Source organism: Echinococcus granulosus (assembly GCF_000524195.1).
Source record: "Echinococcus granulosus chromosome Unknown EG_S00014, whole genome shotgun sequence".
Lineage (NCBI taxonomy): Eukaryota > Metazoa > Platyhelminthes > Cestoda > Cyclophyllidea > Taeniidae > Echinococcus > Echinococcus granulosus.
This window is the reverse complement of record NW_020170394.1, coordinates 118,990-220,854: the sequence shown is the minus strand read 5'-3', so window position 1 is coordinate 220,854 and position 101,865 is coordinate 118,990. Positions and strand designations below refer to the sequence as shown.

General features: G+C 42.9%; 13 protein-coding genes across 13 annotated transcripts; 9 read left to right on the top strand and 4 right to left on the bottom strand. All coding sequences in view use genetic code 11, as the record gives it.

Annotated features, from left to right (window-relative positions):
• Positions 1-2,108: 2,108 nt before the first annotated feature.
• On the top strand, positions 2,109-6,717 carry EGR_02899 (Lipoyl synthase; the record flags this gene model as incomplete). Its single annotated transcript, XM_024492148.1, has 9 exons — positions 2,109-2,159; positions 2,199-2,394; positions 2,963-3,275; positions 3,764-3,857; positions 4,271-4,351; positions 5,215-5,410; positions 5,803-5,950; positions 6,226-6,469; positions 6,553-6,717. The coding sequence occupies 9 exons, from the start codon at positions 2,109-2,111 to the stop codon at positions 6,715-6,717; spliced, it is 1,488 nt and encodes a 495-aa protein (XP_024353343.1).
• Positions 6,718-7,872: 1,155 nt separating this feature from the next.
• EGR_02898 (Lysine-specific demethylase 5B) lies at positions 7,873-20,800 on the bottom strand (the record flags this gene model as incomplete). Its single annotated transcript, XM_024492147.1, has 24 exons — positions 7,873-8,169; positions 8,643-8,957; positions 9,402-9,717; positions 10,142-10,404; positions 10,474-10,805; positions 10,970-11,189; positions 11,526-11,918; positions 13,464-13,775; positions 13,861-14,112; positions 14,244-14,495; positions 14,777-15,173; positions 15,586-15,875; positions 15,956-16,228; positions 16,463-16,714; positions 16,813-16,892; positions 17,768-18,016; positions 18,405-18,723; positions 18,895-19,177; positions 19,362-19,450; positions 19,521-19,760; positions 19,799-20,062; positions 20,201-20,434; positions 20,474-20,555; positions 20,688-20,800. 24 exons carry the CDS (start codon positions 20,798-20,800, stop codon positions 7,873-7,875), a joined length of 6,117 nt encoding a protein of 2,038 aa, XP_024353342.1.
• Positions 20,801-21,821: 1,021 nt separating this feature from the next.
• EGR_02897 (Nuclear pore membrane glycoprotein) lies at positions 21,822-31,501 on the top strand (the record flags this gene model as incomplete). The annotated part of the gene is made up of 22 exons (XM_024492146.1): positions 21,822-21,976; positions 22,011-22,147; positions 22,177-22,478; positions 22,516-22,888; positions 22,931-23,376; positions 23,425-23,694; positions 23,757-24,141; positions 24,210-24,448; positions 24,884-25,146; positions 25,331-25,451; positions 25,538-26,281; positions 26,521-26,859; positions 27,042-27,365; positions 27,453-27,761; positions 27,830-28,095; positions 28,168-28,553; positions 28,618-28,932; positions 29,210-29,501; positions 29,667-30,157; positions 30,245-30,598; positions 30,872-31,102; positions 31,179-31,501. 22 exons carry the CDS (start codon positions 21,822-21,824, stop codon positions 31,499-31,501), a joined length of 7,065 nt encoding a protein of 2,354 aa, XP_024353341.1.
• A 222-nt stretch (positions 31,502-31,723) lies between these two features.
• EGR_02896 (hypothetical protein) lies at positions 31,724-33,419 on the bottom strand (the record flags this gene model as incomplete). The annotated part of the gene is made up of 6 exons (XM_024492145.1): positions 31,724-31,873; positions 32,149-32,473; positions 32,513-32,622; positions 32,893-32,976; positions 33,011-33,157; positions 33,348-33,419. The coding sequence occupies 6 exons, from the start codon at positions 33,417-33,419 to the stop codon at positions 31,724-31,726; spliced, it is 888 nt and encodes a 295-aa protein (XP_024353340.1).
• A 1,991-nt stretch (positions 33,420-35,410) lies between these two features.
• EGR_02895 (Pyruvate kinase isozymes R/L) lies at positions 35,411-40,105 on the top strand (the record flags this gene model as incomplete). The annotated part of the gene is made up of 11 exons (XM_024492144.1): positions 35,411-35,510; positions 35,543-35,754; positions 35,790-36,021; positions 36,050-36,162; positions 36,195-36,313; positions 36,347-36,650; positions 36,723-36,901; positions 37,046-37,164; positions 38,842-39,183; positions 39,719-39,850; positions 39,945-40,105. 11 exons carry the CDS (start codon positions 35,411-35,413, stop codon positions 40,103-40,105), a joined length of 2,013 nt encoding a protein of 670 aa, XP_024353339.1.
• A 1,046-nt stretch (positions 40,106-41,151) lies between these two features.
• On the top strand, positions 41,152-43,886 carry EGR_02894 (Pyruvate kinase isozymes R/L; the record flags this gene model as incomplete). The annotated part of the gene is made up of 8 exons (XM_024492143.1): positions 41,152-41,544; positions 41,579-41,810; positions 41,844-41,950; positions 41,979-42,097; positions 42,128-42,431; positions 42,488-42,666; positions 42,977-43,095; positions 43,462-43,886. 8 exons carry the CDS (start codon positions 41,152-41,154, stop codon positions 43,884-43,886), a joined length of 1,878 nt encoding a protein of 625 aa, XP_024353338.1.
• A 4,064-nt stretch (positions 43,887-47,950) lies between these two features.
• On the bottom strand, positions 47,951-48,296 carry EGR_02893 (60S ribosomal protein L36; the record flags this gene model as incomplete). The annotated part of the gene is made up of 2 exons (XM_024492142.1): positions 47,951-48,160; positions 48,198-48,296. The coding sequence occupies 2 exons, from the start codon at positions 48,294-48,296 to the stop codon at positions 47,951-47,953; spliced, it is 309 nt and encodes a 102-aa protein (XP_024353337.1).
• Positions 48,297-48,752: 456 nt separating this feature from the next.
• On the top strand, positions 48,753-49,908 carry EGR_02892 (hypothetical protein; the record flags this gene model as incomplete). Its single annotated transcript, XM_024492141.1, has 2 exons — positions 48,753-48,808; positions 49,719-49,908. 2 exons carry the CDS (start codon positions 48,753-48,755, stop codon positions 49,906-49,908), a joined length of 246 nt encoding a protein of 81 aa, XP_024353336.1.
• Positions 49,909-50,300: 392 nt separating this feature from the next.
• EGR_02891 (Pseudouridine-metabolizing bifunctional protein) lies at positions 50,301-52,397 on the bottom strand (the record flags this gene model as incomplete). Its single annotated transcript, XM_024492140.1, has 1 exon — positions 50,301-52,397. One exon carries the CDS (start codon positions 52,395-52,397, stop codon positions 50,301-50,303), a length of 2,097 nt encoding a protein of 698 aa, XP_024353335.1.
• Positions 52,398-55,675: 3,278 nt separating this feature from the next.
• Positions 55,676-72,527, top strand: EGR_02890 (Putative polypeptide N-acetylgalactosaminyltransferase 9; the record flags this gene model as incomplete). The annotated part of the gene is made up of 14 exons (XM_024492139.1): positions 55,676-55,708; positions 55,784-56,198; positions 57,917-58,070; positions 61,924-62,090; positions 63,060-63,224; positions 66,567-66,780; positions 68,290-68,407; positions 68,765-68,956; positions 70,177-70,305; positions 70,422-70,523; positions 71,136-71,267; positions 71,588-71,733; positions 72,019-72,188; positions 72,478-72,527. The coding sequence occupies 14 exons, from the start codon at positions 55,676-55,678 to the stop codon at positions 72,525-72,527; spliced, it is 2,187 nt and encodes a 728-aa protein (XP_024353334.1).
• A 2,232-nt stretch (positions 72,528-74,759) lies between these two features.
• Positions 74,760-75,035, top strand: EGR_02889 (hypothetical protein; the record flags this gene model as incomplete). Its single annotated transcript, XM_024492138.1, has 1 exon — positions 74,760-75,035. The coding sequence occupies one exon, from the start codon at positions 74,760-74,762 to the stop codon at positions 75,033-75,035; it is 276 nt and encodes a 91-aa protein (XP_024353333.1).
• Positions 75,036-77,727: 2,692 nt separating this feature from the next.
• On the top strand, positions 77,728-87,754 carry EGR_02888 (hypothetical protein; the record flags this gene model as incomplete). Its single annotated transcript, XM_024492137.1, has 6 exons — positions 77,728-77,801; positions 77,954-78,072; positions 81,923-82,078; positions 82,264-82,339; positions 82,651-82,759; positions 87,551-87,754. The coding sequence occupies 6 exons, from the start codon at positions 77,728-77,730 to the stop codon at positions 87,752-87,754; spliced, it is 738 nt and encodes a 245-aa protein (XP_024353332.1).
• Positions 87,755-91,350: 3,596 nt separating this feature from the next.
• On the top strand, positions 91,351-95,748 carry EGR_02887 (hypothetical protein; the record flags this gene model as incomplete). The annotated part of the gene is made up of 6 exons (XM_024492136.1): positions 91,351-91,573; positions 91,615-91,711; positions 91,746-91,920; positions 92,207-92,386; positions 93,840-93,958; positions 95,634-95,748. The coding sequence occupies 6 exons, from the start codon at positions 91,351-91,353 to the stop codon at positions 95,746-95,748; spliced, it is 909 nt and encodes a 302-aa protein (XP_024353331.1).
• Positions 95,749-101,865: the final 6,117 nt, after the last annotated feature.

Below are 101,865 nucleotides of genomic sequence, written 5' to 3'. Positions count from 1 at the left end.
CCTTTTTTTCTGAAATTTGACAGACTTAAGTCTTCACGCATGACGCTGCCAATTTGGCTTAGCCTTCCTTCTAGTCACAGTGCGTACTCTGCAGCGTTGTGTTTCGATACACAGGTGTTCAATAGAAAAGCGTAAATAAATGCTATCATTTCGTGGTCAGAAACCATTTTAAATGGTGAAACACTGGTGATTGCATGAATTGTGGCTCTATACGCAAAGTAGCAACTGCCTGGGCATGGATTCCAATCCTTCGCCTCTCCTTCAGAAGTCCGATTTAAGTGGCATTTGTCCTTCCTGCCTGCCCATTACCTTGCGGAGGACCATGTGTTGTACGTGTCTTTAAGGTGCTGAAATGTGTGCATAGTCCCGTACAAAGTGGACCTTCAAAATCAGGACCCAGATTGCTGTGCATAGTTTTGGAGAAATCTGGGGAAATCTGAGGGTGCCGTTTGAGAATCTTGAGTCTTTGGAGCTTTTGCCTCGGCAACTTGCATGGAGTAATATACGGTTGCAAGTATACGTAGATCCCCCCTCTCTGATCGGTAGGGATCCAGCGCTGCCGGTGCTAACTCTATCTATCTATCTCTCTCTCCCTATCTCTGCTTCTGTTTGCTGAAGGTCCTGTAGGCGTGTATTGAAGTGGTACGACTGCTGTGGAGTGCAAGCTATTCCGGTCCGACATAAACCACTGAGGCCTTTGGCAGCTGCCTGAGGGGCACGATACACATTGCTCAATGCATCCAACATGTCCTTTTCCTCTGTCATAGCCAGATCACTCGTGTACGTCTTGTAGGACTGTTTGTGTTAGTAAACCTGGAACCACAAGGCGCGTAGGCGTCCCGATCTTATCCAGATAAAGTTAAACCTCATCCTCTCGAAATGATTGCGGTCATTCCCACCACAGATGATGGCTCACCTTGCCCGATAAGAGCGCCTCCTTTACTGTTGAGTCGTAAACTGTATCTCATGCAGCCTAGGTGTGTCGCCGATCAGTAATGGGTGTATTTCCTTGTCCACAAAGTTCGCATTCACCGCATCTTCATCAGTTTTTTTGGAGACTGGTTGGCGAGATGGGGCGTGTTGCAGTGTACGTTTCCTGGCCTGCACGGCATGATGAAGCCATACTGCTGTAGTGCTCGTTGTGTCTCACCTGTATGCTGAGCTTGACACTGCCGTAAGTGATGGTGGTTGCTCGACGCACAGGTGTATTGCTTGTGTCAGTGTGCAGAATAACTGGTTGGGCACTTGGCTTGAAATCAGGAAGTGCCGCAATCGGTGCCGAGCAGAGTACTCGCCTCAGTCCTTCAAACGTGTCATCGTGAACTTCCTCCTATTCAAATTTTTGTGCCGGCTTTTCTGTCAGGTTATGTAGCGGACTATCCATCTTAACGAGGTCTTTAATGAAGCGTTTGTAGTGGTTCAGTAAGTCCAGAGACCTACTAACCTCTATAGTAATGACTAAGTGGTGTCAGTTATGTCTTCATTTGGTGTGCATGGACTTCTGTCATTGTCATTCTGCTTGTCGGAACTGCGTGTTCCTGATATGCTACTGATCTTGACAAAACCGACATTTCGGCAAGTTCAGTGGCAGTTCTGCCTCTTATGGATGACTGAAAACTAATTTAAGGCTATCGTTGCGTTCTTCTATACCTCTGCTGATAATCAGTGATGTCATCGAAGTGCATTGTGCAGTGCTTCGTGAGTATTCCAATCATGGCCTGTCGCATAAGTCCGGGAAGTGTGGCTGTTGGGCTGCAGGTTTTAAAGGACACCGTTGAAATTCATAGGCGTCTGCACTTGTCGGTGGCCCGGTTTTAAGTCTAAAGTGGAGAGTCATTCTGACCGGTGTAGGGAATTCAACGAGTCGTTGGTGTGGGACAGGTGAAGAGCATCCTGTCACCACATTTAATGGTCTTGGGTCGAAACACAGTCGAAGGTGTTTTGGTCATTGACCTGGTTCTTTAACAAATCAATGGGTGAGCTGACGGTGACTCAGAGGGCTTCGTGACCCTGTCAACCAAATGGTTCGCCCCCTTCTAGCAGAGAGAGCGGTCGGTGTCAGGGTGGTTGCTAGATTGGTCTGGCCTCACTGATAGCCCGCGTGTGTGATGACTGGTTCTTCCTCTCGACGCGAAGTTACTGGTGTACTTAACCAACAGGTGTCGGAGTTGCTTTTTCTCGTTGTTGGTAACGTGTAGAGCAATGGACAGAAGTCATCCAAGATGTTATTGGATATTGCTGCGGTTTCGTGCAGAACGCTACAGATGCCATCACCACTTGCTGTGGGTGAAGGAAGCCTCACAATCGGTTTACTGTCCCTCGTGAGTGAAGAAAGCACCCTCCTTCAAGTGTACAACAGCCTTGATGTTATGCAGGAGATGACCCCTAAGAATTGTACTCCGGGCTAATTCCGAACACACGATGAATCTCACTGCGCAGGTTTTCTCGTTTATGGTGACGAGTAAAGAAGCGTAACCTGCTAGGCTGTGGAACGATTTCAGTTTGGTGGTAGGGCAAGGGGAAGGCCTGAGACTTACTGCTGATATGGCCGCGCCTGATTCAGAGGGTAAGGTGCAGGAACGTCCTTCCATTTAGCCTAGGGTTTACGAGAACAAATGGGAATTGGTAGGGCGTGGGCACGATGGAGGGGAGGAGGGCTCATTAAAACCTGCAGCAAGATGTGGACTTCCTCGGTGATGTGGTGTTGCATTTTGTCGGCTGTTGGTGTTGTTGGAAGGAGGTAGTGTAGCTGATTACTTGCATTTCTTCGCAGCAAACTTCATCAATCCTCTGAGAGAACTAGTGTCCACGCCACAGAGTTTGTCAACCACTGTGTGGGCAGACTGCATGTCTAAACTGGCCAACTATCCATCCTCCCACTTTTGGTTGTGGCAAATTACAAGAAGCAGTTGGTCAGACTCCTAGTTGTCTTGCCCTCTCTTTCGATCACGATGGAAAAAAGCTCTGGCTGTCGTCTGCTCCTCCTGGGAGATGACGATCTGGACCAGTTTTGTGCAGCGTTCCCCAAAGTCGGCTTCTGAGGTTATGCCAACTTTCAACGCGAGTGAAGAAGGATTCTTGCATCTGTTAGGATCTTGTCCGTTGGATGTAGAAAAAGACGCTGATCCTGGCCTACTCGATTCGTTTGACGAAGGTGGGGATGGGGTGAGGGAGAGAGGTGCGTTGGCGCTGCCATCGGTGTGGTGCTGCCAGCGTTTCTCCCATCTACCTCCAATTTTAAGTACAGAGATCGAGAAGGTTTCTTTTTTTCAAGCGTAATGCACTGTCAAAGGGTAATGTGTATAGATTGTACAAGTGTCGTGAGGAGTCAGAATTAGTGTCTGTGTTAACAGAGACGATGGCATTTCATTCAGATAGACAACCAAGAGGATCAACACTTACTAGAACTTGTTCATTTACAAGTGGTGCAATAGTTTGGCAAAGTTCGACTGTCCGTCGTTATGCTTTTGACGTGAATTTCAGTGACTCGAAATTGGCATTCTCTTGGGAGGCGAACGGTGTTGCTTGAACCACCAGGCTGCCCTAGAGGTGCAGTCAAGCAAATATGCATCACCACGCGAAACTGCCCCCTTCGAGGGTGGAATGCCTCACATAGGTGATGTATTCATTTAGGCAACGAAAAGCAGCAGCAAATCGTACATCCTTTGACTAGGTGTGCAAGAGGTGTCTAGATAATTTGTGATGTTTTTGCTGCTCAAAGGAAGTGTCTGTTGACTTCTTCTCACTGTTTACCCTTTTATAGACTTCGCCTACCTGAGTGGTTGAAGAAGGAGATTCCGCATGGTAAAAAGATATCGAGAATGAGAGATGACCTTCGAGGACTGAAATTGCACACGGTAAGCAAGCTGTGAACCAGTGTCATCTTGAAGTGATGTAGTTTGCGCCTCTTCTCTTCTCAGTGGTAGATGCATTCCTCAGTTTAGGCACGTAGTGTGGGCTCTAGAGTGAGTGACTCGCCTCTCAGTTGTCTTTTTGCATAGTTTCTGCAATTCTTACTGGCTGTGACAAATAGAATAGTGGAAGATAAACACGGGGTCTACTTTCTCTTTTGTATTTGACCCTGAACACCGTCGTTTGACCCTTTCATAGTGAACTTCTTTATTCACTTGCGAATTCGTGAATCGTTAAAGCTTACGCAAATCTCCTGGCTGTTCCTTGTACTCTTCACTTGACACGCCCTTAATTATAACGCTTCGTTGAAAAAGTGCTGACAACTGACCAATGGTGGTAAGTATGGCTCTCGTTTTAGGTCTGTGAGGAGGCGCGTTGTCCGAATCTGGGTGAATGCTGGAAGGGCGGAGAAGATAACGTACCCACTGCAACAGTTATGGTAAGACCTTGTTCTCTTGTGTTCAACGCCTCAGTTGCCAACATAATTGTGCTCCGGATTTCCAAAGCATCATCAGGTCTTAATTGGGCGCAAGAAAATGGAACAATGCGATAATCAGTTTTCTCACCTATTCACTCGACTTTTACTCGTTATTATCCTTAACCTGCCGGCGAAGTAGATGAGATGCATGGCCATTTGCAGGAGCATATCACCTCGAGTGACTTGTATGATATCAAAATGTATTAATAGTGTCGTATGGTATGTGTCAGCAAAGAATCTGAAGTAAGTGCTTACTATATTATGTAGGCGATTTCGGAATTATGATGAGCGAGCACCATTGATGTCCGAAGGGCCATTAGAGCACCCCAATGGCCTCTTCATTAATTGTATCGTGTCACTCTAGCGTAAGGCCGATTTGACAACAGTAACCATTTCATTGTGTCGATTTTAGCGTTTTTAAGCTAAAAGGAAGTTGTTCATTTTGACCTCGCTCAGATTATGCACAGTCGCGCTTTGTCTCATCTCAAACTAGGCCTGTTTTGTGGTTCTATTCGTTCATGCGCTGATAGCGATGAACGTCGAGGAGGAGTGATTTTGTTGTGCACATCACGAGATGTATCTCAAATGGCGACCCCTGCTTTCATTCCATCTTACTTCCGTGATTAATACTGACTCGGCTAAGTACTTGGCCATACTTTATGATTGTTTCAAAGCTGACATACAATGCACTGGGCTGGTGGTGACCGATTTTAGTGTGCACTGCAGTTTGTCATTTGGCGTGTTAACCGCCGACACCTCAAATGTTTGGCATCGATTGCTGCATGTCTTTTCCTTGAGAGGAGCATCTTTTTCGTGATTTGCAGATAATGGGAGACACTTGCACCCGGGGATGTCGGTTCTGCTCCGTGAAGACGTCTGCCCACCCACCTTCTCTGGACCCGGAGGAACCATACAAAACTGCAGATGCTGTGAGTAAATGGGCCGTCGAATATATCGTCATTACATCCGTGGATCGTGATGACATCCCCGACGGTGGAGCCTCTCATTTTTCAGAAACTGGTGAGTCCCTCGGTCGCAGTGACTTTCCCTGCGGGAGCTCTTAGTATAAATAGTGCATCAACGCCTTATAAATAAGGTTTTACTATCATCTTAGTTGACAAAGATGCAGTTTTCCTTGTTTGTTTTCATTAGTAAATTTGACAATACTTGAACAATTACGAAACATTAACAAATGTTTGGAAATCAAAGCATACTACTTCGAAGGAAAACTACATTTATATCGAATTATTTACATATACACGAGTCGAATGACACTACAAAAGTTTAGCTGAAAATTCCCCTGATTTATAGGGTACGGTAAAATTAGAAGACCTAAAGACCTAGATAATATTTGTTTTTCTCCCAGAGAATGGGGCAGTCTGTAGTAATCACTCGCGTTCTTCGTCATTCAGTGAAACAGATCAAAAGAAAATGTTCGTCCATCCTTGTTGAGTGTCTTCTTCCTGACTTCCGCGGAAATATTGGCTCCATAACAACGATGGTCGACAGTGGCCTCGACGTCTACGCGCACAATATCGAGACGGTGGAATCCCTTCAAAAGTTAATAACTGTTTTCTCTTTTAGAATTTTTTTATCCACGGAGCAGCAGAAAATCCTAATCAAATTTAAGGTGAAAGTCCCATAATATTTACTCAGGTAAATGCAACAACTATTACAATTAATCAGGCCAAATTGAAAATACGTTCAAATTATTTCACCTTCTCACATCAACTATAGCGTCGGAGTAATACAACCATCTTGACATATTTACGCAACGGAAATATTACTGAATTGGACAGCTAATTATCCTTCCTCTCCCGTTATATTTCATATAGAGTCGTACGAGACCATAGAGCAGGCTACCTTCAGTCGCTGGCAGTACTGGAGCACGCGAAGAAGTACGACCAGCAGCGCCCGGTGTGTGTGGGCGGTGGCAGCCTAGTAACCAAGTCAAGCATCATGCTGGGCTTCGGGGAGACCGATGAAGAGGTTTTTAAAACCCTCTCCGATCTCCGCCTGGCCGGCGTCGACTGTGTCACCTTGGGCCAGTATATCCAACCCACCCGGCGACATCTCAAAGTCCGTCCTCCCTCTTCAAAATTTTCGCCGTTTTTTTGCCTTGTACACTCACATTTACCTTAAATCATATTACATTGTCTTAGGTGCGTGAATACATCCACCCGGACAAATTTACCTACTGGGCCGACGTGGCGAAGTCGCTGGGCTTCTTGTCTGTCGCAAGCGGTCCTCTGGTGCGTTCCTCCTATCGAGCGGGAGAGTATTACATCAAGAATATCATCAAAGCCAGGAAGACGGATCAGGCATGAAACCAGAGCGGCATTCGTCCCTTTGTCAGAAATCGTAGCCACCTTACTAGCTCCTCCCCCTATCTGCGAAAATCGCCCTTCGCACTGAGGCGACTAGTTTACTGTATTGTTTTTCTGTACGGCCGGTAGAGCAGTACTCCTGTTTTCACTTGCACGCTGTCTGGTTCTTAATCGCCAGTTTTATATGTTGGCGACAATTGTGGTCATAAACTCCTCACTATGTGACAAACTTCAAAGCTTCACACATGACTATCCACCAATTCAAATATTGATTCGCAAAACGGTAGACAGGCGTAACCACAGGCAGTACCCCGTGTATACTTCACAACACGTGTCAAAATATGGGCTCGCAAAGGCGACCTCCACAAAATACCTTGAATTAAATCCCGCAACAGAAAAGCACATAAAGTGCCTCAAAAAATTAAAAGAACTCAATTAAGAAGCCAAGCTGATATATTCAATGGTTAATGCGCATGAGGTGAGTGGGTGATAAAGTGGGTAAAAAAAAGGGGGTGGTTTAATTACAATCAGGGCCTGTCGATCCTTCGGGTTTCGTCGCTTTCACTAAAAATAATGGTCGGAGGTTCTGAGAATGTAACACGGCAATATCTTAAGTGTGCAAAAAGTGGGTGCAATAGGAATTAAGGAATCTTCAAAGAACCTATAACATGTGAAGGAATAGGGTTTGGTAAGTATCGGTTGCAACCCAGAAATGCCATAAGGCGATGCTTGAAGACTAGTTCTTCGACAGTTAACAGTCAAAATTTGAAATTAGTTGAAAATAAGTGACAACTTTTCCCGCCCCACATAACGAAAACCGAATTCACAATGAGGAGTGTGCATAAATGTTAGAGCTTACATGGTTCTGTAAGGAGTGTGGCGCAACCTCATAAAGTAGGGCATTGAGACAGTTAACGTAAGAGACCTTAGCTATGTATTAGGTGGGACCGTATGCTTTGCATTAAGTTGTTCTTGGGTTGAAGGTTGAACCTCAAGCACAGCGATTGCTTGAAGCAAGGCTTCAGCACCCATACTTTCGTCTGAGTGGAATTTCTTCGCTGAAACTTCTCCTGAAAGTTAGGAAAAGACCTTGGACATTTGAAAAATATGATAGGAGGATAAAAGGAAAAATAAAACGAGAATAAGGTGATGAAATCAGTGATTGATCCGTGCGAAGCAGTTACCAAAATTCTTTTCGGGTGATGCAAGGCCGGATCGTTTGAGTTGAACTGGAGGATCCTCAGACGAATCCTGTGCCTCCGTCCTGACGGCACTCCCTGACGAGGTAGAGGAGCCGGTCGAGCCCTCTCGCTGGCGCTCGACTTTGGGTGCAGACCAGGGTTGACCGCTGATACGGCTGCTCTTTGGGCGAGACGATCGTGGCCTCCTGCTTCCTATCTTTTCCCCAACATCGCCAAATTGGCAAGCCCCGCAGACGTAGACCTCGGGCACCTGGAACACGGACAAAACAGTCAAGACACCTGTTATGATAGTGACTTAAAGATCTCGTCGTTAATGCAAATTTGCCCCGTCGCCACTTCATCTGTTTCCACAGACTTGGTTGAAGATCCGCTACAAAGGTGACCAAATTCAATATCAGGAAAGGATTACTTATGTCGTGTTTTCAAACTTAAAAATGCCACATTTTCTTTGTCTAGTCATTTGAATTTTACGAACGTGAAACAAGTAAAAGTACAAAGTTCAAACTGTCTTCAGGTTAAAGGCTCAAATAAGTTTAAAGCAAACCAACTTTGAGTACCACATTTGTTTCAGCTCCTAGTTCTAGTAACTTTGCGAACACTGATGCACCTCTCAAAGTTGGCACAATTTTATACGTAAAATTGGCAATAAAATCAAAAGTCATGAAGTTTGCTACAGGTCGTGAGAAGTGTGTGCATATGTTATGTTGAAAAGAACCCACGGACCTCACGGGTGGACATGATGCCGACGCAGCGTTGGTGATACCAATAGTTGCATTGGTCGCAGGCTACCCAAGCAACAGTGCCACGAGGTCTTTTGCAGCCGTTGGGAGCTTCGCAAAACTCCTGCCATTTGTCCTCCTCATTCACTCCCCCAACCTTGTTTTCTTCCCTCGATCGTCTTCGAGGTACCAAAGTTCGCCGCTGCTGTCGCGAAAGTCCTTTCATCATCCTGCCACCGCCGCCGCGATCTCGCCGAGTCGATGACAATATGGAGGTCCGGCGTACCGCACCAGCCGTTGCGAAACGACGAGTCGCGGCCTGATGCAACAATGCCAAAGCCAATGGGAAAAAGCCAGCCTGTTTAAATAATTCAACATTCCTCACTTTTGTAATCAACATGAGGGTGTGCTTTAGCCTAAAGCTTTACTTTTATGTGTAGCACTAACAGTACCCATAAAGAACAACACTCAACGGGTAAGGGATCCATCGCACAGAAAAGATGTAAAAAATGTCGCCGGGAAACATTTACGACAGGATAAACGCAAACTCATAAAAATCGCTGATATCTAACTCAGATGATTATACAGCTTTGCAGAGAATAACGTATGATGTTTTGGTAGAAAAAAACCATAAAGATGTGTCTAATAATGCAAGCATATCTCAAAACCGGTAGTAGAAACCGAATACCGTCTAACTCAACAATGCATTACAAATTGCGAAAATCAGGCAAGATACCAACAAAGTCTCATTGAGCAGGCTTACAAGGTGATGGTCTATGGAGTTCTGAGCGACCTCGGAGACTTGTTTGCCACGGTTAAATTGAAATTTAGAGCTGGAGGCTGAGTGCTGTCCACCAGTTGGGGGGGAAGAGGGGACAGATGATATGGAGGCAAAGGAGGAGTTGGAAGGCTGTCTCCGTACTCCACCACGTGGTTCACGGTGAGGTATCTCTTTGTTTTTAACTGAATCATCTGCCATAGCATTTAAATCAGAATCTCCGCCTCTATTTTCGTTTTCACATTCCTTCACATTCACCTCTGCCTCCTCTTTCCCTTCTCTACTGTATGTCTCAGATTGTCTGAAGGAGTAGAACAAGAATAGGCTTCACTGATCATCACATCCACAAATAGTTCAATCAGAATTGTTCCTTTTCAGAGCACAAGTGCTATCCTTTGTTGTTGCACTAGTGAATGGTTAACATTGGTAATACAGTTTCATATTCTCGTAATCCCCCCAAAATCGGTATTACAAGGTCTTACTCAGAGAACCGCTCACTGTTTGAGTTTTGATGAAGAACTAAAAAACAAATGCATCTGATGAATTCAGATGGGCTAAAAAGGTGTCCATACCCTTGTCTCGACGACTAATTTAAATAAAACTGAGCACTCAGGCATCAAATAAACAAATCTGCAGCGTAAGCTAAACACGTAGGTAAACTCAGATCCATCGTAACTCTCGCACCTATTAACAAGGAAAGATTGATTATAAAAATGCCACCCCACCTCTTGGAATCCCGTGAGAACCTGAAGAGGGAACGGCGACGAGAGGCTAAATATGAAAGATAGCCCATAGATGAACGAGGTGCAGGTTTATTTCTGCGTCTTTGAGAAAGGAGAGAAGCTGTTCGGCTACTTTCGCTAGACACTTTCCTTCTTTTCACACAACGGCCGCCATAGGACTCGACCCCATCCGAACCCAGAGCAGACTCTCTTCCTTTGTGAGCCAACTGAAGAAAGAGTCGCCGTATTAAAACGGGGCGTAAAAACTGTATAACAAACAAAAAAACTTCAATGTAAAACACTTAAAGATCGATTGTAAAAATTGGCAGAGGTACCGTAAAGTAGAAGGGTCTTTCAGAGGAATCTGAACGACAAGGACGCGCGCGTCGGTGCACCCCGAAGTCTTCTCCAATGGAGCGTCGCCGATACTCGCGTCGACGGAGAGCCATCTCGTCCTCATAGACGACACGGGGATGCAGAGCGCCAGGGGAGTCAGGATCTGCGGCCAAGGAGAGTTGCCATAGCCACCGGATCTGTGGAAGGCTCACTTCCAATGCACAGGCCTCCCCAATCAGGGTGTCCAGCCAACTGCAAGCGTCGGGTGGTATGTAGCAATGGAATTCAGCGGACGACATCGAACCTTCGCACTGTAAATGACGCTGATGGCCTAGTGGGGTGTACAGACAGATAGTCTGGTTGAGTTCCAATTTCAACACTTTCAAACAGCCCATACAACTTAGTCATGGATAGTGCTCCAACGTAATCTCAGTGGATGATAGTCACAAACTAGAAATATTAAAGAAAAAGCAAGTTGAAGAAAGTAGAACATACCTTCCCCGCTCAACGTTCGGCGTCGTGGATGGCGGGGAAGAGAATGGGGATTGGGAAAGGGAGAATGCTGCTCTCTAGGACTGGCCAGTGGTTCAGTGAGATCAGTGGTAGCGGAGGACATGATAGCTAATGCAACTGCTGCCTCTTTCTCGTTCCGTTTATTTGAATTCCTATGATCCTTCTCGGTGTTGCTCCTCATACTATCACGATCGTCAGTGTCCTTCGGATGAAGCGAAAAGTATGCACAAATAAAAATAACTCCTCCCAAAACTTTTGACTTTGATTATGGTAGTGTTTGAAGAAAGGGAAAATTATTGAAAGCTTTTCATGCGCTTAAATAAAGGTGCTCAATTTCCAAAAACACCAATGATAAAAACTAAACAGAATTATAACAGCTGCGCGAAAACACAAATTAAAGGACTATTACAAATCAAGTGAAAGTGATAGTAGTTGAAAGATGATTTATCGTATAATATTAATGGATGTTTGGAGCTTTCTATGGTTACTGCAATTATGAGGTCCTAAGGAAGAACGCCCAGAAACTATTCAATCGTACATCCATTTCGAAGGCTGGTGAGGAGGGCTCCTGCCGAGAGGGTGAGGTGGAACGTTGAAGATGATGCGGAAAGAGAAGGGGAGGCGGGGAAGGATTGCTGAAGTGATGCTGGCGGTGGAGGTGGTGCAGCCTCTCGGAGGCCAAACTGCGCAGTGCTGTGGTGCGCAACACAAGAGGCTGCATACCGGGTGGACGCACGACGTTGGGCGGCAGATGAGAGTACGTGAGACCAACCGGACGCAGTTCCTGCTCTGACTGGTGGTCAGCGATGGAGCGCTGCTGCTGGCGTGCAGATGCGTGCAACATCACACCCTCGTTGAAGTTATTCCACTGCATTTGGACCCCCGAAAAGGCCTCATACTCTACGAATGCCTTCCGCAGTTCCGGGGTGGACTTGAAGGCGCAAGACCAAACATTCAATACGGTACTTCAAATTCAGGATTGGAAAACTTATTTGTCGACAAAAAATACAGGCAAAGCTGCATCAAGCACTTCATGAAAAGTAATCAGACCTAAAAAAATTGTATTTAAAGTTAAGCAAGCAAATAAGTCCATGGGGTTAAGGTAAGAATTAAAACTTCAAAAATGTTTTCAAGTCGTTTTGTTCTTTGAGATAATTGCCACTACATTCTATAATCCTTTCCGAGTGAGATACAAGGTTGTTGTGAATCCCCTGTTATATCTCTCTTTTATCTCCAAGCTATCCATTTTACATATAATTGTCCAATAGCCAGAAAGGTGAAATCATCACTCGGAGGAATGCCAAAGGGATACGGAGGGCGAGGATAAAGATAAGGCGGTACCTTCCTCCCCCCTACCATCCTCCAGTTCAAATATCACAGGTAAGCTTTACGAAGGCATGAGGTCTTGCATCTTTTTGTAAGAGGTGGATAGTCTTCAGACTAACTAATTAGCATTGACTGCTTCTCGGAAAGAAGTTTTATCGCACACGTTTAAGTTGTATCGAATCATGCGGATAGATTCCAGCCCTAATTGTGCGGCCTTAAGCAGAAAATTCACATTAAGCGATTCCGTCTGCAGTCTACCACACAAAAGAAAGAGCAGTCTTCTGGGGAAAAGTGGTTCGTTTGGGGTAACCAATGGTATATTCAATCGCTTAGCAAACGCTGCAATACAAAACCAACCCTCATCACAAGCCAATCAGCATACAACCTAAAACTGCGTTTTATAACGTACACGAAAGGTATGAAAAACAAGTTGGTGGCCTTTGAAGCTTATTGTCATTTGCTAATAGGTATGCATGAAACCCATTGGCTTAGCTTCAGAGTACGGCATCCCAGTTGACGTAGGTGCAGACGGATTGTTTCAAACCTCGATTTCACCACCAATGAAAGTTGCTCTTAGCATGTTACTCTCCGATCAATTTAATCAGTGGTGATGTGTAATTATTTGCGATCAGGAACAGGTGGTACCGAACATGATGCACCAGCATCATCCAATGACTTATCGCCAAAATCAGATTGCCTGTTTCAACCATTTCTGCGACGATTTCTAAAGCTGATACAGCCTTGAAACCGAGGTAAGGTCAATTCCAATGGCAGATAGACCGGAATCACACAAGATTCGTTCAACCTACATTTGATGAGGGAGAAAGGTAACGGGGAAGAAGTAGAGAGTACGATGCAAAGTACCGTGCCAGCGGACTGACACCCAACTACACTCTGTAATGCATATACATGACGGGTAATAAGTTCATATAATTCCATGTATTTTACAAGTTCATACAAGTTGCCACATTTACTTTTATGATAAATCGATATTAATGAAACGGGATTTTAAGCACTGAAACATTAAACATATGATGGACAAATAGTCGAATCTTAAGGCAGTTGACAATTTAAATGATTTCACGGTATATTGAACACAGACAGGCGGGGTTTTTTATGGCCTGGTAGGAAAAGCACTCCGTCAGCTCACCAAAATAACGGTTCTGACACGCCGAACAAACGCGAAGGCGCGCTCGCAGAGCATCTGCACGGCAGCGAGAGCGGGCAGTCTAAGGAGAAAGGGAACAGAGACGAGGGGAGCCATGAGATCAGAGGTGATGCTTGACTTGACTGTGGGCAAATGGTCGGAGGGAACTGATTTTGCCCCTAAGTCCTGCTTTACCGCAGTGCCGGTGACATGAGGAACGAGCTCCTCTAGTATCGCGATCACGACCGAGAGTTCAGGCCGAAGTGAGCGCTCACAGCGGGGGCAAGTGTAGCGCACGCGCCTGATATCGACGTTCTAAGGGTTCGAAACGAGAGTTAATCAAACCCACCTACTAGAACGTTGGTAGAGTGGCAATGCATCGATAAATGGATGATCTTACCCTAGAGGAGAAGCCGACGCATCGTTTGTGAAACCAGTCCTTGCAGAGTTCGCACTGCAACATGATACCCGTATAACCTGGCTGTCGGCAAACGCAATAGATGACCGCATCCTGGTCGCGCTCTTTCGATTTGCGCATGTTCGAACGACGCAGGTAGTGGAGAAGCTGAAGTTCATTCTCGATCATTGGCGTATAGACGGTGTCATACATGTGGTCAAAGTCACTGCCATCATTGAGTTCTCGCAAAAATTTCTATTTTGTGGAACCATAAAACATTGCTAAATAATTTGGCTATTGGTAATCCAGTTAGTGATATCAGAGATTAACAGAAACAGGACGGGTACGTGTGGGAGGGAGGAAGGGAGGAGGGAGAACAAACGAACCGAAACGTTCTCCTTGCACGCATCGGCGTAGGCCCGGGAGTCAAAGGGCCTGGGATCGTGGCCCGATCCGGAAGCGTCACCGGCACTGCTACTCGGCATCACCTCAGCGTCGCGTTGGATGAGCAGTCCGTAAGCAGATTTTGGTCGTGGCAGAAGCACCTCTAAGAGGATCGCTGGGCTAAAAGCATGTTCATTATCCGAAGGCAAAAAAGCCGCCTTTATACGCGAGTAGCAGCGATCGAGGGCAATCAACTGGAAGGGAAAAGTAAGGGCTGTCTTGCTAATTATATCGAAATGAATTCATACGATGCTAAAAAGTTAGTGTCATAAAAAATAAACTTGAATGAAACACTGAAGCAAATTAGCTGACTGCCGCCTACTTTAAAAATCACTACCCTATGGCAAAATAACAAGTATTCAGAACTTATCAAATTGACATTTGTCAATACCCAAATAAAACTTGATGCATAGGCAAAACAGTTTGATCGTCATGGTGCTACTATACCCAAATAGAGAATGTCTGGGAGGCCTACCAAATTTCTAAGTCGTATAGTATCTGGAAAGACAAAAGGGAGCTTTTTGGCAGCACTGCAGACTTCCTCGTAGAACTTAAGCCAAACTTGTGGAGTAGAGTCAGCAGTGTATAGTTTGAGCCGTCGGACAAATTCCTCTGGGAAAGCGTCCTCAGCTCCAATCTCTCCCTCTGCCTGCAGCTCCTGTTTCCCCTTCACATCCCTACCTCCCCTCGACTCCATGGAGGTATTGACACAAGGACTCTTGAAGAGACGCTGGAAGCAAGCAAAATGGCCTAGCAGAGTGTGGGCCTTGGCACACAGCTGAGCCAGTTCCTCCGACTCATCGAAGGTGGCCTTGAGACAAGACGCTTGAGCCACCAGAGCCTCCGCTTCAGAGAGCTCACATGAACCATTGCTGAAAGTGGGAAGATAGAGATTGTGACCTTTTAGCCGTGTTAGCTTAAGAATAAAAGAGAATAAGGCTACCAAAATAAAAAAAAAATTAGAAATCAACTTTAACACACTTTTTAAACTATTCCTCTACTGGTGCTACCAAAAGAATATGCAGGAGAAGTTCATAACAGATGAACGGTAAGTAGTCAAAAGAACGCCAAATTAACATAACTTTTAAAAAATTAACCACAATGACAGTTGCTAAGTATATAAAAGAGGACTTTGTCGAAATCTACTAAAATAGCGGCTGGAATGGGAGATAAGACTAGCATATTTGGCAATAAATATTTCGACACTTTACCCAGCATATCATTAAAATTATTCATCCTGTATGCAAACAACTTTTGACGAAAATAAAGGTAGAGAGAACGCACGGTGCCTTGAGAACCTCTTTAATGGAATTTTCGACAACTTGTGCCTCGCAGATCACCTTTTGAAGTCGGACACTCCCTTTCAAGAGGGCCGACTCCAGTGTGGTGATAACGGATTTTTCCGTCTCAAAAGACTGTCCCGTGAGGCGGTCGGGGTGGAGGACATAAGCCAGCGTCTGACCACGCGTATCAAGGTCAATGAGTTCTTTTAAGGAGGGAACATCTCTGTTTGATGCGGTTTTTAGTTTCATGACTCTCTCCACACTCTCCAGCCACGACACGCATTCCAGAAGCTGTTGATGTAAACGGCAATTTATGTAACGAAAATCCAAAAGTGAATCACACAAACCCTAGGAAGTCAATTGCTACTCACATGCTTAAGATCCTTCAGATGACAAAGCTCCACATCGACACCCCTGGCAAAAGTTACGAGCTGCTCGATTCGGTGGATCTCAGGGAGGCGGGGAGGAGGACGCCCGCTGTGATCACCAACGATGGGCTGCTCGGCCAGCGACAGCAGCTCACAAGCTGAAGTGTGCCACTCCTCCAGCCTCTGCTTAAATCGATTCAGCTCCTCCATCCTGGGCATTGTGCAAGGCAGACCATTGACCTTTTCCACGTACTGCTCGAACTCATTCATAGTGATCTGTGTAAGTTTCAATTTTGAGGAATAAGAAATTACGCGAATCACGTGAGATCATAACAAGTTGAAGAAATTTATGCAGCGTAGCGCCAGATTACAAGCACTAAGGGGTACTTAAGGGTCAAATGATGAAAATCTACTCAAATTTTAAACAATCAAAATCCATTGAACAATTTTGCTTCGAATTCATTACAAACCACAAGGTGAGAGAACAGGGAAGCCTGGTTCCGAGCTGACCTTAGTGATCGATGGGTTCCAGGGGAGATCAAGTTCCACAACGTCCTCTTTATTGTCTCCTAGTACCGCAGAAAGAAAGTCGTGCTTTTGAGATGTACTGCTGGCCTGGGAGCGCCGTTTCCGACCTTCCGGTTTTTGGGCGCAAAGCGCACCAATCATTGAGGCACAACTCTCTGCTGTCTCTACTATCTTGTTCAAAGCAGCAACCAAATCATCGGGGTAGCAATTCTGGTGACCCGTGTCTCTGAGTTTCTAAGCACAAATAATTCAGAAAATGTTAAACAAGCATAAAGACCGCATGAGGGGATCGGTCAAATGCAAATTCGGCCCGGACCAGCAATAAAACTTACAACCAGATCCTGAAGCGGTATTTTTTGCATGGGACTACCTCCTTCAGGATTCCCTGTACCTCTCTGTTCATTGATCTTTCCTTAAAAAAAAGAATGCGAAAAAAGGGCTCAAGTCAAACCGCGGACAAGGTATAGCAGAAGATAGTTTGTGATTGTTGCCATGGCTCAAAATGCTGGGCTTCAGGTAAAATATCGTCTCATAAATTTAAAATGATTTTAAATTAAAATAAATGTGTTGCAATCCAACTTTTCGCTAGAACTATTTGAAACAGGAATGTCACTTAAAATTTGATGAATGCCAAGGGGATGATAACAATCATTTACAAATTCAGCGGTTATCATTGAGCAAGATTGGCAGTGTAAGGTGCCGGTTCTTTACGATAATGGAAATACATAAGGTTACTAAGGAAGTCTCAGTCACTGCAATTAGATTACAATTAACTAGAATGTGTAGATATGAACACAAGCATTAGTGGCATTGGTGGAAATACCCTCTGAAAAAAAAATAAAACAATCAGATCAGGAGTGGATAATTCAATCACGAATGATAATGATGATTACTATGACTATTGCCATGTTGAGGTCGATATATGCCAATTTATGGTCAACATTTGATTAATATTGCCACGGCTAAAAGTGGATTTAAGATCTCTTCATTCGTATATACGTTACTGATTCCCCGCACATCAAAAAGCTATTGGATTGACAGCCAATCTTCTACACATGCCTTCAAATCAGAGTAGCGTTGAATTGTCATATTTTTGTAAAGAAACGTTCCAAATTACTTAAGAAGTGATAGGGCGAGTGACCATCACGCACTTAAGCCGAAAATATGCCAGTGGACAGCAGTAAAGATCGGAATATCGAAGTATTCTAAAAGTATCTTTCAGTGAACGCTAACAAAAATAGTCTTCGTTGAAGCTTCCAGAGAGAAGAATGAAACCACTTAACTCACCGTGGCTCTCAGCTTGTGCACTGTTGAGGTAAAGCGCGAATTTTCCCCCTTTTTCTTTTGCGTTGCGAAAAGACGTGTTTGAACGCAAGAAGTCGTCAACACATGCCTTCCACTCTTGGTACTCGCGAATGCGCGCTTGCGGCCGCTCCACAAACTGCGAAAGTTCATCAAGGCCGTAGCGATAAAGAAGTATTTGGTCCTCCGCTGCACAACACGTGCATGACTGATAGTGCTCCAAGCATAGGAAAGCTACATACGGAAGACACTGATGAAGAAAATAATTGGCAACAACAGTCAACATGAAAATTAATGCGGATTTCCGACTCATTCATTAACATTATTGATATCTATCATATGGCATAAGCAGATCTGGTCGTAACAAAAAACTGATCCGATTCGTGAAAAACTAATATAGCTCGTAAAACGGCAAATAATGGGACCGTGAGCTAGGAGTCTCGAGAGCATTTAAGCCGTAGCCAAATCATAGGAAAAGTTAAGTGAAGCAACGATTTCCCGTTGAACAGTCGATAAAGTGCGAAGAGGAAGTTATCAGATTAAGCGGAGGATGAATAACCCTACTGTTCAATCTCAGTTGAAATAGACTATCAAGTGATAAAAGCACTATAAGGACACTTACACTTGGAGCAGGAGCAGGTGAGGGCAGAGGTGAAGAGAGTAGTCCTGCAGAGCTGACACTTGCGTGCCTCCTTATCGAGGGCCTCAAAGACAAAGCGCTCGGTGCGTCGAACCCCTAGACGCACCAGGTGTCGACGCAGGGAGCGCTCCTTGGCTAGAAGCCCGGCAAGTTGGTCGGTCACAACTAGGAGGAAGGTGATGGGCACTCTGCTGCTCTCTAATCCTGACTCTGCAAGGCGACAGAGGAGCTCGGCGTGGGAAAACAATGGGGGACGATGAAGCAGAGCGTAGTGGTCCACGCAATGGAGCCCAAATGGAAACTAGTGGAAATAATTAAGCTCATTAATTTTCATTTTTAGCATAAAAATAACAGCGTTATTTGCATAGAAACACGGTTCATGATAATTTTTAGGCCTGGTAAGCTGCATACTATAATCGTTATGACAACGAAGAACACCAAGGAGTCAAAGAAAATGGGACAAGGGGTTTACCCATTCTGCAGGGCAAAAGTTAACAGCTTCTGCAAAGTTGAAGCCATTACTGTAGCCAGCATGATAGGCTCGAGGAAATGTAACCACAAACTCTCCAGCCAACTGATCGAGGTGGTAAACAGGAACGCCACGGTGCAGGAGGCGATCGGGAGGAACAAGGCATGTCACATGGTGGAGGACATCAGGCGAATGAATGAATAACTCCCCTGCCTCTACTTGCATGGCCGCCTCAAAGGCATCTGCACGTGCTCCCGGCACCCCGTACCAGGTTTTCGGATCGCCTCTCAAAGGTTATGGACATTAAACATTTTATTCATATGGGTTAATTTGAAGTAATAGCATAAAAAAACAAGTGATCGGTATCAAAACTAGTAAGTGAAGTCGGAAGCAGAAATAGAGTCAAGATTCATACGAGTCGATAAGAAAACACCCTAAGAACTAGTAAATTTGTTGCCGGAATGACTTACGTATGCAAATAATTGATAGAAAAACTCCAATGATCTTCAGTATGCCAACAGAAACAAGAAAACACCATGCCAATATAAAATGAGGGGGCCTTTAATAAAACAAAAATGAAAGTCAGTCTCATTTATTAATGTGAAAAAAAGAGACTTGACTTATCCCACCTTCATGCCTGTCATATTACTGGGTAAATAATGAAGAGCTGAGAGAGGATTCTTTGCCAAGTTGTTTAAATTCCATGGTGAACTGCAGTAATCGAATTTCCCCAGATTACTTGGAGTGGTGGGGAAGCCAGAGCTACCTTTTGATGAACAAAGATCAGCACCGTATTCTACGGTAACATTACATTCACCATCGTTCACAAGCCTCCAAAATTCATCTCTGATCTCAGCAAGAGCGATCGTCTTAAGATAATACCTAAAATCAGATGAACGACTCTTACCGTCAATGGCTTCTTAAAGTAGTTTGTCTTGAATTCATCAGCAACGTAGCTGAAATCCCGTAGAGTGTAAGAAGTATCGGATTTACGAGAACCATTTGCATCAACTTCATTTTTCTTATTAAATTCGTTAGCAAAACACTTAGGGCAGAGCCATCTTTTGGGAATGTGTGAAATGGGATTATCAAGGCAGAATGTATGGTACACTCCCTCACAACAGCACACGTCACATACGAGCATCTGGCTGGGGTTATTTGACTTTTTGCACTTTTTACAAACAAAAAACTTTGATTAGACATAAAAGACAAGAAAATCAGAACTACACTTTCTTCCCGTTTCCAAGAATTCTGAGAACATTCATTGGTCTGATGTACGATTGAAAATTAAATTGACAAAGCGGATTACCAAATCGGTGTTTGAATTGTGAAAGTTATCAATCGGAAGAATGAATTTCCGATATTTTGCGCAAATGGCTGACGCCACCTCAGGGTAAGGTTCAAAGCCCAACTTTCTGCAAATGCCAACCCAAGCGTTCTCGTGGCAAACATTATCATAGCCACCACTATCTTTCACGACTTTATATAATTTGTAAATATCCAACTGTTTGCCTCTAATATATTGCGTAAAGACAACCGCATTCTACAGATCCCAAGTTAAAGAACGAGATGTTCACGGTACCTGCAATCTCCAATAATTTGCGAATGACTCTACAAAGGCACTCTTTTCGCGATTACTAATCGAGAGATCTGAAAGGCTTTGACTGTGTGGAATAAAAAAAAATTCGGTATCATTCACAGAGAAAGGTGGTTTCCAGTACTAAACCGAAAATAGCATAAGACCACGAAAAGCCATATCAATTACTTGAGGAGGTTTAATTTTACAGATCCCATACTTGACAGCGTCACTGTAAATCTTTTGGATGTACTTAATAGGATCATCGAACTCTTCATGAGAAGGAGCATACACAGGAGCCTCACAAAAATGAGGTGACTCAAAACGGTTCATCAGGCTTACTGACACCGTCCTTCAAAATCAGACATATAGCCAATAATATACCGAGTAACAAATGTACTGCAAAAAAAGGATTTAGTAAGAGTTAATCACCAAGACTTCGAAAATGATTAAATGCGCTCTCTGCAGAGTATATTTTTGGCTACCATCTAAATTCTATCTCTAACAATTATGATTTTGATGACATTCAGCATTAAATGTGGGAAAATATTTAAGCCTTCAATTTAAAAATATAGCTAAAGAATCAAAACTTCGACCAAATGCAGTTTGCTTGAGCAGGTGTGAAGCAACGCGAGACTTCTCGCGAGTGGAAAGAAGGCACATTACTAAAGCAGAATATGCATTTTCGATAAATAATGGAGTCCGGGGCTACTGACATTGTCTGGGCACCAGCCCTCTTAGACAGGTTACAACAGCAGTGCACATGAGGTACATTTAAACCTCAAATGAGAGTTAAATAAGCAACCAGTGCTTTGTACGTTTTCTAAAGTGTATCACTCATTATTGTGTAGCGTTCCGAGACTCCCTTAAGACGAAAGAAGACACAGCACGGAGAAGGTGTCTGGGCTATTGGCATGGCCCCAAAGGCCAGCCCACCCAGCGAGGTACAGGGGGGCTAACTCAAAGCACAAAATCGCGCCTCATTCGAACCGAGGGATAAACCACTATCGTATTACAATAGTGCACTAAATTTGATTTAATTTCATGGTATTGACTTGCAAATATGAAGTACTATGCAGAATGACATGTTCTTTTATGTAAATTTCAAGCGCTTCTGTGAGCCACGTCTTAAGCACTGGCGCCTGCGATATTTGAAAGCTTGTTTTCCTTAATTTTTGCATTTAAAGGTCACGATTTTTTAACAACTCTTGGAAGTCTTACAACAATTTTACCTGTCGATGCAATACACCAAAGTCCATTTGTTGTCTGCGAAACTATTGGTCGAGTATTTAAATCATGTTCCAATTATTTCATTGGGGGAGTGTGGATTTTTGTGGTGAATGAGTTTTTAGGCATGCTCCTGGGTGCATGCCTTGCTTTTCTGCTCACTTTTGGAATCTCCTCTGCACCTGACTTTAAACTAAGCGATTCTAAACTCCTCCTGCCATATTTCAGTACCGTTAGCGTTAATTACACAATTACTGGTTCGGGTCATTCGTGCTACGAATGGTAATACGGTCACTACCCCTTCCCAAACTATTAGGTGGTCGGGTTCTCCTGAAGTGGTCGCAGTTGTACCTCTTGGGGAAATAGGGAAGAAATGCACTGACAGAGCGTCGGTCACGGCTGTTTGGCAATCCGCTTTGCGCCGTACCTCGACAATATACGCCCGTGAGTCCGGTAAGATAACTTAGCTTTTTATATGCTAGTTACGAGACATGTGCTAGAGTGTGACGTGATTGTTGACGACATTCACACCATCAAGATTGACACAACTACGCAGGAACTTTATTTGCATAACACGCCAGCATCACTAGTCGTTATTGGTTATGATGAATTCGGCAACACATTCTCCAGTCTTGATGGCATTCCATTTGAATGGAAAATTCATTCTGGGAGTGAAGAAGATCTAAAAACGACGGGTGATGGTGTACTTCGCTTCCTTACTTGGACGGAGTCTGAGTACACCACGCCAAGTCGTATTGGCCTTCTTGAAGCTGAGGGCATGCAAGTAAGTATTCACTTCATACCTTATTTCATTTGTGAAGGGTTATATGCAACTTGTTAGTGGGCTTAGGACTGGTTCCGCTGTTGTAAGTGCGATGCTACGTGAATCTGCTTACAGTCATGTGCCGTCTGCTAAAGTGCGTTTGCTTGTTATGGCGAAAGCACAACTTAATCCGCCAGTTCTTTACCTAATCCCCAATTCACTTGCACGTTTTCAAGTGAACGTCGTGCGACAAGATACAGACAAAGGTTTGCCCATAGGGTGTCGTAAATTTCTTCTAGAGGTTGTAATGCCGTCAATGCAATATTATCTTTCCGTCGCGGATGGAACAATAATCGAACTGGACAGTGATACTGGCTCAACTATAACGGCTCAGAAATATGGACAAACAACAGTGACTCTTTTGGACAGAAGTATGCTTAATCCCCAAATGGGATGACTTTTTTCAAATCTAGACGTTGAAGAAGCCATCAAAGTGCTGGAATCTAGTAATCCCGATGGAAGTGACACGGAAGCCCAAATGTTGACCCATTATCGGCGCCCAACCTCGATAGCTTACGTTGTTGAGCCTGCATATTTCCGATTTACCATCCAACCCATTGACGAAGATGCACGGTTGTGTGTTGCGGCGGCTCGTCAGTCTCTTTCACAAGTTCCCAGCCAGAGTCCACACAACCACTGGACTTTGGAGATCGGGAAAACATACGAATTGTCTCTCGACCTTTATGATCAAAATAATCACCGCATTTTCCCAGCTGACAATATTCGCATTTCAGTCGTATTTCCGAATGGTGCTTTTAACGTATCGGACAGTGCGCCGAATGGAACTACACACACCATCGTACCGCGTAAGACGGGAATGTTTACCATAAAATCAACTCTGGAGGGTGTGATAACGAAGGTATGGGAAGATAAGATTATGCTTTCACCGAATTATGATTACTTTTAGACAGGAGAAATGAAACTGTTGAGCCACCCAGTTACTGGAAGCCAAGAGATGATTGTTTACTCATCACTCAATGTCTTTCCCAACCAAGTGAACATTGCCTGGGACGTATCGGTGAATGTCAGCGAAGGATATGCCCTAACGGCGGAGGGTGGCAGTAATGACTACGTGTGGACGGTGCTGCCTGCATCCGGTTTTTCTTCCTCGGAGTTCCAAGCCAGCAGGGCAAACGAGGTTGTCACCGTATCAAACGAAGGAGTTTTATTTGCAAAGGTTACTTTCCTCATCGTATTTTGTTCGACCCGATAAAATCTCACCTAGATGTATTTTAATAGGGAATAGGCACTGCCTTGGTTGTTGTCTCTGATCTGCGAAACCCGAGCATGTGCTCCCATTCCGCAATTCGAATAAGCAATCTGGCAAGCATGAATTTCTCACCCGGTCGCGCGGAGGTTTATCTCCCCAGACGGCCGTTGTTCGACGATGAAGGCCGACTTTCATCCTTATTAAGTGCTCGCTCCATCTCCTTGGACTTAAAGGACCTGGTACCCGATCCTCTAGCTGGTCAAGTGCCACTGGATCAGCACGAAAAGACGGACAACGCCATTCTATCCGTGGGGTTAAAGGCTCAGGATGTTGAAGGAAATCTATTAACTTACTGTCATAACTTGCCAATTCAAGTACGACCAAAGGATCCGTCAATTATCAAAGTGCTCCCTGGTGTGCTGAATCGACTTGAACTATCTTTTCCCTTGCTTTTGTTTCTAGGATCATTTTTTCTCCCCTAGGTGTTCACTACCTCCCACCCTCTGCAGGGAGGTTCGACCGCAGCAGTGTTTGCGCGTTTGTCCGTGTTGTCGGCCTACGTGGGGGCATTACGGAGCTTGAGGTATTTTACACCTCAGGGTTGAATTCAGAAGAACATGAGGTACAAGCACGGTCCCCGATCGCTGTTTACCAGGATATTACCTTCCTGCATAATGCTGCTGTCTTGGCCCTTGCTGTTGGCTCATCGGGGCGCATTTCTGTATGTTTCAGTAGCCATTTAGTTTTGTGTACAAATAGTGTGAGAATAAGTCTCCACTGATTTCTTATTCTCATGGGATGTATTTTACGTAACGTATTTGGCATGTCCGTATGTTACAAATCCAAATATGATTATTATTTCGTCTTGACACGGGTTGATCTTATTGTTATTCACTTCTGCTTCTCTTCATAATTGACTGAAGACTGTAAAACATCCCATTGATTTAGAAATACTGTACTTTGTACTGCGAAAAGCGAGGGATTCGTATTCATGTGCTATTTGAACTGGGCGATTTTATCCTATTTCAATTACCGTATCTCGTTAATTTCCTAAAGAAATGTGAAAGTGATTCGAGCCGTTTGTGATTTGTGGAACGGTGGTTTATCATTATCCTATTGTTTCACCCAATTTCGCTATTCTTACAATTGAATTCAGCATATAAATGGTCCTATTCCGTGGCACCTGGATGCGGGTTCGCATTTTGTTAAGCTGGATCTCTCCGAACCTCCACATGGAAAAAGAAGTCCTTCTGTACTTCAACAGCCGCAACCCTTCGTTTTGCAAGAAAACAGTAGCACACCAGGACATAACTTTGTGCTACGTTGTGAGTCTTCGGGCAATTTCGAAGTCACTGTTACTGTTGGAAATCGTCCATCCTCAACCAATCCTTTTCCCGCCGTATTGTCGGCTACCCTTTCGTGAGTCTGATACGATTATAATAAACATCCCCTCGATAGTTAGAAGCAACGAATTTCGGGGTAAAATTTGACGCCAACATGAGTAAAAATCTCTGTTGTCTCAAGATGCGGCGAAATCCTAGTTTGAACGTCTGACACTTTAGAGAAAGTTTAATTTTGACTAGCATACATGGTTCATTTTCAGACTGATTTGTGATGTTCCGTCCAAAATCGAGCTTATTCCACATTTGGATCTTCCAACGTTATCCGCCGATCTTCCTCCGTGCCCCATCGTCAACCGTTCCTTAGGGAGTTCAGATGACATTGTAAGTCGTTTTTTCGGAAGTGAAGTTTAAATGTCGAACAGCACATTAATCTTACACATCCATTTTATTGCTTTTCTTCCAACAAGATTCCTATTTCCAACAATGTTCCGCTAAATGTGGAGGTTGCTTTCAAAGGCTTTGCTGGTTACGAACTAAGCGGGGTGGATTCAATTGGAGTACGCACGCGTATTACCTCGGACACGAGTAAAATAAGTGAAATTGTCTCCACGCCCGAGCCCGTCGTTCTTGGACTCAAGCAGATCAGTGGTCCTGACAGATCCGCTAAACCCCACTTTTTTGTAACACCACGCATTTTGGGGGAGTCAGCGGGGCTACTACATGTGCACGTAGTGGCTGAATATCAGTGGCCAGGAGAGCGATCTTCTATTCTCGAATCTGTTCTTACTCTCAAAATGGCTCCCAAAGTTACTATCGAACCAATTGATGACTTTCAGCTTCTATTACACCCGAAGGTATGTTCTTTGGCTACAGCGGACATTTGGTTTATTGTGTATCTACTCATGCGTTTTCAGGCCTTTGCAAATGTCCACCTTTCTTACGGTTCGGGATTCTTCCATTTCAACATTGTATTGCACGATTCTACATCTAAGCTCCCGAGTCAACCCTGCCTTTTGGTTCTGCCCTCCTCCCGTTACGAGGGTGATGTTCAGAAATCACAACGGGACTTTCTTTTGAGCCCAAAATGTCTTGGCAAGGTAACGATCCGGGCGACCGATCTGTGCTTTTCTGGAGGATCCACCTTTCCTGAAGATGGTGGGAAGAAGTTAATGAAAATTGGACCCTCCTTTGATGATCGTGTGGTATCTGTGGTTGGCCTTGGGTCACTTCGCCTTTATGCTCCTTCTCAACTAGAGTTTTTATCAAAGGTTTGCACTTACTCCTTATTCTGCCGGCCTTTTTAAGTATAAATTATCGATATTGGTATGGGTATATCATGCTATTGTGGCCCAAAATGCCAGTAATTATTCAAATTAATATTGTAGGTATTCTTAGTGTTTTCTACATGTATCAGCTCATATTTCTTATTATTTTGCCATCATTGTTCCAGGCACATGCTTATGTTCGTGCTTTCGACACGGAAAGAAACGTGCTTCCTGCTCATTTTGTAAATTTCCTGGATTTGGAAGTGATTTCCTCCTCTGGTGGCCACCCATCTGAAACCAACCTTGTCATGGTTGCAACATGTCCAGACTCTCCGCCTGGCTCTAATGGCCTGGGACTTGCATCAAAAGGTGTTTCTGGGACTCAGTTTTGGCTCTCCAAGCCCATTGGACACCTTGGTGCTCTTCCTGGTCTTGCTAAGCTGAATCTTTGTGGCCAAGAACTCGGTCCCTCAAAGTTGAAAGTCGTCTCTGGCTCTGTGACTAGTAATGTTGAAAGAGTCAATGTACGCATGCCCTTGTCAAAATTCTTCTGATTTGTTTAAATATTAGGCTGATAATTTTATCCAAGTCACGGGCATTATATTCCCTAATTTGAGAAAGTCTGGAATCTTCTGAAAGTTTATTCAGTTGTACGAATGCTTCTTGGGATTCCTTCTGTTACAGCCTCTTCATGTTTAATATACAGGTCTACGCTCCATTAAGCTTGAAGCCTTGCAACATAAATCTGCTGCTGGGAGCTGCGCATCAAATAGTAACTACCGGTGGTCCATCTTCAAGCTCTGTGACTTTTCAAATTACTTCTCAGTATCCTGGACGACCCAAACTGAGCGTTAAGCAAGTTGGTGAAGAGGGCGATAAGAATGGAATCCTCGTGCGTGCTGAATTAGGTCGCGCAGGCAGCGCTACAGTGTTAGCCAACGCCACCAGTCCCACTGGCTATGCGGGATTAGATACTCTCGACTTTGACGCTTGGGGTCTCACGCCGCCACCTACAATTTTGTCTTCCAAGGTATGGTGGGCTTTTCGAGTCGTTTTGACAATGCACAAATACCGCAAATCGTATCCGTTGGATGACGCAGATTTTTTAAAATCCCAGGCATCCTGTCAAGTGAACGTCGTCGCTCTTTCGGGTATTCGGATTGGTTGTCCTCTTCCAACTCCAAGCCGTAGTGACGAAGGGCGCATTTTGGTTGCCTCGGCCAATGGCAACTCCAGCGTCGGTGGTGTTCCCGTTTGGGCAGAGGGTGTCGCTGCCGTCGGCGAAAACGGAGTCGCAGTCACACCCATGGGGCTAGCCGATATCCAACCGCCACTGCACTTTTCCTGGCGTCTTTCGCCTCCAATGCCAAACTCACCCGCTCACCTTTTCCACTGGCTCGGTCATCTTAACGTTGAGCCCGACGATGTGAGCACTTTGTCCGTTGTAATTTCACGAAGGGTCATACCTTTACGGAGTATTTCATTTCATTTTAGACGAGCCTTTCTTCTGGTGTTTTGGTCGTCGGTGTTGCAGCTGGACAGGTAAAGCTGCACTTGACTGTCTTCACGGAGGGTGGTTTGAAGACTGGTCAGCTGACATCGCCAAATTCTCATGGTACTCCACAACCAGTTGAACAACTCTCTGCCGAGATAACCTTTTCCGTCGTGTCTCGTCTGACCTTGCTCAATCCATTTCGTCAAAATCCGCGCATCCTCGTCTCCCCCAACAGCCGCCTTCAACTGACTATTCCATCCCATATGTTTGTTTAGTCTCTAATCAATACTTCCGGCTTCTGTATGATTGTATTTGATCATGTTTCCTGTTACTTCAGCCTTGCAGATGGAGGTGCTCACTACTCTATCAAATGTCCTAGTGATTCGCCCACGGATATGCTTCGGGTTACCTCCAGTGGCCTCCTTGAGTCCGGTGTCTGCAGTCGTTGTGGTGCTTGGTCTGATTGGCGATTGAGCCATTGCCTTTGCCACCTGCGTGTCAACTACAACCCCGCCTCTGCAAGCAGCACAGAGGGCAACGAGCACGTTCGCCAGTCTCTCGCTCTCGATGTAGTTGTCAAAGCGCCTCTCTACACACTTGCCCGTGCACAACCTGGACACTATAGCCTGCCAAAAGGCAGCAGTGGCCTCCCTTTTGGTGGACCTTACCCCATTACGTTATCCTTCCATGATGAACTCGGAGAAGTATTTGATGCTGTCTCAGGTAACACTTCAGTCATCTTTCTATTCGCCTAAAATTCGCTAACAACGTGACTGACTGATTGTAGAGGATCTACTCTCCATACGCTTGAGCACGCATCGCTCCGCTCTCCTCGACTACTTCGTCGAAACCGGTGGGAGCGGTTCGCAATTCTCGGCTGGGCGATTAATGCTGCGACTCATTCCACCACTTCACACCGACTTGAGCACACTACAGGCTACAACTACTCTGAAATTGGCACATGATCTGCTGTCGGGAACGGAGGAATCAGCTATCCTTACACCAACTTACCTCACTGTTCCCATTGGTTCCTTATTAGACGTTCACGGTATTTTGGAATTTACTGTCGGTCAGTGGGCTTGCTTGCCTCTCCTTCCACAAGGTTTGTTCTATTTTGACTTCGTTTTTTGACCTCATTTTAATGGCTTTAACCAGACACCTTTACAACTACCGGCTACTTACACTTATGCAATGGACTATACCCTTGTCCGTGCAATCAATTTACAATCGGTGTAACAAAAACGTGAACGAATTTACCGACAAATCATATTTGCATTCGTGACCTAGGTTTAATGATTTGTATTTTCATTCTAAATCGGCTACAGATTACACAGAGAGGGACGTCTAAAATCCTGAGATCTTTTCATATTTCCCTCTAGGAGATGGAGTTTGGTCCTCGAGTGATCCAAATCTCCTGTGGATCGATAATCAGTCAAAGTTCATGCTTCCTTTGCGAGGAGGTCACGTGCATTTGCAATTCACCCCAAAGACTAAGACAGGAGTGCAGGTCTCCCTGTTGGGCAAGTTGACCTTGAAGAATGTTTGCTCAAAATCGAGTATTCATCTACGATCTAGGTCCTCCTCATCGTCAATCATGCCTGTTGGGTTGGACTTGGCTCAGGAGGTTCATATTCACTTTGCGCTTGCTCCTTTCGCTTCTGCCGGTAATAGGTATGATTTACCGTTTTAATACCTGGCACACTAATTTGCTGAAGGTAAAAGCTTATGCTGTACAAATTTTCTCATTTTGGCACACCATTGTGAAGTCACTTAAATGCAAGGTCTGTCCTCTGGTTTCGCGTTATCGGTTGACATCCTCAACTTTTTCCTTTTTAGTTCGTGTGTCAGCGCCGTGGCGACGTCTGCCCTCTCTGAAATTTCTCCCCTGACGTGCTCGGCTCGCCTGGAGCTGGGTGACAGCGGTAGTGGTGGCAGCGAACGGCATCAGACACGGTGGGTGTCGCTTCCAAATTGGTTACGCGGTTTCCTCTTGGCTGAACGCTACGCCACTACACTGAGTTTGGTGGTTGAGCCAGATCTCATGGCTGCATTAGCGAATCCCGTCGCACAATCTGCCGATTTCTACACCCAACTAATACCTTCGGCCTTGGAAGAGGGAGCATGGACATGTGTCGTTCGAGCTGGCGACTCGAGCGACTATTCTCGGCTGGCGGTTCTTCCTCACGACTCGCGTCTTGTAGTTGAGGTTAAGGGGAGCTGCGGAGCGGCATCAGACAGTGCAACTAAAGAAGTCATTACCAGGTCCGAATTGACTTTGGCTCCCGCCTTTCGAGTTCTCGTTCCGTTAATGCATTTGAGCAATGCCGGTATGTTTGTAGCTGTTACTTAAGTCAAAGCTTTTGGCCTTTTCAAATAACTCGCCCATGAGTGGAATGCTTTTTGAATGTTCTCAGTACCTCTGAAACTTACTCCGCGGGTACCAGTTGCAAACTTACTTGTCTTCATCCCTCCGGCCACCCTGACACAAATGGAGTCCGGGGCTAATGCGGAGCAAGCACTGAAAGCGCGCTCACAGCGACCCGATTTGCTGGCAATAGCTTCTGCTCCGCGACCCGTCTACTCCGCCAGCCAGGTAAAGACTGCTCTTGAGCACATGGCTGGTGAATACGGCCATTCCAGTGGGATGGGGGGTCTGTTTCACAACCTAAGCCTCATGATGGAGAATGAGGCTCAGGCCTCCCCCGAGCAGGCTTTCGGTAATGGACTTATCTGGATCATTGGTATCAAGTCGCTTCCCACCAAAGCAGGTAAAGTCAGTGGTCAACTGGAAGTTTGAACACTGTTTACGATTTAGCAAAAGCGTTTTGTTTCAATATGTAGTAGTTATTCTTTTAAAGATTGTAGTAAAGGTATTTTTTTGGAAGAATGGATATTTTAATGTTTCAAAGCGAAGCAAAACAATGTTCCCTGCTTATTTTGTTTCCTTTTTGGAATACTTCGCCTGGAAAACATTACACAAGACTGCGAAGTGAAAGACCGTTTCTAATTTTAACTCTTATTTTGACTTGCTGTGTAATTAGCCGTGGACACGACAGTGGAGGTCGTGTTGAGTCTGAAGGTGACAGGTCAGCACATATCGGTGCCGATTCACGTCCATACGCGCGGTCTTCGGGCCGGTGAGCTACCTGAGATCGAGGGCGATGGGGAGAATGAGGCGGGCTACGGCCTATTTCGTGAGGTCTTTTGGGCTAATCTCTCTTGGCTCAATCTCCTTCTCCTCGTCTTCCTCACTATTCTCCTCCTACTTGCATGTGAGCCTCGCAAAACACGAGTGAATAATGAGCGCCTGCAGCTAATGTAGACTTGTGTCTCATTTCGTGCTTACAGCCCATGTGGTAACACGCAGCCTCAGCGGTTCTGGACTTGGAGGTGCCGATGAGCAGAAGAATCTACCCCCACTGTCCAACACCGAAGATGCGTCCAGCCGTGGAAGCCCTCGACTGTGGAGCCAGGGCTTTGGGCTGCATGGCAGAGGGAGCCTCGCCCCACCGACCCATATCCCACCGAAATTCCGCACCTTAGCCGACTCAGCCTCCTCGCCCTTTGGCGACACCTTTGGGTTCTATAATGCAGAGCAAGCTAGTGCTACCAGTAGATTTCGAGTTTCCTCACCCTCACGTCTGCGTGAAGCATTCGATAACAGTCTTTAAGACAGTCCATATTTTGCGTGTCATGCCTACACCATCGTCCTTGGTGCAGTAATCCCAGCGTTTCAGCATTTTGTATCACTACGTCTACCACTTTTATAATGTGCTTTTGTGTTGTCTAACGACAATGTTTGTGGTTTTCGCCTGTTTTCCCCATCGCCAAGTGCCTTCCGACCTCGCTTTCATGCGATTTCATTGTCATTCGATGAAAATATCTTTAAGGCCTCACCCTCTAATATGCGTACCGACATTCAAGCTGGGAACGTCAGACCTGTCAAAGCCTGTGCGCGCGTAAAAGACGCACCAACGGCGGAACCCTGCACAAGCCACGACCCCGTCGCGGTGGGGAACTCGTTGCAAGGGCATTGAATTGATCTGAAAACGACTACAAGGTTGTTTCCGAGACGTTAACACGCGTTTGTGCGCAGTGGTAATTCCGAAAATTTATCCACCCAACTGCTTCATAACAGTTAGTCTGAGGACATCAAATTGGTTGAGGGATATTCAGCAGTCCTAGTAGTAAACTTGAATTAAGAGTTACGGTGATCAGATAAGCATAAAAAACTGAACCATCATGATGGCACATTCGAAAGCTTGTAAAGGTTGAATTGGCATTTATTTAGCAAGGGAGGAGCAGTGTTTCAAATTACTTGAGGGAGTAGCAGGGTCTCCAGCTGCGTTATTTCCTGGCGATCGAGTCTTGCGCTGATGTAGACCTCATGGAGACCGCTAGGTAGGGAAAGTGGGTGAGCTGTCGCTTCATCGGGGACTACGAACATGCCAGCCAATTCAGCCACCGCGACGTTGAAAACGCACTCATCCGACTTAACGGGGTGGTGCTGGCAGGCTTTGGCTCCGTACACTGACCGTCGCGGCCACACCACCACCCGCAGTGCACCCGTGGCGTTACGCGCTGCAAAGAGGTTGTGAGCTATCTTCATCTCCTGGCACCGCTCCACGAGGTCCCAAAGCCTTCTAAAGAGCATTATCATTCCCATAGTTCCTAACTCTTACCCAAATGACATTTGAAGTTCGTCCAGCGTACGAAACTCAAAGACGAAATTGTCCACAGGATGCGAATCAAGTTCATCGTAGAAGGGGAGGGAGGATTTTTTTCGGGTGGGCTAAAGTTTCAAGGTAATTTATTTTAGCACTCACGCAAATGGATGCAAATAAGCGATGAGTGGAGTACCATAGATGGAAATGCAAGTGGTTTACAGATGCATAGGCAAGCAGACTATTGAATCCGAGGCATAAGCACCTGCAGGATGTACTGTCAGCGCTTTTGATGGGACTCACTCGTCAGTGGACAGGAGGATTGTTTGCAAGGCTAACTGGAGAGGAGACCTTCTTAAAACCTTAAAGTAGGAACTAATAGGTAAGTATAGAACTACTTGGTTTAGTAGATCCTCAGGATTAGGGACGATGAGTGAGTGGCCGAGCATGAAGGGGCTTGCGTTCGCAACAACAAGGCCGTACTGAAAATACTAATTAGGAGTGATTCATACCTACACAGGTACCCAATTCCTGGAAGCTTATCTGAAAGAGTTTCTCTGAGGACTTCAATTTTGTGAAATTGAACTCGTTCACAGGGCAGGGCTCGTCGAGGGCCTCAAATGAGGAGGGTTCTCTGCGCTTATTAAAACGATTCATTAGGATCTGAAGTGAAAGGGGGCGGCGTGCATTACCAAGACCAATATATTCATCGAACCTGCATAAACAATTTTTGTTTTTGAAGCACCATCGAGCCTATAGTTCAGGTGTCCACCATCAGCAGCCGTTGCCCACGTTGACTTTAAAACGCTATCAAACTAGACATTCCCAAGAATAAAAGCCAAACAAAAAGTACCTCACCCTCCATGCCAGTAATAGACCAGACCAAATTCTTCGAGGTGTAGGCCAAGCGTCTTGCGGTCGCCATTGGCTACATTTAATGCATAATCACGATCGCAGGGAACAAACACGCCGCGCGATGAAATATACACTATTCGAGGATAAGGGCTCCAAAACGTTTAATGAAACCGCCAGACAAGGCGATATTAGATCTTGTCCAGTAGGGTGGAGGTAGTAGAGTCCGTAAATTAATGCTCAACAATTCATTCCATGCAGCAACTTCAAACTGCCTGATGGTTAACAAAGGCGATTGAGAAAATATAGGGCGGACTCTTAATAAACTAAGGGACGCAAATTGTAGGACTCAGTCAATTCCCATACTGATTTAACGGGAGATTTGCTACTATCATTAATATCTTACAAAATTTTTGAATAAAACAGGCAATACATAGTTGTAAAGCTGCAGCAGATTCGTATCCAGTGTCATCACGATTACTTTTAACAGGCAAGGCTGAGTAAATAAGTTATATTCTTAGGTTTGTGTATTGGTAAATACATTACTCATTATTACATCCATTTCTAGAAAGCTAAAACTATCCTTACTGGTGAAAATGCGGAGTAGGTATCGATAGGGAAACCTAATTTACGCGATTGCTATGTAATTGCACATGCAATATGATGGCCGTGTATCCCTCGGTATTGGTGAGGAGCCACCTTTGAAGTGGCCTTTGTACCACGTCGGGTGGGGTGGCCTTCGGGCCGTGCCACTAGCTCAAATACCTCTTCCGTGCTGAATATGCATATGCTGCCCGAGTATTATGTCTTCTTTCGTCTTCAGGGAAGTCCTGAGACGCTACACACACAAAAAGGACACTGTTTGTTTAACAGTCGTCTCTGGTAGGGTGCCGCCTTGTCTCGGCTGTTGATCTCAGGTGGGTTAACCTTGTGCCATGTCGTTAGCCCTAATGTTTTCTCCATGTCGAATATGTGTATTCTGACCAACTATTGTGGCCTCTTCCGTCGCTAGGGCAGTCTCAAGGCGCTGCATCGTTCAGCAACCACTAATGTCTAAGGTAATGAATATTCCCACCGGATTCTGCAACTGGTTCTGTACAGTCGTAACCGTAGAGAGCACAACGAACAACACGGGTAAAGTTAGCGTGAACGAATCACCAAAACGATGACCAGTTTTCGGCTGCTTTTCGTTAAATGAGATCGTACTGCAACCCTCTCATGGAAAACAATTAGGTTTTGACTTCTCGACGCAAAAAGTAAATGACACCACTCGTCAAACTCTGTTCGAACTGCATAAGTCGATAAAAATCCAAGTTTAGCGGGTTTCGTGCCCTTCTAGGAAATTTAAAATGTCCTTTGGGAGTGTATCGACGATGACTAATCAGTTTGTTGCAGTTTATAATGATGGCGAGAATTATGGTTTTTTTCTTGTTCGTCCAGCCCGACATAATCATCACCTCTTGATATCAAAATGTGCGTTCGATTTAAAAGAATTGCCGTTAACAAACCTGTCTAAAAATATTTCAAATAAACCCAAACAGAGGCGGTCTGGTGAAATCAACCACATTTTTATCGGAATGCTAAAACCTAAAGTATTACGACCTTTAGGATTCTTTAAAGACCTAATATTCTAGGCTACCATGGGAGAATTATTTATATAGTCTAGAATTGGTATTAAGTTAATGGTTCTCTCAGAGTGTCAACCTGTCTTCTAAAAAGGCAGTGTCGCTAGACTAGTTTTGGATTAAATATTTTAGTCATTACAGGACTCCAAAAAATACTAGTCATTTGGTGCCATTCTAATTGTAAAAGCTTTTAAATTTGCAACTAATCTTTCCATTTCCTAAAAAACACACTTAAATCAAATGATAATTCGCTCTACTTAGTTTGCCTTATTGACCTTCAAGTGCTTTGTTCACACCACGCGAAGATATAGCGCTGACTTTGTTTGCGTTGGGGGCTTTGGCCTTTAGCGGTGCGACGTTTATAACGGTAAAAGTAGGCTTTGAAGACGGGTTTGATTATTGTACAGATACCATGAACAATAACCAAAATATCTACGTGATGCCTGCAAAGCCAAATTCCCACTTAAGTTATATGTCCCAACTGGATATTGATCAGGTGGCAAACAATATTCGGCAGACGTCAGTTGGGTGTACATTAGGTTTGTGCGATTATGCAAAATAATTGTATTAGGGAAATCGTGGGCATCGAAGGATCAGCTTGCTAAAATGATTGGTGCCGGAATGAATATTTTAGTTATCAACCTAAGCATGGTAACCAGAGATGTTTGCAAGGATGTTGTGAAGTGCATCCGCGAGCTCGAAGAATCACACAACTATGAGCGTCTCATAGGGATCACGATTGACGTAACTGGGGCGCCAGTTCGAACAGGAACATTTAAGGAAGTTTGTTAAGAATGAATATGTAACTCTCCATTAAGGGACTTTCATATGAAGCCAGAATAGAGGAAGGAAGTCGCATTACATTGACTTTAGATGAGGAGTACAAATTCTGTTGCACGGAGGATTTAATATTCATTGATACCCAATTCTTTCCCAAACTAATTCATTACCTTCGTAAGGGGGATCGCATTTATCTGGACGAGGGCCAAGTCACTCTCGTGGTTAGAAATATTGGTTTCGACTGCATCAACTGCATAGTGGAGGAAGGAGGTAGCTAGGTATTATAGAATTTGCCTAGTCATAGGTCTGCTTGGGAGTTTTAAGTGTGTTACGGTTCCGCCAAACAGACTCAATCAGGAGATTCTTTACTCAACTTATATGAAGGATCTTGAGTTTGCTGCTGAATGTGGCGTAAGCGAATGCTAATTGTGCTATTTTTCTAGGCTGACTTCGTTTTAACAAAGTTTGTGGACAGTGGTAGCGTGATTGAGGAAGCCCGGCGCATCCTTCCAAAAACAGCAAAGGTATTTACTAAAATAGAAACTCGGGAGTCGGTTAAAAAGTAGGGAATAATCGCTTTCATCGTAAAATTTAGTCTTCGGGAGCTTATAGCTGTCTCTGATGGCATTTTGATTTGCCGTAGTGGTCTGGCTATGTATTATACGCCGGAGAACATATTCAAGATTCAGAAATACATTGTTGGTCATTGTAATGTGGCTGATAAACCTGTCTATGTAACAGGGCAGTTGGCCGAATCAATGATTTCCAAACCGAGACCGACACGTGCCGAGGCCTCGGATATTGCAAATGCAGTGCTTGATGGAGTTGATGGCCTTTTGTTAACAGTCGAAACCTCTTGGGGTATGTATCCGTTCGATACTGTCAGCGTTGTTGATAACGTAAGTTCTGGGTCTTTTCAAGCAAAATTTGGTTTTATGTTAGGACGAGTTAATCCTATCATCTACTTTAAGGTTTGTCGTGAAGCTGAGCGTGCAATTTGTTACGAGATATCTCGGGCTGAACTGAACTATTGCCGATTGCTGCGTGGCCAAGTCAATGAGGCGATCAAGAATGTCACCGGCGCTTCTGCCGTGGAGGCAGCCGACAGTTGCGGTGCATCTGCGATATTCGTTATAACCACAACCGGAGCGTAAGCTTCTTTGTTAGAAAATAATGCGTAAACTATACGTTTCTTATATCATCTGAACTGTACTCTGTTCAGTGAAGTAATCTTTAATTATACCGGTATTTTCTTTACTATACGGTTTATTGTTGCATTTTTCTCTGTTTCTAGTTCGGCAATGTCCATTGCAATGTCAAGACCCTCCTGTATCGTGATTGCAATTACGGTTGATATCGCAGTGGCCCATCATTGTTTGGCTTATCGAGGCCTCCACCCGTTTCTCTATACTGGTGAGAGTTGAGTTAATTTATCTATCAAAAATTATGCGGCACATAAAAGAAATGTTATTTATAAATAAAATTGGAGTTGGGACTCAAGTGTCCGCAGATATTCTCAAGCATTTGTGGCTATTTATTAGATAGTGGAATATTTTCTTGTGAAGCGTATGTCCTTTCCACAAACAAACAGTCAAGCCGCTTTAAAACTACCTCATTATTTCTAAATACCTTATTTTTATCCGGGGACCATTAGGAGTTTGTGTAATTGGAGGGTAATTCGTCGGTTCATGGTCAAACTTCTTGCTCCTCACAATGCCAATTTTTCTGCACACTCGATTTAAGTGCCACGAATTTGCACTGAATCCTGTGTGGCGCCACTAAAATTATTAAAAACAACTTCTCATATTGTCCTGATTTTGGGATTCCTGTGAACTTTACTAATTGTTTTGTGTTTTCGAGCCCCTCTGTAACAATGCCACTTTTGTTTTGGCGTAGCTACGCCTTAATCTCACTGCATCGGGTGGCCTAGACCCAGTATTCATTCAAAAGGTAAAGTCAATCTCCTCACAAAACGAATGGCGTTCAAAGTATTTTTAATCTGCAAAATCAAATCCTAGTGTCAGAGTTGTTTTGCAAAAAGAATCAATCGCTATGGATAAAAGAGCTATGAAAAAATCATGGGACCTGGGCGTTCGCAGTGCTCTTTTTTCATTCAAGTGACACTTGATTGTTTATATCTAGAAGGCGTAAGAAATAGCCAATCAGGATTAGTATGTGTTAAACGTCTGGTTGTGGCCCCTCACACTCGACTATGTCTACGGCTTAAGTGCGAGAAGCCCTCCGTGCCGTGCGTCTTGACGAATCGCCAGGCCCCGGCACAGAATCCCACCCGATGCATCTTTTAAGGTTAAGCAGTAAATTTGGGTGTATTTTCCAGTTTATTGGGTCCCCTACTTCCAGCTTAAGTAATTTCGCTTTTCAACGCTAAAGCCAGTGAATGACGTGTGCGAATTAGATGACTGGGTAGATTGTGCGGTATTGGAGTTTTTCGCGTATTCAACCTACGCTTGCACAAGGTGGCGCGCCGACGCGTCAGGGCGCATCAACCGCCTGACTGCGTTGAGTAAAGGCGGCGACGCTCGGCGTATAAATCTACCGTCGAAAAGTACTACTTCTGTTTGTTTTGCACACTAACCTGCTTATTGCCCAGTAAACTTGCCATTATATACTCCAAAACACGGGATTTTTCATCACGGTGGAAGTAACAAGGAAAAATTTTCCTTCGATTTTTATTTAGAAATTTTTTAGGAACATGAATCACCTTACAATGCCTAGTGTTTATTTTTGTCTACTGTATTTCTAAAACATCTAGCCATCTTAACGTGCAAAGTTCACATCGTAAGTGGCGTAAGTGTCACCTCTTCGTTCGCATTATTTTTACACTTGTCACTTTAGATGCAGGCTGTGTTAGTAATGCACCCTTATTTCACTAATGCGTAAATGAAATCAAGACTGGACACTCTCGTTCGCGCCCTTTCTTATCTGTTGGGCAACGAGCAGAAACCACTTCAAACTTTTGGTAAAAAGCACCACTTTCCATGTAAATTACATGCACGTTTGGAAGTAGGACGTAATTTCCGAGGTACCAGGCAATACGAATGGGCTACAGAGCACACTTGTGATTGGTAGGTGAGCGTGTGGCCGAATGGTGTGAGGACGTTGACAATCGGATTAACGCTGCCATCAAGCACACGCGGCTCACGGGTCTGGTGAAAGGCGGCGATCGCATCATCGTGGTGACAGGCTCGGTGGGCACCAGTGGCAGCACCAACACCATCCACATCTTCACGCTTGAGGGGGAGCACTCAAAACTCCGCATTGTCGGTTCCTCCCATGAGCTGTCGCAAGTGGAAAGCCCCTGGTCGATAGGAAACACCTCCACTGCCTTTCCCTTTCCCTCCACGGTTGGCGCGATTAGGGCGCAACAGGTGTCCGGTGCTGGGCCGCGCTACTCCGTGATGCTGAGCCATGGTAACAGCGTCTATGGCGGTGTTAACGACATGCTTCCACCCCTTTAGTGGATCATTCCTCGCCTCCTTCACTCACATGCTCCTTCCTGCATGTGGATTCTGTGATTGATCTATACCCGGTTTTTATTAATTGCTTTTGCACTGAATAAGTAACTCAATTCATAATTAATTGCTACTGGTCAGTAACTAATTTGGTTAATAATAATTAATTTGTCGTCTGTTACGCGAAGTCCACTGTGTTACCGTCCAAGTGCTGCAAGATACTGATTGATTAGAGACTGGAAGTTCACGGCTTCTAGCCGCATAATTTATACGGTTCCCAGGCTTGGAGTAACAGTCACAGTGTCGTATTATTGTGTGGCGCTAGTCCTTTCATGTGATTTGCAGCCTGCTAGGTCCATTCGAGTCGAAGACCTAGTTTTGCTTTATTTTTTAAGACACCGACGCAACCCTGACCGTCAGGAGTCACGGTTATGCTTGCCTCAGCTACATTGATTTGGATTTATCTACTTTCCTTGATGTATCAATCGCCTGAGTGATGCCATCGGGCCGCAAGTACCTCATTGGTTCCTCTCATTCGGCGCGGATTGAGGCGGGACTATTTTTCGAAACAACATCAAGCAGCTGTTGGTTGTTGACTACCTCTAATGAGATACAATACGGAAATGGTATTAAAACCTGCCTCATTTAGTTTTTGGGCACTTCAAAAGTCTAGCACTTGGTCTTCCTTAACACCTTCCCGTTTAAATTTGAATTTCCTAGGGTATTTTTATGTCAAGTCGGGGCAGTTGGAGCGTCTTCCTCTTCCTCCTACCCCGTGTCCCGGTCCATATGTCATAGTGTGTATGGACTGCTTATGGCTGGGCGCAATCGTTCGCCAACCGGATTCCTCTTGCGGTTTTCAATGCAGTCATCTGATTTAATCATGCCGTGACCTGTACAATCGTTTTGAGCCGGTTCGCGCTCCTAAATCATGCTTTGTTGCCAAAATAAACGTGATTGTCTGTAAGGTTGACCCCCGGACGTTTCCTCCTTCATCTTGGGCAGCGCGGGGAAGATGCGTACATTATGTATAGCACGGGGTTTAGCAGGAGTGGTTTTGAAATCAAGCCCGAGTACAATCATGAACCTTGTGATCAGTGAGGAAATATACTGGCATATGTAACGATCTACTCAAAAAGAGCTCGAACAGCGTGCCTTAATCGCTTTGTCCAAATGTGCCAATTCGTCTAGAAACGTTTCTTCTTTTATAGTACATGGTCGTTTGGGAACGTTCCTTAATTTAAAAACTGATCGGATGAGTAGTCACAAAAGTCCGATGATATTTATCAGCATCTTTATCCAAATCGTTAATCATGAAATTCAAAACTAGGATTGTATGTGTCACGTGTAGGTGAAACCTCGATGACAATTAAAATTAGAAGTAGTAATTCAGATGGTAAGAGGTATTGGGGAGCCCCAAAACTTCCTTAAAGACTAAATAAAACACAGTACTTAGGCAGAATGTATATTTTCGACATACAGCAGGGCTAGAGGTTATTACCATGGCCCGGAGGCCAGCTTACACGGCGAAGAACCAAAGTGGCTCTTATACCAGTACGGGGGGTTAAACACCAACTTATGTTAGTACATCTAGGCTTGAGGATGTATAGTACATGGAAGCCTAATAGAAACTATGGGCGGCGATATCAGCTCAACTGCGGTAACACTGATACATTACGGACAGTTAGGTAAGCATTGCATTTGGGCTTGTATCAACCCAACACAAACCCTTGTAATAAATAAGCATAGCAATTTTCCTGTTAAACTTTGCTTTTGATATTAAAAAAATTAATATTTTTGCAAAACATATAGTATTAATGCCAATTATTCTGAGTTTGTGCTTTAGTACTGGTGCTTTTACTTAATACAAAAGATGGACTTTTGAAGGACGACCGCCTACTTCACTTTTTCCTCCGAATTGGTGAGGATGAATTTTTCTGCCACCACCCTGCAAACTCATTCTGAAACAGGGATAGGTGAAAGACACAATGCCTTTAATGATCTTTTTACGGCACCTAGACAAATATCACATCTGCAATACACATGCAACCTAGATATCGATCAGGTTGCAGACAATGTGCGACAAACCTCTATTGTGTGCACCCTTGGTAAATCGTGGAAGACAAAAGAAGGAATTCTAAAAATGATGGACGCTGGGATGAACATAATGCTGATTAATCTTAGTATGACCCCTCGGGATATTTGTAAAGAGGTTATACAATACGCTCGAGAAATTGAGAAGGAATCGGGCTATGCTCGTCTTCTGGGCATTGCAATGGATATGACAGCCGCACCTGTACGGACCGGGATTTTTGAAGGGGTATTTTTTGAACATTTTCAAGTATTTTGTTTAGGGTCATTCTTATGAAGCGAATTTGAAAGAGGGTGCTCGTGTAACGCTGACTCTGGATGACCATTACAAATTTCAATGCACACCCGAAATGATTTTTATAAATACGAAATATTTCCCTCAGCTTATTAACTGTCTGCGCAAGGGCGATAAGGTTTATCTTGATGATGGGCAAGTGTCGCTCATTGTGAAGGATGTGGGCCTGGATGGTGTTAATTGCATGGTAGAAGAGGGAGGTACCTCGTACAGATCATTTTGTATTTTTTTAGGTATAATTGGAAGCTATAAACGCGTAACTTTGCCAAGGGATCGTTTGTATCAGGAATCGGTGCAGTTAAATTACATTAATGACTTAAAATTCGCGGCTGAGTGCGAAGTGGGTTTTAACTTTTTATAATTTGTAGGTCGATTATGTTTTTACTAGTTTTGCTGAAGACAGCATAATGATTCACCTAGCACGCAATCATTTGCCTGGCTCAACAAAAGTATTTGCCAAATTAGAAACACGGGTGACGATTAAAAAGTAATTTTTTTTAATAAAATTTGGTTCTAGTCTTCACGATTTGATTGCGGCTTCTGACGGTCTTGTCATACGTCGCAGTGACTTGGCCATGCAATACACTCCTGAGAAAATATTCAAGTTACAAAAGTACATAGTTGCTCATTGCAATATCGCAGAGAAACCGGTTTTTATTATCGAGCAGTTGTTGGAATCTATGGTTTCAAAACCAAGACCTACACGAGCCGAATCATCGGATATTGCAAACGCTGTTCTAGATGGAGCAGACGGCCTCGTTCTGACCATGGAGACTTCGTGGGGCATGTATGCACTGGATTCCGTCCACGTTGTCGACAATGTAAGTGTCTGGATTGGTAGGTGAAGAGGTGTCTCACGTTGCTTTGCCCTCTGCAGATATGCCGTGAGGCAGAACGCGCGGTCTTTCACTTTGAGACTCGCGAGGAGTTGAAGCAATGCCGACTGCAAATGGAGCAAGGCTCCTTTGATATTCGTAGCGTTACTGGTGCCTCGGCTGCTGAGGCCGCTGCTAGCTGCAATGCAACTGCTATTTTCGTAATTACGACTACTGGCGCGTGAGTCAATCTTATGTCTGCTCAACATAAGCTCATTCAATTTTAACACTCTTAGTCATTGCGCCTTTAAGGTTTCGAAGAATGTGTTTGTCCAATACCATAAATCACACTCCTGTGGTACTATTGTAGTGAAATATTAAAATTATTTTAAATCAGGGTTGTAAGTCCTTTTTGCTAAAAATCTGCTTGTCTACTCTATACTTGACTTGTTTAAAACTAAGGTCTGAATGCTCGCGAAATATTTTGACTATTTGTCTACAAGTAAATAATGCAATCGCCTATTATCTTTTACATACCCTCGTTTCTATAGATCAGCTACATCAATTGCGATGTTGCGGCCACCGTGTTCCGTGATCGCCATCACCCTCGATGTGTCAGTGGCACGTCATTGTCTTGCCTATCGCGGTCTCCATAGCTACGTTTACACGGGTACTTTAATTTGAAATCCCAAAATCTGATTAATTGCACTAGAAAATCCTTTCGTAGAACCAATTACGACCCTCTAAAAAGCAAAAGATGTGATTATTTTAGGGCACCGACATAATTAGTAACCAATTTCTTTGCTTTTTAACCCGAAATAGTTCTGGTAGGTCGGAAAAGTGTGCTTTAGTCTGTGGGTTGTTTACTTTAGGTTGTGTTATGTAAGACTTTTTCCTAAAAGGAGGTTTTTTTATACACTCCTGACAAGGGAATTTTTCGTAATTAGCCTAAGGGATTGAGTTTCCTTTACGTTGTCAAGTTTCATTTGCATTTCCTTTTTCTCCGTGCTGGACAAAAACAAACGAATACGTATAGGAAAGAGCGAAGACGATTGGGCATTGGACATAGACAATCGGATTAACGCAGCCATCGAGCACTCGCGCATTACGGGCCTCGTGAAGGGCGGCGATCGCATCATTGTAGTAACGGGCTCTGTGGCTACCAGCGGTAGTACCAACACCATGCATATCTTCACGCTAGAGGAAGAGCACTCGAAACTGCGTATCGTGGGCTCATCACATGAGGTTGCGGCTACAGGCGCCCAGGAAGGCCTGCTAAACCTGGCAGACCGCACGACGGAGCAACAGCAGAATGAGCAGAAGGATGAGGAGGAGTTGGATGCGCTAGAGGAAATCCGACTGATTCAGGGTGCTCGCTCGCGCCGTCCTCGCTTCTCCGTTATGCTAAGTAGCAATAAAAGTAGCTTTGGTGGCATCAATGATATTCGCGTGCCCTTGTAGGTGTTCACACACGTACACACTCTACTCTCATTATTCACACTTATTCGTCTTACTTTCACGGCTCTCTCACAGTAAATTTCCTCTCAGCTACCTTGTCTTACTCAGTAGGCCTGCAATCTTACCCTGTCTGACAGCCCTTTAATTATCACCCCATTTTGATGCCCGTCAGACAATCACTGAACTTTACTCATTCCATCACGCTTGCAATTTCATCCTATTCGCATTTCAATGGACGATTATATTACAGAACTCATCCCTTAAAAAAAGGGAATATATATGTTCATTCGTCCATGCTGCCTCCTTGATAAAGGTGTAAATAAGTGATGGGTTTTGTGTTTAGCGTAGACCAAGGAACAGAATACCGCTTAAAATATTTTCAAACTGTAGCATAAACAAATCACTTGTAGGTCTCTGGATTCCCTAGATGTAGACTATTGTGTATTACGCATTTTGGTCCATGATTGATTTTTTAGCTAAATAACGTGTGGAAGGTGGCATCTCCTGCTCGAGTTTTCCGTCTCATTACACATAATGTGTTTATGGACCTCAGTTTACTGGGTTATTGTTTTAGAAGTCATATTGCTTTTTCCGTCAGTGTTCCAACTTGGAACATTACCCACATACATGTTTATAAGGTTTCTCTTTTGTGCATTAAAGTCATCTAGACATCTTTGTCCATTCGTGCTCTTTTATATGGTCCAGGTGCCAATAGGCCAGTGTATTTAGGATGCATGGTCTTAGTTCGACCTCACACAAGACGCGGTACGATGTGCGCCTTAAAAACTCACTCATTGTTGTCACCATGATGAAACGTGTTTGACACCGACTGGCAGGATAAAGCCCGGAGGTTCAGATGTGATACGATCACGAAAGGTACTCTGGATAATGCGCCAGGATTTGCTCTTAACAGGCTGGAAAATGCAGTATGCAGTTGGTCCACCCAGTGGTTTGCTGGCAAATCACCTATTTTAATCGCTTCGTGTATCTATTCTCCCCACAGTGCTCAGTCTCAACAGTTTGCTGACCTGTATTTGACATCCACTGTAACTAGTTTGGCAGATTTTTACAAAGTTTTTTGAGCATAATGCAGGCGCTGAAGCACAAACTTGATGCTCATGAGTTTTTCGACTTAATACCAATGTTTCAGGGCATCTGTTGGTGAAATAAAGTAGGTGTGATGCCGAATCAGTAACATGTGAGGCAATCATGTGATTCGTCTTGATTATCGTGACATTGATACTCCGAGGAGGCGAATTTTCCTCAAGCATTCGAAAAGTTCTTATGGAACACACCCAATTATCCCATTCCTTTACTTTCCCGATTCTCTTAAAGCGTTTTGTATTGCTGGAAAGAAACAAATTCACGTCCATATTCAGCCTGACACCGGCCAATGGGCACATTTACTTATTTAAAACTTAGGCAAATGCCTGGAGGCCCAAGCATATTTGACTCCTGAACTTAGCTTCCAAAACCAAAGGCATAAACTACCGTAGTCATTTCTAAAGACTAACGTGGAAAAGCTGGAAAGCGAGTAATTTAAACTAGAATAATTATTACTTGTGAAGGCGAGTAAAGATATCATTGATGAAAATCTTAGTTACCTTTCCCTAGAAGGAATCAATTGGCCTTTTTCCGCTCCATCTCCCGGAAGAGGGAACATTCGCATCCCCCGCCTACGGCTTATCGGTCCACGCAATACAATTCTTGAGGCGTTTTGCGATTTTGCCGCCTGCGATCCTTCCTTCAGGTACAATCGCAATTGCTTTATTATCAACCTATCAATGCATGAGTTCAGAGGCTTGCCTTAGGTTAGGTGCGACGGTCTCAATACAATTGTAGCAGCTGCGCAATCCCACCACAGTTGCAGGAAAAGGTTTGCATATTTTTCAAGACACGTTTTTGCAGGACTGACAATTTATCTCGCCTTTTAATTTCCCAATCGTTCTGAACTGAAATAAATCACAGACGGGTAGAAAGTATACTTGGGTTTGCTTGCTCAAGTAAGCCCTACAAACAAATGAAGCAAAGCCTTTCTATTGATATCTTATTGTACACTAAAACTTTAGAGACCGACTACTCGATCACGAATATCTAGTAACCGAAAACATGTAATGTATAAACACACAGATCGCATCGTGAAGAACATAGACAATGGATCCCTTAAAGTGAACTTCTAAATCAGTCCTAGGTCCTCCATTCCGCCGCTAAATCCACCTTCCTATGGTGTTTTTTTTAAATGCAATGATAACATCGATGAGAGGAGTCTGTATCTGATGGCGCAGGAAGATCTCTTGAGACTGGTAAGCCTGCGATTGGGTCTATCTTCGTCAATTCACATTCCAGATAGTTCTACTGGTTTATTGCGGGCTATTGCCCCAATAAGTCTCATTTTGAAGAATGTGTCCATATCACTGCATGGATTTGGAACAACAAACATGAAACACAGTGAAGTGAAATATGGCAAACATGGAGCTTAGATTGTCTCAAAAATTAGTTAGAAAAAATGGGATAAATCCTAATTTCTAGTGAATAACAATGGTTTAGGGTTGCGCGCCCCTAACGTGCAACCCCAAGCCAGGATGTGGCGCAGAATGCACGTAGGCAGTAGTGTCGATCCAATCAGAAAAGGATTAGCTAAAAGATCTGACATGCAGTTCGTATTGTCTTTTTTTAGCCAAGAAAGGGTCACGTATTCGCCCATTCCAAGGGACAATGGGCGGGTCAATGTACCGTTCTAGACCATTGTAAACAAACACAGCAAAGAAAGAATTATTTTTGGTTAGCTAGAATCATAATAAAGTATCAAGGTTAAACAATAAGCATCCGTCAATAAACAATTTTTTGATAGCACATAATAGTCAAATTAGACTTGGGCGTGACTGCAAAGAATCGGTCACATAAAGCAATGCATACAGTTTCCTAGTTTAGGATAGAATGTGATTATAAAAACAGCCACAGAATCTTTACTGAAGCCGTGTCTAGTGTCAATGGGACAATGATTCAGCCGCGGGCCTTCATGAACCCTCACTTAATTAACGTTCAAGACTAACAATACGATACCAAAATGCGAATAACCGAATGTGGGGTGTGATATCATCACCGTGTTACCACTCAAATTAAATTTGAGCGAATATTTACTTGGACTTTACGTGTTTTTTTTATTCTAGCCCAAATAAACGAAGAAGCTACTGGTCTATTGTGCTTAAACGCGTATGCTGACGCCACCTGGCCACGTTATCACAATTCTGATATCAGATCTGTCGGGCTCTAACAAAACTCGCGCAACAGTCAACTACTCCGGCACACCCCCCAAGTCAATCTATCCTATCCACATCGGGATAGGAACTGAGTCAAGATTGCCGTGACATCCCTGCACGCTAAGGCATCCTTAATGCTTCCCACTCTGTAAAGACTAAGATCCGACACGAGCTCGGACCCCCGCTCTATAACCCAAGCACGCATACGACACGAGCCCCCAGTATTGAAGCTCCCTTTGTAAACAAGCATCGGGCACCCCACACATGCCTATGAATGTGTAACCAATCCCAAAGCCACCCAACACCCAGCGCCGAGACGACCTGGCGGTGACGCGACCGAGCCTCATGTACTACGGAAGGAATCCACACGCTAAGTGCCACCAAGCCCCGGTACTCGAAGCCAGGCCTCGAGCGCTCCTCAAGTACACAAGCCGCTGAGGACTGACCTCCCCAAGTCCCACTATAGAAAAACCTACTCGGAAGCGCACACGTTAAGCATAGGCACGGGGGTAACACAGTGACGTATTCATTGATTCGCCACCACAACCGCAAAAAAGGTTCCATTAGGTTGTTGCCCTCCAAGCATGGCCACATAACACCTGTTCCACCTCCCAAAGATTAATGAACCTGTATGCGATGCAGATAGGCACGCACATGGGATGTCGAAAGCGAAGACAGTAGAAGGAACTATCCCTCTCATTTACATCAAATACGACCAACCCAACAAAACATGACGAAACCCCAAACCGCTACGAAATACCAAACAAGTCTACCGTACTGCAACCATTAACGATTTATCTTCAAAAATTACTTATGACGAAGACTCTTCACCACACTCATGAGCTCTTCCCTCTTCTTTTTTCCACGCCGATGTCCGCCAATTCGGGTCTTAAGGAACTTCAAGGCACGCTTCTCCCTGTCGTTTTTCAGTAACTCCAAAGCACGTCTCTCAAATGGAGCGAATCCAACAATTTCACGAACGAGGCTCCGTATAAACTTCGATTGTTTCCCAGAGTGCTATAGCAAAGTTAAGCCTTTATAAACGCGGACCTACACCATTGGAGTTTGATGGCTTCACACGCTTGACATTCTTCGTTCGTCGATAACCTCGCTCCGGACCAACACAAACTGAATACTTGCGAATATGGGACATCACGCGAAGTGTCCAGAAGTCCGCCACACGCACGAGCAGCCGGAGAATTTAAACAATTATCTTGAAATTATTGGCTGACAGTTAGGGCTAAAGACTGCAATTTTGCTTTGATTTTATTTGCTCCGTGTTTAGTGCAAAAAGGTGACTTTTTTACGTAATTTTGAAGTGTAATAACTGAAAAACGTTACGCAAGTTTTTTTAAATTATTTGCTTAATGCGGAATTAATCGTAAGTTTAAAACCTTAAGCAAGGCACTTTTTAATTCTATTCGTCTTTACAATAATATGTTTGACCCTCATAACCTTATAATTAACGGCCTATAATCCAAACGTTTGTTTGTATTGGTCTATTATCTTTGCATACGTCGTTAATAGATGTTTCCCCCAGTACCACTGTACGTAATTCTGACAAACCGTCATTGGTACCTTCGTGGGTGGCATCCTGCCCTCGGGTGCTATGAAATGTATTCAAAAATTTCCGAAAGTTGCTTGTTATGTTTCATTTTGCATTTCGTAAGTTGTTTTTTAGTGTAGTGCCCCGAGCCCCTCATGGGGTTGTAATGGCCCAATGCAATGTGGATGATAATACATTGAGCAGGAGCAGGAAGACTACTTGGAACGGATGAGGACATAGACAAGGGGCCGTGTACAATCTGTGGAGATTAAAATGTCCCCATGTTTAAACATGCACTCAAACCTGATTTGCAATCGCCACAATGGGCGCAAATGTTGCACAGCCGTTTCTTGATACTAAGTTTGGAAGCTTGTATTTAACTTCAGATGAACCTTGTGTCTATAAGCATTTAGCGCAATAACTATAATGGTTCTACATTTTGATAGAAGTGCACTCTGCTACGCGACGATAGGTTGCTCTTCCACTCTGCAGCATGACCTCCGGCCCATGCACCATCACACTATACTGATATGTGATGCATTCTTCATTGGTTTGCTACGACCTTAGTGAAGACTTGGGACACTTCGTTGGTGATGGCGGAAAATCAACCTGTTCCAAAAGCACAGTCACCTTGATTTTGATGTCGGAACATTAAACTTAAGCGTAGGTAGGGCATCTAGAGCAGACGTATGAATCTGTTAAGACTCCTAATAGGTGCGAAATGTCACCTACCTTTGGCAATTACCCTAACCCCGTGTTTTGCAACAGTGATATTAACACCTGGAACGACACCAAAATTGGGATTTTTTGGACAAGTCCAATATGGAGCTATCTACAGTACCTACATAAAGAGTTTGCTTAAGTGAACAAGCGATACCTCCTCCACCTCTCTGTCAGCAAAATGGGTCAAGAATGCATGGCTGGGAAGAACTGAAATGGGAACAATGCGGATAGGAGGAATAGATTCGAAAAATTTGCCCCATTAAACTATTTTAAATCCTGTTTTTTACTAAATGGCTCTGTCGTTAGGCCGATTTCCTGCCGTTATAGAGCATTGTCCAATCTTGAACAGCATGATTTCAATGCATTTCCATTCCCTGATACAGTACAAAAAGCTTTGGATACACCGGAATTGCAGAGATGCATCAGTGAAGAAGGAATCAAATGCCTTCTCCTATGCAAATGGCTTTCACTATTATGGTTCCTGGTTCGCGATTGATTCTTAAGCCCCCGACCACTTCATGATGACCGCCACGGTCGGAAGCGATGCTCAAAAGTTTCGTACAGTGATTTGACATTTTGCGGGATTATGTATTTACTGGAGGAAGCAATTTAGTCGCAGCGAGTCGAATTTCCGAGCAGACCCCACCTACGTAAGTAGCGCATGCCCTTTCATGCCAAGTTGGCTTATTACGACTCTGAGGAAGAGTTGGAGTGCTTTGTGTGAACCTTATTTATTTGATCTTGTGGATTGTTTCTTATTCGTGTTCCCGTTTTATTCACACGAAAGTTGTATTAACGCCTAATCTAAAGAATAGCATAAAATGCACCTAGATTAACTAAATTTTAATTCCATTTATATAGAAATGTAAAGATTGTCGGTGTACAACATCACAAAGCATTCACTTGAATCTTCTTTGCCCAGAAATTCAAGTTTCCTTCATTATCAAAAAGTTCCGGCTTAAGTGCATCTGGCACGGGATTTTTGCATGCTAATGAGAGCTCTGCAGCTTTCAATCCTCCCAGGACGGCTCTCTTCCACGACCACTTTTTCATGTATCGAAGATAAAGTATAACACCTACAGAAGTGTCACCTGCACCCGAAACACTTGCTATGGATGCCTGGTTTACAACTGGGGATGTAAAATGGTACGCTTCTGCTTGATTGACGAGCACCACACCGTCTTTTCCCATTTTTACAAACCAGTTGGCAGCCAGAGGGATCAAATCTCGACGTATCATACCGGCACATTCCACCAGGGATTGATGGGAGCTGGGATTGATTTGCAACTGCTTGTTGGTGACCTTCAGGTAAATACCTTTGAGCTCAGTTAGATTTGGGGAAATCGCATCAATCGGCTGGTTCCGAGTTATTGCATCAATAATTTTGGTACACTTATGTAGGTCTGTTGGCTCGTACCAGAATGGAACCTTGTGGAACTTGGCGATATTGATGAGCACTTTTAGAGTATTCGTGTCCACATTTCCGTCGGCGCAGATAACCTTAATGTGAGATAGTGCCAGCTTTTTGAGTTCACTTTCAACGAATGCTGGAGTCACCAGTTTGTGAATGTCCATATCTGCAACTCCAAACAATAACTCACCAGTTGAATTCAGCACTCCTATATATTTTGCTGTATGTGGAGAAAATTCCAAAATAGGAGCCGTTTTCCATGAAATAAAGGGCCGGCTATAAAGTAGGCTTTGACCATCAGCATCATTCGAGACAGCCGTTAGGAAAATGTGTGACGAAGAGAGTCTCCCCACCGCATCAGCGACATTTCTTCCAACTCCACCACCCCCGAGAACCTCAACTGTTCCCAAATAACTTGCAGGAGGGTAAATGTCCTTCGTAGTTTTTAGTTTCTCAGGTCGCAACTTGACTGTCATGTCCACATTGGAGCCACCAACAACTACAATTTCTGGGTTTCCAACAGGTGCATTTCTGCCACTGAGTGCGTTCATGTGAACGGCGAGGTTGACGGCGGTCTGGGCAGCAAATTTGGCATTATTGAGGACGAGACGAATATTTGCCTCCAGAGACGCATCATCGGTAAGCTGTCTAACTCTTTCTAGCATGAAAGGTGTTACATTGGAGCCAGTAATGTTAGCCTGCTCAGCCTCCTTATGAGCCTTCTCAATTGCTCTGGCTACTGTTTCACCGACAGCTTGCATGTGCTCGGGGATCGGAACGGCAAGTAACATTCCTGATGAAGGTCGTATAGCAAGGCTTGTAGCAAAGAGTCGTGCAGCTTCTTCAGGGCTATCAACTCTTCCAGGTGACGTGACACCGGAGTTCCTCGTAAAGAAGGCAGGAAAGATGTCTGTTCCAACACTGGCTACAGTCACACCCCTTGATTCTAGCACCTCAAGTGTTTTCGGAATGTCGAGAATGGACTTAACACCGGCGGAGACAACTGCAATAGGGATTGACTCGAGAGTCAGCAGATCCGAGGAGACGTCCATGCTGACCTCTGCACCGAGATGCACGCCGCCAGTGCCGCCAGTGGCAAACACATGAATGCCAGCGAAATGGGCGGCAAAGGAGGTGGAGGAGACGGTGGTGCCGAAGACGCGACTGGGGTCCGAGCAGGTTAGTGCGAAAGGCAGATCGCGAATGGCAGCCTTTCGGGCGTTGCCCTGGCTAGCCGCGTCGATAAGACGATCAAGATCGGATCGGGCCAGTCCGACATGGAGGCATCCGTCGAAGATAGCGACAGTGGCCGGCACGGCCCCGTGAGTGCGTACTGCCGCCTCCACGTCCACGCCTAGGCGGTGGGCGCGGTCGGCGGGAAGGCCGTGAGTTAATATAGTGCTCTCTAGCGCCACCACTCCTCGTCTATTCGCCAGCGCCTCCTGCACCTCTTCTGAGACACACACGAAAGGTGATGCAGCGGTAGACAGTTTAAGCGCAAGATGGTGCTGGCAACGGTACGCAGCGGTCAGTCCTCGTGCCAGGGACGTAGAAAGGCGACCGAGTCCAATCATTTTACTGCTTAAATAGACAGAAGGAAATCAAGAACTGCATTAACTTCTGTGCATTTCAGCATGCTGAAATAACTTCACTCGAGACTACATACAATAGTTGGGTTATCACTGTATTCCTTAATCATTATAATACAACCCAACGTGGAATTGTGCACTGTCAAGACTATCCGCCAGATCGTCAAGGTGCTTTTTGTTGGAGGCATTATTCAGGTGCGGTGGCTGCTTGTATCATGCCCAAGTAGTTTTTTTAAACACCTCCGCACTCACAGACGCTGTTGCTTCAGCAAATTTTAGAAATTTTTGCGAACTACCAAACAGGATAGTTAGAAAAGCAAATGATAATAAATTTCTAGTAATAAATCTTAGATATCCTATCCGGAACTAAAACCGGCTTTTTTCGGGGTTAAAAGGATATACAATGAATGCTGATACTTAGAAAACTACCCTGAAAATAATATCCCACAATTGGGCAGTTTCTAGTGGATTTCAAAATGCTTAAGAAAATAGTATCATCAAAAAGGGAACTAAATGACGAGTTATTTCAACCTTTAAAACACCACCAAACTTTTTTTTAGAAAAGTTCTTTTAAACTAGAATTTACAATACCAGATACTCCGTATGAATAAATTCAAATAGATCGCATCATCATTTCTGGTTTTGTCCTGTTCGCTATCAGCAATAGAAAGCGTAGTTGGATCGCTCCGATCACTCACCTTCACAGTAAGACCTGCAATTATTTACTAGAACCACAGGCCGGATGCAGATTGTATATACACATTGAGTGCGTTGAGCGACCCCTTTTATGTGTCTGCCCACACAGCAGCGAGGCCGTTCAGCCTGCTTACTAGGCCACAGTCACGACCCTTTTCCTCGTAAACAAACTTGACACGTTGATACAGCTAAAATTTGGAGGCCACGCCTATCAGTTCACTAATTTGCATTTATTGTCTGAACGATCTGTGATAAACTTATTTGAAAGGAATGTGTTTCCTGTATTTCTTAGGCCCTGACCTAGTTTAAACTTGCACGATTGAAAAGGCAGACAGGAGGGCATCACTTACAACCGCTAAAAAACCCATCCTTTTTCGATTTTACAAAGCATTCTAACTGATGCAACATTTTAACTGTTTGTATGCAGGGATTTCGTAACCAAATATTCGTTGTTAGGGCACACTGGCCTACATGTAAGTAATTGCGCGTCTATGCGACTCTATCGCTCAGGTAAGGCGCATCGTTTGGGAGTCCAATACCTCGGGGCGAAGTGAATCACTTTGTGCGTGACACCCTAGGAAAAAGTTTGGATTAGGGTTTTAGCACCCCTTATTTTTTTGCATGGGTATCAACAAGGTCTTTACAGGGTACCATTGCATCAGCAAAGCGATGAATTCACAGGAGAAAGCTAAATAAAACAAAATGAAGGAGACTTCAACCTTCCCTATGAAACAGTTCTGGCAGCATTAGTGACATCAGGTTACCTATACATTTGTAGCCATGGTAACGATTTATGTAACATTCCTCCTAATGCCCATTACTAGTTGACGTAATGTTTCACAACAGAATGGATTATGCCTTTTTACAGCGCACTCTCAGTTTGGCCTTTGTGCTTTCCATGCTAGAAGTCTTATGCAGAAATGGCATTGTGCTTTGATAACACAAAATGCAACTCATAAACGCCAGAGAGTTGATGTATTGCCGTTAAAAATTATGATTGTTCTTCAGAGAATAGTGATAATGTTGGTTACTGCCACTATCCTGTTCCTTAAAGAGAGGGGTGAAACAAACATACAACGGCCTTTACCCTGTCCTCATCCTTATTCACAGAAGTAGGGACGTTCATATGAATAGGGCTGGTTTAATAAACCACACTTTTACAATTGACGGTAAGTGCCGTCACATCGGCTCGAGGGATGCGTACATTACACGGTCTTCCCAAGATTTCTTCCTCCGCCTAGGGATCAACTAGAGTGGAACATCAATATTGACAGATATTAGTCCCCACCTGAAGTCGCCCCACTTTGTTTTCTAGGTGAACTCCTAGCATTTTACAAAATAACTACAACATTATTTTGAGTCATGTTTACCACTGATGCTTTTGGTTTGTTAACACGCATCAACTTTGCTGCATTACGCAAGATGCGAACACTAGATGCACTGCACCTTCCACCTTTTTTATAACCGTGATACGGCGACTCGATAGAGAAAAACACTCTCTATTTGACAAGACTTCTGAAGGGGTACATGAAATCAAGGCTAGATAGGGCAAGAGTAAGCTTCCCACTCAGGAGCCAGTTGCGTCAGCAAAGCCATGAAGTTGGCGTATGCCGACCTCTTCTTACACAAAAATACATTCAAACAAACGCGTATTGGAGCACTAAAAGCATATCGTCATCTACGTGTGTTGGAACTACACAATAAATAGACTGCATTTTACTCTATAAACTGCATTTTATTTTAAAAATTACATTACTCCTCACAGTAGGAGTTCACAACCAATTAATGTCAGCAGTGTAAATTTGTTGCCAGTTCACAAAAGTATTTATCACCCTAAATTTAATTTTTTGTTCCTTTTTTTAGACCTTCAATAGATTGTTTTATTATACAAAGGTCGTCCCTAAAGGTCGTTACTCACTCTCATTGCCTACACGCACGAAACCGTGTGTAGCCGTTGTTTCTCACCCCACCTTGGTGCCTTAAATGTGAGTCCTTTTCCTCACAAAATGCGTCTGAAAAGCTCACTTCCTCTCACTTCTATTGTTCTTCAAGTTCAATGAGTCGTCATCTCCTGTCTGATATTTTCTTTAAAACAGTTAGACTTAAGCCAAAACTGGGAATTATCTCTCGGTCTGTCAATATCTTGTCTTTTGCCGTGTTCATTGAGCACAAAATGTCCTCATGGCTGCAATATTTTGATTTTGCTGTTACTGTTTCATAGATTCTGATTTAAATCGACACTTGCCATACTTCAGTGCCAATCCATTAATTACGAGCGTTTTTATGCAAGGGTTGCTTCAGTATTAGCAGTACTTGACTAACTACAGCTCATGTTCAAAAATGTGCGGGCTTATGATTAGGCTCTAAGTTGCAGGGGATGGTGCATAATCTACTTGTTCTAGCGAAGAGACTTAATTTTCAAAGTACCACCTGCCAAATTTACGTAGTTGCAAGTTATTTATCTTACTAGTCCGATTCAATATTTTATCTAAATGCTGAATATGGGGTTTTCCTTTGCCTCACTCTTATCAGCTATTTATTTCAGCTCATTGTTCAAGGAGGGTAGCATGCGGACGGTGTTTTTTCGACGATCAAGGAAAGTGATAATTTTTGGTGGCCTCTTTGTGTTTATAGTTGTGTTCTATTTTCTCCAAAGTTATCACTCACCTGTCCAGATCCATCCTCTTCTTACTGCGGATAGTGCAGCGGATTCCCCCGCCCACGGTCCTCGTGTTAAAATCCCTCTGGATTTCATCGATTCACTTCAGGGCCCTCACCAGCCTGGTGCAGTGCAGAAACACCTTGAAAATAACCATTTTGGCGCTCTGGTTCCGGGCGCTCTTCCCGACAATGCGCGGGTTGCTCAGAATGCCCTCGACTCCATTCATGAAGCTGCTGCTGAAGATGAAAAGCAGCAAGCCGCCAATCTTGTACCACCCAATGGACCCTTTGTAAATCCGCCACAAAATAATCTACCTATGGAACCTGGGAAAAATCTTCCTCAAGGTCCTGGCGATGATGAAGGAATTCCCTTCCATTTGATTCCAAGGAGGCCTCCAGAAAAATCAACAGTTTACTCAAAGGGCCCTGGTAATGCACTTCTAACTGTCATTATATACAGCATTTTCCTCAATAGTTGAACAATTTGAAGCAGACAAGTAAACATTAACAATATTTGGAATTCATATCAATAGGTGCGTTTGCATATCTAAGAGTATTAATCGTACTCATGTCAGAGACTGATTTTGGTAGTTTGACAAGTACAGTCACAGGGTAACCAGCACTAATGATCCCCTTCAGTGCCATATCGGAGTGGTTTGGAAAGGATCTCTTATCCAAAGAGAATTCACAAAGTTAATCTTATTTTTGTGACGTGGCGAGTTTGCCCAATATGTCCCCTAATTACTTCAACTAAGCAATTGCGACCGATTATAGATCAAGTGAAATAATGATCAGGAAATATAAAACACCGCCTTCCGGTCTGAATTTGATTGGTTTCACTGGAAATCCGTAGCCTTAGTCCAACTAGCGTATTTTCTAGCAAACTCTGGCGCTTGAATCTAGCTTGATTATATTTTTTGTTGCATCGTTTAAAATTTTATCAAGAGCAAAATTTTGTTAGTTTATAAAACTGTTCAGTGTAAATGAATGGAGGCTTTCTGACAAAAAACCTTCCAGATGCTAAGGTCAGTGTAATATTCAACCTTGCCTTTACTGAAGGTTTGTAAATCAACCCAGCTTTTGCTCAAGATTTCTGTTATATGCTTGGACTGCCGTTTGCTCTCTGCATCCACTGTTACCTTTCTTCCTCTTTCGAACTGAAGAACATGCGTTATGTGTTGTATTTTCAATCTTATGTAACTTTTCGTCCTGTGTATTCTCCGAAAGTTGGCTTCATAAAAGGTATGCCGTAACTAATGCATTTCCTGATTTCACTCATATTTTTGGTAATTGTTTGATAGCGCTTTAAGGAATTATGTTAATCCTCAAATAAATTGGTGATCGTGTAGCCCTTATTTACCCCATTTTGAACGATGACGCCAAATTTGCTTTGTAGTAAAATTGAATGGGTGCTTCTTCCTACTTCTGGCACTGTACTTTTAGCGAAAAAGTGCTTTGAATTTGTATTCACCAGCTAACAGTTTTCTTGGCCTATATACATTTCTAGAGCAGACCAGATTGTGAAATTGCACCAATTGAGAATCGGCCTTTCCATCTGCACACAATCATTGTATGTTATATTTGCACTCATGAAAACAAACTCAAAACTCACATGTAAGCGTGTATTTTGCATTATACTCCAGAATATTGTGTGTGATTAGGAGGTTCCACCGGACTTCTTTCGTTTGTTGGATATTCAGGTCCCTTCCTAGTTTATTTTTAAATCGAATTTATTGTGCGAATCTCGTATTTATTTGTCTTATCACTTATTTTTTCATCGAAAGCAAGATAGGTAGTTTTACCCCGAGGCCGAATTTTGACTTGTATCTCGTTGTTTCATTTCGTTCACCAGTTGCCATTGCTATGCCTGTCAACTCTATTTGTATTGGTGGAAAAGGCCTACACATTTCCGAATAATGTGCCAGTTATAAGTTACTTAGCTTCCTCAATTTACTCAAGCAGCTCCTCGCAAATAAATTGAATTATGCTACATTTTCGATACCTGCTCTGCACACCTTAGGTGTGTGTTCAGAGCTTTCATAAAAATGTTTCACTCAAAAGTGAAGTTTTAGTTGCAAGTTCCGTTTACCTTGCCACATCCTTAGATTCACTGGCAATTTATTTGCTTCTATTTCTCTTATTTTCAGGCGAGGGTGGCAAAGCGGTGGTGATAAAAAAGGAAGGCCTCCCTCCAGTAGAACAAGCAAAGTTTGAGGAGGGGGAGAAGAATAATGCATTCAACGAATACGCCAGCAGCATGATTAGTGTCCGGCGCTATCTCCCTGATATGCGGGAATCCCAGTGAGTGCTCATCTTTGTCTCTATTTTTTTATCTAATCGCTGTTAATACTCTTTTCCTGCAATTTACTTGTTGAATATTGATAGCTTTTTTGTGTCGTCATCTCGACTGCTCCTCCCCTCCGCTATGACGGAAGTCTAATTTCGACGGAATTGAACGCAACGGTATCGCTTTAACTATTATTAATAGAGGACCTAGCTGTTTGCGCGTTCTGCCATGCTTGGTGCCCTCTAGAACAGGTTCTTCTCAGGTGTAACGTTAATAGACATTCCAATGTGACTGTTGAATTCTGTTGGGCGATTTCTTGCAACATAAGTGGTAGTGTGAAATAAGTAGTATAAGTTTGAGGTGGGTATTTATATCCAGACAAATGCCGTAGTGCAGGCACCCATCAGATTGCCTTAAACCCTCTGCTAAGGGGACTCAAAGCTGACCTCGGAAGGCACGTCGCGTGAGTTCATCTCCATTGTGCACGTCTGTATATGCATCAGTGCGCTGCCATTTCAACAGACTGATTTATAGCTGTGCACACCGACAGACCAGAGCCGAGACTCTGTGTTCTATCGCTCTAGATATCATAGTTACTACCATCAACGTCGGGTCCTGTTTCGTTCTTTTGGACAGGTCTGTTGTGTGAACACACCCCCATTACATACCCCAATAAATCATGAACATGGACGTTAAATAGGCTCCCAAATACAATGTCTCTAGGTTAGTGTATGTGTGTGTATGTGTATTTGTGCAGGCGTGTGCGTTTGTGACGCGCATTCAGCGTCTCTTAATAACATTCACCTGTGGATGGGCTTTTCTAGAAAATTCTTCACCTCCTAAGCCATTTTTTCCTCTCACCTCGCTTCAAGGCTTTTGTGCGCTGCAGACAAATATGCGTAGTATAGATTTAGTTCTAGAAGTCGGGAGGTAATCCACCTCGATCTAAAAATTGGAAGAAAATCGAGAAAGAGTTAGTGTGCACTCTCCTTCCACCGACAGTACGGAAGCGCATTGGCGACCCTGCACTCAGCGGTGCCACGTGGATTGTTGCTTTGGCTTCCCACGGAGGAGACTAGGTGCCGATACAACAGTTTAAATCTATATTTATGGTTATTCCTGGCTCGTTGGTCCAGACACATTATTTTCTTCTTCCACATGGAAATGCCTACCCTAAAAATGGTTCACCTTCCTTGCAGCGACTTCATTCAGACCTTCAAGCTTATAGTTAAACTCATGAAAATGAAACTACAAATTTTCCCATTTAGATCGTATGTAATTTGTATGTTATTACAATTAATCAATTACAATGTACAACCTGCAACCTGTTGTGTTTGTTAGGTTATGCTGTGGTCGCGCTAGCAAATAGGTTGAGTTGAATAAACACAGTCACACGCTGCCAAGAATCGGAACTCTATGAAGAATTATTGTGGCGAAATTAAGTTCATTTCATGCAACAATGGTCTTACTTTTCACGACCCATCTTGGCTGGTCTATTTATCCACAAAAGGGCCTTTATAAGGTAAAATCCTGGCATGGGTAACTGGACCTCTGCGAATTTCAGTTGCTAAGCTTTATAACTGACACTAATACTCCCCCGGTCCAGCGATACGGTGCTAAGGCTGTTTAGTTTTTTTAATCGTCTATTTAGAGGCATTTGTCCCCTTGCAACGTTTGTGTCGATTTAGAAGTCCCAACTTCGTTTCACGCGTCCTCATGAACAGCCCAATTGCTGCGATCTAGAATTTTGCGCTACATTAGACCTGTCACTTTCATCAAACTTGTCAGTCAAAGGATTTTAAGGATATTTGACACTCTCTGGACCCCTTTTTGATCTTATGCACAACTTTTTACTGCCTTAAATCTGCACCAAATAAATTGGGTCTTCGCTCGATTGCTTAGTTGTGGTGAGGATGTTAAATTTGAATTCCCTTTCGTACTTGGTTTAAAAAATGGCCCACTTTACACAAAAAAATCATTATTTTAAATAGGCTAGAAAGGCAGGCACTCACCAGGCAGAAAGATAAGTGATACATCGTCAGGGAGGCTAAAGCAGCTTCTGATTAAAAGGGCTTATTTTAAAGCTTACCATGCAACAACAAGATCACCCCCATGTATTTATGAGCTTATTTTAAGTGGGTGGTTTTGTATCAAAGCAGGACGTCCTGTTGCTGGATTATATTTGCCTTTCCTTATTGTGGCTTACTCGAGCTGTTAATCACCAGCCCTTTATATAAGTTCAGCAAACCGTATTCGTTTCATTGCTCCTTCAAATCCGTACTCTTCAGGTCTCTCCAGCGATCATATCTAAGTTGACGCATTATAGGGATCTCTGAACTTATACATTGCACCCAATGGCTGCTGCTCTTAGTCAACTTGTTGCCACTATTTAGCTTGTCTTCTGCTTTCGGTTGTCATAAGGTGCATACCGTTAAAGCCTTTGCAAGTCGGAACTTGTACTCGCACATGGATCTGTTACCTCTGTCATTTTGTATTGTCTTTCTAGCGAGCCAGAGAAGCACTTACCATCCAAGTCTTTGTTGCAAGCAATAAAACATTCCAAATTTTGTATCTGTGATGCGCTAGATTTCGTAAAAGGTGTCTATCCTATCCAAAGGTGTATATACTTTGTTCTCCCCGACATGTCACAGCGAGTCAGTGTTGCACACAGCACCCTCGGTGGTTCTCTTTAATGCGATTCGATCCATAAAAGATTTGGATGATCCCGAAAAGTGGATCGTATGTGCTATTTTACAGTCTGTCGCCAAAAGACATCAGTCATGTAATGAAGTCCCTTAATCGTATGCCTTGTCTACTGTACCCGAGAAACCCTGAGGCAAAAATGTATGGTGGGCAGTTTCATGTTCGCCTCGCCTAGTCTACCAGTTTGTCACAAAATGTCCCTTGGCAACTTTGGCCTTTTTAGGGGCAAAGATTGTCATGTTTTTGTCAGTTCTACTTTGTCATAAATGGAAATGTTACTTTGATTTTTACTATCCTATTTGACATGTAGGTGTGCGGAATCGTGTAACCCCCTTTTTGGAGACTATCATTTATACTAGCCGTAGTATGGCGCATTTTGCAAGTTTTTTCCCCAGCAATTGGTAACTTTTTATCATTCAACAGCATTCAAGACTACTCTATACCCTTAATGTAAAATTACTGTTGTTTTTTAGACCAGTACCGTTATCGATGGATTTTGAAATTATTTAAGCCTTACCTCATTGCAAAGTTACTCCCTTTGCCGCATTTTTATTTCTCAGTTCATTGTAATCTAATGGGTAGGGCAATTCATTCTACTCTGCCTTGAAGCAGCTTACGAAGGTTTGTCTCCGTGTTCACAACTAAAAGATGCATGAGTCGCGTGAATGGGAAATTCTCTTTCATCCCCATTTTTTGTCACCGATACGAATTCTCTATGCAGCTAGCTGGGGCGAGTAGCTGCTCAGCCAAGAGAAAACTACCCAACTCCGGAAGTTAGACCCTCTTTACTGCTCTTATTTTCTATGTGAGTATTTACTTAAGCATATGTAGTTCTTCTCTCCCCTTCTGATTCCAGACACCAACATTTCATCCATGCTCTTACCATTCGTACCTTCACCAAATCCCTGCAGTTTCTGCACCATTTCTTTGCGCTAACAGTTTAAAACATTGCATTTGACACGGTAACTTTTTCTTTTACAAGTTAGCGTACGTAAAGTGTAGTCTCCAAGTTTTTACGGATCCATTGAATTGTGACCAAAAGTTCATAGATCACCGCTGTGCGCTTTGGCTAACCTTTAAACTTCGTACCATTGGCCTAGCAAATACCCACATGCTTTGGTAAAATGTGACACTTGGTATTACACTGACGCACATCCCACGTAGATGTCTCGACTTCAAGTATAATCATCATCACGATCCGGCCTCCATCATCATCTGCTTCCACAACGAGGCTTGGAGTGTCCTTCTACGCTCCGTCCACTCCATCTTCGATCGCTCGAAGGAGGAACTTGTCAAAGAGGTTATTTTGGTCGACGATGCCTCTACAATGGGTAGGTGGTTTCCTCTCTCCTCCCCCCCCCTCCCCTTCACTTTGCTTTGTTATCTCCTAGGTCCAAATATTTTTGACCTATTCAAAAGTGTCAATTTTCATAAACTTCTTGTTATGATGTCCCAGTAAGAGGCTATGAGACTTACACATAAGGAATCCAGTTTGTGTCTAACTTATTGTAGAGGCTTATACACCTCAAATGCTTGTCTACATGCCCCCTCTTTGAAAGTTTTTTCTCTCTACCCAGGCGATATTTGTACTTATTCAAATTGCAAAAGCTATAATACTGTGGTACTTGAGGTGCTCCTGAAGACGCGAATCTAGAAGAGGGTTTAGTGTAGATAAATCAAGCATCATCGTGCCATCAGTGTGGCTGCTGATACGCTGGAGAACGAAGTGATCGTATTAAAACAAGCATTATCCTGTCGTACTGCAATGAAACTAACCCTTTGATTAGTTTCTTTGGACTTCGCTTTTAGACATTTCTATTACTCCCTATCCTAACTGAGCTCAGCATGCGGTAGTCAAATTATGGGGTTCACTTGTTTGGTTGTTAAACAGGTTCGTTAATACCAGTGTACGTACAGTTAGCTTGTTAAAAAACATACTTTACGTGGCATTTGAAACCTGAATGCTTTTTGTATGTGTAGCTGTAGGTGGTGCCTCGTGTACCCGATTTTTTCCCTACAGGATGTAAATTGTAACAGCGATTTCGACATCCCCCCCACGTTTTGGCATGGTTGTGGTGTCTTAGATGCGCTAATCCTGAAAGTTGCGAGGTGTAAGCATTTCTTACTATTTTTGAAATTCTCTGCTTGTGACGCATACTGGTTTATCGAAATGTTATAGTAACTGAGATATTTTTAGCTATGTAATTTAATTCAGTGTTGTACATTAATAATTTCACGCCTTGATGCAAATCCCATCGGTCACGATGTTGAAAAACAATGTCAACCTATTTTTCTCCTAGATCACCTGAAGGAGCCGCTGGCGGTGTACATGGCTGGTCTGGAGAAGGTGAAGATCGTCCGGGCAGAGGAGCGCCAGGGTTTGATTCGGGCTCGAATGCTTGGCGCCAAAGCTGCCACTGGCAAGGTTCTCATCTTCCTTGACTCTCATATCGAATGTACCACCGGTAATTTGTGCACCGACTATCCTAATGCTATTTTGTCACTTCCCTTACACCATCGCTTGGACCGGCTCGTTGCTTTCAATCCCATTGAAATGATCCTACATCTTGTCACACTTAAGAAACAAGTCATTATAAGCACAATGAAATCATTAATTTTTTTCTGGTCCCTATGCTATTTCAGTTATCTCCGCTCTGTTTTCTTTTCGACACCTATACCTCATTGAGATTGCTTTCACTTTCATTCACCAAAACTTGTCCATAGCTATTTAATCTACATGCTAATTTAAGTCATGTGAGCAGCGTTTTTGTAATATGCTTCGGCAGTTGTCTGAGCCCGGACTGATCCTTTGGTGGAGAAGGACTGAGCACCACGATCGCGCAAATTCTTCATGCCTTGCATATGGGTTATGCGTGCGCACGTAGCCACCTAATGAGGGGTCATATGCACCTGCCAGCCTTTAGTACTTCCACACTGCCACAAAGGTCACATTCGCTTCTTTCGCTAAGACATTTTACTGCTTTCGGGGTTTCTAAACTCTTGGTCGTAAAAGTACTGTCACCTAAGTCTCGTGTATCTGTATTATTGGCTGTATCGGGCAGTCTGGTTCATTTACTCAGTGCCACCTCTTGCGCGCTCGATCCCAAGATTTATATGCGCTGTTGCTATTTTTTGCTTCATGGGCACTTGTGAGACATAAAAACGAAAACAACAAGGTACGTCTTTCACCACAAACTGAGAATTGAATATGTCTGCACCGTCCATCCTTCGCCAGACTGCTCTGTATTCCAGCACCGGTGTAGATGTTCGTGTAATGTTTCACTTAGAGGTCTGCAACATGCAATCGACCCAATTTTATCTTGAAATTCGTTTCGTGATTAAGGCTAAGAGATCGTACAGCCGTGAAACTGAACATATTTTCACTTCTAGTTTTTATTTTTAAATTGTGAATTCGGATGTATCTCCTCTACAATTACTTGCCATCTTTACTTACCTGCTTAGCTTCTAAATAAGTTATTATGACAACAAGTATGATGTGTTAAATGCGATGTTTTTACTACCTTCTTTTAATTTATTAATACCTTGCTTTTCAATGAATACCTTTTTGTATCGTTGGCTACCACCGATGGACGGGCATCAATTTTATCAAATACCATATCATTATAGTGCTCAAGATTTGTAAAGCTAAAAAACGAATTGTTTAGTTTGGATGGTTTAGTAAAATGCTGCCTTCATGGGCTTACCCAGGTCCTCCTGGGTTTCACCCAAAGAGTTTAAAGGCACGTACACATCATGACTAGTTGCCACTATACGTCGAGGCCGTAAACGCAGAAAACCAGCGTACCTACAAGTTAGCCCACCATGGCGTTTAATTAAGATTGTCCTCTTCTGGCACCTGAAAGACCTCTCTTATTATTGCTCATCGGAGTCATTCAACCCTCACCTGTAGAAGGTAACTCGGGAAACTCGTCGAACTCTGGCTTTAAGAGCTGCTACTGTGTGTACACTAGACTAAGGTAGGTTGCCGTCTTCCTTTATCCGTAAGTTAAACTCCAAAATGGCATTCTTAAGGAGTCGTTAACAGCCTTAAGGTGGTGGACTCATGTTTATCGAATGTCACTTTGATCGCTTTTGCGGCAAATAATTAATCCAATGGTCAGCTAGTCCTATTTCTCATGAAGTAAATAAATTTGAGAAACAAATCTGGCATTAGTTCTTGTAGGTATGCTTCTACAGACTTTACACATTTGAAGAAATTGTAGTAGCTAATCACGGCATGGTTGGTTGCTTTAGAATTTCACTATCAAGTTCAGAGTTGAATTTTAGAGTCATCCTTGAATTTTTGGGGTCTTTGTAAAAAGGAACACCACCGTAAGAAACTTATTGCTGTGATCGAAATAAAAGAATGAGCTAATGATCATCTCCTGGCTTACTTTACTTCTTCCAAAAAATTTACTCAAGGTCATGGGAATCCACTTTTTCTTAAAAAGATATGTTTTTAGTATATCATAACGTTCTGTTCTGTGCCTCACTACCATATTTCGGTTTAATCTGAGGAACCTAGTACCAATCTTCGACGACTTCTAAAAAGTCGAATTTAGTCCTGGATACCAGCGTAACACGTGATTTCAAATGCCATTTTAGACGCTTGCGCAGCGCGTCTAAGGCGGCAAAGTGCGTGCTTTGTTGTCAAACCCTCGTTGTTTCTGGCGTTCACTCCACCTCGTTTAGTGAGCCTTCAATGTGTTGTCGTCTTGAAGCTACGACGGGAGGAGGCAGAAGCAGACCAAGTTTCTGCCCTCTCGCCCCATCAATGGCACTAACAGTTGTTTTGGGTGCCCTTTTGGTGAGATGTGTCGTGCTCAACTCCATCACCACCCACCAACTCGACGGTTTTCAGACATGCGGTCTTGTAATAAAATTGCATCATAAAGGTCTCGTCTGATGCCACTATTTACATGTGAAATTTCGCAATAGAGACTTGGGATTGTCTTGTATCCAATTATTTTTCGAATGAAATCCTGCTTTTGTATTCACAAGTCTTTTTTTTGCACTCTGTCCGGACCTCTCAATCCAATCCACTAGTGGCTTGTTATCTGCGCAATACTCAAGTTAATTTGTCCTTTTTACCTTCCAATCTGTCGCTATGGGAATCAGGAAGTTATCACAATTCTTGTGTTTAGTTTTTTTCTCTATTTACCGAATTATCCCACTGCTTTTCAAAAAAAATGCTTTTAGAGGCGCCGTGAAGCTTTAAATGAATAGATCCTATAAAAACCCTTTTCATCATTGTCAATGCTCATTGTTGACTTTTAATATAAATTTGCGAAACCTTGATTTCTTTCCCGCGCATACAATATCACGAGAAATTGATTCACTGACCAAAATCCCTTTCTCTCGACTGTTTTGACTGTTCGTTGTTCCCCCATTGGTTGCGCAAAGGATCCCGTCTTGAGGTAGCAAACCTGCTGTGGTGCTATTTTGCCACGTAGGTGGTTATTTTTTGCGGCTGTACGCAAAAAAATGCCTATAGGAATATTCCACACATCTATGCTGCACGGCCACGAGTGCTGAATAGGAAACAGATCTATTTTACGCGAGATAAGGTGTCAGTCTAACTACTCCAAACTGCGCCTAATCTTCCTATTTTATGTGGTCCCACTGATCGTTGTTATTAGCTGCCTAACTGTGTAGCTACCCCTCTTAAAGTGTTTGTCTTACGGGTAGGGCAAAGATTCAAAAAAGGAGGTTTTGACGGAAAGATTCAGTCTACTTGTTCTTATTATCATGCAGTTTTGAAAATGGATATTGAGCTGACGTCCTTTTTTCTTGCACCCCCACCCAAGGTTGGCTCGAGCCTCTGTTGGACAGGATAGCAGAGAACAATACCAATGTAGTGGTGCCGGTAATAGACGTCATCAGCTTTGAGACGCTGCAGTACAACCACGCCCCATCAAAGAGCATTCAGGTGGGTGGCTTTGACTGGGGCCTCATCTTCCGTTGGCACCCCATCCCGCCGCGTGACGCCAACCGACCAGGTGCTCCCAACTCGCCCGTTCGGTAGGTCTCCCTCTCCGTGCTTCAATGCAGCCTAACTCGCCTCCCTCTGCACAATTCAGGGAATTTGGTATTAACACTGCACGTGTGTGTGTGTGTGTGTTTGGATTTATTTTTTTCCATTAGCGAGCGAATGAACTAATGAGTGTATGCTGCATAAATGACAGTTGAAGGGACGAAGAATAGGCGAAATGGTTGTTCATCTACTACTACTACTACTACTTGAGAACTTCCTCATAGCGACTGCGTCATTTCTCTGGATCGCGCTTCTGGTAGGTACTCAGTAGTTTGTTCATCATAAAAGTAGAGCGGAGGAAATGTCCAGTGGTGCATATGCCTTCTAGGATCAGTGAAGTGCAAGCCTTAGTATTGGTCTTGTCTAAACCCAAAATTTTGCTCCAATTTCAAATCAAGTATCGTTTTTGGCAAGGAAGAAAATAACCCGGACTTTCAAAGCTAGTGCTTTGTTTTTTTGTAAATGTTTGCTTCTGGGTGATGAAATCAGTATTATGACGGTGTTGATTTGCTTACTGAAAATCGTTCAGGCGTTGTCTTTTCGTCGCACACACTTTTTGTTCCTCCTTCTGTGTATTTGGGAGCGATGATGATTGCCTTCTCGATTTAATATGATACCGTTGAATATCACACGCCTTTTTCACAGCTCCAATCCGCTATTTGTTTGTCAGTTTCGTTGCTCATCATCATAACGTAAAATTGAATTAGTTTAGTCGACTTCTAACCGAACCTCCATATTAGCTTAGACTTGTTATTTATACCCTATATAATAATCAGAAGCTCTATTCCCCTGATAATTATACAACACTTGATGCCACAAAAATATTGCTGAAAAGAATTTTGCGACATTTGTTTCCACTTTTCGGCATGTGAATTCCGGTTGGCTTGCTTTGGGGATGGCAAGAGTGAGCACGATTGCAATCCATGCGTGCCACGGTATTTGTACTTCATGGAAAGTTAAATTAACAAACCACTTTTGCGTAAATCAGAGCATACACGTACCTATCAGTGTTGTGTTTGATCGTTTTTTTGTCGATTCTGAGTAGTTTTCTGGACGCATAAAACCTCCCAATATTACCAAAAGCTCAATTTGGGGCTCGCCTACTTTTTCTACTGAAAGACCGCTCTTTAACTGATGTCTATAAAATTGATGATTTTTGGTGGAAATTGACAGAAATTTGACATTCTTTGTGGCTATCATCGCCCACGCTATTACTTTTAGCGATTAGAGCGCCAGTGAGGTATTGTTGCCGTTTCCACCTGAAAGTCGTAAGTCATTTATAGGAAGTGTTTGTTATGCGAAATTGACATAAGTGCTGTTGCTCTGTGAGTGAAGTTGTAATTTCACAAATAGTTGGTACATTTTTGCTCTCTTATTCACCTGTAATGGATTCATCGGTTGACTGTTATCTCTGTTCACTGTGGAATTTATTTAAATGCAAGCAAACCATGGCTTTGATTATCATTGAGCCCGATTGTGTTGTCGTTGTGTCGCAGAACTCCCACTATGGCTGGCGGCTTGTTTGCCATTTCTACTGCTTTCTTCGCGAAGCTGGGCTGGTATGACCCGGGCTATGAGGTCTGGGGAGCGGAGAATCTTGAGCTCTCCTTCAAGGTAGGATCCACCTCCCTCCATCCTTCTTTCTTCCACCTCTTCGCATTTTACAAACACACACCTGACTTTTATCAACCCTGTTTCAGGCTAATTTATCTGGTCCCTTTTTTTTTCACCCATCAAATGATAAGAATCACGTATCTCCTACTGAATCGGTTCCCCATATGGCTGACTTCTTCTAATGTTAACACTAAAAAGGGTGATACTTCGTGTTTTTAGGTGAAGACCTGTTTCTTATAAAAAGAAGTTGTTAAATAAGGTGGTTGTAATATTTTGAGGTTCTTTATCAGCCGCTCTGGTATTTTGTTGCCGTATTGTACGTGTCTGTATGGATGTATCTGTGTGTATGTCATCTAGACGTGGATGTGCGGGGGGCAACTAGAGACGATTCCCTGCAGTCACGTTGGTCATATCTTTCGTACTCGCTCGCCCTACTCTTGGAAAGTAAAGCAAGCTAATCCTCTGAAGCACAACCTCCTACGTCTCGCGGAGGTTATCCTTGGGGACGAATTCAAGCAGTACTACTTCTCTCGTGTCAACTATCGGGAGGTGAGTCCATTTTAAAAAAGAAACTATTCAGCACAAAATAACTCGTCCTTATTTTACATGATTTGGATGTTGATCCAATCTAGTCTGCAGGGACAACCAAGTCCTGAGACAACGTGACATGTCATTGTGAGTAGTGACGAGGACGCCTATATTGAGACGTGCTTTTCTTGGCTTTAGAATGTTGATAAAGTAAGTTGCTTTCCCCGTTGTTTGAGGTGGTCGTAAAATAATATGGAGGCATTTTTCACATCGCCTTAATCCCTGAAGCTACTCTCACTTCCCGTGTTACTGCTTACTACGTGTGAACAAGGCTGTGAATATTCAATTACCAACTCACTGTATTCCTGCCTTCACTTCACTTATGCCATTGCTTTTATTTTATCTTAACCCGTTTCGTGGAATCTAAAGTAATCATTGCCGGAGGATTGATCAACCGGCTCAAATCTTAATGCTGCATACGGTGCATTCGGGTGAAATTGAACCTCACCCCAAGCGAACGGAGATCGAGAAGTTGCTATGGTTAATAATTGTCCGCATGAAAAGTCACAGAATGGCAAGAGGCCACGCGCTCAACAGCGCTCTGAAATATCGAGAAGTTGCTGCCCACATTTTTCTCTTCAACCCTCGGCGCTTATTCCTCCTTGATTAGTGATGAGTTCTTTTTGTTATCAGTCCTCCAATGGAAACTCTCTCGGGGCCTCGATTTCGAACAAAAAATTCCCTCGCCTCCACTGGTGCCTTGCACCACTCTACACTGCATTTATTATGACTAAAATTATTCTTATGCCACTTCCAGCTTTGGGTTCTTTTACCAAAGTAACTAACATTGAGGTGTTTTCTGACATGGCCTGCTGATGTTCCGAGCTGACTCTGCTTCCTGTAGCGCAGTAAATTTGTTCTTAATTTTAGTATTATTCAATAATTATTATTACTAGCTTGTGTAACCTTTGTAAGCCGGGTATTTGACGGACGCCGATGTTGTGCAGGGGAGAGGACTTGCATGTATCTTTTGTAAAAAGGCTTGGTGAGTCCATATGAAGTTCACAATCCCGGAAAGATTTTTTTCAAATAATCGCCTTTTTGTTCACATACCCTACATCTTTTATTTCCTCTGGAACATTTGCCTCTTGGTTTTTTAAAAAACTATCAAGAAAAGTTTTGGGGTTATAAGGAAATTGACTCTTGCTCGCTAACGATGATGTGTAATTCGTTTTTCTCAGTCCGAGATGGGCGATGTTTCGGATCGGAAGAAGATATTGAAGGATTTAAAATGCAAGTCCTTCAAGTGGTACATTGACAACATTTATCCGGAATTGTTTATTCCAGGTGATTCAATTGCTTCCGGTGAGGTGAGTTCTCAAACTGTCCTTGATTGCTTGAAGTTGCGAGATCATACGTTACTTATCTTCTTTAAACAAATAATACCAAGCCCTCTGCATGCGTTTTTAACCTATTATTTCAACAGATTCGGAACGTCCTGACCCAGCACTGCGTGGACGCACCAACGCACGACAAGGAGAAGATCAAGTTGGTCGGCTACCCCTGTCACAACCAGGGTGGGAACCAGGTAAATTTCTAATTTTCCCATCAATTCACCCTTTCACTGTTCCCCACGCCTCAAAGATCCCGTTTTAGACCCATGCCACCACGGCTAGACATCTTTTACCACAAATATTCATTCTAGTCATAGGCAATGTGTAAAGTTGAACTAAACATGTACATGCCCATCAACACTATCACTGGTCATTCAAAGGATGAGATTTTATGGGCTCTAGTTTGATTAGCTGGTAGACCGTGGAACGATCGATGTGTTATGTCTCTGGGCATACTTTGTCTTGGCATAAAGGCTGGCCCGCAATCATACAGAAAGCCCTAGTCAGTGTTTTGCTATTTAAAATTCTACCAATGTCCTGGGATGTGACAAAATTCTCGTTCGGTCATTGAATCCTAGTTTCGCAGGGCACTTTTTTTCATTTGATTCGTAGCATTCAAATAAAAGTAGTTAACAATGTTGTGAAAGTTAATAATTCTGAATATTGTTTAATGACCCATATTGTTTCATACCTGATACCATTTTCTTCCAAAAGTTCCAACTTTTGAAGTCGGACGAGTTACTTTGCTGCTTTTAATCTTTAATCGAATATTTGTGTCAACTAACCTACATTTCCCATCCTTCTAGTTCTGGTTAGTGAGTAAGACAAATGAAATTCGACGGGACGATTATTGTCTGGATTCTGGGTTCGAGCCACCATACATCACTATCAGTAACTGTCACTCACAAGGGGGCAATCAACACTTTGAATACACGGAGGTAAGTCGTCAGTATCTGTCTTCAAGTTGCTCCGGTGCTAAGGCCACCTTTTCAGTTGCCTGTCTCCAAGCCGTTTCTATTAGAATGAGAAAAGAACTTTGTGCGCGAATGCATCAACGTAGTCTGCTGGCGTTGCTCTGGATTTTTCTGTGGCATTCAGTGTTTAGGCCCTTTCAGAGGTCTTGTATGAAACTGATAAGTAATGATGCCAATGGACACTTGATAAATTATTTGCCACTTAACTGAATGATACTGTTATTGAATGTTTAATGCCATAAAAAAGATGAAGATCATCTTGTTCTTTTCCCCTACTGCTGCAGACTGATGAGATAAAACAGAGTGGCCTCTGCATGACTATTAGCGGTGACGGAAAGGTGATCACCATGGAGAAGTGCAATGGGTCGGACAGACAGAGGTGGTCGATTAATCGAAAGCCCTTTGTGCCGGCCAAGAAGGCGGAGCGATAGTGACATTCCAGTCCTCTACCCTGTCCCATCCCACTCCAACCCTCCTTTTGCCCAGCTTTTCACCCCTCTGCCCACCTACTCTCCTCCTTTTGTTTTGTGCTACACTGTGATGTTTTTGTGCCTTTTAACTGTTGCCTTGTACACGCACACCAAGATTGTGCCCTCTGTCGGAAATCTCCAACTGATGTTGATGCAACCGTTGTTATGGATGGTGTTATTACCACCGGTATTCTCGCCTGGCTGTGATATGTTTGTGCCTGCTTCTCTTTTTCCTTCTCCCACAGTTTTTCCCTCCCCTCTCGTTCTCGCTCTACATCATTTCTCACCACCACAACTGTGCCAAACACCCTGATTCCACCTCTACCTCCCTTGTGGCTCTCCGCACCCACGGAGTACAATCTATCGGCCAAAGTATTTGACCCCTTCATTTTCCCTTTTTTCCAACTCCTTCGAAGTATGTGTCTTTGCCTTTTCTACTCACCCCTTTACAGACTTGTTTTGGAGGCGACTGTAGAACATTCGTTTGTAACATTTGTGAAAAATAAGTCTTTCTAACTATTGTGTGAGCTCTCTTTACAGTGCTGTCGGAATGTAGCTGTGGCCAAGGTAGAAACAGCCACTCGATGTCCATGTGCATAGGAGGGCATTTCCCACCTTAGTGCACTTTCACCAGGCACGTCAATCATCGTAACCACATCGCGCTAGCTGTAAGTCGCTTTGCGTTGTTTTACCCTAATTTTCAGGGATCAGATGGCTCGAGAGGTGTGCGGGGACGTGGCAGGTTCTCACATAAATTTGAACCATATCTTCTCATGCACGTGACGTGCAAGTCGCCAGTGAGTCAACGGTTGACAGGACTGATCACATTCCCATCCCAATTCAAGGTCGTCCCAGAGCTTTTGAAATTAAGCTCAAAAAGTGCTGAGGCAGGTACATAAGTCGATTTGAAGATTCCTTTAGTATGTAGTACCTAAGAAGAATGTCTTCTGGTAATGTGTAGTCCTTTCGAATCTCGGTCTTTTGCCTTCCTATGCTTGAGATAATGCCATAAACAACCCTGTCTCCAAGGAGAAATGCAGGATGCTAATTTCTTGCTTAAGTCGAAGTTCATTTGGTTACATCATCCCGTGCAAAATTTGCTCAATTTTGCCTTGCCCATCATCCTACAGAGGTAGTCCCTCTAACTTCGGGCCTCCTGAGTGCCGAGGGTCAGTTAACGCTCGCACGGAAATGCATGATTTCGCACTTACTGCACATTGTTTGCCTTGATTGCAGGTATATGCCTTGTGGTGATGATTTGCAGTCGACACTGAACTTTAAGCATTGCAAACATAAACTTCCAGATAAGACAAACCGCTTTGTGATGATTCACGGCGTAATTGCAGCAAGGGCTGGTATGCGCCGAAACTGCTGTTACTGCTGGGATTTCATGCCGCTATTTACTTTTTAAACGTGGCTATTCGCCTCTCCAACACGAATTTTTGCCTAAAGCGTCCAGTGGGATTAAAATTAGAGCTTCGGTAACCTACTTTAAGTGTCTTGTGTGATTCTGTATTTAAATGATTCCTTCGATTGCTGCATGAATACCTCATCTACTGTTTGGCAGCTGCTTATTATCAAGTCGATAGGCAGATGTGTGTCATCAGGACTGTCGAAGATCATCACATCCCGCGCGGCAGCTGTGAAAACAAGGCTTTAACAGACTAGTTGATGTTTTCTGCAAAATTGCCTTACCTGGTCTTTCATGCCAATGATTTCACAACTGGGGCACACTGTAAAGGGCTTTTTCTTGTGGCTATCACGTCTATGAATCATCATGCGTGCTATCAAAAATGACCTTATATTCGCAGAATTTACTACATCCATCAATGACCTACGGTAAAAGTGCAACAAGTATGGCCAAAATCTGCCCTTGTCATGCCGTCCTCAAAGCGTTCGCACCCACAAGTGTTGTCAACTGAACGCAAGGATGTCTCCAAGTGTCATAGTGCATCAATATGTTTGGGTTAAAATACTTCTGCTCCACCGCATATTTATTATGGAGAGGTATTACAACCCTAGGCCGAATTTGACCTTTTTTCAGTTAAGACGAAAAGACGTTGGCTTCTTAGATCAGGGGGAGAGGTCACGTGGATTCATAATGAGGGCAAATGCAAGGCTATGCTGCAAGTTCAAAGGAATACGAAGGCAAAAACTGAACTGATATTGTGCATTATTTGCAAAATTGGGAGTAATCAAAGGTTGGTGATGTGTGGATTTTACTATTTTTTTGCAGTAAATTGAAATCAAAGACGACCCATTCGCAAATGCACCGAATCAAATTAAGGAGAAGCAGCATTTCACCCAGATTTGGTGATTTAAAAGCATATGGTTCTCATTAAACGACCTCAGTTTTTATTATCTTATTAGTTTATTTCTCTGTGAATCAGTCGGCCGCCAAATCTTGGCAACAAAGTCCCACTTATTTTATGCATATTTTAGCGCTCGAGCTACTTCTGAAGGCCCAATATAGCAAGCGAGTCTGGAAGTAACAGTTGTCTATGAATGCGTGCAAAGCAATGAAAGAGAAGCAGTGTAGGTGATGTGAACAGGACTTGCTCGATTGAATACACGGTAAAAACGAGTGACAATTTATTCCCTTTTCAAAATGGCACTGGGGTCTCAAAGTCCAAGACGCTTCGACCCGTTTGAGGGATTTAGTGATTCGGACGAGGGAGAGCTAAAATATAATATTTCAGCCGATAGATGTTGGGGGGGAAGGGAAGGGCGCTGGTTGTTTTCGCTGCGCAAGCTTTTGTGGCCTTCCCCTGCCCTGTGCCGAAATTACCGCTTTCTTTGCACCACCTGTTGGCCGAAAGTCTTTTCGAAAGAGTTTTTTGAATTATTTGGATAACAAAAGTAGACGTGTTGAGATAAAACCCATTAATTTGAACTATTCATTCATACAACCCACACATTCGCTTTAGTCGGAAGCATGGGCAAAGTTGATTTAGAAAGAGGCTAAAATTGCGAATGTCAAATTGGAATGCATATCGTACGTACGTACGTACGTACATACATACATACATACATACATACATACATACATACATACATACATACATACATACATACATACATACATACATACATACATACATACATACATACATACATACATACATACATACATACATACATACATACATACATACATACATACATACATACATACATACATACATATATATATATGTATACGTACGTACTTGGAAATGGGATGATGCTTGAAAATCTATGCGAATTATCATCTTCTCTATGAAGGGTTCCTGATGTTTTGACCATGTTGAAGATGAATAGCTGAAGTGAAAACCGGGCCACCGGACTGTTTCTGTCACGGCCACGGCGAGAATTGTAAGACGGTGTGTTCAAGGCTAGTGCTTTGCCGTCTATGTGCGAGAGAAATTTTCCTCATGTCTAGATGGTGGCTATTGTTTTTGTGATTGTTACATTTGCCCGGCATTCTACCCACATATCCACAGTGACGAGACGAGGAGAGAGGAACGGAGCATAGTGAAAGAAGTTTCTTTTGTTTCCCCCGGTTACAACAATGCCGTTTCATCGATTTAACAAGCCTCTGACTGGGTCATAACTTTTGGTCACGTTGTAATTCCCTGTTCCCATAACCTTCCAAAATAATGAAAAAAAGGAAACGAAAATCCGCTAATTTTCACTCAATGTGTCAATCAAATTACAGTAATAAAAAGTAGGAAGGACTTTGAAGCCCTTGAATCTTTTGAGGTATGTTGCACAGACTGAATTAAAAAATTAAAGAAGAGATAACTACCACGATAGCTCATTTGATGTTATACTTTATTTAGATTCTGACTACGAAGTAAACGCACCTTACCTTTTTCTGGACAATAGTAGAAAGGTAATCAAAAACAGGTCAGAAGTTACGCATGCCTATGCCAGTGTCGGGTTACCCCAAAGTCCTGTACAAGTGCGCACATGGTTGGCGTTGCAGACTTTACTCGTGAGCCAGCGCTTCTGGACGAGGCCCAAAGCCCTTGGGGAGTAAATTGTATCGAACGAACCTCCCTTCAAATTACCAGTAAATGTTGCTTAGCGTCTATGAGGACTCATTTTTTGCATCAGCTATGGCCCACTCAACAAGGATTTGTTGAATGTTCCCTTTCATTCGAGGCATGGAAACCACGCTTGTGTTATGGTTTGACTTCACATGCGTCATCGTGGTTGCATATGCAAATATGGCCGTCGCATGTCCCATCAATCAAGACTGCTTAAGCAAATGTTACACGTGTGTCCCAAACGCATTTCATTTGGCCGTATCATCGTAAAGCACTCAATTCGCTTCATAGCATTCCCAACAGAGTGGCATCCCAGGCAGCTTGTGCCTTTACTAAGGCAAATGCCCGCGGTGTACTAGAGCGAAACACTTCAGTTCATGCCCAACGGAGCCGAATTGCCTCTAAATTAATATATGGGCCAAGTAGCTGTATTTTTAGCAATCTTTTCCTTAGTATCACACGCAGAATCGGCGGCTTACTTCAAAATATGACCGGTAAGTCATGACCTCCACTTGATGCTTTAATGTGTCCTAGGCTATTATAACCCATTAAAATCGAAGAACTTCAAAAACTTGACTATGTGCATTCACTAAAATCTCGACACAAAATGTACATAGGATTGACACACGGCGGTAATAAAGACGATATGAATTGTTCAATGATGTTCCTTTCGCTCCAAAACATAGGTCGTCTTGTAAAATATTTTGGCCGTGCGTAAGTGTTTACTTCCCGTCTATCCGTCCTACAGTGATATTCGAGGCATTTCGAAGTGAGCGTCCTCAGTACGCATGGTTTGAAATCAATGCATGCAAAAGATCTCCCCACTCATAAATGAGTCGACGCTATGTGCGACCGCTGGAGAAGGTGCGTAAAATTTCTGTCGGTACTTCTTGATTTAGATTTTTATCATTTTCAACGTCCTGCCTTCCCTATTGCCAAGCTCTTGAGGCACTCAATCCCAGCAATGCATAAAACGCTTTCAATCAAGTATCATAAGCGGTATTTTGCTATCTGTAGGCATGTATTTTGTAATTTTGAAATTCGTGATTTAATAAGACTATCAACAATGTGATGGTAAATTATGCCGTCACACGTCTTCCATTTGGCATCCTCTCATGAAACAGACCAGTGAGAATAATTTTTACACTAAACATTCTGCAGCAGCTTTTACAGCCCCCTTGTTGTGGTCAACTCGCCATAATACAAATGTTCAAACGGGGAGGAAAATATGAAGTATTCTGCTATCTGTACCACTTGGTTCCAACTTACAGTGACAAATGGATCCATCTTGTGTTCGCTCCTCGCTCCAAGAGAGCTGCAACCGATCGGGGAGATGGTACGTGGATTAGCAAGGCATGAGGACTACACACAGCCTCATTGTACCCACACCGATTGACATCATCGCCTATTTCTCGTTGGTCAAATCCAGACTGAATAGACCCGAGCTCCAGTTGTGCCAATCAACGATAACTATTCGAAATGTATAGTTGTTCTTTGAAAAAATGGCTCCTTTCTTCATGATCCGAAAATGAAGACTAATGCCATTAATATCTCCATATTTAACTATCTCTAGAGTCCGGAATCATTCCAGTCAAGATGAAGGCAAATGCACTACATTGTAGAAGCTTTCGAAGAAATTCGACCCCTTTAGTACAGAATTTTAACAAATTTTTAGGTACAAACTTGATCATAATCACTTTTCTTCTCAAAATTGACTCCTACATAACTACAAAAACATTAATTTTGCTGACTGAACAATAGAAGCTGGAGTTTACTTATGAAACTGAATACTTTATCAACACAGCCAGTTTCTCCCGATAACAAACGCTTACCCAAATAACATATGCACTGAGTTGCTTTGACATGCCGCACTTACAACTGACACTTGAATTAACGCACGCGCAAGGCAACGTAAATCTCACAATGTTAATTCGGGTGCGACATATCGGTGATACCAAGGTGCCCCGACGACGACCCCTTCACGCCTCTGATGACACGTAGGTATTCGGTCTCGTGGACGAGCAAGTAATGCATTTTATTTTCCGTTCGACCTTTTGTCAACCAACCAGCCTAGTCACCTCTTCACGTGTGTATGTGTGTTACTTCTCTGACCGCAACGGCCCTCGAACACAAACGCCTCCTAACCCAGTGCTCGCCCTGTCACCACTGCAGTGGTGGTGGAGGCGGTGACGGCGAATCACCAGTCAATTCAGCATGCTAATGCGCAACGGTGCCTGAGGATACCCCTGTCATCTGTCCATGTGCTGAGTGATTGAATGGCTTATACTCAAACCCTAAATTAGTATACCTATGCATTGTTTAATATGGTTTTAATCACTTAGTTTCATCCTTTTCATCCACTTTTGCGTAATATGCCCCTTACATTAAAATCTAGCTTAAATGGATACAGAGGGAGCCGAAAGAAAGCAGCTTGCGTGCAATGCAAAAACCTCGATTTAAACACCGGCTACGAACTCTGAATGGCTTCTAGTAAGTCAATGCACTTTCCAGTAAATTCATGGGTTTTTAAAGCCAAATCAGCGCTATAACATGATCGTGATAGCAAAGATGCACGCTCGCTGGGAGGAGTCTGAAAATTGCAAGTTGTTTTTGGCATCCAATAGTCTACACCGGAATGGAGTCACCTAAATCCCCTCTGCAAGCGAAATAAAGTCGCTGACACCCAACGCAATGTTAAATTCACCGGCACAAATAGCACCAGCTTTTTTAAATCAGTTGTTGTTAAAGTTTTTGAATTAATGTGCACTTTATTTACTTAATTACTGAAGACTTTTCTTTGGAGGTTGTATTTTAGCACTTTGCCTACCTCCTAATTGTTTAATAAGAAGGTTTTACTCAGGAGGCATTATAAGGATAAGAGCACAGATTTACAAAATTTGTGAACCTCGTTCCAGAGTTGAGGGACAATTATACTGTACCGACTGTTCCTGATATTAAGCTACTACCAAATATCCCAAATTTTAACATGTATTAGTGAGTTGTTGCTGAAAACAGCTTTGACATATGCATATACAAGTGCCCCTTTCCCACATCCCTATCGTTAGTAAAATGTGCCCAAGCCTTGCGGAGTTTTCGTGGGTGTTGGGAAAAGGTTACGACCTGCAATCACAAGCATGCAGATTGTCCTTGCACAATTAGTAAATCACTAAGAGAATGATCTTCAACGATTGTATTACGATAATAGTACTGTATAGAAGCAACCCATCACCTCTTGAAAGCACGAGGTTTCCATCACAATCTTAAATTCTTCATCCCATTGTATAGCAGTTTGCCTGTTTGTGTAGATAAGTGCCCGAATTGTATTTCACCTGCTTCATGGCCAGCGAAAATAATTGTTACACAACTTCCAGTTGTTTTAAATAAGGCATGAAGTACAAAACGACGCAAAGCGTAAGGCTTTCACAGCTTGGTATATGAACTTATCTTGTACCCTGCATGGTGAACAGCAGAACAGAGTCATTAAATAAACACACAACTTTCAAAAGTATCAATAAACAATGCACTCTATCACTTCTTAGGGTTTGCAATTAGCGCAGACGCAAAATGTAGCAAATAGTGATGGCTAAGCCTCAATCAACACCATGAGCTCGATAGTTTTGGTGTCGAAATCTTTTTGTTCCCACAAGACGCTGAGATGTTACCCACTGCATTTTGCTTGCGACCAGGGCGAGTGGAGTGTATGACCGAGGCAAATGCCCAAGCCGCACAACTGCACTTCACCTGCACTCACCGACTAAGCTGCTCTGATAAATTAATGTTTGTCTGGTCTCAAAAGGCACACTGAATATTGGCTTTGCAGAAAAAAACTCCCCAAACCATGCTGAAATTAGCTTGACTGAAAGACGTTTACTCTATACTGAATTATCATAAGCACTGCCGCGCTGGACCGCCAAATAAAATGGAACACACGTGATGCCTTAGCTAAGCGATTTAAACGTAAGCAGACAACTCTCCAATGTATTCGATCTCAGACGCGGAAACTACCAAATCTACTCGGCTGAAGCCTCGTATAAACTAGACTACTTCCAAGACCCCTAAACGATGTACAATGAAGTGGTGTGACTTTATTTAAATTTAAGAATCTTTTGATAAATTTGGCAAGTTATTAACATTTGCGTATTTGCACTTTGCAGGGTGTCTTTAGGTTATCCCAATTCCCACGACTAAGACGCAATGACGCCGATCACCCCGCCGTTTTAACTTCTGCTGATGATATTAAACATCTATTTGTTTGAAGAAGCGAATAACCCTGAGGATATGATACTGATACAAATAAACAAATATTGTGTACGTGATATCAATCAATTTAGGGTTTATTAAGGAGGTCTGTGCACACTCGCGGTCTGCTAAATTCATCAGTTCATGATATCAACAAAGAATTGGTGCTTTCTATAACGAGGTTTTATGTATTTAGTCAGTAGACCTACTGGTGAAGCATGTAAAAATGTCATGTTCAGAGTTGTGCTTATTAAAAAATATCAGTTAGTGATTATAACCACTCGTTTCCAACTTGTTTAGCATATTCCTACCCTAGATCGTAGTTGTGTTTTATTACGAAAGCTGACTCCCGTTGGCCAATATGCTTGGGTGGAAGTGCTACGATTAGACCTGCTTTAGCTTACGACAAAATAAGGCTACTGCCTTTGTATAAGTAAGTATTGAGACATTTCCTCCATTAAATAGAGATACGTAATCATAATCTTCTGCGAGCCATTTTGAAGGCAGAAAATGCCCTAATTCAGGTGTAAATTCTACTTAATATCTACCTTGTCTGCACCATCTTAGAAAGCGCTTTATTATGAAGAATGTGTCATGTAGTTTAGTTCGTCGGAGTACATTTCCTCAAAATGTAAAGATTTTTTAGTTCATCTAGTTAATGCATACCTAGTCCAAATTACCCATTTTTTAATCTTGTTGATATTTCCAACAGCTTATCTGTTCATAAAGGGATGAAAAAGTTGGGTTTTTACGTATTCATTTAAAATGCGAATTCTAAACTGGTTTTGCGGCTGCTTAAGAGCACCACTACTGCCGTGCTCAATGTCATTTGTGAGTCGGGTACATGGAATACAACTTCCCATGCTCTGAAGTAGCGAGAGTACCGTCTGACAGTGCGGACAGCTCGCACGAGAACGCCCACTTGCAGGCACACAGGCAAAGGCAGCCGCCGCAATGGTTTTTTCTTTGAATTTTACAAGTGTCATTAAATAGCAAAGGTGAACCAAGTTGCGAACAATGAGCACATCTAGTTGATTGTTTTACTTTTCATACCTGTAAGACCAAAACCCGTGTAGAAGTCTAAGGAATTTTGATTAAAAGAGATAAAACTTGATTACTTTGATTTGGACCCTTGGCGTTTTTCAGCAGCCCAGCATTCATAAACCCTGAATTTATTTTTGGAAACATATACTAAAACTGGGCATTCGACTGTCTTTGACAAGCGATATGCATTTCGGGTTGAAATTTACTAGCAATGGTTCCTAGTCACTTGTAGAAGGGTTTCTTGACCTGGAGGCTACATCATTTCGGCTCCGCTGCTCTTCAGAATTTGTCAATTCACCAACAGGTTTCAGTGCCCCTCAGCATGACTGATAACACCGCGCCATACAATGGCAGGGGAAGGGTGAGGACTGACAAATGAAGAGAAGGCACATTTTAATGGCAAAAAGGGGTGCTTCAAGCATATCTGCAAAAGTTGCAGTTAAATGTCATCAGCGAAATAAATAAGCTCAGTACTTGCAAGTCTTCTGAATACAAAGGAAACCGGTCTCGATGCCCTATCAAGTACACGCATGATTTATATAACCCATGCTCAAAATAGCACTTAACCACGCCAAGCACGAAATTTGGTTTTGATTTAAACAAAGGCGTGCCAGCTGGCATATAATTGTTAAAGGGTGCACAGTACGAGTGCGGTAGGCATCGTTGATAAGGCATTCATTGAAATTGTCTTCAACCTTGAAACTTCATCCACATTGAGGCGGAGGGCATCAGCTAGAGCAACCACCTCTTACTTAAGTAGATACGTAGTTAATTGACAGTAGTGGAAATTATTCACTCATTCGCTGAATTCATGCAGTGACTACGTACGCTTCAGGTCTTGCTCCTTTACCGCGCGCCATTGGCTGGCCACTAGGACGAACATCCAGCGTAATCATACCAATCAAACTTCCAAGAGGGGGAGGCAGGGGCGAGCGAGACAAAGGTCTGCGCAGCAATCGTCACCACGGTCCTCTCCTCACCTGGCTGACACGTCAGTTTATGGCACACGCTTATGCGCAAGTAATTAGTGCGGTAGTGTACACGCCTCCTCGAAGGATGTCGTGCGTATTAATTTGCTTTGCGCAAGAATCAGATAAGTATCACTTCACCTGCCCCGCTTTACCTCCCTGCGCTGTGCACAAGTTCGATGGGATGGTGTCTCTCTCCCTTCCATAGCTCACCGTCACTCGTGCCGAAGCGCAGCTGCCATCACCTCTCAGAGCCATACCTCCCTACGCATCCCCTTTCCTCTGTGAGTCCCACACTTTCTCAAGTGAACAAAGTTTGGGCAACACATTAAGGCCAAAGGCAGCGCTCGGGCCCCAGATCTGGCCACGTGCTTGTCAGTGTACCGAATAATCTTACCCATCCATGAAATTGCCCAGCACCCATAAAAGCTTTTGGAGAAACATAGTGATTTACCCCACAACTTTTGAAGAGATTTCCAACATGCCTTATTTTTGCCTGCCTTTTGTGGCACAAGCAAAAGCAAAATGCTACTGGATAATGCTCTGTCAAAGCTGTAAAATTCATTTTTCCAGAGCGTTTTTTTTATTACTGCAGGTGCTCAGGTATGCCTCAGTGGGATTTCCTAGCAGAAGATCTATTTGACCGTCTAGAGCCGCATCCACCAACACAGACCACCCGTCAGCCAGCTAACGTTACATTGGTGGTGCGTGGGTATTTTCAAATGTCTTGGCGCCTCCCCAAGGCTGCCCACCACAATTGTTTTAATGAATGAATCAGCTCTCCATGTAGTGTTATACAGTCATCAGGTCCTGCCCGTATACCTGACCTTACTCCCCGATAGACCTCAAGTTCAGGATATGCGTTGTGAAATTGGCGCCTTGATTTTGTACCATTACCTGTGACACGATGCTTAGACGGTGGAGCACTTTGTAAAAGACCTTTCCTTTCACCACCACAAACACTTTCCGTGTCTGTAAATCATTGGGCATATCCTTTTGACCAAATGTACTTTACTAAGCTAATATACTCAAAAGGTCTCTTGCTTTTTGTTCCGTTTTTGCAATTTAAACACAGGAACTTAATATTCTTGAAAGAATACTAAATGGGTGATTTTTCACCATTACAGATTTTCTTAATTGAAGAAAGCAAACTCCACTTTTGGCAACTTCACATACTTGTTTTGGCCATTGAAATTATGCCCATTTTCAACAAGTCGCTTTGATTATGTGCAGTAGAAATTGGAATCCTTACATCACTTTAGGCTAAGGAAATCTAACTGTTGGTTGTATGTGGGCGACTTTGGACGGCGATTAACGACTCCGTTCCAAAACAAGCGTAGGAGATGAAATTAGGCGAAGCTGACCCCAAACATCACCTCATTTTGCGTTGAAGGGCGTCATCGCGACGCTCCTTTCAGACGCGCCCACTTTTAAACTGTCAGGTGTCATGTGGGTGTGCCAACCAGCAACACCAAGTTCAAACGCGTACTGGGTGGAGTGCTGAAGATGGACCAAGAGGTAATCTACTTGAGGCCCATTCCCTCCCTATTGTTACTATGCCTAAGTGGCTCGTTAAGGAACTGTGATGGGTATTGCCCAGCTTCATGAAGGAATACGTGGGCACAATGCAACAATGGCCTCTGCATCGAATTTCCTCGTAATTACTTTTGTTCAGTTATCTATCACGTGCATAAAGGGCGGATAGTTTAGAGCTTGCAGGTTCAATCAAAAATTAGGTATTTTTTTGTTATACCCATTCTTTGGACTAAATCTTGCAAGACTAAATTTACTGGGTTTTTTTGCTTGCCTCGAGAAATGTTGTAAAAGTTGCCTTTGATACCTTCTTGGAAAAAAACTTATTTAAAAATACATACAAATGCGAAGTTAGAGGAATCAATGTTCTCGGCGTCTTGCTGTCCAGACTGCAGAACACGCATCCGACACCCATCCACGTGCCCGAGGATGGTTGCTTACTTATTTTTTGAATGTCTTTGATTGATAATTGAATAAAGTTGTACAAACTGAAAGGATCTTTTCTATCACACTTTTGCTAGATTGTATGCATTTGTGAACTCCTAAATAGCCTCTCGTGTAAAGTCACTTTGGTCTGCTGAGGCCCATCAAGATGCCAATTGATGGTGAATGCGCGGTTAAAAGCGCTCTTCAATCGGCGCTTCACAGCTCAAGATCATGTGACACCGAAACACTCTCTCAATTTCATCATTAATGGCTACCGAAGGTGTCAACTAAACCTCAAATGCTAACTTGGGCCCTGTTTATACCACAATCTCGTTTGAAGCAAAATAAGCTTTTTACAAAAGTGTAAGCGGTGTTGCTTGATAAAAGTCCTAGGTGCCTCTCGAAGGCGTTCTACACATTTCCATACTCAATCATTGAATTCTCATCCCTCACCTAATACTACTGCTTTTATTGCCCCCAGACAAGAGTCAACGGCGATGAACAAAACCATTCGATACACAATTGCGAATCAGGCTTTAAAAGAACATATTACAGCACATTCTGGTGTCCGAAAGGATTTTATTCTCATCTAGCGGAAGTCGGTTTTGTCAAGTTTGTCTTGTCGTAGACTTAAATCGAAATTTCCACATATTTACAGTCAAGCACATTAATCAACAAACATGAACCTTCCTCCTCGCTTTCCATCAGGTTACAAAAGTGTGGAACTCAAATATACTTTAGCGGGAAAACTCATTTAAAAGAAAAAAATGAATTTCTTTTAGGAAACGCTCCGCGATTTGATAAACAACTTACGTCAGCCCAAGTCAGGAGATTATTTATTTGAATTTCCTATTGATGTGATGCTTCCGACTAAAGTCAGACTGGACAGTGCTGTTAGAAATGCTGTTACAGCGTTTGAATTAATTTGACGCGTTGTCAATCCAATCTAGCCTGTGGGATTTGATGGTTCATTCAGGTGTTTAGTGGCGTTCTGGTGGAGGCACTTGTGCCACTGGCTCCCTGGTCCCTTTGAGAGGGTGAATAGACAAAGTAGGCAAAAGCCTCGCACAAATTTAGGCATGCTTTTCAGCCGACTGAATAGATGATTCTCTACATTTCCACAAAGATGGTACATTTTTTAATTATGTAAAAGACGACAAATTGATAAAAATCCCATTATGTTTCTGTAGTCATTCATAACTAATCTTATAGTGTTTCTGCTTATGGATAAACCCAAATTACATATTTCGGAAACGACAATATCAGGATTCCAATTCTGATTACCCAGCTTTGGCTGATTCCTTATTGACAAAATAATGGAAAGTTTTCAGGCAGAGACAATAGTAGCTAGACTTCATGAGGTGGCATTCGCCTCAATTCAGGGAATTTTAATGTAGTGCGACGCAATCCAGCATGTTCAAGTACAATCCGGCGTGGGTAAGATGTATCGTGTCGCTTATTGTTATGTTTAGCGGAAAATAGCCCATCTAGCTGACCATTAATGCAAGTTGTCGGAGCGATCTCTTAGAGCTAATAAGCACAGCCTTACACATTCCTAATATTTGTACAAATCAGACGTCAAGTGGGCTGCCTCGAAAAGGTGACACAAGACGGGAAATTTGCCTGCTCCCCTTCCTTACTGTACCTTTTTGCATCACAAAGTTCCTTTAACTGACCGGAATATTCTCTACGAATGTTATTTGAGCATCTTGTTGAAAAACTCATATAAGCCGATTCGAGTGGTGGTAAGGTAGTCAGTGAAGTTCCCAATGCTGTGTGACTGACCCATGATTTTCCGAGTTAACAGATGAAAACCGCCACATTGGCAAAATGATTTCCTCTGAACAAGCTGAAAGCAGTTGCCAAAGAGGAAGCATTTATTTTTAAAGTATATTACCATGGGAGGGGATTGTTTTGGGTCAAGCAAAACCTACTTAGACAAAGGTAGTCATTTCCTCTACTTGGTTTGAGGATTCCCAATTACCTTTCCTCCATCTCAGTACTAACTCGAATGTGCGCTTGAAGCTAAGTGGAGGACTTTCCTGCTAAACTTTCCCCTGGTGAACGAATAAACGCAAAAATTAAAAGTGCCTTTTCACCTTTTAAGTACCACTTTGAACAGGATGCCTCTATGTTTAGACGGTAATGGGATGTTGAGTACGTGTTTATTTGGGAGGGCCTCAATCTCTCCTGTGTATTCACGTGTGCAAAGGCATCTGCCAATTCCAAACGATGGTTTGATAGGAATCAGAAGAAGCTTTGAGTTTTTATTGTAGTCATAACTGGTCTTAAAAGTACGCTGTAGTAGGTTAGAGAATGCGGCAAGCAGGTTTCAACATGGCTTTGCGTGCTGCAGTGTACTGCTCCACCACACGTAAACGGAGACAGATGAAACAGGAAACCAAATAAGTTTGCTCAGATGTCGCTGTCCGCTAAGCCTTGAGGCTTAGCTGTTTCAGATTCTGGGCTCCGCCATTCAAACAAATATTCTTCCCATCAGAATGCTCATTATATTCATGCTTAAAGTTATATACATAATACTTAGAAGTAAAATGTTGACATAACTAAAATCTAGAAAGTCGTGACCATTTCCGCGACAGATATTTGAAACCCTGTAGTTCCATTCAAATTTCTGCCTAATGGTCATCATTATGATGCTGTGACTTGTCCGTTGTGCCCGACTGTCTTCTGTGCTACACGCGATTCGCTTGCGAAAGACTCATTCGCTACACTTTCATGCTATTAGACTTCATGAAGATTCCGGCTTAGGGTTATCATTGTTTATTTGATTTTAGTATCTGTTAAGAAAATCGGAAGTCTATTCGGATTTTCCGGACTGCAGTGTTCCTGATGAAGACCCCTTACACATTCTCGACTTACATGGCTCATTCATCAATGTAATTGTTTGTTTTAACTGGATTTATACCAAACTGTATTAGTTTGTCTCATCTCTATGGCTAAAAAGGCACATGTCGCATGTACAAATGTGAGATTGGGGCTTCACGTTTTTAGGACCGAACATGCACACCACCGATGTGCTTACTTATGTGGCATTCTGAGTAGGATACAAGTACGTGAGCACAAGGGATATACAGAGAACAGACTAAAAAACGACAATTCCTCAGGATGGATATGTCGTCGATCAGCCAATTAGAAATGGGGGTAGGAGTATTTTCTCACATCTGTTAGGAAAATATTTTCAGGTAACCACGCGAAATTCAGTTTTTAGATCATACGCATATCAAGGGAATATGGAATGAATTTTTAATTGGATTAGTGGGAAAGTTTACATTAATACTTCTTAAAACATTAGCTTGTTAATACGGATTCGTTTGAAAGCATAGAAAATGATGAACCATAAAAAATACGTCTTTACAAAAATAAGGACTGCAGGCTTGAGTGGGCGGGCGACAGAGCCTATGCCTTCACCATGCCTTCTATTAGTAACTCACTGTTTAACATAATGCACCAACAATTGGTGTGTACTTACAGTGGTTGCGATGGGTAAGGCGGAGTACCGAAGCTGCTCCGCATAGGCAAGCAGCGAAAATTTCAAAAAGGCGATTTGTGTTGACCTCGCTAGCCAATACGAGGCCGCCAGCTGGACCGATCGATATTTGCGCCCCGAATCAGCGTTAACTCAGCCTGACGCGGCCGCGTTCAATTGTGCCCCAACCAGGCCGCCTGAAGGCAAGTCGACTTACGCTCTCTTTCCCTTTCACCCACCTAACCAGGCATAAAACTGACCTCGCATCTAGAGTATACTTCACCAGTTTCAGCATTTTGAGCATTCAAATATTTTTTGGCTAATGCCAAGGCAGATTAATCGGGAATTTTTCAATTCGGTCATTCTCACACTGCTGGAAGGCACATCGCATCATGTCTTCTTGCATCAACCCCTAGTTGGTATTTTTTTTTTGTTTAAACATCGATATGCGTTCTATTTTTGCTCATAATGTGGGCTATGGTTTCGTGTGCTTTCTTTACCACATAGCTCATCCGAATAACTATTTTTTAAAATAATAAACTGCCGAAAGCATAGGTTTTATCTTCGTCATTCCAGAATAGCTTCCCCTAAACTCTGCCTTGCTTACCCTCGTTTAATTGTTACCTAAGCTGTTTCTATTTTCTTATTTACTTATCGTGAGTTCTATTCACATATAATGCTATTATTATTATAATTTTATAAATTTGCTTAAATGTATGGCGGGACAGTTGTCTAAAGTCCAGTGCTGTGTTCTAACTGTGGTAACCTTTTTTAATTATTTTGAGCGTGAGGCACAATGTTTCATCTGCCTCTTCTTGCGTATAGTCTGAAATTCCTAACTAACTTATTCAAGGATTCTTTAGCACCAAGGTAACTAACGTGGCAACTTCGTGTTAACCAAAGGCGCTTGACTTTTCAATGGTATTTGGCCAAAATGCAATCGGTGCTAAGTGTGTCCTCTCCACAAAAGATTACCTACCAAGGCCTTGAAACAATGCGACACAGAATCCCTGCGCTAAACATGAGCTTTGACTACTGGAGATTGCTTTTCACCCATTCAAAAACACTGATGATGGGATGCACTTTCCTAAAGCGAAAAATAATGTGTGCCACTTAAGCTCTTAAATTATTTTCATTCCCAAATCTGGCAATATTCACATGCGGCTAACGAAGCAATAAACTTTCCACTAACTGTTTTGTTTTCGCAACTAGTTACAGACAGCAAGTATTCATATATCGACTCAGACCCACTCAACCTTCATATTCGCTACTGATGCGAATAGGTTGTGCCATTAATAGGTGTACAATAGGCCAACACATGACAAAAACACTAGATTTTGTTTAAGGTCTCAAAAATCGAGGGAACTCACAGAGTCTTGCCCTCTTACTAGCACCAGCAGTACGATGGATTCGATTGCCGAAGAAGGAAGACGCTGTGCTGCTAAATTTTGGCTTACTTGTCTACTTCTAGACCCTATTCACTGACTGCCTGATACGTGAAACCTTTTCGTTTTCCCCCTCTTAAGTAAGGTACGTAGTAGACTAATTCCAGTTTGCTCACATTTTACACTCACAACCAAGTCTATCCTTCTAATCTCTCCCTTTCCGAGGGGAGTAACCGATAATGGTTAACTCGAAAATGACCCGAGATCAGGGCAACGAGTTACAGAGCGCTTCAAAGCGTAACTTAAACAAGTCGGCCAAGTTCCATTCCACTTTATGATAAATGATTTTCCCCGCTAGCTTACTCAATAATTTTTAACGCAGATGCTGTTTGACACATTTTTCATTGAATGCAAAAGTAGCTTGTCTAACAAAAATCTGTCACGTTCCCCCGAATACCATTCGAATAAAGTGCTAGGTAAAGCTTCAATTCCGTTATCACCCTATTGAAAACGAAGTGTAGTTGACTTGCTTATTTGTGCATAAATAAATCATTACATGAGATAGAACACATTATTTAAATTGCCGAGTTCAGTGGGTAGTCACCATAAGCTATTATGTGTGCCTTGATCATCAAGACACTCATTAAAGCAAGGGATAAGGGTAGTTTTGCCAGAAACAAATACTGCTGGCGAAAGAAAGGTTAGACCTGTCATAATTTTGAGGGTTCAGTGTCCTTACTTCTTCAATGACTGCAGCATTGGCGACCTAGTTGCTCGGGTTTTAATGAAAGCAGGTAAAAGATGCACCTAGGGGATGCGGAATATTGATGCCAGAAACTCATGTCTATTTGATGAGCCATTATCTTATAATTGACCATGGTTTATTATTTCCAGACAAATCCCGTAAACGTGGCCAATGTGAATAAATTCTCCAAAATAGTGTTATTTAATTCTAAGATTAACCGTTTTGTCGCGTAATTGTAATAATGATTTTTAGGGCGGTGTAAAATTGTGGCAACGTGAACCCTTGGATCGCCGATGTCTTAGTTGAACGTTACTTCGCTTTTCTTTGACCGATAAACCTCTTTACTTTGATACTTAGTCTTCGCTAGCATATGTAATTGCTGATTATACCTTATTTTGCTTTATCGTACATTCAGTCATTGGTATTCATCACCCTTCCAAATATTGTTAATGACTTGATAGAAGGAAGCACAAATTTCTCACCTCAGGTTTGTTCAAATTTAAAAAGGAATGGTCACTGATGCGATGTTATAACTAAAACGCCACATCTGTTTGCGAAATTCCTATTGGTTAATCATACACCATCCCTGTCATTTGAATACTTTTCACGTTCAAATAGAGTAAATGCCCTTCCTGAAGTCATTATTAACTTTTGATTCGGGCTGAATTTGTCAGAGCAAGGGCTAGGCTCTGCTTAAGGTGTCTATCAATGACACAGTCACTCATAGTATCTAAAGGCCTTGCCGCGCGCCGCTGACAATCGCGTCCCGATGTCAACAGAGCTCAGTCTTCATTTCACCGTGTCTGTGTGAAGCACGCATGCCTGCGTGGCACCTCGTGTGTGCGTGGGTGAACCCACCGGCTGCCATTGATCCTCGATCAATGTCACACCAAGATGTTTTTTGTCTGATGTCATTTGCATGTTTCTTCTCCGAAACCGACGATTCAGTAGTGGAGGAAAATACATGATATTTGCAAGTGCTGGTTTATCTACCGGATTCGTAGGGGAATAATGCTCTGTTGGCGTAAGCGGAAGCTTAAGGCACCCATGCATCATAATTGAGGCGTTCTTAGGTTTTAAAATCCGTGATTGGTTAGTGTTGTATAAAAATAAATCACAACGTATTGAAGTGAATTAAAACGTAATTTGTTGCTATCATTAAACAAAAATATCGCATTCTATAAAGTACGCTGGATTTACTTTATGATCATGGATTTTTTTAAATCCTAGCAAACAGTCTTCTAGTGGCAGCTTCATTCTTAAAACCGGATTTGTAGTTCATCTATTTTCAGAAAATTGCTTTTGGCAAACCACTTTTTAATTTCAAGTGCTTAAAGATGCACAAGAAATGTTATTTAAATCCTTCAGTCCATAGCAGTACAACAGCACTATGCAAGCGATTTAATTTGTCTCATCTCCTTTAGAATATGTGCCGTCATGAAGTGTTTTGTGGATTGCAAAATCAACGGCGTATGCCTTCAGGCCGTAATCCCAGCAGTTGGGCGGATAAGAAATTGGTGTTAAGTGTACCGAAAGTAACCTAAGTGTTTAAGGGAGAAACACTTGAGAGCTATGACATTAAATGGTGGCCCGTCATGGCCACAATGGGCGTGATGTCTTATAGGCATATCTATTAGGGGTGATGGGGCCGGTGAATGAGGTGGCAGCGCACCGAGTGACACTTACTTGGGTCGAAAGGCAAATCGTGTGCTAACACTCATGACACAGTTAAAGGCACAACAGACAACTCAAAAAGCACAAAAAATTTGGCCTGCTTTATATCAGTCATTTATCACACTTTCAAGTACCACTGAGAAGAGCTCCAAAATCTCGAACACCGATGAAATGAAAAAGGTGAATGGTAAAAGCAATGCAGAAAGATTACAAGAGCGTCCTTCTATAGAGGTTCCAATCTATCGCCTGAGGGTTGCTGAAATCACAAGTAAGAGTTGTGAGGTGTTATAACCCCTATTATTCATGAAGAAAATTGGCCCTGGTACTTCTACCTAAAACAAAAATTTTTGGACCGTACCTTGAGAAATATTAATCTAAAAACAATCCAGTTACCTGTTATATTTTTGTTTAATCGACTTCATGCATATGTCTTCTTGAAGTAAAATTGTCACGATAATGGTAAAAATTGTGATATTTCAAAAAGATAATACTTGTGGCAATAAGTCGCCTAGTTTCTTGTATCAGTTGGAAAAGTTAATGGCATTTGTTTGTTGGAGAAAGTTGTTTTTTCCACACCTCTGCCTCTCTTGTCCCCCTCAATTTTTTCCCCTTCTGGTAAGTCGAAAGGAAGCAGGAGGCGATCTCGCGCAGTGAAAAATAACATTTCCGTGTCCGCATACGTCCGCACCGACACGCACATGCACGAACGCACAGGCGCTTGTAGGGACCTGGACCAGCAGATAGGCAAAAGACTCACCAGCCCTTTTTGCACTTCGTTTGTCCTGTGGTCCGTGTTCACTGAGCTTCATACTTTTTTTGTCCAGCCTTCACGCTGGGAGTACATTAAATGCACAAAAGCATTAAATTGGAACAACTGCAGCTGATTTATTTATTTACCTAGTTATTTATTTACCATCTACGTATTCATATCCCTTGCAGTGATGCAAATACATCCATAGAACACTTTGATAGATCAAATCAGGATTCTTCAAATCGAAAACCTTTTCAGCATTCCACCATTTATGCATTTGATTACTTGCCTCTATGCTTTCGCGAGTATCTGCTTGATATCACACGAAAAGTAAGACAAGTGTCACAATCCGATGCACCCACCCATCATGGATGTGTCAGCACGCACGTGCCGAGCTGTTGCGATCTGGTGTTTTTGATCCTAGTTCATGAATAAAAGTGTGGAATTCATATATCTCATATGGTCCCGATATGGGTTGTACTAGCATTGAACATGCTACAGTCGCTTGAAATGTTTAACCATCTTTAGGTGACATACTAGGTTGGTCATTAGAGTTTGCCTTATTTCTGTGAACTAAGGGCTTTAACACGAAATGCAAACAGAGTAAGAGCTTTACCATTCCGGATACAAGTTTATGAAAAATAATTTTGTCATTGTATTTTGCTGTCGAACTGTCAAGGCATCGTTAAAAGCAATTTCTATCAGTTTGATGAAAAGAACGTACGTCCAAGATACATGTCATGTCATAATCACAAGACTTTTGCGCACAAATTTATTCGTAGCTTCTCCTGGAATCTTAAAATGTATACGCGATGGCGCAACTTACCTTTTCTAGTACTTTCCTTATTTGATTAATTCTCGCGTCTAGGTTACAATGGGTCTTTGCCCTCTACCCTTTCCGCTCGCTTTGGTCTGCCTTTTTTATTGCCAGTCTGCCTTCATTTCTCCCACCGAACGCCTCAGCGGCGCTCGCGTTGTATGTGAATGAATGAAGGTGTGTAATAGGGCTGACAAAGAAAACAACCCTCTGAAGTAATGAGTCATTACCACATTTGTGTGTGCGTGCGTGTGCGTGTATCGCCCAGTTTAGTTTACCAGCCAAGTCATTTACTGCCGTGACAGGGGCATAATCTGGTTCCCATTATCCCCAAGTTGTTCCACGCGTGTGAATTAGCATTTATGCAAAATAATAAGTCACTTCTCTCCATACTAACTTGTTGAGATTTGCTCCCCAAATTTCCGATAGATCCAAAACTCAATGCTTACACATGTACGAGTGTTTCATTTTACATGCAGTGGGATAGCTAATACATTAAGGCTTCTACTAATATTATTAAAAGACAAACGGCAACTTCATTCTTGGCATTTTGACGTGTGACTTTGCACTCTTACGCCTCTAGTTTGCAATACTAGGGACAGGGTTCATGCTAGTCCATCACACATTTCACAGCTCATTTTCTCCAATTTTCAGATATGCTAACATGTAAAATTTGTGTTTTCTGCAGGATATCAATATTTTAGTGAAACTAACTGACTGATCAGTAGGCATTTTTGAATTTAATATAGTCACTGCCACGAAAATCATGGGGGATCGCCTTGCAGGCCTGTCATGATCAACTCGGTCATTTATATTTCGAGTGACTGACCAAGAAACCCAAAACTTCCTCTGTAATCTAAGCATCTGAATGCCGTCAAATGTCTAAGACCTACAGACCTCTTAATTTTTAAAGTAAACTGCACTGTCCTTAAATGCTTTTGCAAATTTTATTATTCAAAATGGCAGTGTTTCATTGTATGCCTAGTTTTAGTAATAAATATGTTGCATGTGATTTTATTAAAAATTGAAATAGTTTTATGTGCTCGCGGCATGCCTAGACCTAAGTGCAAATGTCGTGACCATTGGTAAGGTAGTCTGTCTGGCTGATGGCTCGGCCACCTCAGTGCAGGACTTTAAGTTAACCAATTCACCATCTGAATGAGAATAAATGAGTTAAACTTATTCTAGATGTGAGTATTTTGCTTCACGATTTCCAAGCTAGTTTATCTTAACTACACATCCGTTTCTCATTCTGCTTATCTGATGTGTGGAATTGCTTAGAGAATCCACGGATCAAACTCATGGCATTTATTTTGTAGTAATTGGTGTGGGAATCTACCACCAATAGTTATGAAGTCGACAACTTTACAGATGAAAGTGAAGCAAGCCTACCTTGGCTACTGGAAGCAGCAGCAACTGAACTGACCCCGCCCGCGCCTATACGCACATGGGTGTTGCCGCGCGCGCCCTCGCAGGCACGTACGCACGCACGTAGCAGGGCTCGGGGGTGTTGATGTGGTTCACTATCGGCCTAAGTGAATAAATCCACGCGCGTAGCAGTGGTAGGGCTTGGCGTTCGCGCTAGTCTCAAGCCTATAACGCCCAGGCCTAGCCGTTTTATTGTAAATGCTCGAGTGAAAGCTGAAAAGGCATTTCTCGCTTACTGCTCCCTTAACATGCATCCTCCACGCTCACCCTTGCAATGAGTAGAGTTTGCAAAAGATAATTAGTGTCTGAATTTAAATTAGTTTGTACAAACAACTTTTACATGAAACGGGAGATTGTTAAATTCCCCATTTTTACCACATCTATAGATGATGTGTTTTTTCCACTCCATCAAAAAAATGGAGGGCTTTCTGGACTGCGTTCATTTTAACGATTGTCTTAAATGTCATTTTTAAATATTGTAATTGACGGCCTCCTTCCTAGTTCAGTACGTTTTCCGGCATCTGCTTGTGTTTACTCACTGGGAGGGTACAGAAATTGTTCGTGAAATAACCTATGCTATTTGTCGCGGCTTGGGTTTGAGGTGTGAGGAAAGAGTGAAAAAATAACAGCTGCCGTCCACGGTTGTTTACGCTGCTCATGACTGTACCCATACCTTCACACTGAATCCACCCGTCGGGGTCATTGTAGCCGAGACGTCGTGTGAATGTCCAAGCTGGTTCGTGCGAATGCGCACACCAGTCATGCACAGAGGAGCAAGCTCCATCAAATGTCAGATCTTCCGTAAGTGTCATGACCATGTCACTACCTCGCCTCAAATACAGATGAATCAATGGCCATACGTCTGATCTAATACCACGCGTACTTGCCCTTAATTTGCTTGAATCGGTAGTCATTCACTTGTGTTAGGTATTGTGAAAGATATACGAGGGACAAAGGTGCAATTTCCCCATCAAGCTGTCATTATAACGCTCATGAATTGGCCGAATTCATGAAACTTGAATACACTAGACAATCATGTGACTTGCCAAGGGTCAGACTCCTCTTCCTTTCATGTACTTTTTGTCAATTTGATCTTGATTGAATTTGATTCAGTTTTCAATTAACGGATTTTCCTACACCTAGACCATTATTTTCTTGCCTAAGGACTAAGTTCTCTCAACAATTCATGGGATCTTTGAGAAGCCAAAAAGACAACCATCTCACAGCGCATTAACTACAATGGTCTTGCGTTAAATGAAAAACTCGACAACTGTTGCTAGTAGTGACTCAGCTAGGATGTTCGGAGTTTGTGTTCCAACCGATATACATCAGTGTACCAAGTCGTTGCTCTATCAAATTTACCATTGTTAATAATGTTGAACACGTTTCATTAAAAGAAATTGTACAAATTCTCAAGGGAACACCTTTGGCATCTGCCTGCTTTTGACGCGTAGTTTTAAATTTGTGGACATCTTAATTTCGTGAGCACCACGGTTCCTACCCTTTGAAACACTGAGCCTTCAACTTGAAGCGAAGTGGCTCGGCGCTTACATATGATGTTTGTGTGGATAACTTGGTTTCCCATTCAACATAGCAAAGGAAAGGTCATATGGTCGCTTAATGAATGTGTAGTGTGCCGGAATGACCTCATCAAGTATAAAAATACTTGCTTAAAGGTCCGCCCAAGGCGACTGGTAATTTCACCAAAACTGTTTGCTTTTAAAATCCCGAAAACGAAATTTTTTAAGCAAACTAGACTTGCCCTTCGCACATTTGTCGCCTAGTGAACACATCGTGTTCTTAAGTGCCACAGATTTCTGAGCAGCTGCAAAACCGTTGTGATGTGGGATTCCCCATTCTGGTATTTACATTTTAATTTGTTGATGTGGCATTTAATGCACCAACTCTATTGACTCTGAAAAATGTGAGATGCTAAAGACGAAAGGGAATGGGAAATTCATCAACTGATCGTTTGAAAGGTTTCATTGTTTGATTTGGTTGACAAAATTTGATGACCCAATGGGTAGAGGCTGTTTTTCTCCCCCTCTGGTAGTAATCAAAATTATGACTGCATAAATGAGTAGAAAGCTCTGAATGGATCACTACTATGTCGTTCGCCAAACCATTTCACCTAAATCTGTGCATTCCTAACCTGTTTCCCAAGTCAAAGAGCTTCTGATCCTTCAAATCAATTCCGACTCACTCCTACTTAATTTCTCGCCTCAGTGAGAAGGAGTGGTCATTTGTTTTCTTATGGCATGCTTCCAACCGCATAGTGATCAGGATTCGCGCGCAGATGTCCTGCCAAAGGTGTCATTGCAATCAGTGTTATGCAAGCTAGCTTCAAATACGCATGCAGGCGAACACCGCACGCGTACTCGCACACCGACGCACCTGCGCGCATCACCGCATTGACTCACCAGTGCATCAGGCTTTTTCACACCGGCCCCGCCTAGTCCCGTCCTGGCCCGTCCCACAAGCATGCATGGCGCAAGAGACCGTCAAACTCGTGAATTTGCCGAGGGGTGAGGGCGAGAGCAACGCAGAGTGGTAGGCAGGGGGATGAAGTGCGACTAGAGTGCTAGTGGCGAACGCGGCAAGTGGGAATTGAGGCGAAGCAACGACAGTGGAAAAGAAAAAGTTGTGTACCACTCCGTTTGACTGCCTTAAATTTGTAGGGGGTCTAGATCACTGCTCGTTTTCTTTCGAATCTAAATGATGACGACTCTGAGAACAAGAAACCCTATTTAGTGACCTTTTACCATTTGTGGTGTAATGTGAGCCAAAGGTCACTAGACAACGCCAACCCTCTTTACTCTATTGTGATCATGTGACACAGCAACCTGGAAATCATTTCAGTCGAAGTTAGTGTCTCGAGGCGATTTTATTTGTGATTTCAAACAGACAGCCAAAATAATTGCTTATAAATAGTTATGCAAGTAGACTTTCGCTTCATGTAGAAAATGTTAATAAGGCTACTACGATATTCATTTAAAGAAATGGTGTGTAATTCTCAAATTGCAAACTTAGTAATATATGTATATATGGGTTCATTGCATTCGCGTGCTATGGTGCTATCTTCTCGAAGGCACCAGCTCTCCTGATTTCAGGTGTGCTTAAAAATCTTGATAGAATTAAACAATTATGATAAGAATTTGTCCCACAGATGGTTTATATTTGCTTCCTAGAATATGGCATGCTTGCATCGGACGGACATGCTGGAGGGCACCACTTAAAAGTGATGCATCTTCTGCTAGTTGATTTTATTTACTAAACTCGATGATTACGTTAGCATCACTCGTAGTTCTTGTCTTAAATACTCTGGCACTGTAGTCGTCATTACACTTGGGTAGTTTGGCACAGTCATGATATGAGCTGTTACTTGTCAGTTAAAAACATATCGAGCGCTAAGAGATTACCACATTTGGACTTTACCATGTCAACCTGTAGATTGTTGGCATTCCAATCTAGCGGCATCAAACTAACACCTCGGTAGTGCGGATTCGCTACCCAAAACTGGAGTCATAAGTTAATAAACAATAGTTTAACTCTGAAACAATTTGCCTTGTGTATTTTACTAATGCGGATTTTTGTATCAAAGAGGTAGTACAAAAGCAAAATAGGGAACACGAATTCTCAATCTTTGTGTTTTTTTTTTTTTCTGAATTTTATCAAACATTCCAACACTCCCTTCTTCAAGTATAGGGAGTGTGATCCACATTCAACAGAATCACCCTTTTAGCCATTTCCATAACCATAGCTATTAGTACATAACTAAAGTGCTTATAAATGACTGAAAGTTTTGCATCTTTTATCTCCTGGCGCAAAAAAATTGTGGCGTCACTTGCACTTATCCCTTTCTTTTGATGACTTTATTTCTTCCTACTTTAGTACGCAACATTTTAGTGAACTCTAATTTAAAAAAAAGTTAATGTAGGTGGATGTTGGTTACCTTAATTACGCTAAGACTTGATTTAAGGTAGTAGTGAAAGGCACATGTGGTTGAGACGCCACTTGAGTTTCTCTATTCAGCTTCATTTTCCGCAATTTTGAACCTTTTAAGCTAGTTCCACAATCCACTGAAGCTCCCCGTTAAGTCACAAATGTGCTCTGAGACACGACTTTCCTGATGCTCTATTATTGACACAACCTCACGACTCTATGTTGGTGTCTCCAGTCTATCTTCATGCTTTGGATGTGATTTGTTGGTGCAGGCCCTTCGTGCAACTGCAGCAGCTATCACCAGCTTATGTGGCACCAACTGCTATTTAATGCGTTACATCTGATAGCAACCTAACAAGATTCAATCACAGGAGCACAGCGCTTTTTGATACGCAACGAATTTGATTTCATCCAACTCACATTCAAATTTATCGGTTATCTTTGTTTCCCTTTTTGCTTTTCGCACATGACCATTACAATCTGTGCTTAAGTTAGTTTTTCACAAGTCTATTCCACCATATTGAAATACTGTAAGGTGAACCATTTCTGCATTCGGTAAGAGATCCACTTAATCTTTGGCGTTTCTGACTCTAAAGGAATGAGCGATCAGAAATGGTCCATTTTGCTTTAAGCGCGATTGATGCGTTCAAGTCTATGACAATCTGTGATGCTTATTTTACACAGGTGAAATCACAAACAGGGGTTTCTTATCGATACAAGCAGGCGTGTTGAGTCTTCTTCAGTACCAATACCTTGACAGCTGAAGGCATTTCAGTGCCAGCGCCTCTGATGTTTGTGCCAACAGACCTGCAGGAAGGCGGGTGCTTTAGTGCAACCGAGAGGCACGCCATCAACCCATCTTCTCCACCATTGTAATACCTTGGCGAGCACGCGAGTGACTCATGCTAATCGGCATTACTAAACAACAAAGCACATTCGCTTCCATTCGTATGTTGCCGGGCCTCCTGTTAGACTTTTCATGACTGCACCAATTGATGATTTCGCACCACTTTATCGTACTTCATCCATTAGGCACCAACAGCAAATCTTTTAATTACCGTGTGGTTTTGTTCGCTTACAAGCAATATATATAACCTAGCATTACTTGCTAATGTAAGGTTAATAAGTGAAGTTGGTGCTTAGTGGTTGCGTGGAAGTAACATGTACCAAATACTGGGAACTTTGTAAGCTTGCAAAAAGGAGGTTTCTGATCTTTAACCTCCCCATGTACTCAGAATAATAACAAAAGTCTTGTATAAAAATACCCTTTCATTTCATTTGATCCCTTCTTAAATGAATCACCGAGGTGCTCTCCTTGTCAAAATTGCCCAGCTTACCTAGTATAGATGTAGTAGGTCCCTTGACGCTCATTCAGAAATATGTACACTTCGATGGTGTGGACAATGGGGTACTACCCAAAGAGGATCACCACCCCTTTTTTGGATATTGCCACAAGCATTAATGTTTCCTTTCCTGCCAACGACTGCTATCCAGTCTCTGTAATGTAGTCTTTTACCAGAAGACGTTAACATTTAATTACCGTCTAGGGTTGCCTTCTTCAAAGTAGATATTATCATTTTCAATTTAAATGCTAGAGTCTGACCCAATATTCATAAAGTAATCCTTTGAGATAAGTTTGCACCAGGAATGGGGAAACCTTCAAGAGCCAGGATCTTTCTCACGCATGGGCACACATCTGCTACTCGATGAGTGAGACTGCGCTCAAACACACCAACATGGCCCTGGGCGCTCAATTGGGAACCATCCGTGTTCGGTAAATACGACTCCTTTCGCTGAACACTTCTAACTTTGGTTTTTAATAAGATTTTGGAAAAAGTGTTATTCCTATTCAGGCGAGCGCGAATGTACAGATTCCATTTAAATTAAGCACTGAGAGACGGATTTTAACAGCTTCCTGCCTTGATCTCAATACATTAACTTTTGATTCCACGTATGAATTTCATATAGATTGGAATTTTTTCACTTATCAAATTAATCCCTATATAGTGATGTCGATTGCTGCAAGGAAAAGTATCCAGCAATTTAATTTATTAATGTTTCATTATGTAAGAAACTGGATTTCGTGGCACTATGAGACTGTACAGTGATACTAGTACCTAAATAAATTTTAGATGCCCACATTTACTGCAAATGTGCTGGTAAGGCTGTACACGTTTGTGACGGGTTGGTGAAGTGAGAGATCATTTAAGTTGGAATCACGGATACCGGAAAACATTTTCTCCAATTGTTGACTCTTCAACGTCCAAAAACTCTGTATCCAGTCTTCTGAGTTTGGACTGCTCAAACATTTATTATCACCATTGCGCGTTTATGGTGCATACAAAAGTGAATGACGCTTACATTACAGCAGTTCTTTCACGTATATTTTTTATCTTCTAAAACGAAATCTCTATGGCAGTCAATATTGGCCATTTCCCACTGAAAGCATGTCGACAAGCATACCATACAGTTAAAGACGCTGTTGTACATGACTTACTGTAAAGTAAAAGAGCGTCATTTTGGTTTGCGATCCATCTAAGCATGATATTCCCCCTAGAGTTCCCTTACATATAAGGTGGGATTAATGCAGAAGGATGGCATGAAGGAGTTATTTATATATCGGTACCTATATTCTTACAGGTATATTATAATCCCCTCTCAAGCTAGCGGTTGGGTAGTGGTGAGGCATTGATAAGCTTCAATTATTAGCACAACTGCGTAATTGTAAACGGTATGGTTATCCCGTTTTTCAGCTGTGTTTGTACCATTGATTCTCTCGTTTTTCGTGTACCAAGTCATATACCTTGTCATATAAATACCGCACAAATGGTTCAAATCAGCTGCGGCTTCCAGTATCACTTGTGCTATCTCCATATTGGAAATGTTTTTTCTCACGGGTGTATGAAGCATCTTATTCTGGAAATTCAAGCGAAATTAAATACCTTCAATTATCCTGTTTCTATGAATGAAACTTCTGGCCAAGCATTCATTCCAACCAAATTCGCATCATCTTTCATTAAGTGGCTCCTGTAGTAGTTGATTCGTGTATGGGATTAAACGTTTAGACTTTCTACCAGTAGCACTTTTGACAGAATTTAACTCTATTAAAATGGTAGGTGTTTTGAGGCGAAACCGGAAGAATTAGGATTACCTGTGGATTCGCATGATACCTGAATTCCAGACTTGCGCGCACGCAATACACTTTCTGCCTGGCAGGTTTACCGCGTCTACGTGGCCTCGATGCGCCTGTCAACCAGAACACGTTTATCAGAAGCACCACAGGGGAGTGCTCCCACTTTGAATGAATAGAAGTGGTTTGGAACAAATTAACGTAGGTGGCGGTGCCCCTGACTTTAATTGCTCATTAAGCGTTGACACTTACTATTAACGTTCGCAAAGATTCGCAACGACTAAAGTTAGTCCAAATCCTCCCCCCCGAGTGAGTATAAAATAGAGTTGCTTAAAAAGTCTATATTATGTCAACTTGTATTATTCTTCTTATTTGGGAGCATTCAACTTCCCCCATACAAGCTACGAGTATCATCATTTCCCCGTTATCAACTTGTGTCGATAACGTACCACTCTACCTGGTACTGACACTCATGAAGGCCTCGTATTTAAA